The 144,179-nt window shown below is 40.0% G+C and overlaps 2 protein-coding genes across 2 annotated transcripts in view; one reads left to right on the forward strand and one right to left on the reverse strand.

The window, feature by feature from the left end:
• Nucleotides 1–419: 419 nt before the first annotated feature.
• eif3ea (eukaryotic translation initiation factor 3, subunit E, a) lies at nucleotides 420–72,681 on the reverse strand. Its single transcript, XM_062991325.1, has 13 exons — nucleotides 72,580–72,681; nucleotides 72,091–72,208; nucleotides 70,471–70,588; nucleotides 63,345–63,387; nucleotides 60,048–60,152; nucleotides 47,386–47,511; nucleotides 46,786–46,910; nucleotides 35,732–35,858; nucleotides 31,406–31,507; nucleotides 25,161–25,270; nucleotides 5,823–5,925; nucleotides 4,946–5,080; nucleotides 420–599 (listed from the first exon to the last, which is right to left on the reverse strand). Exons 1-13 carry the CDS (start codon nucleotides 72,667–72,669, stop codon nucleotides 561–563), a joined length of 1,341 nt encoding a protein of 446 aa, XP_062847395.1. The 5' UTR covers nucleotides 72,670–72,681; the 3' UTR covers nucleotides 420–560.
• Nucleotides 72,682–94,419: 21,738 nt separating this feature from the next.
• Nucleotides 94,420–144,179, forward strand: part of emc2 (ER membrane protein complex subunit 2) — a 54,360-nt gene continuing 4,600 nt past the window's right edge. Inside the window, exons 1-10 of the mRNA XM_062992117.1 lie at nucleotides 94,420–94,488; nucleotides 102,802–102,915; nucleotides 106,375–106,439; nucleotides 107,142–107,227; nucleotides 111,102–111,159; nucleotides 123,452–123,537; nucleotides 123,691–123,750; nucleotides 130,631–130,712; nucleotides 133,184–133,294; nucleotides 138,929–139,033. Of these exons, the coding sequence (XP_062848187.1) occupies nucleotides 94,449–94,488; nucleotides 102,802–102,915; nucleotides 106,375–106,439; nucleotides 107,142–107,227; nucleotides 111,102–111,159; nucleotides 123,452–123,537; nucleotides 123,691–123,750; nucleotides 130,631–130,712; nucleotides 133,184–133,294; nucleotides 138,929–139,033 (807 nt within the window). The 5' untranslated portion in view covers nucleotides 94,420–94,448. The remainder of the gene's footprint in view (nucleotides 94,489–102,801; nucleotides 102,916–106,374; nucleotides 106,440–107,141; nucleotides 107,228–111,101; nucleotides 111,160–123,451; nucleotides 123,538–123,690; nucleotides 123,751–130,630; nucleotides 130,713–133,183; nucleotides 133,295–138,928; nucleotides 139,034–144,179) is intronic.

The raw sequence follows: 144,179 nt of genomic DNA on the forward strand, positions 1-144,179 counted from the left end.
AAAAAGAGAAGGGGCTATAAGTGGACAGGGCATTAAGCTGATTGCGCTGTTGGCTAATGCAGACGTATGGGTCCGCAGCGGCGCTGTACGCACACGGATGGCATGACTGGCATCGAATATTGTTTTGAACCAGTTGACATCACCGTTACAGGCTTTCTTCCCTGATGTTCCCTGAGCGGGCGAGTGGTGACCCAGGATGGTACAGGGATGTAAAAGTCAGCAGACTAAACACTCGTTCATCATTACAGTGCACGGATGAGGTGTTTCATGAAAACGCAGACTCGAACCGCGACCCACTTGATGACTCAATGTGCACATTAAAAATTCATCTATCACACACAAAGGAGGATGACCACTTCAGCCCTAACCACTTACTGTCCAGAAACAATAATAATAAAAAAAGAATACAGGGTCATAAGTTTTTGTAGGATTTTTTATTGAACACCAGATGTACTGAACTAAGATTTGCATGGCATAATAAGGGAAACAAATTCAGGAGATTGACGGGAATGGTGGACAGTACGAAGAGGAACAGGGCAGCGAGTCCTCCGCAGTGGTGCTTAACAGAATCCGGTATCTTGGCCAGCCCAGTTTGGAGTCTGCAGAATAAAAAAAACAAAGCATACGATTTGTTAATTAAACAGTTTACATAAACAAAAACAAAGCTGGAATGCTATAATTGGTTAAATCTCCAGCAAAGTGATCATTTTTTGAATGCAAAGGGACAGTGGTAGCCTAGTGGGTAGAGCTTTGGAGTATCAGTCAGAAGATTGTCGGTTCACATTTAAACTGTTGAGCCCTTAAACATGACTGCTCCAGGGGTGCCGTACAATGGCTGACCCTGCGCTCTGACCCCAGCTTCCAAATTAACTGGGATATGCAGAAAAAGAATTTGTACTGTACACACATAGATTTATATACAGGGTGAGTCAAAATTATATTAACACTAATGGATCTATTCCCCTCGAAATGTGTGTCCGGGCTTTAAATGGTACTGTTGCTCGCTGGTTTTGTGTGTTGAACATGATGGCAAACAGGTTGAGACGGTCCTGTAAATCATCTTACACAGATGAAGTATGTTTTGTGCATAAATGGTTTCCACCATTCAAGTGTTAACACACATACATGTATATTCAGCATTTATTCCTGATCCAGCCCCCATGACTTGGAAACTTGCACCAAACACTCCCCGCTGCGCCACTGTGCCACCCACTGATCATGTTATTTTTCTTATATATATATATACTGTATATCTCATTGCTAGGGATGTAACGACACACTCTACCCACGATACGATATGATTCACGATACTGAGTTCACAATTTCCCCCGATTTTTTAAACAAAATGAAATTAAAAACAAATGACAAAGTTTCCTTTTATCATTTCTCTTTAAAAAATAAAATAGAATACTGTATAAGTGCTTATCTTTTATTTATCTAAATAAAAAACAAAACATTTCCCCTCACATTTTGTGTAAAAAAACAAATGAAATTTTAAAACAAACCACACATTATATAAATAAATAAATAATACAAACAAAGAAAGTAACCTCAAATATATAAACTAAGGTTTTGCCTGTGATCCTTCCAAGCTTGGTAAAGTGCTGGCATTACAGTATGGCTAAAGAGCAGGCATGATGGAATGCAGTATTTAGGCTCCAGTGTGTTAACCAACAACCGAAATCCCTCATTTTCAGCTACTGAAAATGGCCTCATATCTTTTGCCATGAAAATACCAATGCACCTCATGTAAACGCGCTTGTCAGCGTGGTTTGCCCTTTTATGAATGATTTTCTCTTACGCGGGCTGACCGGAGCTTATCACTGTGGTGCAGGTTTATATGTTTATCATGTTCGTTGTGCTATTTGTGTAGTTCAGTATCCTGTTGTTTTTGTTTTGTCCATTATCTTTTTTTCATTTTCGGTCTTGAGGAAGCCAAAATGCTGCCACACTTCTGATTTGAAAGAGGGGGCATCCTCAAGTTCCACATCTTCACCTGCGGTCACCTTTTTTCTAGAACTGTGTAGTGATTGCCAAGTCAGGCATAAATCACCACCGCAACCTTTGAGTTTTCGCCCATTTTGAATAAAGCTCGATTTGGCAACCAGGCGAGGTGGCTAGCGCAAGTGCCCTTTGCTGTTTAAAGTGAATATCGATTCATTTTTCTTGAATTACTGATTTAAATCGTGGCAAAAATGCATCGATTTTTAACTGTGTATTGGTGCATCGTTACATCCCTACTCATTGCTTTTCTCCAAGTCATGCAGCATATGAGCAATTACCACAGACACCTTTTTGTACAGACACCGGTTCACTTGAAACATGCAGCAGACTGAACAGTGGAAAACTTCTGCAAAACTAATACATTTAGTGGAAGCAGGACTCTATTTTTAGGGTGTGTCAGCTTTGGTTTGATTAAACAAACCCTGCGGCGATTGCTCTGTTAGTACCGTAATGGTTTGTTACAGTAAGCGTGAACGCTTGCTTTTGAACTCTGGTGCTCATCAAATAAGCAGACTAGAACCGCCTGAGCAGGGGGTCTTGTTCGGTTTCTAAACAAATTCTGAAGTGATTTGTTTGAGGTATGAACACAATATGAATCAAAGACATCTAAACAAACCAAACACAGGATGTGACACTAAACATGCCTAGAGAGAACTGAGTACTGTTTTGGCACCTTTATCCATTTTACCACTTATTAATGTGCTTCCAGTAGGTATACACAACACTGATAAGTGCATTAAGCCCTGTGTGGTGAATTGTTCTGATGACTGGCTTGCAAAATATGTGCGTCATATGTCACTTTTTATTACTTATTTTGAGTGAACACTAAGCATACCAGGACTAAAATGTAATAATGTATAATTTTCTTGTTTGGTCCAGAACAAGAGAACTGAACTACAAGTTTAAACACAAATCTTACAGAAGTTATAAGTTAGTGGGTATGTGCATATGAGCTATGCGTGGACGGGGCGATTTATAAATACAATTCGAATTAATAGATAGAAATGTAATTCTTTGACTTTAAAAATTAAAAGTTTAGTACTTTGCATTATATCCCTTTTGCATTCAGACATTACTGCTCCAGTAAGTAACTTAGTTTGTAAAAAATGGAATTAAAATAAGAATGAATAAATAAATAAATATCAGGACTGTGGAAAGACTGTATTAATTAACTATTTTCAAATACTAATAATCAATATACAGTAAAATACAGTAAAAAAGTAAAAATACGCTAGCCCAATCTGGGGGAATCTGGGGGTTAAATCTCAGCGGTACTATCGGCCAGTCAGGCATCTACACAGACATGATTGGTTAAGTCTGAGTGGGGAAATGATTGGATAGTCAAGCCACTGGAAGGTGGGCTTATCAGTGCCAATCCCAAACCTGAATAAAAAAAAAATCTAGGGCATCTGGGGTAAAGACTGTCTGGTCTTTGGACCAGATCCTCGGTGGCAACCTCTAAACATGTGAGTAGCCAAAAAATAATGAAATAAAAATCAATTAATTTTTAAAGATAAGTAAAGAAGGTGATTTGGAGGTGAGGAAATGGTTTATAAAGCACATGTAAAATGTAAACATTACAAAGAAGAACTTTGTAGTTATACAATTACTGACAGTAGTCCATCTGTTTCACTGCATGCTTTGTTAGCCCACTTTCATGTTGTTCTTCAATGGTCAGGACCTCCACAGGACCACTACACAGTAGGTATTATTTAGGTGGTGGATCATTCTCAGCACTGCAGTGACTCTGACATGGTGGTGGTGTGTTAGTGTGTGTTGTGCTGGTATGAGTGGATAAGACACAGCAGCACTGATAGAGTTTTTAAACACCTCACTGTCCCTTCTGGACTGAGAATAGTCCACCAACCAAAAATATCCAGCCAACAGCGCCCCATGGGCAGCGTCCTGTGACCACTGATGAAGGTCTAGAAGATGACCAACTCAAACAGCAGCAATAGATGAGCGATCGTCTCTGTCTTTACATCTACAAGGTGGACCAACTAGGTAGAAGTGTCTAATAGAGTGGACAGTGAGTGGACACAGTATTTAAAAACTCTGATCCACTCATACCAGCACAACACACACTAACACACCACCACCATGTTATTGTTGCTGCAGTGCTGAGAGTGATCCACCACCTAAATAATACCTACTCTGTGGGGGTCCTGACCATTGAAGAACAGAGTGAAAGCAGGCTAAAAAAGTATGTAGAGAAACAGATGGACTACAGTCAGTAATTGTAGAACTACAAAGTGCTCCTACATGGTAAGTGGAGCTGATAAAATGGACAGTGAGTGTAGAAACAAGGAGGTGGTTTTAACGTTATGGCTGATCAGTGTATATTATTCAACCCTTCATGAAGGCTCAAATGTTTAAACTCAATTTAAAAGAAGTCACAATTTGGACTAAATTCATTTTATTCAGATCATTATGAGACTGTCTTTATTTCGGGTCTCAGCAGGCTGTTTAACCTGTACAACATGCACTTGTACACATGCATTCTCACACAAAGATCAAACAGTAAGTGCCTGGACCCCAAGCCAAACATCTGTGGTGACTCCTAAGTGTAGAGAACTCCAGCTCCGAGTTCATAGAGTACTGGTGTGTGTGTGTGTGTGTGTGTTTACTCTTCGGAGCTGAGTCACTGGACTCGGGCCCTATTCTTTATGGCTGTTCTGCCATCTACCTTGTCATTAGTGCTTTGAAGAAGAATGGCATGATGAAAGCACTCACTGCGTTAAACTTGCTCTTACTGGTTTATACCATGTACAGATAGCACAGAGTTGATGGCTGTTCTGCATTCCTCAGACTCTCGACAAGATCGTTTGAGTGTTTAAAGTACAGGGTTGGAGTCAAACGGCGAGAATAGACGAGAACAGATAAAAAAAAAAAAAGGTGGATGGAGGGTAGGTGTGCGTGGGAACAGTAGAGACGACCTGACCTCATTCCTGTTGCTGTGGTTCAGCTTCTTCTCGATGTTCATGGCCAGCATCTGGCTGCGGAAAGACAAGCTCTTGGTCTTCTCGATCACTTGCTGGTATGGCGACACTGCGTTGTTACCCATTACCACGTGACCCTGTCGAAAGTAGATCAGATATTTATTTATTAGGATTTTAATGTCATGTTTTACACTTTGGTTACATTAATGACAGGACAGGTAGCTACTGATTACACAAGATTCATCAGTTCTAGTTTTAATGTCAGTCAGTCATGGACAATTTCGTATCTCCAATTCACCTCACTTGCATGTCTTTAGACTGTGGAAAAAACGCACGCAGAGAAAAAGAAAGGACCCAGACTGCTCCACCTGGGAATCGAACCCAGGACCTTCTTGCTGTGAGGCAACAGTGCTACCCACCAAGCCACCGTGCCGCCCAGATCAGATATAAACAAAGCGAACACACCGACGTTTTGTATCTCCCACGTACCCACTTTTTATCACTGCCAAACATGGTGGGGTTAATTCTAGACCACGCCGTTATAATGTTGTGTGATTTGGGAGATTACAGAGGGCGTGCTACGTGGTGGGTTTGTTATGACATTGGGAAGGGCCGTAATAATACAGCTCTCCTGCCTTAGTGAAGGAGTAGGTCCAAGGTGGAACCTTTCATTAAGCCACGAGGACAAAATAATGATCGGTTAATTATGTGCAACTTTTATTCCAAACATTCCGTAAAACATGTGTAAGGTACGTCGATACATCAGCGGGGAGGAGAGAGATACAGAGACGAAAGAGAAAGCAGAACCGTTTAGTTAACCACTCCAGCAGTTAGGGGAATCTGATACAGATTGAAATAAATGAGTAGAGAGCCTCTTACCAGTTTGGAGTCGATTTTTGCATCCAGCCTAGCATTACGAATCAGGTTGACGATCCATCGTTCAGCCTCCTCGGGGCTCATGTTCAGCTTGTCTGCCAACATGCTGCAAAGGGAAAAAATTCAGACCATTATATTAAACACACTGCCACATAACTTCTAACTTACAGGTTTTTTTTTTAAAGGAATGTAATAATCCCTTCCAACCGACTAGTACCAATTATACACAAACAGTATTAAAAGTTAGAACACTAGGCAGTGATAAATTGTCTTGGCACAAAAGAGACATTTAATGTTACTCTTTAAGAAACTTTATTGATTTTTGTGAATTGTTTTTCTAAATGCATCTTAATCTCTGTGCATGTAAATCTGTGTGTAGCTTTTTTTAACTAAACAAGAATGATGTGGATATTTTGCATCATACTTCAGTATAAAAGCAGAACTCATTAGCTTATCATCTTATAATAACTATGATATTGCCGTCAAGAAAAGCTTTACCAGACCGGTTTTATCTTTATTCTTTAAAAAGCACGATTACTTAGTACTCGTAATGAATTGTTTTTATACACATACAATGTGTAAAAAATTCAGTACATATTTACAGAAAAGTGGGGGCACTTTCTAAAAATGAAATAAAAACTAAAAAGTGTGATTTGTTAAATGGGTTAAACTGTTATTTAACTGATAAAAGTACCAAGAAAACATTTTCAGTGTTTTCACTGACGAACCTAATTATAATTTTTAAATATAAAATAGAATAGAATGTAACACATTAAAAAAGTTGGGACAGAAAAATGAGGCTAATGTTAAGCAAGTAATACTGTTCTGGAAGGTTCCACTATTAGCAGTTTAACTGGTATCAGGTGAGCTCATTAAGATAGAATATAAAAGGAGCATGCACCAAAGGTTTAGCCTTTGCAAGCAAGGATGGATCGCCGTCCACTACTTTGTACCAAACTACAGGAGAAAATTGTCATTTAGTTCAAAGACAAAGCTTCTTAGCTTGATTCAATGCTGCTAAACGTGTGTGCCCATCAAGCCCTGATCAGGTACTGTTTAAGAAACCATCATGCTACCATGATGAATAAAGTCACATGGGCTCACAAGTACTTTGGAAAATCAGTTTCACTTAACACAGACCTCTGCTGCATCAAGAAATTCAACCTGAAGCTGTATTTTGAAAAGATGAATGTCTATTACAGCAGAACAATGCCAAGCCTCATTCAGCACAAGAAACAGTGTGTGTGTGCTTGACTGGTCTGCCTGCAGTCCAGATCTGTTTGCTATTGAAAATGTATGGTGCATTAACAAAAGCAGAAATTAGCAGCTTCAGCAAAAGTGGGTAAAAAATTAGTATCTTCAATTCCATCCCAATTCCTCAATTTGATGGGACGCTATGAGCTTATTGAATATCAGTTAATCATCAAACTAAATGACCGGTTCAAATAAACCGGTAAAACTGGCATCCTATATAATACAATTTTCTGCCATTTCTTTAATACAGTGTGAAGGAAAACCAATTAAAACGAGTGTGCAATTATTAAAAAGTATCACAAAATAATGTCTAAATCAGTGTTTTCCTGATTTTTTTAAAGCATTACATAGGACGTATCTGATGTACATGCTAAACGACAACAAAAATTCCATCCAGCCTCAGCATTTGGATCAGTACTCCAGAGTGACAAATTTTCTTCATTAAGTAAGCGAAGCAATCATGATGATTCACGCCAAGACTAAGAACCCCAAAAAAGGCACACAATGACATAACTGTGGGGGAGATGAGAGAGGGCGAGGTAATGGTGACAGACAAATGAAAATGCCCTTCCAAAAAAGCCGAGAGGAGATGAAGTGAGTCTCCAGAGTAAGTCCATTAGAGATGGGTTGGTACACTGGCCCTTGAATCATCGGGCTATTTTTAAGATCTTTTACAGGCTAGTAAATGTTTTGGAATGTTTAAAGCTAAACCCAAATAAAACATTTATATGTAGTGATGCCAGCAAATAGAGAGGTTTTTACTGTGCTGTATAATTATTTACACTGATTTTTATATAGGATTATGTTTATACGCTATATGTAGGGCCCTACTAAAATCATGGAAAATGCGCTCAGTTTATTGGACCTTCTATTTCAAATATCATTTTTATTTTTTTTTATTTTTTTTTACGGATAAAAAAAAAAAAAGTGGCACATTTCACGGACAGTCAATAAATTACACACATAAATTAAATGATAGAATAAATGGAAGCTACAATACACAGCACAGCCTACTTTAATAGTTGAATGTAAACCTAGAACATTCACGAGGCTCCGTCTCAAATATGAAAATACTCGCCAGTGTTTTGACACCCCCCTGTGTGTCCACAAACCTGGTTGGGAGCTTTCCAAACTCAATTACTCAAGTATTTTTTAGCTGCTTTACACTTTGACTTCTTGCTGTAGGATAGCTAGTGTAACAGACTTTTCTGTGGTGTAGTGTGTCAACAATGTTTGACTTATGCGTTTATGCATTGAGTGCATTTTGTCCCTTTGGGGATTCCATAATCAATGGAAAAGTGTGCTTCTTTACACACACAATCATCTCTGTAGTCTTTGCTGCGCCTCAAAAGTCAGTAAAGTATTATGCTCCTGATAGTTTGTTTGTGTACAGTTTATTACACTCAGTTACACTAGGGCCACCTCATAGCGCAAATTAACGTGAAGCACTTGAATGCTACGTGAATGAAAAACGTTAAAGTGCTAAACACAAACCTTACATTTTGAATTTCACAGCAAATTGCATAATATACAGAAAATATAGGTAAAGACCTGACCAGCAGACATTATGTTAATTCAAATTCAAAGTGGTCCCACTTTGCCTGCTCTAACAGCCTCTGCTTATCTAGAAGTGTCACTAGATTTTGGAACATGACCTTGCAGATTCACCTAGCCACACGAGCATTGGAGGTCAGACACTATGATAAGACACTGTGATAAGGTCTGCTGGAAGTCGTTGGTCAAGGCTTTGCAAAGGCCACCACAAACACACACCGCAAACAATTACTTTATGGACCTCATTTGCACGGGGCATTGTCATGCTGAAGCAGTCACACAGTTGGAAGTACACACTTCTTTAGAATTTCGTTGTATACCGTGGCATCAGGTTTTCCACTTAATAGCACTATAGAATATTCCATTACTGTACGACCATTTCCTTCTCTGAAGACTACAGCTAGCGTTAGGGTAACTGTTTCATTTATTACATTGATGCATTTGGCGGATACTTCAATCCAACACAACCTAACATTCACACAGACCACAATCCAAGCTAAAGAGGAGGAAACATCGCCAGAAGTGGGGTTTAACTCCATGAGTTTAAAACTCAGTACTGCTTATCAGTCGGCTGGATGCCCCTTAGCAGGCATAATTGGCAGTGCCTGCAGCAGAGAAAGTTGGCCATTTAGTCTGCCGGGTGGGAAAAGAACGGACCAAAAAGTGAGTGGGGTCTTTAATGCTGTGCAAGGACCCTGGTTAGTAGCCCGAGGCGCCTGTACAGGAAGTTTATTGAGCCCGAAGAGAAGGGTGTGGCTCTCCTCGCACAAATTCATAAGAAGGGATTGTTGACTAACAAGGGCAAAATTACCCTCCTCGAACATAAACAGAGTCTCCAGCAGCAGAAGACGAATTGACCTTACTAAATTGGGAGAAAAAATGCAGAACTAGAATAGCAAAAAAAAAAAAAAAAAAGGTGGGATTTAAACCCATGACCTTTTGAACAGTTGTCCAGTACTATAAGTGATATGCCACCTTGGCTCCAGATAGATGTTCTGTTTTTCTGAAAACCACAGAATATTGATTCTGAAGTCAGACACAAGGTATTAAAGCTTGAATCCTTCTCACTTCAAAATATATTTAGACTGCTGCACTAATGGTCCACTAGTAGAGTCCACTAGTAGTGCGCTAAGCATCACTCCTTCTGATGCCTGGCATTGGCATGGTAATACTGGGCTTGCAAAGTCATAGAAACCCAACCCATAAAGATCATACAGACAGTTTGTGTGTGTGTGTGGACTGAACTTGCAAGGCAGTACGAAACGCTGTGTTGCACCAAAGGACAGACAATTTAACCTTAGGAATGTTTTAGCACTTAACAGTAACATTCTGCCTGTTTCCACTACAAGTCTGAACTCTTGTTGCTCAGAGACATTCCTGCTCTACAATAACAGCATGGTGGAAACTAAACCAGGCATCTGATGACGATCATGTTGAGAATTGATGAACTTAAGTACAAGCTATTTTACTACATTTTTACCTGTGAAGACGACATGGCAAAACTCACTTGTACGATGGAGCAACTGTATACTTTGGGCAGTATACTATACTGTTTCTGCCTGACCAATTTATGGGGTGACACTGTATCTTCTTTAGCACTCGGGTCTCAGGCAGAGGTGCATGGATTTGAAGGTGCAGTGCTGGATTTAGATTTCAGCTCTTCTGTTAAGCCAGTGGTTCCCAAAGTGGGAGGAGGGGGGACGAGTGAAGTTTGTGCAGGGGGTGCACAGCAAGGCACAATGAATGAGGAACGTTCAAGCACTGCTAGCACAAGATGGACAAGTTTGTGAGAGTTACATTTTTACTGTGTAAGACACATAATGCAGGTAACATGTACATTTCCACTGTTAAAGTACATTATAAAATAAAATTTTGTTGAATTCTAAGTTTTTACAGTGGATTAGAGTGTTTTAATTAAATTCCAGTGAAATTTGGAAGCAAAAGGCGTGTAGGTGTGTGGTGGGGGAAGGGGGGCACTCCAGAAAACGTTTGGGAACCACTGTGTTAGGCCACTATATTTGTTTGCTTGTTTGGGTGTTTAAAAAAGGGCAGTTGTAGCCTAGTGGTTAACGTGCTATACTAGTAATCGAAAGATCGCTGGTACAAGGCCCACCACTGCCAGGTTGCCACTGTTGGGCCCTAGAGCAGGGCCCTTAACCCTCAATTGCTTAGACAATATACTGTCACAGTACTGTAAGTTGCTTTGGATAAAAGCGTCTGCTAAATGCCAAAAATGTAAAATGTAAATATAATGCCATGCACTGTTACACTAAAACTATATTTACATAGATAGATAGAGAGAGAGAGAGAGAGAGAGAGAGATAACTATCAATCCCATAGGGTCAGTTATTACAGCAGCCCAAGATACATTAAAGCAAAAAGTATTAACGTACACAAAGATTAAGTACAAAAGTATTAAAGTACACTAAAAATAGGCAAAAACTCTTTGAATTTATACTTTTTTTTGAAAAGCCCAGGAAAAGACTACCAAACCCAGCCCCACCAACATGCACAGGAAACTAATTAGAACGCAGGGTCATTAAATGTGCCGCATTTGTAGTAGAAGTGAGGCCGAACTATACCCTGGTCCTTCTCAGAAACAAAATGGTTAGCATCAAAGGTTTTCCTGAAAATACCTCAAATTCATTTCCGAGACTGTTGATTGTGGCAGAAGGAAACAGATCCTTCTCAAGCCATTTGATCAGTGAAGTCACAGTGGAAGATCAGATCAAAACAAACACCGCTGCGTGTCTGAAGGCGACCGGCTGAGAGCGCGAGCACATGTTTCGCCAGGTCAGGTTCTGCCTCTGCATGCAGAGAGGGTCTGCACGCACTGATTTAATTTCAATCCGGGGAAATGCACCCAAAACAGTTATTAGACCTGATAGCGCTTAACCTAATTATAAACATATTTCAGTGTGAATCACAAAAACATATGGGATACAAAGTTGTTCAAAAAAAGGGGGGGTGGGGGGTTGGTGCGAGCAGAAAAACGGAAGCAAAGGACCCTCAGTACTTAATGCACAAGCTAACTGCTAAAGCCCAGCTGCCTTCCCCTGAAATGGTCTCGGTTTACGTCGATCCTCGGGGGAGGGAGTGTCTGGTAGGGATCGTTTACATTTTGACCCTTGCCACGCACTGGTTCCTGAGCACTGATTTATCCAATTCCAACTGAGAGATGGTGGGATCAATTCTACTCCAGGAGTCTCATACTTAGCAAAGAGGTCACACACGAAGGAACGAACAGACCTGAAAGAAAACAGGAGGAAGGTAGACTCCACATAAGCCCCCCCACATATATATATATATATATATATATACACACACACACACACACACAGTGGACCCTTGAGTTTCGAACGGTTTACCATATGAACATTTTGGGTTACAAACGATCTTTTTCAACTTAATGTATGAACAAATTTCAGATTACGAACCGAAATTCGCGAAACACGTGATGCCACGAACACGTTCACTCCGACCGTGTCTCTCTCTCTCTCCTCTATATATATATATAGACGGTGTTTTTTTGCTGTTTTCTTTATATTTTGTAAAATTCAGTATTAAATTGTCCCCAAAGAAGGTGCAGAGGAAGCGTAGTACTGAGAAAATGAAAAAATCTATTACTATTCATTGTTGTATAATTACTCCAGCCAGTAGCTGTCACTGTGTATCAGACAGAGGGGACAGTGAGTGAGAGAGAAGAAGGAAATCGCTGAGTAAAGTATTCTTTCTTTCGTGCAATTACACCTACAAAATACAACACTATTAAAATAAAGAAGAAAATAATAGAGAAATATGAGAGTTATTGTTGTTTCTGCTAGACACATTTTATAAAAAAAAAAAAAAGAAATGTATTATGGTGTATGGTACAGCACACGTACTGTACCGAAATGTGATGTGTGTTTTATGTACAGTAATACTGTGTATTGCTGTTTATTACTATAATTTATTCTATAATTTAAGATTTAAGGGAAAATATAGTTGTATTTATAACAAAAAAGACCATTTAAGACATTAGAGAGGTTAGGTAAGGGGGTGGTTTGGGAGGTCTGGAACAGATTAATTTTATTTACATGATTTCTTATGAGAAAAATAGGTTTAACTAACGAACATTTTGACTTAAGAACAGTTTTTCGGAACCAATTAAATTCATAAGTCAAGGGTCTACTGTATATATATATATATATATATTCATTCTTCTGAGCTTAACAAACGCATTGTTAAACACTTCCATATAAAGGCATGAAGATATTCCAGGCTATTTGGAGGGACCCCCAAGTGCATGCGGCACTATTGATTCTTCTGACATTCGATTAAAACCAAAATTGCTGTGCGGTTGTTTTAATGACTCGGCTGTAATGTGGAAAGATTCTTTTTTGCTGGGATTTTAAATTATTAGCACTCTGGAAACAGCAGCAAATTCTGACAAGCTTTTCCAGATAATGCAACATAATTCATGTATATAACACATTAATTAAATACTTCTGCTTTATTTCTAATCCAGCTTGCCATACATGAACATAGATAAATAATTCAAGAGAAAAGAAATCTGCCCAGAAATCCTGATGCATGAATAAAACTTGAATTAAATTCTTGAACTTGCAACATTTAGCACAAGCAAGCTATTCTTAGTTATATTTTTCTATTTTACTTTCAGCCAGCGCAAAGCACATCTATAAATAAATATAGAAACAGAAATTATTGCTCTGGTTCAAACTAAGGTAATACAAATCTAATAGTAGACAAACAAATTAAAAATATATAAATGCTAAATTAAAACCCCACTTTCTACTTCTGGTAAAGCTTTCCAATTAACCTTTGTGGTCTATAACAAGGAAACAGATCCTCCAAGAACAACCTTTCCAAAAAGAGCCAAGACTCCTAATCAATTCCAGACTATTGGCAACTAGAGATTTGGACAGCATCTGATCAAATTCCAGACTTCAACCTTGGCTAAAAACCTTGGAGTTTAAAGAACTCTAAACTAGAGTTATCAGGATGGCTCGGGAAACAATTATTATTGTATTGATAATATTTGTGAATTCAAGATGTTCTCTTCCTCTAAACAGATTATACAGTGTATCACAAAAGTGAGTACACCCCTCACATTTCTGCAAATATTTCATTATATCTTTTCATGGGACAACACTATAGACATGAAACTTGGATATAACTTAGAGTAGTCAGTGTACAACTTGTATAGCAGTGTAGATTTACTGTCTTCTGAAAATAACTCAACACACAGCCATTAATGTCTAAATGGCTGGCAACATAAGTGAGTACACCCCACAGTGAACATGTCCAAATTGTGCCCAAAGTGTCAATATTTTGTGTGACCACCATTATTATCCAGCACTGCCTTAACCCTCCTGGGCATGGAATTCACCAGAGCTGCACAGGTTGCTACTGGAATCCTCTTCCACTCCTCCATGATGACATCACGGAGCTGGTGGATGTTAGACACCTTGAACTCCTCCACCTTCCACTTGAGGATGCGCCACAGGTGCTCAATTGGGTTTAGTCCATCACCTTTACCTTCAGCTTCCTCAGCAAGGCAGTTGTCATCTTGGAGGTTGTGTTTGGGGTCGTTATCCTGTTGGAAAACTGCCATGAGGCCCAGTTTTCGAAGGGAGGGGATCATGCTCTGTTTCAGAATGTCACAGTACATGTTGGAATTCATGTTTCCCTCAATGAACTGCAGCTCCCCAGTGCCAGCAACACTCATGCAGCCCAAGACCATGATGCTACCACCACCATGCTTGACTGTAGGCAAGATACAGTTGTCTTGGTACTTCTCACCAGGGCGCCGCCACACATGCTGGACACCATCTGAGCCAAACAAGTTTATCTTGGTCTCGTCAGACCACAGGGCATTCCAGTAATCCATGTTCTTGGACTGCTTGTCTTCAGCAAACTGTTTGCGGGCTTTCTTGTGCGTCAGCTTCCTTCTGGAATGACGACCATGTAGACCGAGTTGATGCAGTGTGCGGCGTATGGTCTGAGCACTGACAGGCTGACCTCCCATGTCTTCAACCTCTGCAGCAATGCTGGCAGCACTCATGTGTCTATTTTTTAAAGCCAACCTCGGGATATGACGCCGAACACGTGGACTCAACTCCTTTGGTCGACCCTGGCGAAGCCTGTTCCGAGTGGAACCTGTCCTGGAAAACCGCTGTATGACCTTGGCCACCATGCTGTAGCTCAGTTTCAGGGTGTTAGCAATCTTCTTATAGCCCAGGCCATCTTTGTGGAGAGCAACAATTCTATTTCTCACATCCTCAGAGAGTTCTTTGCCATGAGGTGCCATGTTGAATATCCAGTGGCCAGTATGAGAGAATTGTACCCAAAACACCAAATTTAACAGCCCTGCTCCCCATTTACACCTGGGACCTTGACACATGACACCAGGGAGGGACAATGACACATTTGGGCACAATTTGGACATGTTCACTGTGGGGTGTACTCACTTATGTTGCCAGCTATTTAGACATTAATGGCTGTGTGTTGAGTTATTTTCAGAAGACAGTAAATCTACACTGCTATACAAGCTGTACACTGACTACTCTAAGTTATATCCAAGTTTCATGTCTATAGTGTTGTCCCATGAAAAGATATAATAAAATATTTGCAGAAATGTGAGGGGTGTACTCACTTTTGTGATACACTGTACATGTACAATAACTTGTTGCAACAAGTTGCAAGTGATGTGAGCATACAGGATCATGCAAAATACAGAGTCACACACACACACACACACATATATACATACTGTCCATTTATCAGCTCCACTTACCATATAAAAGCACTTTGAAGCTCTACAATTACTGACTGTAGTCCATCTGTTTCTCTCTGCTTGCTTTGTTAGCCCCCTTTCATGTTGTTCTTCAATGGTCAGGACTCTCCCAGGACCACTACACAGTAGGTATTATTTGGGTGGTGGATCATTCTCAGCACTGCAGTGACACTGACATGGTGGTGGTGTGTTAGTGTGTGTTGTGCTGGTATGAGTGGATAAGACACAGCAATGCTGATGGAGTTTTTAAACACCTCACTGTCACTGCTGGACTGAGAATAGTCCACCAACCAAAAATATCCAGCCAACAGCACCCTGTGGGCAGCGTCCTGTGACCACTGATGAAGGTCTAGAAGATGACCAACTCAAACAGCAGCAATAGATGAGCGATCGTCTCTGACTTTACATCTACAAGGTGGACCAACTAGGTAGGAGTGTCTAATAGAGTGGACAGTGAGTGGACACAGTACTTAAAAACTCCAGCAGCACTGCTGTGTCTGATCCACTCATACCAGCACAACACACACTAACACACCACCACCATGTCATTGTCACTGCAGTGCTGAGAATCATTCACCACCTAAATAATACCTGCTCTGTGGGGGTCCTGACCATTGAAGAACAGCATGAAAGGGGGCTAACAAAGCATGCAAAGAAACAGATCACAGTAATTGCAGAACATCAAAGTGCTTCTATATGGTAAGTGGAGCTGATAAAATAGACAGTAAGAGTAGAAACAAGGAGGTGTTAATGTTAAAAATGATCAGTGTATACTGTTACACAACATTCACCAGTTCAAGTCTTTAACATAAAAACAATTTTGTATCTCCAATTCACCTCACTTGCACTAGCACCTGCTGAAGGAAACCCACACAGACATGGGGAGAACATGCAAACTCCACACAGATACAGTGGGGTCAAAAAGTATTTAGTCAGCCTCTGATTGTGCAAGTTCTCCTACTTAGAAAGATGAGAGAGGTCTGTAATTTTCATCATAGGTACACTTCAACTATGAGAGACAAAATGAGAAAAAAATTTTTAGATTTTTAAATAATTTATTTGTAAATTATGGTGGAAAATAAGTATTTGGTCAATAACAAAAGTTCAACTCAATACTTTGTAACATAACCTTTGTTGGCAATGACAGAGGTCAAACGTTTCCTGTAAGTCTTCACCAGGTTTGCACACACTGTAGCTGGTATTTTGGCCCATTCCTCCATGCAGATCTTCTCTAGAGCAGTGATGTTTTGGGGCTGTCGCTGGGGAACACGGACTCCACAAATTTTCTATGGGGTTGAGGTCTGGAGACTGGCTAGGCCACTCCAGGACCTTGAAATGCTTTTTACGGAGCCACTCCTTCGTTGCCCGAGCGGTGTGTTTGGGATCATTGTCATGCTGGAAGACCCAGCCATGTTCCATCTTCAATGCTCTCACTGATGGAAGGAGGTTTTGGCTTAAAATCTCACGATACAAGACCTTGTTCATTCTTCCCTTAACACGGATCAGTCGTCCTGTCCCCTTTGCAGAAAAACAGCCCCAAAGCATGATGTTTCCACCCCCATGCTTCACAGTAGGTATGGTGTTCTTGGGATGCAACTCAGCATTCTTCTTCCTCCAAACACGACGAGTTGAGTTTTTACCAAAAAGTTCCATTTTGGTTTCATCTGACCACATGATATTCTCCCAATCCTCTTCTGGATCATCCATATGCTCCCTGGCAAACTTCAGACGGGCCTGGACATGTACTGGCTTAAGCAGGGGGACACGCCTGGCACTGCAGGATTTGAGTCCCTCTCGGCGTAGTGTGTTACTGATGGTAGCCTTTGTTACTTTGGTCCCAGCTCTCTGCAGGTCATTCATCAGGTCCCTCAGTGTAGTTCTGGGATTTTTGCTCACCACTCCCATGATCATTCTGACCCCACGGGATGAGATCTTGACCCCAAGGGAGATTATCAATGGTCTTGTATATATTCCATTTTCTTACAATTGTTCCCACAGTTGATTTATTCACACCAACCTGCTTGCCTATTGTAGATTCACTCTTCCCAGCCTGGTGCCAGTCTACAATTTTCTTCCTGGTGCCCTTCGACAGCTCTTTGGTCTTGGCCATGGTTGAGTTTGGAGTCTGACTGTTTGAGGCTGTGGACAGGTGTCTTTTATACAGATAACGAGGTCAAACAAGTGCCATTAATACAGGTAACGAGTGGAGGACAGAAGAGCTTCTTAAAGAAGAAGTTACATGTCTGTGAGAGCCAGAAATCTTGCTTGTTTGTGGGTGACCAAATACTTATTTTCCACCATAATTTACAAATAAATTCTTTAAAAATCCTACAATGTGACTTCCTGGATTTTTTTTTCCCATTTTGTCTCTCATAGTTGAAGTGTACCTATGATGAAAATTACAGACCTCTCTCATCTTTCTAAGTAGGAGAACCTGCACAATCAGAGGCTGACTAGATACTTTTTGACCCCACTGTATAACCTGGGACGCCCCACCTGGGATTTGAACCCAGGACCTTCTTGCTGTGAGGTGACAGTGCTTGTTTTATGGACTAAAGCATTGGGACACACATTGTAATCACTGAATTCAGGTGTTTCATTCAGTCCCATTGCCACAGGTGTGTAATATAAAATCAAGCAGCTAGCACTGCAGTCTGCCTTTACAAACATTCTAAAGAGCTCACTGGATTCCAGTGTGGTACTGTAATAGGATGTTACAGTTGCAACAATTTCCCTCCTAGACATTCCATCTGCTGCGAGTGGTATTATTAAAAAAGTGGAAGCGTTTAGGAACCGCAGAAACTCGGCCACGACGTGGCAACCCACATAAAGTTACAGAGTGGGGTCACCGAGTGCTGACGAGCATAGTGCATAACAGTCGGCAACGCTCTGCTGACTCAAGAACTGCAGAGTTCCAAACCTCCTTTGGCATTAACATCGATGGCATGAACTGTGCGCCGATAGCTTCATGGCCAAGCAGATGCATGCAAGCCTTAAATCACCAAGCATCAGATGGAGTGGTGAAAAGCACCCTGCCACTGGACCCTGGAGCACTGGAACATGCTTCTCAATACGGCAGTCTGACAAATGAGTCTGGGTTTGGCGAATGCCAGGACTACACGTTACCTGCCTGACTTAATTGTGCCATCTGTAAAGTGTGGTGGAGGAAGGATAATGCTATGGAGTTGTTTTTCAGGGGCTGGCCCAGGGCCAAGAAATCTTAAAGAAATTCTGCATACCAAGACATAATGGACAACTGAATGCGTGAAACAGTGTGAAAACAGTTTGGGGAGGGCCTGTGCATGAAGCAACGTCCATAAAGGCATGGTTTGTTGAGTTTGGTGTGGAAGAACTTGACAGGCCCACACAGGTCCTGACAGGGCCCTTGACAGGTCCTGACCTTAACCCCATTAAACACCACTGGGATGATGTAAAACAGAGATAGCAAGTCAGGACCTTTTGTCTCGTTTCTAAACTCTGTAATTATGTTAAGGTTAATTTGCTTTGTTTGGCAAATCCTATTATTTATTTATTAGAATTATAACGTCATGTTTTACACACCTTGGTTAAATTCGTGACAGGACAGGTAATTAGTGGTTACACAAGGTTAATTTAAATAAATTATTAATATAAATAAAAAATGTGTTTTAAGAAATTCTAGGAGTTCCACTAATTGTGCCATTTCTTTATGTAGGGTTTTCGTCTCAGAATGAATTTACTTCAAGTATTTAAGTATTATTTTCATTCCTCAATGTGATAAGATTAAGCTAATTCACAAAAATGTGAACAATTTTATTTATTTATTTATTTGTATTTTAATGCCATGTTTAACATGCGTGTGTCATTTTAAGGCAAGACAAGTATTATGTTTCTGTCTGCTTATTTTATCTTGTCTTTATAATTTGGGCCGTTTTATATTTTTATGGCTGCAAGGTAGGTTAGGACTGTTCTTGTGTTGTCTTCTTTCTTAAAAAAATACAGAAGTGCAAATTGTAGAGGGGACCGACACACACTTATTTTTAAGAAAACTGACAGATATAGAGTGAGAAGAGTGCAGGCGTAACGAGACTCGACACAAGACCTGGATGGCAATTTCTATAAAAAATTTTTTTTTAAATGTCCTAGTACATCATTCTTTATGTTTCTTTGATGTGTATTTTTTTTAATCAATTTTTTCCCCACTTCCCCCCACTTTTATCCCCATTCCAGTCGTGTCCAATTACCCTGATTGTGTCCTCTATACTGATTTGATCCTTTGCCGCTGACTGACGACGCCACTCAACTGACTTGCACCCCCTCTGGCACGCAATCAGTACAGCCTGCATTTTTCCCCTGCACGAGCCGAGTTCATACACCGAGAGACACGGCGCACGGAGGGTCACACCCCCCTCAATGTTATTCCTCAGCCCTGTGCAGGCGCCGTCAGTCAACCAGCAGGGGCCGAAGTTGTACCAGTCATGAGGACCTATGCTCCGACTTCTACCCCTAAGCCCCTGAACAACAGCCAAACGTTGTTCATACTGCCGCCCAACCCAGTCGGAAAGGTAGAGCTGAGTTTCGATACGATGCATCTAGAAACCCAACTCTGGTGAGCTAGCGTACTTTACCGCAGCGCTACCTGAGCGGCGGTTCTTTGATGTGTATTGACTCTGTACCATTTGCCGAGAAGCAGCCCCATATCATGATGTTCCCACCTGTATACTTAGCACTGATATGGTGTTTTTAAAATCATGTTCCCCAAAGTATGACAAGCTAAATTGTTTCAAAAGCAGGTGCAGGCGCCCAGGTGCTGCAGCGGAATATTCCACTAGCACACCAGCACCGAGATGCTGAACTCCTCGGTTCAAAACTCGGTGTTGCCACCGGTCGGCTGGGCGCCATCTGGCGGGCATAATTGGCAGTGCCTTCAGCAGATACTAATTGGCCACCGTATCTGCAGGGTGGGGGCCGGACTATGTGTGAGTGGGTGGGCATTCATACGCTGTGTAATAACCCTGATTGGCAGGAGACGCCTGTGCAGAATGCCAGAGCGAGAAGAGGAGTGCTGTGCACGTGTCGGAAGAGGTGTGTACAGCGACGTGCTCTCCTTGGATGCAATCGGGTATCCCTCAGCAGCGGAAGACAAATTGAGTGAGCGAAATCAGGAGGAAAATGGGGAGAAAACGCATAAATTTAAAAAAAAAGCAGGAGCAAATTTTAGATAGCAAGTCAGGCGCTCTCGTCCAAAACCTGTTCCTAAACTCTGTGATTTTGTTAATGTTCTCCACATTGCAGAAGTTTATGAGGCCCTAATTTCACCTGTTATGTAAAAGCTGTTAGACAAAGCCACTATCAACTCGTAACGTGCACACACACACAGAAAGAAAAACTGAATGACACCCATATGCTCAAAAACTACTTATGAAATGCTCGTTAAACAACCAGCACTGTACTGCTGCTTCTCTGTGCTGTATTCTGTCACTAGCGCAACTAATAAAAAACAGGCAAAAGGAAAAGCAGTGACAACCACCCAAACCTCCCCCTCGTTCTAACAGACTCTTTTCCACCAATGGAAAAACCTGGGCATCCAAACCATTGCGTGTCTCATCTGGAAACCTACACTGCTGTGTATATACCATAAAAAGTGCAATAAAGCAGAGTAAATAGAGTAAAGTGGCAATAAAACACCTGCCACACAGGCCAGTGTAGGATAGCTTTGTGAGCTGTCCACAAAACAAGACTCAGAGAGGAGCATGACTAAAAGCCATCACAGTTCAGCCTTTCAATCAGTGCCTGGCTTTATGTTGTAAAATTAGCGTAGCCCCCCTGTTGTGTTCCGGGAACATTCTGTCATGAAAAGAGCGCGACCAATACAGAGCTGGCAAGTTGTCTTGAATTCCCCAAGATTACGAAAGTCCATCTACTATATAGTTTGCAGTTCTAAAATCCTCCATTTATTTCAAGTCAAGGGTTTGACTACCATCATTATCAGTTATGATAGCTTCATGATTGAGGTTTTGTACTGGTAAATTGTCCAGATGTACTACTAAATAGCATTTAAATGCCCTGGTATATCAATCTCAATGTTTCTTTGAAGTGTATTGACTGATTGAAGGGCTAAAACCCCAAATTAACACTGAACGTCCCTGCCAACTGTACTGTGGGCACGTTTGGGGTGTTTGCTTGTTCTATTTGTTTGTTCGTTTTGTTTATTAGAATTTTAAATGTCATGTTTTACACTCTTTGGTTACATTCATGACAGGAACGGTAGTTACTCATTACACAAGATTCATCAGTTCACACAAGGTTATATCGAACACAGTCACAGGCAATTTTGTATCTCCAATTCACCTCACTTGCATGTCTTCGGACTGTGGGAGGAAACCGGAGCACGCGAAGGAAACCCACGCAGACACGGGGAGAACATGCAAACTTCACACAGAAAGGACCCGGACCTTCTTGCTGTGAGGCGACAGTGTTACCCACTGAGCCACCGTGCCACCCTCCTTTTCTATTTACATGTTTAATAATATCAAGTCTGTGACATTACACGTCATCCAAAAAAACATGACTGGCAACCTTTTTTTGGACTGGCTTACAACACTGACCTGCACTGTGATGAGACTTTGCCCCATGCTCTTCATAACAATGAATTTCGGATTACAGCAACTTACTTCTTATTGGTGTCCCAAACAAAACCATTCGCCCTCTACAGCATTAACAACACTCAGCTGCTAGAATACTCTGTTCCACTAAAAAAAATCAGCTTACATCACCAAAATTCCGCATCAGTTACACTGGTTACCTGATTCGCTTATGGTCTTATTGCCTTGCTGGAGTACCGATATAATCATCTGATATAGAACGTTTACCTGTCCCAAAATTTAGACCATCTTTTTAGAGCATTCACAGCCGTTATTCTTTAGTAAATAAACATTTTGAACCGTGCCCATGGGAATTAATGCCTATTCACTCAAAAGAACACTCTCCTCTTTAGCTCACCCCACACGTTTTTTATGGGGTTTAGATCAGGAAGCTGAGACATCCAGTGAAACATTTTTGTGTTGATCAGGACATATGTTTTGAATCAACTTCCTGCTGGAAGATCCAATGACGACTTGTGTTTGTGCTTAATTGGCAGGAAAGTCTTCTTCCTGTCACGCCTTCCAAAAGATCTTTTGACAAGAAGGTGGCATCTGATGGTAGTTTTGGAGACTTAGTGAAACCAAGATGCAGGTTTGTCACAGTTCAGGGTAACAAACTTTTTATTATTTGATTTTTATTATTTCTTTTAGTGTAGATACGGGCAGTTTTAGTGGGGTAGCTATTATTAATAGCCATTCCTTGGCTTTTCCTCTCATTTGCATTGTTCTCGTCTTTCTAATGTTAAAAAATGACTAAGAGAATTTCACCTGTGTGTCACCTTATCCTACTAACACAGGAAGTCATTTTTAAGGCTTAAAAGATTCCAGACACTGATCAACTTTAAAAGGGCAGTTGTAGCCTATGTTTAAGGTACTGAACTAGTAATCAGAAGGTTGCTGGTTGAAGCTACACCACTGCCAGGTTGCCACTGTTGGGTCCTTAAGCAAGGCCCATAGGCCTCAATTGCTCAGACTGTATACTGTGACAGTACTGTAAGTCGTTTTGGATAAAAGCATCTGCTAAATGGCAAAAATGTAAATGTAAAACAGTTAAATATAAGTAAAAAATTTGTTTTAAGAAATTCTAGGAGTTCCACTAATTGTGCCATTTCTTTATGTAGGGTTTTCGTCTCAGAATGAATTTACTTCAAGTATTTAAGTATTATTTTCATTCCTCAATGTGATAAGATTAAGCTAATTCACAAAAATGTGAACAATTTTATTTATTTATTTATTTGTATTTTAATGCCATGTTTAACGTGTGTCATTTTAAGGCAAGACAAGTATTATGTTTCTGTCTGCTTATTTTATCTTGTCTATAATTTGGGCTGTTTTATATTTTTATGGCTGCAAGGTAGGTTAGGACTGTTCTTGTGTTGTCTTCTTTCTTAAAAAAAATACAGAAGTGCAAATTGCAGAGGGGACCGACACACACACACACTTATTTTTAAGAAAACTGACAGATATAGAGTGAGAAGAGTGCAGGCGTAACGAGACTCGACACAAGACAAAGGAGGAGGAGGGAAAAATTAAAGGACTATCTACAAAATAAAGACAGCAGTGGGTGCAGCACATGGTCCTCTGAGAAGAAAACGTAAGCCCTTTGAAACGGCTTTAAAACAGATTAATAGATGTGTCTGTGATGTCTGGTTCAGTGTGTGTGTGTGTGTGTGTGTGTATACACACGCGTGTGAGCGTGAGGCTACACTTGTGAGGTTTAGGTGCTGGCAGCCGGTCTTTGGTCATACTTCCTCTAGCACACTAGGTAATAAAAAGAGGTTGTGAGTGGTGTGGGAGAACAGAGAGAAGGAAGCAGGAAGCAGTCCCACATTGTGGACACATTTATTTTGCTACCTTCTTTACTACTGACTCAAGTAAAATACATACATAAAAAAAAAATCTTATTATTTAAGCTGTGACCATACCAGATTCGTATGCAAAATGTGTTGCCGACAAGCTTCAACAGCCATCGTGGGGCAGTGGTGGGGCTTGAACCAGTGACCTTCAAATTACTAGTCCAGTGCATTAATCACTAAAGTCCAACTGCTGTATAAGGAATGTGTCCAGAGGTTAAAGTACCATCACCTTAAAATAAGAAATGCTTTTGGTGAATCGACAATCTGACACGGAGGAAATGAGAAAATCCAACCTTTAATTAAAGTAAATTTATTCTAGAAAAAAAATCCCTCATCAAGAAATAATTATTTTTAACAAAACCACATGTGCCACGCCTTCATTTATCACTTCCTTTCCACTACATCAGCACTTAGACCGCTCCTATAATACACTGATCAGCCATAACATTAAAACCACCTCCATGTTTCTACACACTGTACATTTTATCAGCTCCACTTACCATATAGAAGCACTTTGTAGTTCTACAATTACTGACTGTAGTCCATCTGTTTCTCTGCATGCTTTGTTAGCCCACTTTCATGCTGTTCTTCAATGGTCAGGACCCCCACAGAGTAGGTATTATTTAGGTGGTGGATGATTCTCAGCACTGCAGTGACAATGACATGGTGGTGGTGTGTTGGTGTGTGTTGTGCTGGTATGAGTGGATAAAACACAGCAGTGCTGCTGGAGTTTTTAAACACCTCACTGTCACTGCTGGACTGAGAATAGTCCACCAACCAAAAATATCCAGCCAACAGCGCCCTGTGGGCAGCGTCCTGTGACCACTGATGAAGGTCTAGAAGATGACCGACTCAAACAGCGGCAATAGATGAGCGATCGTCTCTGACTTTACATCTACAAGGTGGACCAACTAGGTAGGAGTGTCTAATAGAGAGGACAGGGAGTGGACACGGTATTTAAAATTCCAGCAGCACTGCTGTGTCTGATCCAGCACAACACACACTAACACATCATGGAAGTGTCACTGCTTGATTTCATCTCCAGTGCAAACAAACTCCAACAGCCTTCGAAAAGCCAAACTTACTCTCAAAATATAACACTAAACCAAGGACTATCTTACACTTACTTACACTGTCAACCCTGTATCCCGACTCTGACCACACCTGTTTCTCGAATCCAATGCAAACAACAAGTGTCTGGTGTGACTGGGTTTTAAGAGCATACGGGACTCTATAAGGGTGTGTGTCTTTAGCTTACTTTATGCTGATGCACTGGTGAATTCTGCAGAAGGTCTCGAAGATGAACAGCCGAGCATTTTCGATGAAATCCTCCAGACAGGCCACCAGGAAGAAATCATTGACCAACACCTACAAGAGACAGAAATTGGATTATATTATAGGTTATAGAAGTATAGATTATAGAACGCCAAGTCTTATGCAGGACAGAGGAAGCATTGCAGACAAAGCAAAGCAAAGTTTATAACTCAAAACAATTCCCTTTACCCTGGAAAACTAACATTTCAGCAGCAGGTTTAACAGTGGGGTAAATTAAAATTGCTGAAATGATTACCAGATTATTTATTTATTAGGATTTTAACGTCATGTTTTACAAACTTTTACATTCATGACAGGACAGGTAATTACTGGTTACACAAAATTCATTAGTTCAAGTTCAATATCAAACACAGTCATGGACAATTTTGTATCTCCAGTGAACCTGACTGCATGTCTTTGAACTGTGGGGGGAAGCTGGAACACATAGAGGAAACCCACACAGAAATGAGAAGAACATGCAAACTCCACACAGTTGCTGTGAGGCGACAGTGCTACCCACTGAGCAACCATGCCGCCCTGATCACCAGATTAAGATTAGATTACTATGTGTCTGTCTGAAAACCTAGAAAACTCTCTACATAGACAGCATTTTGCGTCATTGTACACGCTCTCCCAAGAAGAAGGCTGTCTAAATTCTTAGATATCTTAAAATGCTGCCTACTGAGGTGCCTTGATTTTGAGCAATATTCTGACAGAATAACGATGAAAGGCTGTGAAGGCAATCCTAGCATTCAGTGCAGAACTTTTCTAACAAAAAATTACAAATACGGCAGACGAATGAGAAGCAAAGTTCTTTTCAAATGTAAATAAATTCTCATTGTTTTTTAATCTGTATAATGCTGTACAAGTGTGATTTAATTGCAAATTCGAGCTTGTCAGTGACGATTTAACCGTTTTCGGTACACCAAGGGAGATGTTAGCTGGAACAGCAGCGGGTTGTGTTGCGTCAGCCCATTGGTTTGAATGGCCTGAGGCTAACTGTGTTAGCTTAGTAAGCGAAAACTGTGGTGACGCAATTGTCGCAATCGCTATCTAAGTAGTGCGACTTAATAATCTGCCTTATGAGTTCGATGTCTCCCTACTTAGGCAGCAGCCAAGGTAAGCAGTAGGCAGCAAGGCAGTTCACTGAGTTTTCAGACAGACCCAATATTTAAGGCCCTACCTAAATCACGGGCGTGAAAATTGCGCCACGGGCCGTGAAATGAGCCGTTTCCTGTGTAATATGCAATTTGCGGCGAGATTCGAAATTTAAGGTTTATGTTTAGTTGTTTAACATGATGCGGTCCTAGCAATCATACAGCAATTAAGTTAGTGTAATTAAGTCTTAATTAAGTCTGTGCTGTAGTGTGCTGACAATGTTTGATGTACGTGTTTACATATTGAGTGCATTTTGTCTCTTTAGGGATTTCATAATTAGTGGAAGTATGCTTCTCTACACACGTGATTATCTCTGTGCTGCGCCTCAAAGGAACAAGCCAGTACAGTATTATGCTCCCATTAATTTGGTTACACTAGCACTGTCGCTAAATGTTCTAGGTTCACATTCAACCAATAAGGTAGGCTGTACTGTGTATTGTAGCTTCCATTTATTCTATCATTCAATTTATGTGTGTTATTTAATGACTGCTGTGAAATGTGACACTTTTCTTTAAAAACGGGGTCCGTGAAATTAAGCACATTTTCCCATAAATTTGGTAGGGCCTAACAATATATACAGTATATAGTATAAAAATAAGTGTGTTATGATACATAAATTGGAGGGAGGAAGGGGGGTGGGTATTTCTTACACGTCTACACAAAACCTCCACAGTCAGAAATATTTTTCTTTGGCAGTTATAAAAGAGGAAAGTCCTGTTTGCAAGAAGGGAGGAAAAAAAGAAAACAATTTAGGGCCATTCCTGCCACGCCAAATCAACCACATATCTTGGAATTCCAGAGTCTCCACATGAAACAGAACAGGAACAAAGCCAGCCACCCAATCGGCCGCAATAGCTTTGACTTATCGCCGCTCATCTCGTCCACTGCCGCGGGGTCCGGCGAGCTGCACGGTGGAACCAATTTACCCAGCCACCGCGTTCACACGGCTCTTCTACCATGTAATCACGGTCCCAAAGAGGCACAGCAGCTGGGCTCTTATCAACGTTCAGACCCCACCCTGCCATTGTGGGTATTTACCCATACTGTCTTCCTTTCTGATGGAACGCCGCATGTTCACCTTCCGACAGTTCGGTGCGGTGAATTCCACAGTCGTGAAGGCATGCGAAAGCTCCCGCTGTCACTACATGGTTCATGTGCAGTCCTCGCCCTCCATCTTCAATAGCTCTGTTTGCTTAGGCTCTGTCTGCTGCTATCTCGGCTGTTCTGACTGAAGAAATCCCAACTGCACGGCACTATCAGCCCGTGCACGTTTATCTAAATCTAAAAGAGCCCTAGTTCATTTTACTGCCATAATTACTTTCATCTTTGTGGCACAACATGTCCTTTTAAGATTACTATACACGGCAGCATTTGAAAGAAAAAAAGTGGTAGGGCCCTGTTTACTGTTAGAATAGCCTTTATTACTCGTGTGCAACAATTCTATAAGATAACGTTCCACTGAGGATTTGGTTAATGTTGACAATTGTAATAATGCAGCATTGACAAAAGTAATTGTTTGTTCGTTTATTTTATTGTTTAACGCCATGTTAACACATTGGTTACATTCATGGCGGGTTTTTTATTTATTTTTCCAAGTCATAGTCTTTCTTGTTTCATTTTTGTTTTATTTATCTTCGTATGCGAGTCCTCAGTTTTATATTCGTGAAAGATTGGTTGACTGAGGGGTTTAAAACCATGTCCACATGAAATTAATAATCATGGCTGAGAGGTAATTTATTAGATTTTTCATGTCTGTTTTAGATGTTTGTGAGTTGGCTGGATATTTTTGGTTGGTGGACTATTCTCAGTCCAGCAGTGACAGTGAGGTGTTTAAAAACTCCAGCAGCACTGCTGTGTCTTATCCACTCATACCAGCACAACACATACTAACACACCACCACCATGTCAGTGTCACTGCAGTGCTGAGAATGACCCACCACCCAAATAATACCTGCTCTGTAGAACTACACTAGTTAAAGTGCTTCTATATGGTAAGTGGAGCTGATAAAATGGACAGTGTGTGTAGAAACAAGGAGGTGGTTTTAATGTTATGGCTGATCAGTGTAAGTTATATGTGTTAATCGATGTGTGAATATTCCTTCGAGTTAAACATTTAATAACAGCACAGCTGAGGTGCAAAGGAGTTCAGCCAATTTGCACTTCGATATGAAAGATTCCACACATGAGGCAATTAACAGAGCCAACAAAACTAGCTTAATATAGCCTAACGACCTCAAGGGAAACACCACAGTGTTCCAGCAATGCCTCTAAAAAAATGACTTTCTTAGTACAAACCAGTCCAGTCTGCTCACAGTTTAGTGAAGAACTGGCTGTTCGTTTCCACTGTATTACTGAGCCTAAACCCAGTTTAGATCTCCTCCAACATTAAACACCTCATCAGTTAACTTATAAGAAAGCTGCTGACGGTTCAATACCGCTGTAATACAGGGCTTAAAGTAAAATCTGAAAACGGCACCAGCGTCTAGCATCTCATATGTCAAAAATATCGAGAACGATCTCGACGCCTAACATGCACAGATATTTTTTTTTTTTTTTAAACACAGGCACACTTAATGAAGAAATGAGAACCTCGTTAAATCAGTGACGTGATTTATAAACTGTGACGATGCAATTAGGCCAGATGTTTTTCATTCCAGACGTTTATCGTCAAAAGTAGGGATGAAAATGGGACTCAAATCACACACAGTTAAGCCTTTTATGTCTGGGCTGAGCCAAATGATCAAGCCATTAGGGAAATCTCGATTATGCTCTGCATTCTAATAGGATAAGTCTTCTGAGAGTAGCCATGTTTAGCACACCTGCCTGACCTTGGAGTAACGAGGCCCTTTGGCTAGCCGACGTTCCCAAGCAGCTTACAACACAGTGTGAACAGCCCCCGATTATTCATGCCCCGATTGGCTAACCCTTAGGGCAAATAAAATTTGACAATAATAATATTTTAACAATATTCACATGGAACTGGACAAATTTAATTATTTATTTAGATTTTAACATCATGTTTAACACTTTGATTACATCCATGACAGGACAGGTAGTTACAGGTCACATTAACTACATTAACTTTATGTTTAATTTTCAATTTTTACCACAGCTCTATCTTGGTCAGGGTTGCAGTGGGTCTGGCATTTTCCTGAACCATTTCAGACAATGCATTAACACAACCCAAACAGGACACCGATCCATCCCGGGGCCTCGGCCATTCCTTCTGTATGTAGACATCCTACCAGCCAATAGCACCAATGGGAATTCAAACCCTGGATACCAGAGCCAGATGTAGTTGTTTATTATTTTATTAAAATTTTAACATCATGTTTTACACTCTTTGGTTACATTCATGACAAAAACGGTAGAAACTCGTCACACAAGATTCATCAGTTCACAAGTTTTTTTTGTTTTTTTTACAAGTTTGTATCTCCAATTCACCTCACTTGCATGTCTTTGGACTGTGGGAGGAAACCGGAGCTCACGGAGGAAACCCAACCACACACGGGGAGAAAATGCACACAGAAAGGACCCGGACCGCCCCACCTGGGGATCGAACCCAGGACCTTCTTGCTGTGAGGCGACAGTGCTACCCACTGAGCCACCGTCCCGCCCGAGGTAGTAAGCTAGCACAATTTACTGGTTACACAAGATTCATCAGTTCACAAGTTTAATGTCAAACGCAGTCATGGACAGTTTTATATCTCCAATTTACCTCACTTGCATGTCTTTGGACTGTGGGAGGAAATTGGAGCTCCGGGAGGAAACCACCCACAACGTGATGACAAACAAAAACACACCGTTACCAAGCTCCTCTAAAAATAGTGACAGTGCCCTGGTCCAACAGTGGCAACTTGGCAATTTTGGGGCTTGAACCAGCAACCTTCTGATTGCCTTAACCGCTGAGCTACCACTTCCCAGCATATTTACTTTTCAATTAAATTTTCCAGGGGGCCACGTAAGAAACTGTTGTGGAGTAAAAGATTAACTCGTCATGGACAATTTTGTATCTCCAATTCACCTCACTTGAATGTCTTTGGACTGTGGGAGGAAACCGGAGCTTCCAGAGGTAACCCACGCAGACACGGAAAGAACATGCAAACATCACACACCCGGACCACTCCACCTGGGAATCGAACCCAGGACCTTCTTGTTGTGAGGCCACCACACCGCCCACAATGTGATTACAAACAAACACACACTGTTACTAAGCTCCTCTAAAAATGGTGACAGTGCCCTGTAATCCACTATATTGTTTACTACACCAGCTGTACCCTTTACTAAAACTGTCCGGCTGGCACTTTGAGCTAATGCCTGGACAGTAAAACACAAGTGTATGACGCAGCACATCATGAGGTGAAATCTAATTCAGAGACCATCACACAGACCCATTACAACTGGAGCAAAAATATAGATGTCTGAACCACAGCTTGCTCTTTTCAGCATATGAGCAAGCCTCAACATACCAAAAGTGCTTCTTGTTAACCGCGCCACTGATGGACGATTACCGGGCATCATAAAAAATAAAAAAGTTGTGAGACGGTGAGTCAGAGGCTTTTTCCTCTGACAGCAGCCCGGGACAAAGACACCCACAGAGAGAGCATTTAGAGCCCTTTCAGGACCCCAAACCAATGCAAAGGCCATCTGTGGGCAAAGTGAGGCTCGTGATACAGCATCAGTAATGAGTCTCACCGCCGGCTGGGAAAGTTCATCCGACTCTGCTGACCAGCCGCAGCTCAGGGCCACGCGCGGTTTCATTACAAGCTCGTCGTTAGGGAAAAGTCGAAGCGTCATGGAAGCAAATTGAATAGATTTTGTGGTTAGAAGAGTCAGGCTGCATGCGCTCGTCTGGTTTAAAGACGTTAGGGCTTTTTGGAAAGACGCTCCATTTTAAGCTTCAATGAGGCAGTAAAAGATCCTAAACCAGCCCAACACTGCAGAATCACTTGGCCCGTGTGTAAGCACAATGGTTTTGGGAATGACCCCATAAACAAGCTAATAAATATAAGGAAGTCAGCTGGAACTTACCGACTCGCACTCTCTGAGCTTCTTCTGAGCGCTATCGAAATCGAAGTTCACATACAAGCACTCCACGAACTCGGTAATGGGGTCTTTGTAGGTGTAGGACTCCTGAAAAAGACAAAATATGGATCACATTTCTCTTCTAACAGCTCATTATTACTGAAAAGTAAATATGCTGGGCATGGGTGGCTCAGCGGTTAAGGCACTGGACTACTAATCAGAAGGTTGCTGGTTGAAGCCCAAGGCCCTTAACCCTCAACTGCTTGAATTGTATTCTATTTATTTATTAGGATTTTAACATCATGTTTTACTCTTTGGTTACATTCACGACAGGAACGGTAGTTACTCATCACACAAGATTCATCAGTTCACAAGGTTATATCGAACACAGTCATGGACAATTTTAGGGTCTCCAATTCACCTCACTTGCATGTCTTTGGACAGTCGGAGGAAACCGGAGCACCCACAGGAAAACCACGCGGACACAGGGAGAACATGCAAACTGCACACAGAAAGGACCCGGACCGCCCCACCTAGGGATAGAACCCAGGACCTTCTTGCTGTGAGGCAACACTGCTACCCACTTAGCCACCGTGGAAGGCCTATGTAGTCATATTTGTAAGTCACTTTCGATAAAAGCACCTGCTAAATGATGAAATTGTAAATGTAATGCAAATGTACATATGATCCATCCAATTCTTCAGGCTGGGTAGCTTTTGTGTAATCCCAAAACATACAGTAATGTAAAAAAAGTAATAACCCTCTTTTTAACCACCTGTCTTATTAAACATTAAATATTCAACACATTGAATCATTTCAATTGAATTTCCTCAAAGAAATAAGGTATTCAGGATACACCAACCACGGGGTCTGTCTGAAAACCTAGCGAGCTCTCTACATAGACAACATTTTATGTCATCCTATGCATGATACTGAGAAGGCGACTGTCTAAATTCTTAGATACCTTAAAAAATGCTGCCTACTGAGGTGCCTTAATCCTGAGCGATAATCTGACTGAATAACGAGGGAGCATCCAAAGCTTCCTCAGGGTGAAGGCATTCCCAGCATTCAATGTGGCACCACTTTTCTCACTGAAAAATTTTAATATGGCAGACGAACGGGGAGCATTGGACTCATTGGTTTCATTTGTATAAAGGTGTACATGTGTGATTTATTTGCCAATTCAGGTTTGACAATTGAACCATTTTTAGTACACAGAGGGAGATGTTAGCTGGAATGCTAGTGGGTTGTGTCGCGTCAGCCCATTGGTTTGAATGGCCCGAGGCTAACTGTGTAAAGCTGCAGTGACGTAATCAAAGTAGAAGTAGTGCGTCTAAATAACCGGCCTTATAAGTTCGATTTCTTATTACAATCCTCTCTACTTAGACAGACCCCATATAAAAAAGTAAACGCCTCTTAACTGATTTTGCTACTCTAAGCATCAATGACAGACTAATATTTTTATTTGCTGTGAAGAAATCAGACCAGTTATCTTAGCTTAAAATTAGACAAAATGTTAGGAACTTAAATATGAACTGCTCACTTGCAACAGAATATTTCTGCTTAAGTTGGGACTTTAAGAAGAAGAGGAAATAAGGTTTAGTCTAGTCAGTCACTCAGATCCTGACTATATTTTGATGTATTACCTCGGTCCATAACTCAATTACATCTCAGCTTTAACTCATGGACAAACAGTCTAATACTGTCCTTTCAAGTAAAATTTTCTCAAAAACAGCAAGTCCTGACACAGCAAAGCACCCCCATACCATCCATACTATCATACTATGCAGCATTTAAATGTTATAATTTACATTTACGTTTTACATTTTCAGCATTTAGCAGACGCTTTTATCCAAAGCGACTTACAGTACTGTGACAGTAAGCAATTGAGGGTTAAGGGTCTTGCTCAAGAGCCCAACAGTGGCAACCTGGAAGTGGTGGGGCTTGAACCAGCGACCTTTGGATTACTAGTCCAGTACCTTAAACACTAGGCTACAACTGCCTTACTAGGCTTATAATGCTCTTACTATGAAATGCTGTGTTTGCTATATGCAACAAATAAGATCTCTGTTGGCCCAGAAGCTCCAGTTTTGATTAATCTGTCCTAAAACATTATCCTGAAGGGTTTTAAGATTATCCAGATGAGAACTGATGTGTCTTTTGGTTGGCACTGGTATCCTCCTGGCTACCCTCCAATAAATCCCATATATGTAGAGTTATATTGTAAAGCCATGAGCACTGACCTGGCCAAGTAGTCAATGATCCCTTGAAGAAATTTTACTATTGGGCAGATATCTCTTTGAAATCTAGCAGTTGCAGCTTAGTGGTTAAGGTGCTGGACTAGTAATCGGAAGGTTGCCGGTTCAAATGCCACCACTGCCAGGTTTTACATTTACATTTTTCAGCATTTAGCAGACGCTTCTATCCAAAGCAACTTACAGTGCTGTGACGGTGTACAGTCTGAGCAATTGAAGGTTAGGAACCTTGCTCAAGGGCCCAACAGCAGCAACCTGGCAGTGGTTGGGCTTGAACCAGCGATCTTCTGATTACTAGTCCAGTACTTTAACCACTAGGCTACAACTGCCTTGCCACTTGCCCATGTAAATGTAAATGCTGTTAGACCGTTTGTGGTGTTAGATTATTCGTTTCTTGGGTAACTTGGTTTGTATAATTTAAAAATCATTCACTTTTACAATTATAAAAAACACATTTCCAAATTATGTTTTAGCCCTTTTAAACATGTATTATATTAACAAACTATTAGTTGTGTAAAAAGGTGAATGCACTGGGCCACATGTTGAAGAGATTACACAGCTGGAGACGCTTCATAGTCAGATTTTTATGACGCTGATCGCCACAGACGCTACTGTTGTGGGATGACGAGTCACTGCAAAGCTGAAATCCGACTGCCCAACACCATTCATCAAACATAATAAGTTGGAGACGCGGTGTACCGGAGCAGGAACCTGGACAGAACCCCTCAGAGTTCATGCAGAGTAAGTCCAACATACAAAGACTGTTTCTCCAAGTGTCAAGACTTCCCAGGACTGTGTAGATTGTATGAACTTAAACCTTGTAAACTTCGGATACTGCGGTGGCGCAGCGGTAAAACCCGCGAGCACACCACAGCTCGAGGGCACAAGCTTGAATCTCAGCTCTATTACCGACAGGCTGGGCGCCTACACAGACACTGATTGGCTTGTCTGTTAGGGTTGGATGTTGGAGGGGATTCCTCATAACTGATACGATAACGACCTCTGCTGGCTGATCAACGCCGCCTGAATCAGAGGTATGGAATACTAGAGATCAGTGCGTGATTGGCTGCTGCATGTGTTTTAGTCAAACACAATCGAGTAATTGGATATGACTAGACTGGGGGGGATGATGAGCTACTTATATTTATTGATGTCCTGTATTAAACCCCTTCAACTGATCCAAAATGCAGCTGCCTGCCTGATTTTCAACCAACCAAAGCACTGCCACATCACCCCACTGCTGCGTTCTCTTCACTGGCTTCCTGTAGCTGCACACATTCAGTTTAAAACACTGATGCTCGCCTACAAAGCCAAAAATGGACCAGCCTCAAGTTACCTTAGAGAACTCATAAAATCCCAGACTGTACCACACAACCTTCAAGTTACTAGTCTTGCTTGCCTCGATTCTCCACCTAGAAGTCGAGGAAGACACGCATCAAGGCTCTTTTCTGTACTGGCACCCAAGTGGTGGAACGAACTTTCCCTGTCCGTTCATAGATCTCAGTCTCTAACTGTCTTTAAAAGACGATTAAAGATCCACCTCTTCACTAAGCACCTAAGCTGAGCAATAAGATGCACTTACTAACCTTCTATAGCATCTTATTTATATATTTATAATAAAAAGCCTTTATTCTAACAGACTTTTAGCAGATTTATATTCTTGAACTGCTGTCTACTTAAACTAGAGTTACTGTGGAGGCACTTCTGTAAGTCGCTCTGGATAAGAGTGTCTGCTAAATGCTAAAAATGTAAATGTACTGAGTGAGCTAATCTTTTCCAAATGGTTCCAAAAATGCAAATCCATTGACTGTTGGTTGTTTTCACATGATATGAACCAGTCTATTGTTTAGCTGCCATGGCAAGGCCTAATTTAAATCACGTATTATAAAAGACAAACAGCATAGAAGATTACAGTGTATGTCAAAAGTGATTTTCCCACTATTCTTAATGCTGATTGGTAGGCTCAAATTCTAACAAAGGAACAGCCACATGACTCATTTTGCATTGTTTCTCATACAGGAGAAAGTTTCCATCTGAGTAAACATGAGCTAGAGGGTAAGAAACCTCAGACCATTACCTGCTGAATAACTTTGACCAGATCCTTCAGCACCTGCCTGCGCTTGCGTACATCCTTGTTGGTGATGACGGCTGTGGTCAGGTAGCGAAGAATGTGTGGGCACATGGTCTGAATGGCGTTGAGATACCTAAAAAACACACAACACAGAAGGTAAAACACTTAGGAATTGGCAGAGAAAGAAAACTCTGACAAAAAATGTCTCAATAAGAGCGAAGCACCCCCTTACCATCTATACTATCATACTACGCTGTTATAATTAGGGCCGTACTAAATTCATTGGAAAATGTGCTTATTTTTACAGACCTTGCTTTTTAAAAAAAAATGCAGATTTAATGGATTTTAAAAGAAAATTGCCACATTTTACAGCAGTTATTAAATAACACTCATAAATTAAATGATGTGCGTGTTGATGATCACATGTGTAGAGATGCACACTTTTCCATGGACAAAATGCACTCAATACGTAAACACATACATCAAAAATCGTCAGCACACTACACCACAGAAAAATCTGTCACTTTAATTGATGGCAACTGTTTCAAATAAGCTTGAATGTGATTGGTTCATTCTAAACAGAGCCATGTGCCCCATAATAAGAGGATGTGAACACATGCTTTTTGTTTTGTTTTGTTTTATTAGAATTTTAACGTCATGTTTTACACTTTGGTAACATTCATGACAGGAACGGTAGTTACTCATTACACAAGATTCATCACTTCTCAAGGTTATATCGAACACAGTCGTGGACAATTTAGTATCTCCAATTCACTTCACTTGCATGTCTTAGGACTGTGGGAGGAAACCGGAGCACCCGGAGGAAACCCACGCGGACACGGGGAGAACATGCAAACTCCACACAGAAAGGACCCGGACCGCCCCACCTGGGGATCGAACCCAGGACCTTCTTGCTGTGAGGCGACAGTGCTACCCACTTAGCCACCGTGAACACATGCAACCACATTATTTCATTTTTTTTCCCCTTCTAAACAATTTCAATTTGTTTTTAAATTGAATTGTACAGATTATAGGTCACATTAAAAATCTCAGCTCTTCTAGAATTTGCTTAGAGAGAGTGAGAGAAAGAGAGAGAGAGAGAGAGAGAGGCAACACTGAAAGCATCTCTGTTCACTAGTGGAAAGACATGGAACCCAGGCTAGATACGGATCACTGGCCAGTAGCTGAAATACTAGCCACCAGGGGCTTGTTTTTCAGCCACAGGTCAACTAGCTGTAGGCTGAGTGCGAAACAGAGCGTTGAGTAGCACTGCCATTACAACCCAACACAAAGTTCTCTCTGAGGACAGACCGGCTTTCTCTCATAAGCATACAACAGATGCCTTGTCATTAAGTCTGAGAACTCCTTTTTAGGTGCACTTAACATATCGAGCCGATTGAAAGGATAATATCCGTTCCTCGGTATCAAAACGAACATCTTTGACCCTGTCGCCCCCCCTCCTCTTCCTCCTTTGAGGATCAAAATGAATTTCAAAGAGGAAGTCAACATACTTTGCCTTGGGTCTGACGAAGAAACACATGTTTTAAGGAGGTGGAGGGCTAGTGGACGGTTTAATTAGTCAAAACAATTAAAGGAATAAGGGGTCTGTGGCACTTCAGAAGTAGGAGCTAAAAACAGCAGTGGCGTAGCCTTTTCCTTCTCTCTTATTGCTTTGTAGTGGTGTGAGTCTGTAGCGAACCACAACTCTTTGTGCTATGTTTCTGATTAACGTACACCTACTCCCTCTCCGGAGGGGTTGCTGATCACCAGGCTGAGTCATGATACTATTTTAGGCATTTACGTTGTGTAATGTATCTTAATATGCTATTAAATAAAGCAATTTCAAATCAATTGCTGGTCACACTCAAAAGCTCGGACTTAAAACTTAAAGGATTTAAAGGCTAGGCAGAGAGAAGTAAATGGCAATGCTGTTTCAATTTCACAAAGTATGTGGGGGGTTGGGATTAAGAGGCAGGTTAAGTGAAACAAAATCCACTCAGCAAGGGTCAGGGCGGTATAACATCCGTATAATCTTTCCTGTTTGCACCTACATCAGGGGTGGGGAACCTTCCGGCCCGTGGGCCGTATACAGCCCCTCGATTAACCATATATGGCCTGCCAGATATTTCCTCGATTTTATTGGCTGTATGTTTGGGCTTTACGCAATCACCGCTGGTATGAGCTGCCACTCATAATTAAGTGTTATTAGCCGGCTGTGAGGACTAGGGTTGGGCGATATTGCCGATTTTCATACCGTCATACCGTCTTCATAAAATACAGCGGTATACGGTATTACCACGTGGGGGGGACGTCTCTCTGTTAGTAATGGGTCGTTCGCGAGCGATCCGATTCTATTGAACGGCTCTTTCAAATGAACCGAGTTGCATCTCTGGGAACCGTTATATATATGTTTTATATGTTCTTTTCATTTTTGCGCCGTTCTTATTGGCTGTAATACACCAATTCTGCTTCACATCAGTACAGGGAATTAATCAGTCATAATAAAAGCTGTTTATTGTCGGAATTCAAATCCGAAATCCGAGTATCGCGAAGAGTGAGCTCACACACACACACAGGTAATATTATATTGTATAAACTTGCACAAGTGTGTTTTTTTGCAAGTTCGGGCTTGTCAGTGAATGTAACCGTATTCGGTACACAGATGTTATATTGACATGCCAGCGCGTTGTGCCACCCCATCCCATGGTTTTGAATGGCAAGATACTAACTGTTAGCTTAGCAAGCAAAACCCGATGGAATCGCTGTCTAAGTAGCGCGTTCGAATAACCTGCCTTGTAATAAGTCATGGACTTATTAGAATCCTCTCTACTGAGGCAGCTGCCTATGTAGGCAGTAAGACAACAAGGCAGCTCACTAGGTGTTTGAACACACCCTATGTAGAGAGCTCCCTAGCTTTTGCGTTATCGCCTCAAAAAGTGAGCACCCCCACAACCAATCAGTGAGCTCCAACCACCTACAACTCCCGCCCCTCCCTTATTTTGGATGCGCGCAGGTCTTCAAGTGTCTGTTTTCAAGGTGGACCTTAAGCAGAAATTTGGCGCTTCACATTTTTTAAATACCGTCACCATTTTTAAATACCGCGGTATACCGTAATACCGCCCAACCCTAGTGAGAACCATGACTGTGTTCATCCAATTAGCTGCATCTTCCTGGCATCAAGTGAGTCTGTTCAGGTTTGCAAAAATGTTAAAGAGCAGGAAAGTCGATAAGGGGACCACAGCCATTGCAAATCTCAAGATACGCGATAATTTTAATGCAATCTTTAACACATTTGTGTCAGTTTATAACACAATATTAAACGTATGATTAACGTTCTCAAAATAAAAGTTCTAAGAGTAAATTGATTGGAGGGCAGGTTTCCATCAAGCGACCCAAAAAAGAAGCTGGACAGCATGACTGAGGTGAGTCATGCAGTGAGTGAACTGATCGGGAAGTGACTGAACCTTATACTGAAGACCGTTTTCTTAATGAGTCCATAGTTGCTGCTGCACAAGAACTAGCTCAAGAAAATCTAAAACTGTATTAGAACGTTAGTCTTTGCCGCCTATGTTTCTATGAACAAAACATAAGTGCACATGAATTTCCTAATAAAAAATACATTAAAAAAGCCTAGAAGACATCAGTCTGGAGAACCAGTTGCCGCCGGATATCCCACAGCTGGTCAAGACCAGACATTCTCCACTATCGCAGTGAAATTGTGAGAAGGTAAGTCTGAGATCAATTGAATGCTATCAGCACCATGTATTTATTATGCCCATATTAGCTGACTATACAGTAAGTCCTCGGGTTACGGCGGACTCGACATACGGCGTTTCGTGGTTACGTCGCCATCTCCCATACATGTATTAAGAAAGTTTTGTGCCGTCATTCCGACATACGGCGTTTGCGACATAAAAACAAAGTTCACGCGGGAACTAGTTGGCGAGTGGAGTGGACGAATACGTCGTCACGCGGCGCTATACGAGGAAGACGGCGTTGTATGTGCTCCATGTGAGTGACGTAGGTGCTTATGTAGGTGTGTTCTGACACGGCGAAAATCACGCTACGTCGCATCTGTAGGAACGGATCTCCGACATAAGTCGAGGACCTACTGTACGTGTAGTCTGTGATCAGATATGTAAAAATTAATCTGGTCTCCAATGGGGAAGGTCCTCCACCCCTGACCTACATCATAGATCAACTTTGGTGTATATGCATGCAGATAGAGTTTGTTTGTGTGTTTATTAGGATTTTAACATCATGTTTTACACTTTGGTTACATTCATGACAGTAACAGTAGTTACTCATTACACAAGGTTCATCAGTTCACACGGTTATATCGAACACAGTCATGGACAATTTAGTGTCTCCAATTCACCTCACTTGCATGTCTTTGGACTGTGGGAGGAAACCGAAGCACCAGGAGGAAACCCACGCAGACACAGGGAGAACATGCAAACTCCACACAGAAAGGACCCTGACCTCCCCACCTGGGGATCAAACCCAGGACCTTCTTTCTGTGAGGCGACAGTGCTACCCACTTAACCTCCATGCCACCCTGCAGATAAAGTAAATAGTTTCAATCAGACCTAATATTAAACGAAACTGCCTAACATTGTGTAGGTTTAGCTTGTGCCGCCAAAACAGCTGACTCATCTAGACATGGACTCCACAAGACCTCTGAAGGTGTCCTGTGGTATCTGGCTCTCAAGTTACATGCTGGAGGCCTCAGAGATCTAACCTGTTTGTCCAGCACATCCCACAGATGATCACTCAGATTGATATCTGTGGAATTTGGAGGCCAAGTCCATTTGAACTCTTTTTCTGTGGGATTAGATATGATGGGCTAACCTTTGCTCCTCACATGCATCAGAAAAGCCAGCCTTTGCAATAGATGATGAGGATTGGACCATAGATAACTGAAGAACTGGTCATCTCTGGTAAGTCCGATTTTCCTCTTAGCTCAAAACCTGGTTGTATATCAGAGACCTGACGGGGCCTACAAAGTGCTTCGCATCCCTGTAAAATTTGGTGGAGGATCGATGATGGGTTGTGGGTCCTTCATCAAACTGGAATTGGGCAGATTTGTCTTTGTGAAGGATGCATGAATCAAGTCACAAGACCGTTTTCCATCCACCAACTTTTTGCGAATTTTGAAAATGCACATTAAAAAACCTGGATGGAAAAGCTCAAAATTCGAAAAAAGACCCAAATATTGCAAAAAAAGTTTTCACGCTTGAACGAGGTGGAAAAGTTAGAATATCGCATCACCGAAATGCGGAAAAAGGGGATGGAAACGGGTTTTGCGAATAAACGATGAAGTTTTAAGCTCTAAGTCACACACGCATATATATATACAGGGGTTGGACAAAATAACTGAAACACCTGTCATTTTAGTGTGGGAGGTTTCATGGCTAAATTGGACCAGTCTGGTGGCCAATCTTCATTAATTGCACATTGCACCAGTAAGAGCAGAGTGTGAAGGTTCAATTAGCAGGGTAAGAGCACAGTTTTGCTCAAAATATTGCAATGCACACAACATTATGGGTGACATACCAGAGTTCAAAAGAGGACAAATTGTTGGTGCACGTCTTGCTGGCGCATCTGTGACCAAGACAGCAAGTCTTTGTGATGTATCAAGAGCCACGGTATCCAGGGTAATGTCAGCATACCACCAAGAAGGACAAACCACATCCAACAGGATTAACTGTGGACGCAAGAGGAAGCTGTCTGAAAGGGATGTTCGGGTGCTAACCCGGATTGTATCCAAAAAACATAAAACCACGGCTGCCCAAATCACGGCAGAATTAAATGTGCACCTCAACTCTCCTGTTTCCACCAGAACTGTCCGTCGGGAGCTCCACAGGGTCAATATACACGGCCGGGCTGCTATAGCCAAACCTTTGGTCACTCGTGCCAATGCCAAACTTTTCAATGGTGCAAGGAGCGCAAATCTTGGGCTGTGGACAATGTGAAACATGTATTGTTCTCTGATGAGTCCACCTTTACTGTTTTCCCCACATCCGGGAGAGTTACGGTGTGGAGAAGCCCCAAAGAAGCGTACCACCCAGACTGTTGCATGCCCAGAGTGAAGCATGGGGGTGGATCAGTGATGGTTTGGGCTGCCATATCATGGCATTCCCTTGGCCCAATACTTGTGCTAGATGGGCGCGTCACTGCCAAGGACTACCGAACCATTCTGGAGGACCATGTGCATCCAATGGCGGTGCCGTGTATCAGGATGACAATGCACCAATACACACAGCAAGACTGGTGAAAGATTGGTTTGATGAACATGAAAGTGAAGTTGAACATCTCCCATGGCCTGCACAGTCACCAGATCTAAATATTATTGAGCCACTTTGGGGTGTTTTGGAGAAGCGAGTCAGGAAACGTTTTCCTCCACCAGCATCACGTAGTGACCTGGCCACTATCCTGCAAGAAGAATGGCTTAAAATCCCTCTGACCACTGTGTAGGACTATATGTCATTTCCAAGACGAATTGATGCTGTATTGGCCGCAAAAGGAGGCCCTACACCATACTAATAAATTATTGTGGTCTAAAACCAGGTGTTTCAGTTATTTTGTCCAACCCCTGTATATACAGTATATATATATATATAAAAAACGGAATGACTGTCAACGTGTGTAGTGTACCTGAAAAGGTGTGATTTTTTAATAACTGCTCCTTATGTGTGCTGCCGAGAGAGCCAACACATACATCACGAATCAACAACTGGTCATCCACACAAGTGCCTGCAAAACAATCGATGGCCATCCCTTTCTATGTACATATTCCCTGTACCCGACTGCTGAGGATTGGAATGTGTGTACCATCCAGTGCACCGTACACCTGTGGTATGTGGTGCGCTGCATAATTACACTGTGCTATTTCTTCTGCCTCCTGAGCATTCGGTAATACGACGTAATATTTAATTAGTTTTGATGTCATTGCTTGGCATACGGCGTATACACTACGGTGAACTGTTGTTACGCCGAACGTCTCGCCCACTACCCTGTACTCCGCACAAGTGGCCAGCTTGTACAAGGCAATAGCAATCCTCTTTTCAGTTGGCACGGGTGGCCGGTGACTGTAAACTTTTGGCTCTACAGATGACCCGATCATGGTGCATAGCTCATCAAAGGCTGATTTTGACATTCTGGAATTCTAGATCCAAAGCTCGTTTGAAAAATGGTTCTGCACAATGTGCTCCCAAAATTGTTTAGTGCGTTTACGTTCCCAGATGCGGGGTGAACGTCGCCGTGGCACGGAGATTTGAGCCCACATTAGACGGGCCATTGCTCGTTCTGCCCGACGTCTCTCACGTGATGTAAAGGTTTTTTCGCATAACTGTAGTTGATGGAAACGCAACATTTTCCGCTCTCTTTTCTGCCGATATTTCATAAATGCGCTTTACACTTGCGAAACGTTTGGATGGAAACCCGGTTACATACAAGGTTGTCCGTGAAGAAAACTTGCTTCCGAATCTCTGAGAATTAACGACACCACACAATCCAGTCAAGGTGTGGATTGAGAACCACCAGATTATTGGCAAGCCCAAAACCCCAGACTTTAACCTTATTGAAAACATCTGGAATGTGATCAACAGCAAGATGGATGCTCACAGACCAACAAACAAAGCCGAGCTGCTTGATTTTTTGGTGCCTGGAGTGGCATATTTTCATTTTCATTTTTATTCAGTAATCTATTGTTACGACTTCGAGATGAGTCACACAGTCTTGACATTTATACATCATCATACATAATGGAGGTCTTCTTCAAATGAAACCACAAATCGATATGAACATAACTCCACTGAGATAAATGATAATGCAGCGTATCCAAACTCAGCATCCAAACAATCATTTCCATATACAGACTGACTTGTGGGCTAAGTTATATCTAATCTTTCCTTGAGGCTGCTGCAGTGAAAATAAGTGTCAGGCACGGAAGGCGAGAGAACTTTCTAGAGTTAAAAAAGACCTATAAAAGTAGCCGGCCAGTACTAAAAAAATGTGTGACAAAGAGTTTAACCACAAATGAAAAGTACTCATTTGAAGGAGTTTACTGTAGTATAATAGGCCCACTAGAATAATAAGCATCTGAATCCAAAAGCGGTGTCATCTACCCAGCTGTCTTAGAGTAGAGCAGCAGTCTGTGGATACGGTCTGACATATGCTGAGCTGCGGCCTCGGCCAGTGGGTCAAACAACCACAGGTCACTGACCCACTGGATCCGGCCCAAAGGAAGCGAGCGGTCACCGATGCAGAAAAAGAGCCAAACCTCGTCGAGGTTTTCCAGCATACAGCTGCACAACAAGCAACCTCAGGCTGTCCTTACTACAGCCACTATGGTGAAGTACTTATTACTAATTACTGGTCTGGTCTTCCGTAGGTAGGAATCACAGGGGGGGGGGGGCTGCTGAAAGACAGATAAGCCTAATCTTGTGTGGTGCCATGTCATGCTTTGTATTAAGCACACACATTTGGTTAGGCACAAAAACTACATTAGAGAAGAATATACAGTCCTGTGGTAGGTAGACTTTATTGCAGTGCGCTTGGGTTGACTGTCTGCAGGTCTGTACTAAGCTTTAACTGAATACAAAGAGATGATTAACATTTTCTACTCAAAAATGCATTTGAAAAGCCTTTCAAATCAGTTAGGAAGTAATGTCAACATAAATGTTATAAAGCAAAAGTGAAATATGAAAATATATTTGTAGTAATATTTTATGAAATTGTTTTACCATTATATTTGAATAGTACAGTAGACCCTTGAGTTACGAACGGTTTACCATACGAACATTTCGGGTTACGAGCGATCTGTTTGAACTATCCGAACTAATTTTGGATTACGAACCAAAATTCGCGAAACACCTAACGTCACGAACAAGTTGACTCTATATATACATACAGTGAGCCAACATTCGGACAGTGGACAGTGTTTTTGCTGTGTTTTCTTTCTATTTTGTAAAATTCAATATTAAAATGTCCCCAAAGAAGCTGCAGAGAAAGCCTAGTGTTGAAAAATTAAAAAATCTATTACATTTGTTGTTGTATAATTACTCCTGCCAGTAGCTGTCACTGTGTATCAGACAGCGGGGACAGTGAGTGAGAGAGAAGAAGGAACTCACCTACAAAATACAACACTATTGAAATAAAGGAAATAATAGAGAAATATGAGAGTTATTGTTGTTTCTAGTAGATACATTTTATATAAAAAAAAAAGGAAATGTATTATGGTGTTTGGTACAGCACACGTACTGTACTGAAATGTGATGTGGGTTTATGTACAGTACAGTACTACTGTGAATTGTTGTTTATTACTGTTTATTACAGGAATGTCTATTCTATAATTTAAGATTAAAGGGAAAATATATTTGTATTTATAACAAAAAAGACAATTTTAGACATTAGAAAGGTTAGGTAAGGGGGTGGGTTTAAGAGTACTGGCACGGATTAATTGTATTTACATTATTTCTTATGGGAAAAATAGGTTTAACTAAGGAACATTTTGACTTAAGAACAGCCCTTTGGAACCAATTAAATTCGTAAGTCAAGGGTCTACTGTAATAGAATGATCAGATGGATAAAATATAACTGTAGGGATTCTACGGTCTAAAATCGTACCTCGGATGGCTACACAGTTCATCCGCCACTGCAAATTTATTAGCAACAAGAACAATTTAAATAGCTGAATACAACTAATATAACAAGAAGTTTCTCCAAATGCAACACAAATCGCCACTTTTAATGACTACTGCAGTCTCAGAATTATCTAACCGCTTCTGAATAGAATCCCTAATAAGAGCACACATTGGCAAATTACGTGTCACCTCAAGTACACCTTATGGATTTTGGACCCAACCTTAGTGTGCATGTGCCAGCTGTTTTTATACATTAGCTCATTTTCTACAGGGAACAAACCTTTATACAAACAATTCCAATTTTTGCCAAATTCCAATTTTTTTCCAACATGTTATGCTTAATAAATAAACAGCACTTGTGTTGTTGCTCATTCTAGAGTATACTTGACCAGTTTTTTTTGTTTCTAGAAGAACACCACAGTGTAACAGTGGTCAAGGTATTAGACTTGTTTGTTGACTTGTAGACTTGGAGGATTTTAACGCCATGTTACACATTTTGGTAACATTCATGACAGGAACGATAGTTACTCATTACACAAGATTCATCAGTTGAAGTTTAAATCGAACACAGTCTTGAACAATTTTGTATCTTCAATTCACCTCACCTGCATGTCTTTGGACTGTGGGAGGAAACCGGAGCTCCCGGAGGTAACCCACGCAGACACGAGGAGAACATGCATATTCCACACAGAAAGGACCCGGACCGCCCCACCTGGGGATTGAACCCAGGACCTTCTTGCTGTGAGGCGACAGTGCTACCCACTTAGCCACCGTGCTGCCCTATTAGACTTGTAATCAGAAGGTTACTGGTTCAAAGCCAGGTTGTAAATGTTGGGCTCATGAGCAATTCCCTGTAGTCTTAATTGCTTGGTTTGTATTCAGTCCCAACTGTAATTTGCTTATGAAACTGCCATAAATGCAAATGTCCACTTGTTTTCACTCAGAAAATCAACCAGACAAATCATTTGCATAAGACCCTGATTGATTGATTATTTTGGACCCACCAGCAGGTTGTACTGTTACAATGATAAGAACATTTTAAAGTCTTTATTTTACCCGCTGTAGAAAACTATTGAATTTTCATGCGCAGCACTCAGCTGAGTCAGAGCTCATGTTCCTGGCTCAGGCCGTCTTGTCTGCAAAGCCATCTATTCTTCTCAGGACTCAACGGGGAAACGTGATAGCTTGTTTTCACTTTGGCCCCTTGGGTCTTGTATGTTTGTTTAAATGTGTGTGTGTGCGCGCCTGAAGCAGTGGTCTGAGACACTGGACTGGTCGGCACAACATCAGCAGTTTCGATTGTGGCCTGTGGTGGGTTTCTCAACCTGGGCCCAAAGACACGTCTTTACTAAAACCAAACCTAAACCAAATAAAATCCCCAGACACTAAAATGCAGCTGTTAACAGTGCTTACTGTGGCTGGTAGAGGAAAAGCTCAATGATGTTGTCTCGGCCTTTCGGGTGGTTGAAGAAGACGAAGAGAGACCAGTGGATCAGCCAGGTCCTCTGCTGAAGAGACTGGAGAGGAGAGCTCACCGTCTATAAGACAAAGAAGAGGTTGCTTAAGGTGATGAGAACGTTTTGTATGCTTGTTTTTCGGCTTTGCACAATTCACGTCCTGAACTAGTGACTCCTAGAAGTCAACGGCTCAGCTTAGGTTGGCCTTGTTCTTTCAGGCTAATTTAAAATCAAAACATGCTTGGGAGGTCAAAAAATGTGGTCCTTGTGCAAGCCAAACCCATTACAGGATTTCCTTCTCTGTTGTTTTAGTGAAAAAAAAAATCAACCTCATTTAAAAACAAATGCTAGTACAAAAAATGAAAATAAAATAATCCAGAATGAACCAAAAAGAAAGACAGAATAGAGATAGAGAAATAAACAGGATAAAAAGAGCCGCAGCAGCAGCAGCAGCAGTAGTGGTGGTGGTGTTTTTCTGAAATGCGAGGTAGTCGATATCAGGGCCTATGTAAGGGAATCTGAGTGCAGTATTGAATTTTGAGTGGTGGGGCATTACGTTGTTATCGATAGTCTCTCTCAGGCGGGTGAGGTCCTCCATGGCAGCCTCCCAGTTCTGCATCAGGATCTCAGAGGCCAGCTTTCCCCAAAGGGAGTTCAGAGCGTTTCTATCCGTCGCAGGAACCTGCACATACAGCACAAAACACACTGTCAATTTATCATGATATTACAAAGCTTTTTTGATTTTCTAATCAGAAAAACACTTCACAGACATTTTCTATACATTTAAGTGCTTCAAATTAATTGCAAAAAGCCGATTACAAAGCAGTGAACAAAAAGAGCATGTTTTTTCGGAATTAAAAACAAGGTGTGTGTATTGGGGAAAGGGGAGGTTAATGGGGGTAATCCAGACACTATAAAGCACAAACTTAGTCAAGACAAAACTGCCTCTATCAAAATAAGAAAAGATCCTGACTAGATGGATAGACAAATTCATAAGAAAAGTGCTTAATTTCAATTTCAAAAATCACAGATTTTACAGACTGAATAGTGCCATATTTCAGTCATTAAATCACACTCATAAATTGAATGATAAAAAAATAGAAGCCACAACACACAGCACAGTCTTCCTTAATGGTTAAATGTAAACCTAGAACATTCAGCGACGGTGCGAGGCTTCATGTTCTGTCTCAAAGACAAAAATTCTCGTCCATGTCTCACCCGTGTCCACAAAATTGGTTGGGAGTTTTCTAAACTCAGTTACCTAAGCAGTGTTTTAGCTGCTTTACACTTTGACATCTAACTTTTTGCTAACTGAATTGCAGTAGGATTGCTAGGACGCATTACAGGGCAGATTGACCAGTAAACATGAGGCACTTTAATGCTACACAAATGAAAAACGTTTAAGGGCTAAACACAAACTAAAGAACTAAGGTAGGTAGACAGACAGACAGACAGACAGACAGACAGACAGACAGACAGACAGACAGACAGACAGATATAGAGGTAGGTAGATAGATAGGTATGTAGGTAGATAGATAGATAGATAAGATAGAGCGGCATGTTTACATTTAAGGCATTTAGCACACTCTTTTTCTTATCTAAAGCATCAAACAATTATGACTGAATACAATTTGCACAGTTACGGGTTAAGAGCCTTGCTCATGAGCCCAACAAGACAGGGTCTTGAACAGGCACCCTTCTGATTACCAGTCCAGGACCTTAACCTCTGAGCTAACACGGCATGTTATGCATCTAATGTAAAACTTAGGGACGCGATGCGGTTGATGGTGAACCGCCGACTAGTAGAGGATGGTTATTGTTTTAAAAGACGTTGGCGGCATTTCCATCCCTTATACTCAAGCTAATGCAGGAACGCTCTCTAAACAGACAGTCAGTGTTAGTAAAGTATTTATAAGTACAAGACGAGCTTATAAGCAATATGGAAGTTCGTCATTGCCTTGTAATGTGAAACAACTGCCATACTCGAACTGATATGTCAATATTTTATATATAATACAGTTCCACTACACAGACTAAACTTGATATTGAACTGCAGAATGTGTACTTGTATACTACTTCAATTTAAATATTATTTAAAAAGGTAATTGTGTGTATATGTATATTTTTATAATACAACCCCCATTCGAATTAATGCATTTCCTCTGCAAATAAATGAATTATTTATGGTTAAAAAAAATACATGCCAATAAGAGTCAGATTCACTACTCGTCATCTTTAGGGAATGAAGCATGACAGAGGAAGAAATAGATCATGACCCTTTAGCTTTTTCGTAAAATCTCATTTGCTGCACTTTGTGATAAAGCAATCAGTCACAGACAATCGTTCCACTGTCGGTCCCGATTACCGCAGTAACTGAAAGCACATTTGTTGCATATGTAAGCACTGGCTGGCTTTCCTCTTGTTTACTTCATCTTGTACTTCTCAACCAAGATACACAAAATTCAAAGGCTTCTAAATTTGGAACACTTCAGCTGATTTATCGTAAAGCACGTGAATTTCTACAGTCAGAATCCCATGAAGGGCTGTTTTACTCTCACCACTCGCCTGCACCTGGTTAAGCTGAACAGGTCTCTGAGGGTGGAAGGTGCATGAGTTTCATCAGAGTTTACATATTTAATGTGTCGTCAGGCCCCAGAGTAGCCAGAGTTCATGCTACAATTTGGGGGAAATGTTCACTTAGTCAGAGCCAGAGCGGTAGAGAGAACAGAGTGGCGACACTCCCATAGGGAACCGTTGGAAAGGGGGCGGGACATATTTTCTGTGCAGCTTCCGGGTTGTGGAGCTCTGTATAGTTCCAAACATCCCATAGAGCCCCATTCATTTCCACTACTTATCAAGCATTTTTAGCTGTTTGTTGCTTTGTTTTAAAAAAAATAATGAATTTGATGTCATTAATATACGTAATACTGTTATTATTTAGCATTTGCTCAGCACTAAATGTTACATGTTTATCTTAATTAATAGGTATAACTGAATTTAGCTTAGTCAGCTAAGCTAAATTATTGACACGAGTCTTTTCACCTAAAATTGATTAATTAAAAGTTGATTAATCAAGAGTCTTGTTACAGAAATGATAATAAAACATCAGAGCCATAATAAATCATTATACTTTTACTTTCATTCTTAAGTACATTTGAAGGTAAATTTAGTTTAGTACTTTAGTGGAGGTAAAGAGTATTTTTACTTTTACTACTACTTTTACTGGAGTAATATGTTACCTTGGATATCTCTACTTCAACTCAACTACATGGTTTGTGTACCTTGTCCACCACTTACATTAGACAAAATGAACTAGTGCATATTAATTATGAATTAATTCATGTATTACATGTAGGAATAAATTATTACTTACTCATGAAATAAGACATGAATTAATGCTATTTCATGTACCTGCACTATAATGTTAAAGGTATTGGTACGGTAGTGTGTTTATGAATCTGTTCATTCAGTGCAGGTAAACCTTATGAATCCAGCCACATGGCTTAGTGTTTAACCAAAATGATTATTATTATGAATCCTCAGGAAAGTGAAGGGAGATTAGTTTATGTAAAAAACAAAACATAAAAAACTGTCTAATCTCTGTACTGTATATTGTCTCTACTACTTAATGATATCGCATTATGTAATGTATGCTAATATAATGTACTGTGTGTTAACAAGAACGACCTATTAAGTCATTATAAACATCAATCTTCCACTTCATATACCAAATTGATATTAAAGCAGATGCAGTAAATGTAAACGCAGTTGAAAATACCCAGAAATTGTACAAATGTTTATTATTTACTGTTTAATATTTCACTCACTGCTGCCTGTCCCATATGAGAACATGACAGCGCCGGGTTTGTTTGGAACTATTGGAGGGTGACATGAACCACGTGACCGCGTAGCGGCGAGATCAAGGAGTGTCGCAACTCTCTCTATCTACGGCTCTGGTCAGAGCCAAAGATCAGAAGGGTCAGCAAAAGGCTAAGTAACACTAAACAAACTTAGTAGCGCCACTTAGCACACAAAACAGAAACATGCTGAAAATCTTTGAACTAGTTTTGGTGGTAGCCAGAACTAAATCGGATTTTCCACAGTCTGGATTTGTAAGCCTCCATCAAAACGGTCACGTTAGTGCGCCGGCACATTCCATTGGAAGCACGTTTGAGAGAAGCTATCCATGTAAAATCAGCTTTAGTGGTAAATAACAGTGAGCTAATGAAATAAACTGATAGCTAAAGTATCAAATAGCTAAGAGAAGCAATCATTTCTATTTACAGATCTGTCATGGTCAGGGTCGTGGCGGGTCTCGTTTTACCGGAAAACAGTAGGCAAAACACAGGAATACAGTGACAGATTTCAGCCATTCTTCCACCTCAGACATAGCCAATCATGTCTGTGTAGATGGCTGACTGGCAAATAGCTCTGATCTAAACTCGCTGAGCACAGAAAAAATATATAGAGCCATATACCATTTACCAAGTCCCACCAAGTCCTGCAGCATTTAACCCCAAATTTGGAATAGCGCACCACTTTCAGTTAGGTTCATGTTAATCAACAAACTTAAACTATATCAGCTTCTAAACTACACACATGATGCAATGACAGTAACCGGTCAACCTGGGATCACCACTGATGAACAGAAACGCAGGTCGACCCATAAGTAAAACAAACTACAGTTACCAGGTGTTGCTGAGCTCATTACAGCTAATGAGTTAAGCTTTATAAGAAGGTGTGGGTAGCTCAGAGTGGCACTGAGTCTTTCTCTAACGATGACTTACCAGCAAGCTAACAAAAAAAAAGAAAAGAAAAAAAAAAAAAGAAAAGAAAAAAAAAAAGATTCTCAACCATTTAAGGTGGGATTCCATATTAGACTGCAGGGCTAGCAAAAACGCTAGCGTTATTTACAGCTAACTAAGTTGGTACCACAATTCACAACCTAATCTATCTATCTATCTATCTATCTATCTATCTATCTATCTATCTATCTATCTATCTATCTATCTATCTATCTATCTATCTATCTATCTATCTATCTATCTATCTAATCTTATCTTATCTTATCTAATCTAATCTAATCTAATCTAATCTATATATATATATATATATATATATATATATTACTATATATATAGATATTAAGATATTATATATCTACATCTACTGGTGCTAATTGACAATCAACAATTGGAATCTGCCTGACATACAAGCAACAGTATTTATGAAGGGCCACTTATACATTGCTATATAAAGCTACCCAGAATGCACAGCGTACTTTAGTGTAGCTAAAACTCTCTGAAGTGCTGAGGTCAGCGCAGGGTCACACCGGTCCCTTCACTCCATTTTTTTAATGAAGTGTGCTGCTACTGCTGGCCTAAACACATGTGCCAGGTCTTTGATCAGTTCTGTAACAGGGACGAGGCCCGAGTGCCGAGACACTAATCAAAGTGGCTGTTCCTGGAGGAGTGTAGGAAGTGCGAGCCCCAGACGTCACACGGGGGGAGCCGTCGTCTGGCCAGGCCCATTTCCATTCACCGAGCTACTCGAATTCACCCGGTGTGAATACATTGCCACTACAAGACCTGACTGGTAAAATCCCATCTTAAAGCATCGAGATGGTACTTTGTTTATCGGCATCTGTTCGTGTAATGATGCCATGATTCCGTGAGAAACATCCATTTGGACTCGAGCTTTTCTGCTTCGATTTCCATTTCAAACGATTGAATCCAAATAGAGACGATGGCTGATAGCCCTGCTAATCTGTTAACCATTCGCCACAAAGAGAAAGCTTCCTGTTGAATCCCATTTTAAACCCCTTTACAGACACCTAAGCTACTGAAACATAAACTCTCCTTAACGAGACCCATCCCTGCAGAGACCAGCGACTTCAAAGCCTCGCAAGCGCCTGTCCTTAATTATGACAAAAAGACAAAAATAAACAAAAGGCAGCAGATAATCAGCTGCAGACATGCCACACTGCTGAAAGACTAAGTGCTGGACCGAGGGACACAGGAAGCGATGATAATGCGACACTGATGCGAGACGGTGAGTATAGCAGGAAGCCAGGGCAGGTGTCTGTACAGGTCCGTAAAAACACATAAAAGACATAGACTAACTTTAGATATCGAATCAGCCATCACAGCCATTAAACATAAGGCACATTATTTATTTATTAGGATTTTAATGTCATGTTTTACACTTTGGTTACATTCATGACAGTAACGGTAGTTACTCATCACACAAGGTTCATCCGTTCACAAGTTTTTAATGTCAAACACAGTCATGGACAATTTAGTATCTCCAATTCACCTCACTTCCATGTCTTTGGACTGTGGGAGGAAACCGGAGCTTCTGGATGAAACCCACACAGGCATGGGGAGAACATGCAAACGCCACACAGAAAGGACCCGGACAGCTCCACCTGGCGATCGAACCCAGGACCTTCTTGCTATGAGGAGACAGTGATACCCACCAAGCCACCAAGCCACCATGCCGCCCTAACGAACATCTAAATACAAAAAAAAGTTTTTTACATGCCGATGCTCGCCTCATGTTAGCCAGACGTTTTGAGATTTAGCACATCTCCCGCTGGTTTAAGAGCTATAACGTTGCTTAAGATAGGGAGTTTTGTTATTTACATCATAAATGAAGATTTTACAAGACTTTGTTGGTGCTGGAACTGAGAACTGGCTATTTTTAGTGGTGGAAAAGCACTGAATCGTTTTCATTTAGACACCAGCAGTTTGTCAGTGAAAAAGAGGGAACAGGTGCTGGAGCACTAAATGAACAAGTCAAGAAAATAAATACCTGAATTAAATTAAAACCAGATGAGAGGAGGTAGAAAAAAAACATGCAACTGAGAAGACAGAGAAAAATATTCCACCGCTTGCAACATGGATAAACATCTTTAATATAAACCTAGTGAGTAACAGGAAAAAAATATCCAAAAATATATACATAAATATGCACTGATCAGCCATAACATGATGACCACCTCCTTGTTTCTATACTCACTGTCCATTTAATCAGCACCACTTACCATATAGAAGCACTTTGTAGTTCTACAAATTATTGATGTGTTTGTTTGGGTTTATTGCCATATCAGCAACGTTTTGGCTATTTTATGGCAAAGACAGGTATTTGAACTGTGTTAATTTTTTGGAAGTCTAAATTTAAAACAATTGATATGAACATGTAATATTTCAATTTTAACTAGAGGAATCCTCTCAAACAGTACTTTTATATTCTCGATGCAGTAAAAAATGTCTCTGAGCTACAATTATTGTTTGTATCCGTTTCTTTGCGTGCTTTGTTAGCCCCCTTTCATGCTGTTCTTCAATGGTCAGGACTCTCCTGGGACCACTACAGAGCAGGTATTATTTAGGTGGTGGATCATCCTCAGCACTGCAGTGACACTGACATGGTGGTGGTGTGTTAGTGTGTGTTGTGCTGGTATGACTGGATCAGACACAGCAGCGCTGATGGAGTTTTTAAACACCTCACTGTCACTGCTGGACTGAGAATAGTCCACCAACCAAAAACATCCAGCCAACAGCGCCCTGTAGGCAGTGTCCTGTGACCACTGATGAAGGTCTAGAAGATGACCAACTCAAACAGCAGCAATAGATGAGTGATCGTCTCTGACTTTACATCTACAAGGTGAACCAACTAGGTAGGAGTGTCTAATAGAGTGGACATGGTGTTTAAAAACTCCATCAGCACAGCTGTGTCTGATCCACTCATACCAGCACAACACACACTAACACACCACCACCATGTCAGTGTCACTGCAGTGCTGAGAATGATCCACCACCTAAATAATACCTGCTCTGTAGTGGTACTGGGAGAGTCCTGACTATTGAAGAACAGCATAAAAGGGGGCTAACAAAGCATGCAGAGAAACAGATGGACTACAGTCAGTAATTGTAGAACTACAAAGTGCTTCCATATGGTAAGTGAAGCCGATAAAATAGACAGTGTGTGTAGAAACAAGGAGGTGGTTTTAATGTTATGGCTGATTGGTGTGTGTATAATTTATATTCTAGGAAGAAATATAAAAGGGGGTAACAGGTACACAGCTGCATTTCTAATGTAAAGAGTCAGAGTTTTATTACAAAAAGTTTTCTTTTCTTTTGGAAGTCAGCTCTTTCTAAGTTTAGGAAGACTCCGTGTCATTATGGCAGCTTTACACAGCCTGGCATTCAGCTCAGCCCTGAAAGAAACACGTTCAATACCTGGGTTTTTCCAGCAGTTACCTTAAATTTCCACGGTTTACCCAAACGGGCACATTTTCACTGAGTGACCAGCAACAATAAATTTACTGTGCTACTGAGGCGACGGGACACTTAATCTTTATTCTCAACATCCAATCCCTGCATTAGCAGATGATATGAATAAGTTGCTTTTTTCGCGCTGGACCGGCACTGTAACAGGACCTTGGGTTTGGATTTTGCAAGCCTGGCTTCCTCCGCTGAACGACTGCGTTTCCCACATTAAAGGAGTTCTCAGAGTTTAACCTCTCACGTGGTACCGTCCATCTAGGATGCGGGAGGTCCGGCACAAATAGGCATAAAGGGGTGGGAGAAAGAAGATGAGGAGGGAAACCTGAGCGAAAAGGTTTGTTGGATTGAATCCAGTTCTGCGACTCCGTGCTCCGCCTGCTCCGTACTGTTCCACAGTCGTGAAATCGGGTTAGCCGGGGCTCGAAATCATGCCGGAAGTGTGCTTTGGATCTGTTTGGGTCTATTTACACTGACTTGCAATGCCGTAAACAAGCCTGGTTGCTCTCGACTGGGGTCTCGTCTAATCAAAAGCCTTTGATGCTCTTGGATCAAATGGAAAACGAGGTCGTTTCTTTAGCCGTGAGGGATCCGTCTCGTCACGTCCGTAGCTCCTTTAGTCTATGTGGATTGAATGAAAATGCTTTTGCTAGACCATTTCCCAGAACCCCAAAACAATGTAGATTGCATGTTTACTGAGAATGTTTGCAGTTACTGATCGTACCAATACATTTACTAGACGAGAAGACAAGCCAATACTCACAGGCTAAAGAGATGCTTGGAATTTTTCAATTTAACACACTTTAAATGTAATAACTACATATGAAAGTTAATTGAGCATTAAATGCAGTTTTGTAGACCTCACTAGCCTCAAAAAAACAGACTGGATTGACAAGCCTACACTATAAAGCCACAAAAACGTGGACACCTGGCCAGGGGCTTGTTAGACGGGTCCAAAAATCCATTCCAAAACCTGGGGCATTAATATGAAGTTGGTCCAACTTTTAAAACTATTACAGCCTCCACTATTCTCAGACAGTTTTCCACAATATATTGAAGTGGTTGTGTGGAAATTTGTGTCCATTAAGTCAAAAAAAAAAAAGGCATTCAAGATGCCAGGCGGTGATGTTGATAGAATGCCTGGCTTGAAACTAACTGGTGTGAAGATTTCAGCTGAACGTCTGAGATTAATTGACCTACTTTCTCTCAGAGTGGAGAAAAATGCTAAAACAAAAAAGGTCATTGTCCAAATTGTCCAAAGTTAAACAAATATGATTATTTTTTTATTGTTTAGTTTACACTGATCAGCCATAACATTAAAACCACCTCCTACACACATTGTCCGTTTTATCAGCTCCACTTACCATATAGGAGCACTTTGTAGTTCTACAATTACTGACTGTAGTGCATCTGTTTTTCTACATGCTTTGTTTCACCCTGTTCTTTAATGGTCAGGACTCTTCCAGCACCACTACAGTGTAGGTATTATTTGGGTGGTGGATCATTCTCAGTACTACCCATGAGCCACAGTGCTGTGGCTACCCATGAGCCACCATAAAAGTACTACAAAAGTCTTTTTTACATCTCCAATTCACCTCACTTGCATGTCTTTGGACTGTGGGAGAAAACCGGAGCTCTCGGAGGAAATCCACACAGACACTGGGAGAACAATGTAACTCCACACAGAAATGACCCAGACCACACCACCTGGGAATCAAACCCAGGACCTTCTTGCTGTGAGGTGCCAGTGCTACCCACCAATCCACCATCCGCGCTACAGCAATTTTTTTACAGCCCTGTACAACAGTATGAGAGTAATGAATGCATCCATGTGAGAAGGCAAGCTAAATTGATGTGGGAGAAAAGGCTGGCACTAGAAGAGTGTGATAACTTAGTGAGGCATGAAAGCTCTCTCACACTCCCAGCTTAGAGCAGGACTGACAATAATCGCCTCTCTTCAACCGAAACGCCAGAGATTGGAGCTGGAAGAGGGAAAGCCCGAGCGGGTCAGAGGCGGCCCATTCCCAGGCTTTCTCTTATTCTTACAGGCAGACATGTCTGCTTAACAGACAGAACGGCATGCGAGCGTACGCTCCGGCCGCTCTTGTGCACGAGTTCATCTTTCACTAGTTTCTGCAGGCAGTGGGAGAGAAGCCACAAACGCCAGAGCACGAGCAATGAGTTCTTTGTTTATAGAGGAAATAAGAAGTACGCATGTGTAACGCGGATACTGCCAGTACTCTTGGTGAACTGCAATTATCTTCCCCCACAAACCTACTTTGGTATTATCTGATTTCCAAAGTATTCTGTTGGTGAAAATTATTTAATCCAAAGTCCTCAGTGCACCTCTGTCTAAACCAGACAAAAATAAAAGAAGATAGCCCAAGCAGAGCTGGGAATTTTTAACTAATAGCAGAGGGTCCAAAAGGGGATGTGTTTGTGCTGTACTGGTGCTTCCTAATATGATAAAAAAACTGGTTTAACTGTGTAAAAAAATCACACACACAAGGCAGAAAGATAGAGCAACAGGTAGACTGTGTGCAGTCTGAGGACCTTGGTTTATTCCTAGTCACTTCCAGTTTGCAGACTGGCTTCTCTAAATTGGACCTAGGTGTAAATGAGTAAGTAAATGAGCGGGTGTGTTGGCCTGCAATGGATACTGGGTGGTGCAAGATACCCAGTGAATTGGTTAATGTGGACAGTGGTAGCCTAGTGGGTAGGGCTTTGGGCTATCAACTGAAAGGTTGGGAATTCGAATCCAAGCTCTGCCATGCAGCCACTGTTGGGCCCTTGAGCAAGGTCCTTAAACCTCTCTGCTCCAGGGCCGCCGTACAAAGGCTGACCCTGCGCTCTGACCCCAGCTTCCAAACAAGCTGGGATATGCGAAGAAAGAATTCCGTTGTACTGTACACCTGTATATGTATATATGACAAATAAAGGTGTTCTATTCTATTCTATTCTATTCTATTAATGCAATTGAATGAATGATGGACCACACAGAAATAAAGCACTGCAAAGTTAGGAAATGGTTGTGATCTGGGCTGAGAACGCTAATGAGTAACTTATGCCAAGTTCACACTACACGACTTTCACAGTGGTCAGATCGCTGTACAGTTCACACTACACGACTGGATCTCTTGTAATCGGGAGTCTTTTAAGTCATGGTGTTCACACTACAGAATTGATATGTGATGGGGGATTACACACTACACGATCTATCACCAGGAGGAATCTCAGATGAGTCTGTCTGGTGTCCCAAATATATGTTGTGTAATGAACACAAGGGGTATAATGATACCATGTACAAAAATGCACATCACCAAGAAGTGAGTGATCAAAGTTGTTTGCGCACCGATATGTAGCGTAAAAGGAAGGAGGAGATGTAATGAATGTTGCTGAAAGAGTGGGTTTGGCTGCGCGCTCAGCAGGGATTGTCTGTTCTGCAGAGAGGGTTGAAAGTCAATTAAATATTCTTTGCAATGCAACGTTGGTATTATGGTTTGGCGTGGACGATAAGGTCACAAATACTGTAAAGCTTGTGGTGTATGCCTGTGTATTCTAATAGAAAATATATTATGCCCCACACATTTACAACTCCTCACCCTTGTGGTTTCCCTTTTTTATGTTGCGTCACAACCTGATCGCAACAGCTTTCACACTTCATGATGAGACGCTGACAGGTCTAGATAGTTAGCATGCTAGAAATTTCATTTACAGTAAGTCATTTACTCATTTTATCCAAAGCGACTTACAGTACTGTGACAGTATATTATCTAAGCAATTGAGGGCTAAGGGCCTTGCTCTAGTATGATTACTAGTATAGTACCCTAACTGCTAGGCTACAACTGCTAGGGTGTGATCAAAGTCGTTGAACAGTTCACACATAGCTATCAAGAGCCGATTTCCGAGCCCTGAGCGAACGCCGATTTGCCTCCAAGCATACCAGGATGTCTTGTTTGGTCCAGAGGAGAACAAAACTACACGTATAACACACACCCATAATAGCACGGTATGTTAAGAAGCCCGAGATAATCGCAACCTTGAAATTTAATACTAATTCAATACAGAAATCCTCACAGAACCGTAACCAACTCTTAAATAATGTGTGTACATTTTAAACGTGTGGTTGTGTGTTCTCAGATGATCTAAAATCTAGGTAACACATTTATGTAGATGACTGGTGTCAAATCAAAATTTCTAGCCTTACAGGAAACATTGTGGGATGGATCTGATACAGCACTTAAGACATTTAAAGCCTTATTATAAATACTCTATCAGATCAGGACACATCCTGAAGTACAAGAACAGGATCTTCCAGCTCTTAAGACATCTAAGAAGTTAACAGGCCATGACATTCACTTTTTACAACCGATTACTCATTACAAAGTGTTCCCTAGCGGAGGGAAAAAAACTAAAAAAGTTGTATGCCAGTAAAACAAATGATACAAGGATGAGTCCATTTCTATTTTTCATAATAAAACATCGCATTTTCAGGACAGCGACCTTCAGGAAAAAAACGACCTAATTTCTCATTGACTCCATTCATGAAAACACACCTCTAAGTGCACGATTAATAATCATAACTAAGAGCGCTTGGCACTGTCCAGTGCTGAAACGGCACAGCATAAAGACAATTTATTTTTATAAGGCGAGAAATATTTCCTTAATTATTACCCACAAAGGACATTTCTATCAAAATAAAACTATTTGGCCATTAGACAAGGACTTGCTGCACTCTAGCATGTCTAATGTCATCATCTTACAAAAGAAGAAACGGGGCCAGCTCATTTATGGTCATAATTCACTCAGCGTAAATCACACTGCTGGGATCGACACGCTCGGTCAACATCGAGGCAAATAAAATTCCCGACCGGTATTTCAAAATGTGATGCAGCTATGTTTAAGAGAGCTGGATGTATGGTGAAAGACTTACCAGGACCCTGAAGAAGTAGAGATACTCTGCGGCCCCAGAGTAATTTCCACATTCATACTGGAACTTGGCGTATCTGTACAGCGTGTCCAAATACTCCTGGCGGAACTGTAAAAAAAAAGAAGAGCGAGGAAGAGATAAAAGGTTAAATCAACTGCAACAATATGAAGTTCAACAGAGACGCCCATGTATGATTGCAAAGCACCCTGGCCCACCCAATATATATCGCACTGTGTGTTAGAGAGGAGCACAACATCAAAATTCCTAAAAAAGTAGAGTGCACATGCCACTCTGTTTCCCATTACAGACAGCTGTGATAGGGACATTCCACCGAACGGGTGCCAATTTGCATGTAGTAACTGGATGGAATTAAACTTCCCTTTTTATCTCTGTTCAACACTGAATCTAGTAACACACATACTTAACTATTTAGAATGTGTTTTGGTCAATCTCAGTCAAAATTGTTTAATTTTTACAAGGTTTCTAAGGGAAGGTGGTTGTCTGTGAGTAACAGGACTGACAGTAATAGGACTGAGTCTTTATTTATTTATTTATCAGGATTTTAACATCTTGTTTTACACACTTTGGTTACATTCATGACAGAAACGGTAATTACTGGTTACACAAGATGAACAAGTTTAATGTCAAACACAGTCATGGACAATTTTGTATCTCCAATTCACCTCACTTACATGTCTTTGGAATGTGGGAGGAAACCAGAGCACCCAGAGTAAACCCATGCAGACATGGGGAGAACATGCAAACTCCATACAGAAAGGGATCAAACCCAGGACCTTCTTGCTGTGAGGCAACAGTGCTACCCACTGAGCCACTGTGCCGCCCCGTACTTTAACACAGAATTAGTTTTTAACACAGAATTAGTAAATACATAAAATATATGCAGCATGGAGTTAATGCTAAGGGTACATACTACTGATTTAACAAAAAAAAATTTTAAATAAACAAATAAAAACTAAAACAAAAATTAGGTAACAGGAATGTAAATTAATGAGATTAATCTTCTCAGTCAGAGTTACAATATTATCAATTATACAACAGGTAGTTCCGACATTACAGTCTGATTGGTTGAGAAGCGTTCTAATCGTGCTGATATTCGTGATAACAGCACGGTCTTTTCACACCACAACTGTATTACTCCGCTGACGCGTTGCCAGTAACGACAAGCTTCATGCACACAAACGCGCAAACAGGCGACAGCCTTTTTTCCCCGATCGCGTTTTAAATCCGTTATCTGATATACAATCTAGCGCACTGTGTAGGGAACATAAATCAATTGTCTAATTCCCTATCTAGTGCACTATGTAGGGAACATAAATCCGTGATCTGATACACAATCTAGTGCACTATGTAGGGAACTTTAATGTGTTTGTAACGTGAACAGTTAGCTTAATAGCCCAGTTAGCAGCTCCTAGTAGTTCTGTTTTCATCCATAGCCTTTGGTGTGTGCGAGAGGTTTTTTTATTTCTTTTTTTCCCTTCGGAGGTTCTTGCTTTCTTCTTCTTGTTGTTCTTACCTCCCTGAAATGAGTTTTTGCAACTTGGGATGTCTGCTTTGTAGTGTTAAACTTTATATTCGTTGTGGAACTACTTTTTGGCAGAAGGTATTGTCAATATTAAAGCATATTTATTATGAAATTAAGGGCTTCTTTGATTTATTTTCTTTCTTTATTTTGTAAAAACTGTTGTATAAAAGCAATAGAACACTCGAGGTCGTGTGTTATCGCGAATAACACACTCCCTCTCGTGTTCTATTGCTTAAACATACAGGGGTAGAATGGAAAACTTAGTTTTGGTCTTTCCGTGGCCTTCAGTAAATACAGATAATGTACATTTTTGTTGAAAATGTGACTTGTAGAACATTTCCTAATTTTTTAGAAGGGTGAATATGTTAGGGCAACAGGACAGTGGAAACCTGGGGACATGACTAATGTGTATTTTAACCACATTCATATAGATTTCTTAAGGAAAATAAATAGATGGGACATAGTCACCGATCAATGCAGGGAAAAAGGATTTCGAAAGATTTTACATATTATACAGTGGCACCTTAAAACTCAACATCAACTGGTTCTGGGGGTGGTGTTCAGTTTTAAAGATGTTGAGTTTTAAGGTATTTTTTCCCCATAAGGATGTTTGAGAAACCTATAAATGCATTACATGGAACTGCATATATTTTAGGCTTATGTGAACTAATGGGGTTGGTTTCGACACTTAAATATAATATAAAAACACTGAAATAAAAAGCTGATTCTTATAATTTCTCAGCACCCGAGCTATAACACAAATCTAAAAGTGAAACCGTGACCAAAATCCTGATAAACACAAATACATGTGGAGCTTTCAGAGTGTATGTGACGGTTATTCCACACAAATGCAGATTCGTCTCATATTCGCACTTTGAGGACATGCCGCATTGCTCAGGCCAAGCTCTGAACAAAGTGACTGTTCATTGGTAATTTGAAATTAAATAAATACATTTTTAAAACAACAAACTGAACATGTTTAGTTTAAGGGAAACGCTGAGTTTAAGAGTACAAATTTCTCAACAAAGATTTTGAGTTTAGGGGATGTTGAGTTACAAGGTACCACTGTATTTCATTGTGAAGTGTAGTTTTAGAGAGTGGGGACATCAAAAAATAAAATGTTTTCAGTGTTATAGGGAGTTTTTATTAACGTTTTAAATTATCCTAAATTTAGATCAATGTGCAGGACACTTTGCTCAATTAAAAGTTAATTTTCATATACAGTCATACATATAATGTCCTGAGGACGGAAATGGCACTGATTCGGCGGAATGACCCGCTACAGAAACCATAGGCTAGCGTGAAGGCTGGGAGAGCTTCAGGCCACGTGTGTACTGGGCATTAGCTGTGCTGTTTAGAGGCTGTTAATGTGAATGACCACTGCTTTAGTGCACTAAAAAACATTGGGGCCTGTGAACCGAGTTGCACTGAGGAGAGGCCCCAGGTCAGTAGGATGCCAGGTTGGGAGGGGAGTTCCATCACGTCAAATATAGAAAGCCCCAAGCATTTTTGCGGCCAGCCCCACGGGTCTCGAGCTGTTCGGGTTATTCTTAACAATTCGCCGCAGAATGTAAATGTCCGCAGAAAATTTCTGCAAGCCATAAAAAGCCCTGAAAATGAGTTAAGGTTTTGGGAAGTCATTTAACGTCTCCGTGCTCCGCGCCGCCCCTCCCGCCAGCCCCCTGAAACATGGCCGAGTTCACCGAGGAGTCATGAGAACTGCCTGGAGCAGTGGAGGAGACAGAGGAGTCGCTTACCCCGTGCTTCTCAGCCAGATAGTCGAACAGCATACGCCCGTCCCTGAAAGAGAAAAACGAAATGCGGCGAGTTGGTTTTTTTAAGGTTGACAAGTTCTTACAGTTGTGATCTCTTTAAAAATGTGCAATAATAATAATAATAGTGGTTTAAAAGCAGTGCCACAAGAATACACCAGAGAGGAAAAGGACTTTATTCCACAGAGTTTGGATCTAGAAGAGGGATGGGCTGTATACCAATATTATTTTTTCTTTCGGCTGCTTCCGTATTTTATGGGTCGCCACAGCGGCTCATTCTGCTCCACATACCTGATTTGGTACAGTTTTTGCGCCGGATATCCTTTCTGACAAAACTCTATTTTTATTCAAGCTTGGGACCGGAAGTGAGAGCGCATGACAAGTACATCTCCCAATGGCTGGGCTGTTCAGCCTCCACGACCGCCCCACCACCACCTCCGACATAACACATCGTGTTTATATAAATCAAACTCCGGATCTCGGCGGTAGTGAGCCAGCATATTTTACCACTGCTCCACCTGAGCACCCACCATACTCAACATACCAGGAAAAGCCCAAAAACAGTTAAGAACAACCAGCCTCAAGACCAGTTCAACAAAAAACAGAAGCACTTAGACACTTCATAATAGCTTTAAAAAGTACACATTTATGTTGTGTAGAATAGCGTATAGTTGTTATGCAGTGTCTAAAATCTATTTCCAAAGGTCTGAGGTAACCCCTCAAATCCTTTCCACAAAAAAAGAACTCTTTTGTGCAAATGAAGGGAGTGTGCAGCAGTGTAAATAGTGTTTTTAAACACCCCAGTGTTACTGCTAAGTTAAAAGAAAAAGATCCAGCCAACAGTGGTGGTCCTGTCGAGATCTTTGGGAAAACTAGAAGTCAGCACCTCTTTATTTTACGCTAATGAATAGTATTAGTAATGAACTCCTAACTGACTCCGATTAGGCAAAACATTATGACCACCTTTCTAATATTGTGTTGGCCCCCCTTTTTGCTGCCAGTACAGCCCTGATCCGTCGAGGCATGGACTCCACTAGACCCCTGAAGGTGTGCTCCTCAAACCATTCCTGAATAATTTTTGCTTTGTGGCAGGGCGCATTATCCTGCTGAAAGAGGCCTCAGCCATCAGGGAATACCGCTCCCATGAAAGGGTGTACATGGTCGGCAACAATGCTTAGGCAGGTGGTACGTGTCAAAGTAACATCCACATGGCAGGACCCAAGGTTTCCCAGCAGAACACTGCCCAGAACATCACACTGCCTCTGCCGGCTTGCCTTCTTCCCATAGTGCATCCTGGTGCCATGTGTTCCCCATATAAGCAACGCACACTCACCCGGCCATCCACGTGATGTAAAAGAAATCGTGATTCATCAGACCAGGCCACCTTCTTCCATTTTGAGGATAACATGTTCACTTGCTGCCTAATATATCCCACCCACTAACAGGTGTCGTGATGAAGAGATTGGTACCCCTTTTCCACCGACGCGGCACGGAGCCCGTTCCGGTTCCCGAACTTGATTTTGAACCGGTTCCGCGTGTTTCCACCGGAAAAAAGAGGTTCCAGACAGTGAACTAGCGGGCCAATCTGGCACCACAGAATACTTGGTTTTTCAGCCCGAACCGTGACGTCCGTCAGTGGGCGTGTCACGTTGTACAGCATAGCGCGTTAGCAACCATGCCGTCTGCTGGTGTCTTGTATGGAGCTTATCGCTGCATTTTAATCACCTGATTAAATGTTTAGCCAGTTTGCAGCTGACATTTTCAAAATGCATTTAAAAAGGTGAATTGTGTGATAACGTGATAAGTGACCCGGACAGAACGAAACACGCTTAACGTGAATAATAAAGCGTGAAGCTTTTTCAACTCCCTGAGCTGCAGCAACACCACACGTGTAAATCCAGTTAAACACAGATACATGTGGTATTTTAGAGTGGATTTGATGGTTATTTCACACAGATGTTTGTTCGTGTTGTGGAACTTTAATGATGTTTTATCGCTCAAGTCGAGCGATGAGTAAACCGGCTGTCTGCGCCGAGAGTCGCGGTGAAAACGAAGCGTAAAACGCTTCTCACGTCAATAAAGTAAAGAAAACAACAACTGATACAAACACGTCACGTCTTCTTATCACCGATTGTTAGATCGCTGCTTTTTACATAAAAATAAACATCTGTAACAGCAGCACAAATGCTCGCACATAATCCACACACTCCACCATGATATTAATGCTCTAAACTCTTAGTAAGTAACACCCACCGATGATGACGCTGCTTGGTTCTCAAAAACGCGCGTCGGTTCTCTACAGAACACCAAGGTTCAGAGAAAGCTGAACAGAACCGGTTCTAGAAACATGTTTTTTTGGTGGAAAAGAGGTAAATCAGTGTTATTCACTTCACCTGTCAGTGGTTATAATGTAATGCCTGGTCGGTGTATACATAGTTGTACAGAACTTGTTTGCTAGCCAACCACTGCTGAGATCCAGATTTGAATTTTAGCTGTTTTATCAGCTGACCAAACATCTAGACTGAGAAGTTGAGAGAAAATTCACAGGTGCCAAAATTGTAAAACTGTATAATGATAAAAACGTGATGCTGAAACAGACTTGTCTCCCAACCAGACCGCATGGACCTGGTGTTGCTCTTGTGACTGGTGGAAGATGAATAGGTTGAGGGGACTGGTAACCACGTTTTCTGTGCCACCGCCCCCACCTAATGTGGCTAGTCTCTACAGAACCTGCAACCGAAACTGCGTCTCTAAACAACCCAGACACAACGAGGAGGTTGCTGTTTTTTTTTATTTGAGGAGAGCTTCAAAGGTTGTTTATAAAGGCGTGCTCCTGTCGCACCACTTCTGTACCATTACGCTGTCATCCAGCAGATGCTGCCATGCTGAGCAGAGAGCAAGCAACCTTAACAAGCCTTAATCCAGGAGCACCTTTCATTCTCCTCAATCTTAAATCATCCCCTCACTATGTGCTTTTGTTCACAACCTGACGTGTCTGGCAGTGTTCGATAGCAGCTCCTCCAGGTCAGTGACACCAAAGTGACCGCAGCAGCCTCCCTGCAAGGGTGGAGTAGCTGCCGACGATCCGACGATTAGAAACTATCAGAATTCGGCGAATTAACATTCAAACATCACAGACACGACAATCTTCACAGCGGAACCACATCACCTGCTAAACAGCATCGGTTCAAAACGAATGTCTCAGACACAAGTACATTTACAGTCACACTTCAAGGAAAGAAAAAAAAATACACTATTATCCACAGGAACAAATAAATAAGTCCTGCGCCACATTTCCCGGTTGCGTTTCCAACTCGTGAAACACCAGACACCAAAAAATGCCATTTGAAAACCTACATATTCAGGTCGAACAAGTAAACTTCAAAGCTGCTCGTTAATTAGGAGCAGACTAGCTTAATTAAAACTGCGACAGCTTAATCCTCGACTGTGATAAACCTGTTTTGGAGTGTGAAACAAACCGAGTCCTAAAGATGCTTACTGTGCCTACCACCATCCAAGGGCCCGCACACAATGTTTTACCGAATTCCATTGTGTAGAATTTCCTAAGAAAATAACAAACCCAAGGAAACAAAGTGTCTCATTGTACCAGACTCAACTTTAGAGTGGAACAACTGCTGCTTGTGTTGCACACAAGTAAAAAAAAAAAAAAAAAAAAGTGCTGAACAGTGACCGCATCACATTACAGACGGGCAATGACAAATCCAGACTGCCACTAACTGTTTTTCCAAAACCAACATCAAAAATCATCTATTAACAAAGCAAGCTGCTTGTTTTACTGTATAAATGCAGACGAAAAGAAACCTACAGTATTTAATTAAGCAGAGATTAGACAGAAAGCAGTGAGACAGCTTTAAGCTATTATGAGTTTGCAGTCTCAGGGTTCGAGTCTCAGCCGTGCTAATGGCCGGCATCTTGGGGGGGGTGGCCTTAGCAATGGCTTGGTGCCCTGTCCAGGGTAATCTATGCTAGGGATCAGCACTAAGAGCACAGTGTACCTCACACTAGCTAAGCTTTTCAGCCACCCCCTGCCCTAACACCGCCAATCATGCCTGTGTAAACACTCTACCGCTGATCGCTGTAATGATCATTCACCATCTCTAGAAACTTGTGGTCATAAGGCTCATTCACATAGACCATGCTGGCGTCTCAAACCCTGAAGGACAACTCGCCAGTGCGCCTTCCAAGTTCTTTTCTTGCAGCCAATCAGGCTGGAGTTTCATTTGTTGAAAGAACTAAGGCTTAAAACATCAAGCTCTTGTATAATTTTGGTCATTTGGTGTTAAATGTGAAGAATAAAGACATTAGCCTAACAAATTATTTTCTATCCTTCATTCACTTACTCTTTGCTTGCCAATCCCTGCTGAAGAAAAAATTGGAAATGTCTAAAATTAACCCAGATCCATGTTTAACTAGAAACCAGAGCTTTGTCCTAAAACCAAATCACCATAATCTGACGTGCTAACAGAACTATTAGAGCTTTTTATTATCAATACTTCAGTCATTTGTGTCAAACTGTGTTATACTACCAAAATAACAAGTAGCAGAATCTGAGCCAGTCACTGTGAGCCGTTTGGCTACACCAAAAGCTTACCCGAACAAATAAAAAACATGTGGAAAAGGACCAGACTGAAAATAATTATGTTCAATTATGAACGCATAAACATCAGCATTCTGCCATTTTACACGTCAATCCCAATAATCGTGCTGACTTACATGCCTCCGAGATGATGTAAACTGGACCAAACCACAGTCTGTATTTTTGTTTCCTCTGGCAACCGGTGAAACAGATTGCTGCTGTTCTTTGCTGGCAAATCTTGGGAAAGCTCAGGTGCTAAGCCTGGCTTAAAGGTCTATACTGCACATCAATTTTAAATCCCTTAGGGCACATTCACATGAGAAGCTGCAACACCGCTTTTGCGCTGGCTGTGCTGTTGTTTTCTGTGGAGTGTGGTGTACTGTGCACTTTTACCACGTTAGGCGCTGGCCGTGGCACTCAAAGTTCACCTGATTGAACTTTGACCCAGTTTGCCACTGACCATTTTAAATCAACTCCAGTGAGACAAACTTTGATATAATGCAGTAAAAGTGTAATGCAGTACAAACCACGCTTAACTTGAAAAACAACCGTGACTTATTGTATTAAAACAATGACTGAATTTCATTAGTGGAGAGAACTTATGTCCAGTGATAATTAAGAGAGGTTTAGTGTTCCTATGTTGTTCCTGTAACACATTAAACCACATTAAGCTTTTTTTGTTTAACAATAAGCTTTTTAGACTCTCGGAAAAGCTGATTCTCACAATTTCTCAGCACCCGGCTCTATAACGCAAGTTTAAAAGTGAAACAGTGAGAAAAATCCAGCTTAACACAGATACATGTGGAGCTTTCAGAGTGAATTTGACAGTTATTCCACACAAATGCAGATTCGTCTCATGTTCGCACTTTGATGGCCTTTCACTGCACCGCTCAAGCCAAACGCTGAGAAAAGCAGCACTTTGCGCCAAGGCTCGCAGTGAGCGAAGCACAAAATGCTTCTCGTGTGAAAGTGCCCTTACATTTGCCAAACAATTACATCTGAATGACATGTCCTGCTCAGACTTGGTACTGGGGCCCATAATATCTGAAGTATAATCAATAACACATCCAGAACGATTATGGTTGCAATAGTAAAGTACAAGTAAGGTGCACTCGTTACACCTAGTGGATTCTTGTAGCTTTCACAGCGAAGGCAAAAACCGCTACTTTACCTAGTGTCCTCTTTTTGCCACACTAATGACACAACGAAAAAATTTTCCAAAGTCAATGAGTTATTTATTTAGATTCAAACATTTATGTCTATGGTTCGTTTGGCAACATAAAGAACTACCCAATCTACCCAAGCCATTACCAATCTATTATACATCTATCTGTATTAGTGTCAACAATGTTAGGACTACTTTGTCCGGACCTTAAAATCAATCATTTAAAGCAGACGAGTGGTTGGCAGTACAAGGTCAAATAGGTTGAAAACCTCTGTTTTACCAGTCAGGTCATAAAAAGGTTATATACAGTGGTACCCTGTAACTCAACGTTTCCTAAACTCCATTATTTTAAATCAGCCTAAAATATATGCAGTTCCACGGGACAGGTTTCCCAAACATCTTTATGGGAAAAATTACCTTGAAACTCAACGTCTTTTAAACTCAACGCCAGTCCCAGAACCAAATAACATCAAGGTACCACTGTATTATATATTTATAACAACCTAAACAGGCACTTTTTAGATAAATATTAGAAATAAAGATTATTAATGGGTCTTTTTTTTTTGTTGTATTTTTAACTTGGCCCTCTGACCCCTAAGCTTACCGGACTCAGCCACACTATAACAGGCCCTGTGGTTGGCTTAATTTTCTTAACTGATTTCAGGCAGGCACAGTGCATGTGCGTGCGTTTGTGCATGCGAGAGATAGAGAACCCCTACATATATGAAAACAAAAACTGAATATTTTGCTTGTGTACTTGAAGTCTGGTAATTTGTAGATATGAGACTATCTGTATTGGCTGCCCACTTGTGACTAAATCACCCAAAAAAATGTTAACAAGGGGGGTTCTTTATATGGTTCTGCTATGATTTTTATGTTCGGATTGTTTACAAAGGCTGGATAGAAGATCTGAGGTTACTTGACTTAATACTCTTGTTATTGTGAGCAAGTAGCAGTGTGGATTAATCAAGGGCTGTTTCCCTAATAAAAGTTGTAATTACTTCAGTAGGGTAGAATCTGATCGAGAACACAGCACACCTTCTAACCAGAGCTGCCAGTTGTAAAAAAACAACTGCTATATGTTTTTTAATTATTACATAAGTGTTACATGAATAATGAAAAGTGTTACATACATTTTAATGTGTTTAATGTTATGTAAATTGCTAATGTTGACCTATTACCTGTATGACCTGTTACCTGCAGCTCATTTTAAAGTAATTTATTCAACGCTGCTTAATTGAATAAACCTTCACTAAGGATCCAAATTCTTAGGGCACAGGAGCCAATAGTGAACCAAAAGTTCTGCATTTATACATACATACACACATCTTAGTAAGCCACTAACTCACCTTGTTGACTGCATTTGTCTGGTGGTCTCAGGATCCTCAAACATCTTAACAATTGGCTCAGTCTCTGACTGCAGCTGCTTTAGCTGTGCAACCACAGCAGTCCTCTTCTCTTTCAGTGCTAAAACAAATCAAACAAACCCTTAAACATACTGCAGTACTGCAGTTCTCATGATCATTCTGTTTAAATATTACAATAACTGCAAACCTTCACATAGTTAACCAACCAGGTTTGGGAATTTATGTCACACCTTCTATGCGTTCTGGAATGAGTCTTTATAGGTAGTCATTTCGTTTGCATTCGATTTTAAAGTCACCAAGAGATTAGACATTGCTTTGACCATTTTTAAGGTCCTCACTCGAATTCCTCAAACATCACCAATCATTATACATTAGCAAACTTATTTTAACAGGTGTAATATCTAAAAACAAAACTAAAAGCTAAGCTAGACTTGCTGCTTCGTCTAGCTTCCTGCATATGTTAAAGCTCTGCATGTTGCATTCTGTTGCACCAATACGAATTATGTATCAGTACTCACACCAATGGCACTTAACAGCAGTATCTCCATCTTTCGAAAAATCACTTTTGATATGCACACTGTGCTTGCCATTTGACCATTGGAAATGTTTTATATTAAACAATTACCTAATACTTAATAACTAGGCTCATTAAAAGCAAAAATCCAGTGATGCTACTACCCCCCACAAGTAGGTACAATAAATATCTATATAAGCGAAGAACCAAAAGCACATCATTAAACCGCTCTTACCAGTTAATGAGTTTAAGTTTATATATGTCATTAGTACATCGGTAGTATTTAATGTGAATAGGGTTTTTCTGCTTGATTAGTTCAACCATGGCAACCAAATGCTTAAAGACGATGATGCCGCTTCCAGTTTGAACACAGGGCAATGAGTGATCAGTAACTCAGGTGATGAGGGGTGAACAATTGCTGCCTGCCCGAACACAAGGTCAGAAGGGCAAAATGCATCCCTGATAATCACTCGAGGATCATCATTACAGGAGGATGTGTGCAGGACTTGTAAATTCACAAACTGATTTATCATTAATCTGCATCATTACTGTTTTACTTTTTTATGGCTGCTCTCGTATTTAGGGGTTGCTACAGCAAATATGGTCTGCAAACTAGACTAGGCACAGTTCTTAGGCCAGAAGCATTTTTGATGCAACCCTCCGGAACTGAGAGTGCACTGACAAGTGTACCACCCAATGACTAGGCATTTGTTCAGTTGATCTGGGCATAACTGGTATTGAAGAACAATGATAAAGTCTAAGTGTAAGTAACATCATATACTTGTTAGTCACTGCACTGCTTGATCAATTAGTGATCAAATCAAATTAATTTCAAACCTATCATGCCCGCCTTAAGAAAATGAGATGGCAGGCCTAAAATTTAGTTTGCAGACAGGTCTGTATTTTATGTACATATTAAGGTAATACACATCTACCACTTAATCAGTGGTTAGGTTCTAAGCACAGGATGCCGTTGGCTGGGTAATTATTGGTCACTGATAGACACAGTAGTGGAACAGCTAGTAATTGTATATCTACGATTGTTCTACTGTAGTAATACTAATCAAGACTACATGAAGTGAACTCACAGCTTGGGATCTCTTTGTCAGGGTACAGACATCTGTACACATCCATGGCAAAGTCCACCATGTTGGTGTCGCTGAGCAGATTAAGCTTTCCGTGAAGGAGTTCGGTCTCATTGTAGATCTGAAAAGAAGAACATATTGTAGTGTGTGGATTATAACTGAAACACCACTAAAAAGACAACACAGTTTATCATATAGATGCGACACTGTGCTCATGCCAAATGCTTATTTGTTTGTTCTCCTTAATAAGTAGTAGCAAATGTTATTATTTGAGCCATGGCCTTTCTTTATTTTTTTAAATCCGTTAGCTTTAGCTACAATTGCTACAAGTAACCAGCCGGTGTTAGCAGGTTAGCATGCTAGCTCGTGTTAGCATTTTGGCTAGCTTTTTGACTGTTACCACACCACACGGGACATAAAACTCATTTTATATTAACATAATTACACCGGTATGACGTTATTATTATTTAGAACCACTTAATGTACACATACCTCTTTAACAGAGAGGAATTCCAACAAGGGAAAGACTAAATGTCTATCCAGAAAATGCGCGATTTTAGTAGTCAGGTCGTATTCCGCCATGTTGGCCACGAAAAAGGAGGCGGGTTCAAAACAGGAAAGCTTTATTACTGCTGAGTGACTGTAACAATACAGCACAGTACAGTGCAGCCACACAACCACTGCTGAACAGAATATAGAATTCAAATATAATTTATTGTAATAAAATAGTAACAAATTAAGTTAAAATATAAAACAATTGCAATATAATATATTTTGTGGAATAGAAATTAATCTGATATGATGCAATTAAAATAGAATAGAATAAAATAAAATATAATTAAAATAGAATAAATTATAATTGCAACAAAAATACTATTTTAAAATAATTACAATAGAACAAAATAAAATCAGAAGAACAAGTGCCAAAATTAAAAAGGTCTGTTATCAGCAAACAGTGCAAAAGTTAACTGTCATGGTATAGTGGTGCATCAGTGCCAATAGCATGGGTAACTTACTTTGTATAAAAATGTTATATTTAAGTTTTTAGCTGAAAAATGCTTTATTGCATCTTAGAAAATGTCCCAATTGTCTCAAACAATTTACATGCATATGTAATTTAAATATAAATAATATGATGTTAAATAATTTAGTATAATAATTTATATACTAATATAATTATACTTATATATATATATTATAATAATCTGATAATGTAATTATTAAAATACACTTCTAGAAATAAAATAGACTAAAATCTAAGCATTTTCCTAATTTTAGTTTAACTACTAAAAGTAATTTTTATAAATAAAATATAATTAAAATTTGTTTCTAGATTAAATAGTGTTGAATACAATTAAATGCTATCAGAAGTGAATAGAATAGAATGAAGTACTAAACAGTTACAGTACATAGTAACATTAAGAATCAAATCATGGTTGCTCCATTTGTTTTAATCAATAGTAATCCCACTTTTAAAAATTATTATAATATAATAAATGTTTCTATTTCACTATCATCTCATATTGCAGCAGTGCAGGGTGGTCATTTGGCATTTGAAGTATTTTGCCATGTGCATGTAATTTTAATATTATGCATTTTAAGCTCACAAAAAAATACCCATAGTATTAAAACAAAAATGTAAATTTTATCATGCTGTCCATGGCATTCTCAGAAAGTGAAATGATTCACCCCTGTTAAACTGTGCATTACCATCCTGGGCATCCTGCTGATGGATGGATGGATGGATGGATGGATGGATGGATGGATGGATGGATGGATGGATGGATATACTACTATAATTATACTTATATATATAATAATTGAAATACACTTCTAGAAATAAAATAGACTAAAAACAATTTTTAAAAGCTTTTCCGTTTAATTACTAAAAGTAATTTTTATAAATAAAATATAATTTAAATTTGTTTCTAGATTATATAGTGTACACTTAAATGCTATTAGAAGTGAATAGAATATAATGAAGTACTGAACAGTTACAGTACATAGTAGCATTAAGAATCAAATCATGGTTGCTACATTTGTTTTAATCAGTAGTAGTAGTAGAAAGTGAAATGATTCACCCCTGTTAAACTGTGCATTACCGTCCTGGGCATCCTGCTGTGTTCTAGAGTTTAAACTTAAATTGATTTAGTAATTATAGTAAGTACTGTACAGTACTTGTAGGAAATAAATATAATAAAGATATGCAATATGTGATATAATAGACAATTATAAAAGTGTCCTGTGCAGTAAATATTCACAGATGTGCAATGTAGGTTCCATAAACAGAGTGACAGATCGTGCTCCATGAGTCTGTCCTGATACTCCTGGTAGTGACTCAGTGTGCTATGATGCCCCGGCACAGTAGAGAGGAGTCATACAGTGAGATCGCTGTTGGTACAAATGATTTCCTGTATCGTTCCTTGTTACAGAGGAGCTGAATGAATCTGTTACTGAAAGTGCTCCTCTGTCTGACTAGGAGGTCATGGAGGAGGTGTGATGAGTTGTTCATTATACATAGAAATGAGTTTGTTAAGGGTACTTCTTTCGACCAACAACTCGAAACCTTCCTGGAAAATGTTCACACTTTTGCAGTAGATCTGGCTTGATAACCAAAAGCATATGCAGCATTTATTCTTCTTTGCTGGCAGTATAGCATAAGTGCAATCAGAGCTGGACTTCGTGTACTAGCTGTACAGTGGCGAGAAGAATTATTACACTTCTAAAAGAAGCATTAAAACACAATTGCTCTTAATATATCATTAATGTTTAACATCCACTTTTACTGTAGTGTCAGCCAAAAAGAAAGTAAAACAGAAAGAAAAAAAAGCCACACTTTATTTTAGGTTTGGGCAGCTGAGGATGCCCATGTGCTGACCATACCCTACAGTGAATAGCCAACATCAGCTCCTGAATGGTCCATCTCTAATAGGTTCCACCACTACCCTGTTGGCCTGGAAAACCACATGGTGCTGTCAGACGTAAACATGAACACACAGTAACCACCCTGCCCAATTAGAACTTACTGGTTTATTCTTTCTCTTAGAAATAACAGCATAAACAGTCACTAAGGTGAAACCTCAATGGTTCTTTTGAATGCACACTATAAAGTATAGCCACTGTGTGTACACCCTTCCTAATTATCAAGTTTAGGTCTTTCAGCTACATCGATTGCTTTATCATTTTATATAAATAATTTGCTTTTAACTCTGTGGCAACAATTTGGGAACAATTTAAGTTCTAAGACCATATCCCCGTGCACAAAGAAACTCCAGTGGTCTGACCTAAACTCGGCCCCACTGAACATCTTTGGGATGACTGTTGACCAATTAAGCACAAACTCCCACAGACGTACTCCAAAATGATGTGAAAGCCTCTAGAAAAGAGTGGACCAGGTCCATTTTTAAAACCCATAATGTCTCTTTTAAATATATTCAGATGATAGTAAGCAGGGTTTTGGCAGGGTGCTTTACCCCCTTAGACCACTATTGTACATCTCCACCAGCAACTGCACCCTCTATCTCATCTATGTACAGAACAAGTAGATGATCTGTTGCATTAATTAAAGATAATCCAGGTGTTAGAAATGTTTTTGTAGTCTTGTTCAGCTCCATGAATCCCAATCAATTTTTGAAAGCTCCTCTGAAATGTGGTTTGATCTGGAAGTGGTTAACAAGTAGTGTAGATTTGGAATTTTTTGACCACATTTCTTAGTGTTGTTTTCTTATAGCAGACACTCAAACAGAGTTTTTTGTAAGTTATAGAAATTTTTTGCTGTTATTCTTGTTTTTTGTTTTTTTTTGTTTTTTTTTATTTCTGGGGTAGTTGTAGCCTAGTGGTTAAGGAATTGGACTAGTAATCAGAAGGTTGCCAGTTCAAGACCCACCACTGCCAGGTTGCCTATGTTGGGCCCTCGAGCAAGGTCCTTAACCCTCAACTGCTTAGACTGTATACTGTCACAACTGTAAGTCGCTTTGGATGAAAGTGTCTGCTAAATGATGAAAATGTAAATGACCTTTTTTTTTCATACTGCAAGGATTACATCAGGTGTTCCTGGTATATGCTTTGCAGAATATTTGCTCTAATTGCTCTAATTTACATATTGATAATATTTAAATTACTCAATTAATGATATCATTATTGTTATTATTAGTAGTAGGAGTAGCAGTAACATTAGTAACAATAAATAATGAAGTAGTTGTAGTAGTAGTAGTAATAGTAATTAATTAATGAAAGGTAATCAAGGTGTTTATAAATACTTTTCGGGTCTTGTTCATCTTCATGAATCCCTACCATTTTTTCCTGAAAGCTCCTCTGAAATTTGCTTTGATCAGGATATGGTTAGCATGAACGATCTTTTTTAAAGAACAGGTTCAGACTTTGTGTGATTTTTAATTAGATGGGGTATTTCTAAAACCAACATTCCTACTCTGATGCTAATTCACTGAAACATATGACTTTTGTAAAAGTTAGCCAAACTCAACTTAGACGGTACATAGAGGCAATAATTAAACCAAGGTTCCTTTAACCTTGTAGTGACCGCCTGCTGCCACATGATGTCTAAACACACCTAACAGCTATTGCAATAAATTATACTCACTTTTTAAACATGCTGAACTTACAACGTCTGCATTATACAGTGACTTTGAACGCCAGTCATATTGTATTACCGCTTAAGGTTGTAGACAAATGGTGCAGGGCAATAATTCAATGTTGGAGTCTTGTAATTTAGAAAAACATTAAATTGAACATTAAATTTAATCCTTGCAACATTTGCGATATAGAAACACCACTTGTTGAGTTTTAATAATACTAGCAACTCATTTCTCCTGAAACCAAGGTATGCGGGCGGCTTGGTTGCTCTAAAGGAAACTCTGAACGCTAACATAATTAGCACACTGACAGTCATTAAGGGAAACAGTTTTACTCCCATAGCGAATGAGAAACCTGTCTGTGTTAGCAATTCAAGACACGTTATTGAACCTGAGTCCCTCTAGCCCTCCATGAGCCAAATTCCTAAAACGAGAACTAATTCCTGCCTACAGTTGAAATCCTCATTTAACTCAGGAAGTGTTGAATGAGCTCATAGTTCATGGTGTAAGGCTTTGAATAAAATGCATTAAATCTATTTGATGTAAAAAGCGGACACAGTATTTTGTGAAAACATCCTTCTTGATGTTTTTGGACATGGCGTGTTTTTGCATATGGAAATAGATGGCTGTGGTAGACAGTAAAACGCTTGCCAGAGAAGTTCTGATTGCCCCAGATGTCGTTGCTGCTTTTTTACTACTGTTCTGTCTGGAAACTAGACTGTGGGGATGCTCCAGAATGGACTGAGTGAACACACACATACACACACGCCACTGCTTTTCCAGCACCCATCCTGCTAGAGGACAATTATGGGTATGACTACAAAAACAATAACTTTCACAACTTAGTGTTCCACTTTTTAACATGCAACAAAGAGATGGTGGTAGAACAGTTTAAGATCTTATGAGCTTCATGGGGAGCCTGATGGGGAACCTTACACACACAAACAAAACTACAGTTGAAGTCAAATGTTACATACAGTTCCCCACGAAGGAACTCCAGTGGTCTGACCTGACCTCAGCCACACTAAAAACCTTTTTGGATGAATGTTGACCAAGTGGGTACAAAATTGTCATCTTAAGTCTTGACCTGAACTTCCTTCTTTAGCTTCTTTTTTGCATAGCAGCCTTTAAACCCATGATGTAAAGCTTGGATGTTGATAGCGTGCTTAATCATTCATTCACTGTCTGTTTTACCACCGCTTTATCCAATTTAGAGTCACAATGGGTCCAATTCACAGGGCAAAAGGCAGGATACACCCTGGACAGATTGCCAGTCAATCAAAAGGCAAACACACATACACACATTCTCACTCATAATCATACATAGTGGGACATAGTGGGAGGTAACCGAAGCACCCAGCGGAAACCCACGCAGACACAAGGAGAACATACACATTCCACACAGAAAGGAAACAGACCGCTTCACCTGGGAATCGAACCAAGAACCTTTTTGCTGTCAGGCAACAATGCTACCCTGCCGCCCTGTCCTTAATCAGTTATCATTTAGTTACAAAGACAGTTGAATAAATCATTGAAATCCAAGGACTACCATGACTACCGATACATATTCCTCAAAAGTGTATGTAATAACCTATGTGAATTAATTAAGTTATACATTGCTAATGCTGTTGCTTTTATCCCTGTTTTATCATCCTATAGTGATAGCTATAATTACATAAATTGTAGCTTGCACACAAGCCTTGTTTACTCTAGAAATGCTCACAAGGGACATGTCTAATGAAAAACTGCTTGCATACATATTCGTTTAGTAAACAGCAGGTATAATCCTGACCTTGGTGCATAATAAGTTGGAGATGGTGACAAATAAAGATTACCAACCTGTGTTAAGTGATCTCCTCTAGTACATCACAAATTAGAGTTTAGCTACAACTAAACTATTAAAATCCATTTTGATAAGATCTCACTTTTGTGTCTTGATGATATGAGTTCTTTTATGACTGTGCCCATATCTGCTGTTAAGAACTGTACACAGAGCAAGCATCTGAAGTTCAAATGGTAAATTAACTATCCTCTTTGTAGTAACTGCAAGAGTCTATTAAACATTAGTTTAAAACTGAATAAACTGAACAAAGGCAAAACCTATTTAATAGCATATGGCTGGAATGTGCTCCAACAATGGTGAATCATTAAGGTTAAGCCCAGACTTTTAGATTAAGCCCTACATACACTAGTCTTGGCCGATTCTCATTGTGTACACACACCAAGGAAATGTTGGGTTGTACCATGCTATCTATCTTAGATTTGACTCCATAGCTTGTCTTCAACTGACAGCACTGTTTTATTTTCTAGACAAACTATATGTTCATTTCAAATCTCATTTTAGAGGAGGCCAAATCCATGGTGTGTAACAACATGAATCCAACATTTTTATTGCTATATACTAGTTGCTATAAACCAATTCAATATAAATATACTTATTTGTACAGCACAGTTATTTGGAATAGACTTTTAGAAACATCTGCCAACAACAACTAAATGCTTCAGAACAAGACAGGAAACATATGTGATAGCCAATGAGTGTCTACATATAAGTATTGAATGAAAATGCCTGGCATCGTGCCTTCTCTGTGGGAATTAAGAAGCCCTGTTGGCGCCTCGTCTGCTATAAGGAGTTGTAAAGCAGAACCTAGAAAAGAACCCCCTTGTTGCTGCTTATCTACAGTATGTGTGTTGGGTGGTGGGAGGGTGGTCCACAGAGCAGCCACATCTGGACTATTTCTCTCCACCTTTGTGTGGCCTGCTGATACCAGGCGCTCCCCATTCTGTTCAACCTGGGAATAAAACAGCCTTAATGAGAAGCCCCAGCCCAGACTATGAATAAGACGGAAAAAAGCCAAAGACATGGCACAGTAAAGCAAACAAGACTGGTGCAAAAGGATGCTTGTAAAACACTGCCTTGAAAACTCCATTGTAAATATTGCATTTCCTTTAATTGTTCTGCTCTGATGATGACCAAAGAGATCTTCTCTGCTTTATGGTCTTTGCTCAAAGAGAAATTGGATATCCTTGCAAATGATGGGGCAAAAGCTGCTGGGCAAAGTGATTTTGACTACAAGCGGGTGCAACTCTAGTGCATTTTTAAAAAGTTGATTTAAAGATGCTGAGGTAATTTACTGTTTGTGGTTACAGACTAAACATCAACATATGGCAGACTACTTGTAGGCAATAAGACATTGATGATGTACAGTGAATTCAGTGGATATTCAGACCCCTTGACTCTTTGCACACTTTATTGAATAAAACTGAATCAATATATAATTGTTGTTTCATTTACAATGACACTTTTAGCATGTAGAAGACGCTTTTATTCAAAGCAACTTACAGTACTGTGACAGTATATTGTCTAAGCAATTGAGGGTTAAGGGCCTTGCTCAAGGGCCCAACAGTGGAAACCGGCAGTGGTGGGGCTTGAATCAGAAACCTTTCAATTACTAGTCCAGCACCTTAACCACTAGGCTACAACTGCCCATTACACCCATTTCACCCATTAAGCTAGACTTAATCAACTATAATAACAACATGAAAATATAATTTTTAATTAATGAAAATCAAACACTGAAATCTTTTGTTTACAAAGTATTTAGATCCTTTACTATGACACAATCCAAGTTATGGTCTGGTGTTTATTATTTGCCTTAATTATCCCTAAGATTTTTACATTTTAATTTATTCCACATAAGTAAGAAAGTCACACACCTGGGTCTATAAGGGCCCACAGTTTACACTACCTTGTTAAGACAAAAAACAAGCCATAAACTGCCTGTAGATACCTGGGATCAAATGGTAAGGAATTATTATTTTATCTTGGTCAATCCTGGTAATTTTAGATAGAACATGCTTATATGTTCCTGGGACTTAGGTTTGTTTTATCACTTTTGATTACTTATTGTTTGGACTTTAGAGACAGTGGTAGCCTAGTGGGTAGAGCTTTGGGCTATCAAACAAAAGATTGTGGGTTCAAATCCTGGTTTTACCATGCAGCCACTGCTAGGCACCTGAGCAGGGCCCTTAACTCTCTTGGCTCCAGGGGCGCCATACAAAGTCTGACCCTGTGCTCTGACCCCAGCACTCCAAATAAGCTAGGATATGCAAAAAAGAATATCATTGTACTATACACTTGTACAGTATATGTATATATGACAAATAAAGGCATCCTTGTTCAACATGCAAAGTCCAGACACTAAGCAACCAAAAGTGAAAAAAACAAACCTAGGTTCTTATATCTGTAAGGCATTAACAATACCTGCTGAACCAGGGCCGGCGCTAGGGGGGGGGGCACGTCTTCCGCCATGCCCCCCTCCCCTTGGTGAACTTGTGCTCGGTCCCATATTCCTACGACACGCCCCCCTCCCCTTAGTGAACCTGGGCTCGGTCCCGTGTTCCTCCGGTACGCGCCGATTTGGGGCCCTGGTGACTCTATCCCACTTTGCCCACCGCTACAACGCACCTGGGTTTTACTGCCCCCCAAGCAAAGCGGTCCAGAACCGGGGCTGTGCTGAACCCTCATTTTGTTTACGAAATATTGTTATTTAAGTATATACACCAATCAGCCATTACATTAAAACCACCTCCTTGTTTCTACACTCACTGTTCATTTTATTAGCTCCACTTACCATATAGGAGCACTTTGTAGTTCTACAATTACTGACCGTAGTAATCTGTTTCTCTGCATGCTTTGTTAGCCCCCTTTCATGCTGTTCTTCAATGGTCAGGACCCCCACAGGACCACCACAGAGCAGGTATTATTTGGGTGGTGGATCATTCTTAGCACTGCAGTGACACTGACATGGTGGTGGTGTGTTAGTGTGTGTTGTGATGGTATGAGTGGATCAGACACAGCAGCGCTGCTGGAGTTTTTAAACACCTCACTGTCACTGCTGGACTGAGAATAGTCCACCAACCAAAAATATCCATCCAACAGCGCCCCGTGGGCAGTGTTCTGTGACCACTGATGAAGGTCTAGAAGATGACCAACTCAAACTGCAGCAATAGATGAGCGATCGTCTCTGACTTCACATCTACAAGGTGAACCAACTAGGTAGGAGTGTCTAATAGAGTGGACAGTGTGTCTGATCCACTCATGCCAGCACAACACACACTAACACACCACCACCACGTCATTGTCACTGCAGTGATGAGAATCATCCACCACCTAAACAATACCTGCTCTGTAGTGGTCCTGTGGGGGTCCTGACCATTGAAGAACAGGGTGAAAGCAGGCTAAAAGTATGTAGAGAAACTGATGGACTATAGTCTAGAACTACAAAGTGTTTCTATATGGAAAGTGGAGCTGATAAAATGGACAGTGAGTGTAGAAACAATGAGGTGGTTTTAATGTTATGGCTGATCAGTCTATGTACAGTATATACTGTTTTCACTTACAACAATGAATGCAAACTGTGCGCCAGACCACCAGCACATGGGGATTTTCTGGCAAGAAATATTATAAGTACAATATTTGTCTTGTTTGGATTGTTAGGACTGCAAATTTCACAAACCACATCTGCAGAAATTCTTTTTTTCCAACTGTCCGAGAATCATGCTTACAATTCACTGCTACATCTGCATTTCACCAGTGTGATTATGCATTAGATACTGACAACTTATGAAGTCTTGACTGCTGTTTAATGTTGCCAAAAACAAGTCCAGGATGTAATTTCACTGGCATGGGTCAGTGAAGGATCGTGCTTTTATGCTTCCCTGTATTGACTGGAAGTGATGCATGTCCCATTCGGTCTCAGGAAGTTTCACAAAACCAAATGAGTTCCAACTAAAGATGAGGACGAATGTGAAGTATCCTGAGTCTGAAGTGTTTTGCAACAGGAAAATGTCTTCAGCCTGTCAGCATCAAGGAGCTGCTTTTCAGTTGCGGTCTTCCATCTTTCAAGCACATGGCAGAATTGTGAAAGACAATATTTTTTACTTTTCAGCCTTAGTCCCTTGCTTAATTTAGACCATTCCATTTACTGTAGTAAATGTTATATGCTAATCAGGGCAGTTGTGGGTTTGAAGTCTAACTGAATTAGACTGGGAGCAGGGCAGGACTACATCCTGGTCAGAGCTACAGGGCATCATGTGCTTGCTTATGTATACAGACTCACTAACACTAAATTGCAACCCATTAATAATGGCATCTTTTGGTGGGGTGGGTGTGTGTGAAAAAAATCAACTTATTGAATTGTGCCATAGTGTAGTAGAGTTTCTTATTAGGTGACTAGGCTAGTATTGGCATTTTATTCAAATATATTAACAAAAAGTACCTACTAATAAACCAATAAACATGGAAAAAGGGTCATGCCATTCTAAAACATTTGCTATACAACAATTGCTATATCAACAACTGATTGGTACACTTACGGATCCTAACATTACATAAAGCTAGTGAGTGGAATATGAATGTTTATCATTTTACATCAGTATATTGGGGGACATATCTGAATATACAGTATATTATGATTAGGGCGCTACTAAATTTACGGGAAAATGTGCTATATTTTATGGACCTCTTTTTTCAAAAATCACAGATTTCATGAATTTTTAAAGAAAAGTGCCACATTTCAGGGCAGTCATTAAATAACACTCATAAATTGAATGATAGAATACATGGAAGCTACAATATACAGCACAGCCTACCTTAATAGGTGTTTTGACACCTCAACCCTTTGTCCACAGAATTGGTGGGAAGTTTTTCAAACTCAGTTACCTGAATTCAGAGAGTCTTTAGAGTTTGCTGAGTTTATGAAGTAACAAATAAACTGTACATAGACCAACTATCGGAAGCATAGCACTATTCTTTTGATGCGCAGCACAGAGATGATCAAGTGTGTAGAGAAGCACACTTTTCCATTGATTATGGAATCCCCAAAGTGACAAAATGCACTCAATACGTAAACACATACATCAATCATTGTCAGCATACTACACCACAGAAAAGTCTGTTACACTAACTTAATAGTTGTATTGCTAGGACCGCCCATATTGCATATTGCGCCTCATATTTTATACGCTATGCTAATCGCTAAAAACAAAGCTTACATTTAGAATTTCACAGCAAATTGCATATTACACGGGAAATGGCTCATTTTACGGTCCGTGACGCGATTTCATGGCCGTGAATTAGGTAGGGCCTTAATTATGATTATGGCCTTGTAGCCAGCTCTTTGCTACCAGCTGTGCCACCAGCAACCTAAAAATATACACAGAGCAAATGTAGCTAATAACAGATTACAAAAATATGCGACACACTTAACCATAGTACACTTGCTGAAACGGGTTGCTTTGTTAACACATAGGCAGCTTCATTTAGGCAGTAGATTGCTTGTAAGTATGAACACATCTGCACACATGTGAGGCAAGGGCAGGCCTGACTTTAAAAGTCATCTCAAGCATGGTGTTGTTAAAGCTTCTGTTTAAACTGAATTTAATGAGTAGGAACGGTAACCATTAAACCTAATCCAGCAGCGTGTAATGTAACGTATGTGGCACAACCACACTCTATCCTGAGCAATTACCCTGCTGCTCCAGGTGTCTGAGGAACTACATATCTAACGTGCCCAAACATTCAAAGACCAACAGTGATGAACTGCTGCTGATAATAATAATAATAAGCTTTATTCATATAGAAATGAGCAATTAAAAGACATCAAAATACAGACATTTAAAATGCAGTGAATGAAAAGCATCATTTTTAAAGTGCAGGTATTTATGTTAAAAGGAGATAAAGCAAAACAGTTAAAAGCAAATGTCAACAGGTGGGTCTTTTCTTAAATATGCAAAGGTCATCCAGAGCCCCCGGGTCATCAGGAAGGGCATTCCATAGATGCAGATTTTAAAGTGATCTGTATGCTCAACATGTTCCTGTGGCCTGATCTGAGGGTGCTTAACGAAACATACCTAATAACCATGTCACTGAGGTACTGTGGAGCGAGACCATGAAGGCATTTAAAAATCAGTAGAAGTCAGTGCCCAGGTGGCACAGCGGATAATCCACTAGCACACCAGCGCCGAGATTCTGAACTTCTTGGTTCGAAACTTGGCGTTGCCACCGGTCGGCTGGGTGCCATCTAGCAGACATAATTGGCAGTGCCTGCAGCAGACACCAACAGGCCACCCTGTCTGCTTGGGGGTGGGATGACCAGACTATGTGTGGGTGGGGTCTTCAAACGCTGTGCAAGGACCCTGATTAGCAGATAGAGGCGTCTGTACAGAGTGCACGTCCTCTAGGGCGTGTCGGAGGAGACGTGAGCAGCAACATAGCCACCTCGAAAGCAATCAGGGATCCCCAGCAGTGGAAGAAAAACTGACTACGCTAAATCGGGAGAAAATGGGAGAAAATGCATAAATAAATAAATCAATAAATCAGTAATAGTATCTTGAATTTAATTTTAAATGAGACTGGTAACCAGTGTTACTGTTTGAGAACAGGTTTAATGTGCACATTTTTGTGCATGTTAGGATTCCGCAGTGATAGATCAAGATTCTATTGGAATATTATCCTTGGAACACTGGATCAGGTGTGAAATAGGGTAAAGGATAATTAATTATGATATGGTGTATTTTCCTAAGCCTGGTCTTATACTTTTGGTGGCCATACTTTTGAAGAATTTCACCAATTGACCCTTGGCTTAGCAATGCCAGTACTAAGCTCTGAACCAGGCCACACTAACAATCTCAAAAGAATTGACTAATACAGTTCACACTACACAGCTGGATCTCTTGTAATCAGGGAGTCTTTCAAGTCGGTGTGACTTTCACACTACTCGACTGATCAGTGATAGGGGGTTTCACACTACACGATCTGTCACCAACTGGAATCACAGACGAGCTTCTCTGGTCTCCCAAACTACGTTTTGTCACGAAAACAAACACGAGAAGTGATGAGGGGTTTATACCACGTCCAAAAATGCACATCAACAAGTAGCGAGCGATCAAAGTTTGTGCGCTGATGTGGAGTGTAAAAACAAGTAGGAAAAATAGGAACAGCGTGGATTGTTCTATAGTGAGTTGGAGGTTAATAAATATTTTTTTTGCAATGCAACGTTGGTGTCATGGGCGGTTTGTTCCTTAGGGTGATCGGGCGACCTAAAATAAAATGCTATCTGATGAAGACTTTACTTGTCTTGTGTGAAGGCTTTACTTAATTTTATGATTAATGGTAAAGCTGGTCTCTCTCCATGTTCAAAGTTATTTGTGAGGGCAAACTGACAGATGACTTAAGATGTTAAATATTTAAGCTTAAATTTACCCATTGAACGGGTCACCTTGGCCATCATCGCAACAATTGCCCCCCCTGAGAGATTTGGCAGGAGCCGCCTCTGGTTGGTGTTATGTTTTGTAGAGAACGATAAGGTCAGAAATACTGTTAAACATGTGTGTGTACCGATGTATTCTGATATATACTATATTATGCCCATGTCCCACCTTTTTAAAACTCCTCCCCTGCGTTTCCCCTTACCCTGTTTTTTGCGTTCTCATTGGCTGTTCGACATAGCACTCATTGCCAGTCGGGCAACTCAGATCCAGATATTCGACAAGCTAGATATCTCTCTGTGGTCGCCGAGAGCTCGGATAGAGTTGTTGAGTAGTTATAGCAATTGAGAGCCGAGTTTCAATGGCCGAGCAAATGCCGAGTTGCTCCCGAGCTGGCAAATCTAGCGCCGACCAGAAAATCAGGGCAAAATCGTGTAGTGTGATCTCGACTCTTGAGGCAGTTTGCTTGTTTGTAAGCACTGTTTTAGAGCCTCATGGTAATATACTGAACTGGTGGAGCTAAGGAAATGGAGCTCCAATAAAAATTGCACTGTCTATATGATTGATGTCTTAAGATGCCTAATGGGGTCAGACGTTCATAATACCAATGTTACTACCAGAGGCCACTTTACAGTATGAATGAGTGATCAACAGCAGCTTTCTTTGGCTCTAACCATCCATTAGGCTCTTTAACACTCATGTATCTCACTCAATGTCTCTTTTAAATAAAATAGAATAAAGGTCTTTATTTGTCATATACAGTATATACAGATACACATGTACAACAATCAAATTCTTTTTCTGCATACCCCAGATTGTTTGGAAGCTGTGGTCAGAACAAAAGGTCAGCCATTGTTCAGCACCCCTGGATCAGACAGGGTTAAGGACTTTGCTCAAAGGCACAACAGTGGCTGCATGGCAGAGCCGGTATTTGAACCCACAATCATTCATTGGATAGCCCAAAGCTCTACCCACTAAGCTACCACTACCCAATAGAAAAATCCCTGATGACAGACCTGGAAACTTAAAAAAAACACATTAATATAGCTTCTACTAATCACTGCACAATGTCAAGTAATGTTTTTATTAAAGCCTTTAGTGTTTATGGCTGCTGATTAAACTAGTCAAAGAATACATTTTAAACCATATCAGGTACGTTTTTACACAGTTAATTCTTCTGGACAGGTTGTATCAGGGCCTTTACCCCAGTGCCCTGTCAGCTCAAGAGAAACCCTTCACATCCAAAAGACCAGTGTTTGCTTGTTTTAATGTGGTCTCAGCACTGTTTGGGTTTCCAGCAAAAGCCTAACCACATATCAACTCACTGCCATCTGCAGACTGGGAAAATTACATGTCCATGAATCGCCAGAGCTTCATGTAATATAAACCGCACATTGTGTATTTTTTGTATCACTGTAGAGATGATGATATTTTATGGTACTCTTACGCTCTAACACTAATGCTGGCCTTTTAGGGAAAGCCAGACTTGTGAAACCCACAGGCAGTCCAGTTAGTTCCATAAGTGGTATGACATCAGGTTTGGGCCAGTTTGTGCTGAGTCCACTCCAGTGATTGTGGTAGAAACAGTGCCAGATCCGCAGGTCCTGAGAGACAAGTTAAACCCACAGGGAAGAAAAAAAGACCCAGCACATGAAACCGCGGTAACCTTTGTAAATGATTCAATGATTCTGTACACTGGAGTGTCTATGTATTCATTAATTTTAATAATTAAAAAATGTCTGACCTTAGTCTTTAGATTTCCTTAAACCTGAGGTACCAATTATTTAGGGCTGGAGTAGGCACACTGATACTCCACTTACCATATAGAAGCATTTTGTAGTTCTACAGTTACTGACTGTAGTCCATCTGTTTCTCTGCATGCTTTGTTAGCCCCCTTTTATGCTGTTCTTCAATGGTCAGGACCCCTACAGGACCACCACAGAGCAGGTATTATTTAGGTGGTGGATCATTCTCAGCACTGCAGTGACACTGACATGGTGGTGGTGTGTTAGTGTGTGTTGTGCTGGTATGAGTGGATCAGACACAGCAGCACTGCTGGAGTTTTTAAACACCTCACTGTCACTGCTGGACTGAGAATAGTCCACCAACCAAAAATATCCAGCCAACAGCGCCCCGTGAGCAGCATCCTGTGACCACTGATGAAGTTTTAGAAGATGACCAACTCAAACAGCAGCAATAGATGCACGATCGTCTCTGACTTCACATCTACAAGGTGGACCAACTAGGTAGGCGTGTCTAATAGAGTGGACAGTGAGTGGACACGGTATTTAAAAACTCCAGCAGCGCTGCTGTGTCTGATCCACTCATACCAGCACTACACACTAACACACCACCACCATGTCATTGTCACTGCAGTGCTGAGAATGATCCTCCACCTAAATAATACCTGCTCTGTGGTGGTCCTTTGGGGATCCTGACCATTAAAGAACAGGGTGAAAACAGGCTAAAAAGTATGTAGAGAAACATATGGACTACAGTTAGTAACTGTAGAACTACAAAGTGCTTTTATATGGTAAGTGGAGCTGATAAAATTGACAGTGAGTGTAGAAACAAGAAGGTGATTTTAATATTGCAGCTGATCAGTGTATATTCTAGTACATTTTCTAGTATATTCTTGGAACACTGTGTATTAGGTAGAAATATACATTGGACAGGTTGCTGGCCTATTACAATGATTTACACATTACTTTTTTATTTACACAAATTTACACCTAGGGAAAAACTCACTGTCAGCCATCAGCAGAGTGTAAAATTTCATGTCCATGAATCGTTAGGGCTTCATGTGGTATAAACCACACATTGTGTATTTTTTTGGTATCTCTGTAGAGATGATAAAACTTGGACTGTTATATAGTGGTTGAAATTAGTGGTTAGACTGACTTTCTATAAGTGGTTTAATATAACTGATTCATTTAAAGATTATAATGTTTAATAAATAAACTTTGTATAAGAATGATTGCTTTCATAGTTTTTAGAAGTCGGATATTTCAACAACGAATTACATTTGGGACGTACAATTTGTAATGGAATCCATAACTAGATGCAAGAGCATGTCCAAGTAAAGCATGTCCAAGTTTTCAGTTTGGAATTCTAACTTTTCATGTTAAATCAGAATAGAAATCGGACTGTTTGAGAGTGTGAGTTCAGATTTTAAATTTAAATATATAAATTTACAATTGTGTATTCTAACTCATTATATCTGAGTTTCTAAATTGGAATTCTAACTTGTCATGTCCAAATTAGGGATTCTAATTTATTATGTCTGAGTTTCCAGTTTAAAATCCCAGTTTCTCATGTTGGAGTATCTAATTTCAAATTCTGAACCTGATACTGAATTAGCATGTCTAAGTTTCATTGCTGGATGATGCTGCCATTTAATTGCGCTTACCCTAAGTTTATATTTTTAATTGCACTTACCCTAAGTTTATATTTTTAATTGCACTTACCCTAAGTTTATATTTTTAATTGCACTTACCCGAAGTTTATATTTTTAATTGCACTTACCCTAAGTTTATATTTTTAATTGCACTTACCCGAAGTTTATATTTTTAATTGCACTTACCCTAAGTTTATATTTTTAATTGCACTTACCCTAAGTTTATATTTTTAATTGCACTTAACTGAAGTTTATATTTTTAATTGCACTTACCCTAAGTTTATATTTTTAATTGCACTTACCCTAAGTTTATATTTTTAATTGCACTTACCCTAAGTTTATATTTTTAATTGCACTTACCCTAAGTTTATATTTTTAATTGCACTTACCTGAAGTTTATATTTTTAATTGCACTTACCCTAAGTTTATATTTTTAATTGCACTTACCCTAAGTTTATATTTTTAATTGCACTTACCCTAAGTTTATATTTTTAATTGCACTTACCCTAAGTTTATATTTTTAATTGCACTTACCCTAAGTTTATATTTTTAATTGCACTTACCCTAAGTTTATATTTTTAATTGCACTTACCCTAAGTTTATATTTTTAATTGCACTTACCTGAAGTTTATATTTTTTTAATTGCACTTACCCTAAGTTTATATTTTTAATTGCACTTACCCTAAGTTTATATTTTTAATTGCACTTACCCTAAGTTTATATTTGTAATTGCACTTACCCTAAGTTTATATTTTTAATTGCACTTACCCTAAGTTTATATTTTTAATTGCAATTATATTTTTAATTGCACTTACCCTAAGTTTATATTTTACTTAAATTAAATGGAACAAAATTGAATAATGTAATTATTTATTTATAATTTATTATATTAATTATTTATTATAATTTATTATAATAATTATTTATTTATAATGTATTATAATGATTAGTTATTTATAATTACCTAATTATATAGCTGTGGAGATGGTCCCCTCTGTCAGGAACCTCTGGGTACACCTGACCGACATTCTCACCTGGTGCACCAACACCACGGCTGTCATAAAGAAAGCCCACCAACGCTTATATTTCCTGAGGAAGCTGAAGAGGTCAGGTCTAGATACGGACATCCTCAGATCCTTCTACAGCTGTGTGGTGGAGAGCATCCTGACCACCTGCCTCACTGTGTGGTATGCTGGCTGCACAGTGGCAGAGAAGGAGGCGCTGCAGAGAGTGCTAAAGTCTGCACATGGTCTGAGGACCATCGGATGCAGTTTACCACCCATCAGTGACATTTACTCAACCAGATGTAGGGAAAGAGCCACCTGCATCCTCTGTGACCCCACCCACACTGCACACGGACTTTCCACCCCCCTTCCTATGGAAGGAGGCTGCGCTGCATCCAGGTAAAAACATCTAGACTGAAAAACAGCTTCTATCTGGATGCAGTCAGACTGCTGAACTGTTCCACCCCCATATACTGACTATGCACCTTATATAAACATTATACATCCTAACAACCTTATATAAATAATAAACAACCATATATAAACATTATACACACTGCCATATACTGAATACAACTGTCACACTGTCACTTTAACCATCGTGTGATTTGTTGCTGCTTAGTCTTGCTGCTATACTTTTTGCAATTCTGCACTTTAGATCAACATAAGCTGCTGCAGTTCTTGTGCAATATTTAAAAATGTAAATACTTTTTACTTGAACTTTTTTTTAGTTAATTTTATTTTTATACTTATCTTATAAAGTTTATTCTCATTTCATTCATGTCACACACACCGAGGCCTGGGTAACTTTATTTCGTTCTATCGTGTACGTGGTTGAATGACAATAAAGCTGAGTCTGACATATATATATATATATATTATTTTGATGTTTATATTTATTCAATCTATTTAATTTAATTTAAATAGGAAGCAAATGATATCTACTGTAGATTGAAGCATATAATTTTGTTTACTATATAAATTATTTAATGAAGCACAGACAGGAGAACATACCAAAATTTCACAATTTCAATACCAAAAGTGACAATTGAAAGAATGAACATCTGACCCTTTAACTATGAGGCATTACCAGACTGCCCCAAATAGAACCAACTATTATAATTTGGCTTTGACACTGCATATTTTAGGTACTACATGCCCCTGCCCATCTTTTAAAAATGCAAAGTAGTAGTTCCTATTGGCACTAAGTCAGTTTTACTGTTCTTTTTTTCTGTCCCTGGTTTGTAATGAAAAGCACACACAAAGCTAAATAATGTATACTGTAAAGATTACAGTAGTTGTATATGGTCTGGAATCTGAGTGGATTGGCCTTGATGAACTGTGGTGTAGTGGAGAAACTGATACATGTTGGGAATGTCAGACGTAATTTCGTTTCATGATTAGCGCGCATCTTAATTGTTGGTCTAAACAATTTTAAGGCATAAAAGGCTCTGGAACAAGATTATGGGTACTGAGCAGTGCCCAAAATCAACGTGATTGGTTGCGGTCAGGGTTACGTAGTGTAATTTTTCAAAAATGTATTTATGGTTAAATACTGAATACACTGTCCTAAAAGTATTTAGTAAGGTCTTCTGTTAAAATACAATGAATAAATTATATTTTTTATACATTTACAATTTACCAAGAAACACCTAAATTACATCATTTCTGAGTGGCCAGAAAATTTCAAGGGGGAATGACCACAAACTCATAAGCACATACACTAGGATAAGAAAAATAGTTACATATTAAGATTAAACACTACCCAGATACATTTTGCACATTGCATGAATATACCCTGGACAGGGTGTCAGTTAATTATTAACATTAACCTATTTACCCACTCACCCACACCTAGAGTGTTTAAACCACCTTCTGTGTGTTTTGGGAGGTGGTAAGAAAGCTGACTACCTGGTTGAAACACACATGGACAGTGGGAAAACATGTCCAACTTCTGACAGATGTTTGAACCCAGCTCTCCTTGGTGCTGTATCCACAGCCACTTATCTTGTCATTTCCAGTGTTGTACAAATGTACTTAAAAAATGTAAAGAAAATACTCAGTGGTTGTAGAAACAAAGTTGTCTAGAGTCATGTGATACCAACTGTTTTACAAGCAAACAGCAGATTTTTAACTATAATGTGACAAAGCTATGTACATTACATTAGATTATTTGTAAAAACTAATACAAATAAAGTAAGTAAGTAAATAAGGTGCATTTATACAGCATATGGTATGCAACAGAAAAACAGTATGTGCAAATTGTGCATCTGGTACATGTAATAGTAGTGTAAGAGTAGTGTATCTACTCTTATAAACAACATATACAGATATATGAGAATAAATATAGAAGTAAGGATATTGTTATAGTTATACATATATATACATATATATATACAGTATATAACAGAATATGACTATAGATTGATAGATACAGATAGATACATAGATACAGATAGATACATAGATTATAGATACAGAATATATCAGACATACTGTAGGTATGGATGAGTATAGTAGTGGTAATAACCGGATAATAATAATAGCAGTATATGTAGATAAAATAATGTAGATTATAACCGATATATACGTACAATTATGAATACAAGAATTTAAATATCAAGAAGGAATATGTAGTCTTGGAAATAGCGGTACAAATGTGTGTTTGAGTTTGTTGATTCATACAATAATTTCCTTTAAGATAAATGAAGTATCTATCTATCTATCTATCTATCTATCTATCTATCTATCTATCTATCTATCTATCTATCTATCTATCCATCCATCCATCCATCCATCCATCCATCCATCCATCCATCCATCCATCCATCCATCCATCCATCCATCCATCTATCTATATATCCATCTATCTACAGTATGTTATTACAAACATTCATTCATACATTCCAATGTTCAAAATTTACGTTTCTCATCTGCTTAATAAAAATGAGAATCTCCAGTAAGGTGGACACAAAATCAAAAGGCCGCCAAGCAGTAGATAAGATTGTCAGGATGTGGACACCTAACTGCAGACCATTTGATGTTGAGAATACACTGAATGGCTAAAACATTAGGACCCCCCAAAATGTCCATGGCAATGCATATTTCAAAACAATTGTGCATGTCACAGTTAGGAATAAATATGCAACAAATATGGGCAGAATAAAGAACTGAGTGACAAGGGCCATCTTCACAGGTAGCCGGGGTGAGTACCCACTGACAGTGGTCCGAGGAGGGACAAGGTGTATTACATTCAATGTATCTTGGACTGAATAAAAAAATATTTAAGGTATTCTGAAAATGCGTATTTAAATACAGCAAATCCCTAGTTGTGGTGTCCATGCATTGCTGGGTAATCATTGTACGTTTAGGCTTTTTTTTTGATGGTCTGTTAGTGGTGGAGTCCTACAGTAAACGCATTTACAAACCATTTAGTACCATACTATGTGGTTTAAACGGAGCCACCCAGTGACAACAGCATCAAACTGTGAGCCAGCCTTTGTGTTCAAAAATCTTATCATATCCATGTTATAGTGCCCTGTTAAGTTATTCATTCTCTATTTTAAAAGTAACATAAAACTGCTTAAAATATAATATCATAAGCTCTCGTAAAATTTTACAATTTCTGTTGGGCAGCACAGTGGCTAAGTGAGTAGCACTGTCACCTCACAGCAAGAGAGTCCTGGGTTCGATCCCCAGGTGGGGCGGTCTGGGTCCTTTCTGTGTGGAGTTTGCATGTTCTCCTCGTGTCTGCGTGGGTTTACTCCGGGTGCTCCGGTTTCCTCCCACAGTCCAAAGACATGCAAGTGAGGTGAATAGGAGACACTAAATTGTCCATGACTGTGTTCAATATAATCTTGTGAACTGATGAACCTTGTATAATAAGTAATTATCGTTCCTGTCATGAATGTAACCGAAGTGTAAAACATGACGTTAAAATCCTAACAAACAAACAAACAAAAAAAAACAATTTCTGTAAATAGGTTCATGTCCGACTGGTTCAACAGTTTCTACACTTCACATGCCCTATGTAGGGACTAGGGTGCAGGGAGCTATATCGGACACGTCCGGATTGTCAAGACGGTGGTCCCAGAAAAAATGGCGTCTATTTCTGAACTGTACGATGTCAGCTGGGAAGGTAAATGACAGAATGGTTTTATCGTAGTAATTTGACTAATGTTTCATTTATTATGTGTGAATTTAACTAAAAAGTAATTCAATGTAATTTATAGGGCTATGTCTAGGCTCCTAATTACATACTGAGTTGAACAGTTAGCTCTTTAAGCTAACGCTAGCTACTTTGCTATGTTATGGGTTGCTCAACAACGGCGTTATTGATACTATTATAACTGGTGATATTATTGTATTGTACGTGTTGTATGTAACTGCCGTTTTACTTGTAAAAGACAAACCTGTGTCGATGTTGTAAGCATCTGTAAGCGTGTAAGTAAGTTATACTGTTAGTTATACTGTTACCATATGAAGCATAAAGCTAGCTGCTTAGCTCCCTTTGTGAGTCTTACGTCACGTTAAGATCAATATGTTGCATACACTCGACCTATATACTTTATTGATAAAAGGAAACATATTTCTCCCAGCAGAGATGAGGCACAGTTGTTACTGTTATTACTTGTATTAACCTGCTTATGAACCATAAAGATAAACTGTATATGTAAACTGTATCGAAAACTGTGACCTTGTTACCTAGTACATACACTTGCTTGTATTATGTACTATTTTGTAATGTACACTTAACCCACATGGCTTGTAAATGTAACTTTATAATGTTTTTGACCACCAAGTGCCCACAATCACGGTCAAGCTAGAAATAAGGCAAAATAAATGCATTATTTTTTCCATAATGAAATTAACGTTTGGAAATGTGCTTGATGTTGTTTGCTTAACTGCTAAAGCTTAACATATACGTTATGTTGTGGTAACAAAAACACAAGCAGAACAGAATACATGAAGCAGACAGTGGACATGAGGATTTTATTATAGTCTATTACAGACTTTCACTGACTGACATTAGTTTAACTAGAGTATACAGTTTATATGGGTCATTCTATAATTTGGGGTACATTCCATGTCCAATGATAATAATTATATTTAATCTAACTATTTTCTTTAAAAATGTCATATTTTACCTATTAATGGAAAACATGTTGTAATATCACAAAAACATGATGTGCATCCTATGCTTCATTTAACTTGAAATTTGTCATGATGTTCCTAAATGAACAGTTTTTGCTGTGTCTGTTTTTTAAGTTGAGGGTGCCTTGGTTTTAAAATAATGAATAAAATCATTAAGGGCAACAACATCTATTTTTTTATTTATTTTAAAAGTTTAAATACCAAAGAAAAATAATTTCTCTTTTAAATAATTTAAATATCTTTATTTATTAATGTCAGCAAAAGTTCTGTCAACTATGTTACTAACAGAACTCCACTCAGCAACTAAAAAATGGTTTGTTCTAAAACTATGTGACCAGCATTACATGATATATTTTTTCTCTGTGGAGGGTATATTGAACAAACTGTGGTGAATGTCCTCTTATTTTTTAAAATATTTTATCTATAATAGAACATTGTCAATGAGTATATTAATTGACCGTCAACTATGGTTAAAATTTTTTTTAATAATTTTAATTCAAGCGTATGTTCAAATGAGACATTATTCTGTTCAAGAAATGACATGTGGTCAGCCAGGCAAGGTCTACCACTGAAGTTATGGGTCAAAATAGGGAAATTGTCAACTATGTTACCTGTCAACTAAGTTACCTAGTAGTCTACATCTACTGTCCCTTTAAAATAAAAATAAAAAAAATTAATGTTTAAGCTTTGCAAATAGTGGATATGTTATACTAAAGAATATATTAACTTGAACCACTGATTGTTTTATTGAGAGAGAACATTGTTTTTGTACTTTTTTGGTGATGTGAAATGTACCCCAAATTATAGAATGACCCATATGTAATCATCAGAAAAAAATTCAATTTTCAGCCACATCACATTAATCAAATATACTTACAACCAAAACTAGAGCCACATTTTCATCCAGTTGCATTGCATTTCAGTTAATGTGTAATTACAGTAAAAATGTACTACTTCATGTTAAAAGGCACTTTAAAGCATACACTGATGAGCCAAAACATTAGGACCACCCTTGAAAAGTGTATGACAGTGCATTTGTCGTATCAGTCATGCATGTCAAAGTCAGGAATGTATTAAATGTGGTGCTGTTGGTAGGGCTGTCGCGCTAACCGCAATTTTGAAATATCGCGGTATAGACCAGCCAACCGCAGGGCATGCCAAGCAACCGCCACACCGCGATATTCACGTTTTTTTTGTTGTTGTTGTTGTTGCAGGGTCCATCTTGTTTTTCGCTTACAATCGGGCATAATAAATGTTAAATAAATTCATAATGAAAAAGAGCTAAGTGCGTCATTTTCCTGCAAACTGTTCACATGCGTTGCTGCTGAGTGTCAGGCTTTGTGTTTTAAGATGGAAACACTAGACGGTTTTCCATCCACCAACTTTTTGCGAATTTTGAAAACTGCGCATTAAAACACCTGGATGGAAAAGCTAAAAATTCAAAATACAAAAAAAAGTTTTCACGCTTGAACGAGGTGGAAAAGTTAGAATATCGCATCACCGAAATGCGAAAAAAGGGGATGGAAACGGGTTTTGCGAATAAACGATGACGTTTCAAGCTCTAAGTCACACACACACACGCATATACAGTGTATCACAAAAGTGAGTACACCCCTCACATTTCTGCAAATATTTCATTATATCTTTTCATGGGACAACACTATAGACATGAAACTTGGATATAACTTAGAGTAGTCAGTGTACAGCTTGTATAGCAGTGTAGATTTACTGTCTTCTGAAAATAACTCAACACACAGCCATTAATGTCTAAATGGCTGGCAACATAAGTGAGTACACCCCACAGTGAACATGTCCAAATTGTGCCCAAATGTGTCGTTGTCCCTCCCTGGTGTCATGTGTCAAGGTCCCAGGTGTAAATGGGGAGCAGGGCTGTTAAATTTGGTGTTGTGGGTACAATTCTCTCATACTGGCCACTGGATATTCAACATGGCACCTCATGGCAAAGAACTCTCTGAGGATGTGAGAAATAGAATTGTTGCTCTCCACAAAGATGGCCTGGGCTATAAGAAGATTGCTAACACCCTGAAACTGAGCTACAGCATGGTGGCCAAGGTCATACAGCGGTTTTCCAGGACAGGTTCCACTCGGAACAGGCTTCGCCAGGGTCGACCAAAGAAGTTGAGTCCACGTGTTCGGCGTCATATCCAGAGGTTGGCTTTAAAAAATAGACACATGAGTGCTGCCAGCATTGCTGCAGAGGTTGAAGACGTGGGAGGTCAGCCTGTCAGTGCTCAGACCATACGCCGCACACTGCATCAACTCGGTCTGCATGGTCGTCATCCCAGAAGGAAGCTGACGCACAAGAAAGCCAGCAAACAGTTTGCTGAAGACAAGCAGTCCAAGAACATGGATTACTGGAATGCCCTGTGGTCTGACGAGACCAAGATAAACTTGTTTGGCTCAGATGGTGTCCAGCATGTGTGGTGGCGCCCTGGTGAGAAGTACCAAGACAACTGTATCTTGCCTACAGTCAAGCATGGTGGTGGTAGCATCATGGTCTTGGGCTGCATGAGTGTTGCTGGCACTGGGGAGCTGCAGTTCATTGAGGGAAACATGAATTCCAACATGTACTGTGACATTCTGAAACAGAGCATGATCCCCTCCCTTCGAAAACTGGGCCTCATGGCAGTTTTCCAACAGGATAACGACCCCAAACACAACCTCCAAGATGACAACTGCCTTGCTGAGGAAGCTGAAGGTAAAGGTGATGGACTAAACCCAATTGAGCACCTGTGGCGCATCCTCAAGTGGAAGGTGGAGGAGTTCAAGGTGTCTAACATCCACCAGCTCCGTGATGTCATCATGGAGGAGTGGAAGAGGATTCCAGTAGCAACCTGTGCAGCTCTGGTGAATTCCATGCCCAGGAGGGTTAAGGCAGTGCTGGATAATAATGGTGGTCACACAAAATATTGACACTTTGGGCACAATTTGGACATGTTCACTGTGGGGTGTACTCACTTATGTTGCCAGCCATTTAGACATTAATGGCTGTGTGTTGAGTTATTTTCAGAAGACAGTAAATCTACACTGCTATACAAGTTGTACACTGACTACTCTAAGTTATATCCAAGTTTCATGTCTATAGTGTTGTCCCATGAAAATATATAATGAAATATTTGCAGAAATGTGAGGGGTGTACTCACTTTTGTGATACACTGTATATATACAGGTCCTTCTCAAAAAATTAGCATATTGTGATAAAGTTCATTATTTTCCATAATGTAATGATAAAAATTTAACTTTTATATATTTTAGATTCATTGCACACCAACTGAAATATTTCAGGTCTTTTATTGTTTTAATACTGATGATTTTGGCATACAGCTCATGAAAACCCAAAATTCCTATCTCAAAAAATTAGCATATCATGAAAAGGTTCTCTAAACGAGCTATTAACCTAATCATCTGAATCAACGAATTAACTCTAAACACCTGCAAAAGATTCCTGAGGCTTTTAAAAACTCCCAGCCTGGTTCATTACTCAAAACTGCAATCATGGGTAAGACTGCCGACCTGACTGCTGTCCAGAAGGCCATCATTGACACCCTCAAGCAAGAGGGTAAGACACAGAAAGAAATTTCTGAACGAATAGGCTGTTCCCAGAGTGCTGTATCAAGGCACCTCAGTGGGAAGTCTGTGGGAAGGAAAAAGTGTGGCAGAAAACGCTGCACAACGAGAAGAGGTGACCGGACCCTGAGGAAGATTGTGGAGAAGGGCCGATTCCAGACCTTGGGGGACCTGCGGAAGCAGTGGACTGAGTCTGGAGTAGAAACATCCAGAGCCACCGTGCACAGGCGTGTGCAGGAAATGGGCTACAGGTGCCACATTCCCCAGGTCAAGCCACTTTTGAACCAGAAACAGCGGCAGAAGCGCCTGACCTGGGCTACAGAGAAGCAGCACTGGACTGTTGCTCAGTGGTCCAAAGTACTGTTTTCGGAAATCAAGGTGCCAGAGTCTGGAGGAAGACTGGGGAGAAGTAAATGCCAAAATGCCTGAAATCCAGTGTCAAGTACCCACAGTCAGTGATGGTCTGGGGTGCCATGTCAGCTGCTGGTGTTGGTCCACTGTGTTTTATCAAGGGCAGGGTCAATGCAGCTAGCTATCAGGAGATTTTGGAGCACTTCATGCTTCCATCTGCTGAAAAGCTTTATGGAGATGAAGATTTCATTTTTCAGCACGACCTGGCACCTGCTCACAGTGCCAAAACCACTGGTGAATGGTTTACTGACCATGGTATTACTGTGCTCAATTGGCCTGCCAACTCTCCTGACCTGAACCCCATAGAGAATCTGTGGGATATTGTGAAGAGAAAGTTGAGAGACACAAGACCCAACACTCTGGATGAGCTTAAGGCCGCTATCGAAGCATCCTGGGCCTCCATAACACCTCAGCAGTGCCACAGGCTGATTGCCTCCATGCCACGCCGCATTGAAGCAGTCATTTCTGCAAAAGGATTCCCGACCAAGTATTGAGTGCATAACTGAACATAATTATTTGAAGGTTGACTTTTTTTGTATTAAAAACACTTTTCTTTTATTGGTCGGATGAAATATGCTAATTTTTTGAGATAGGAATTTTGGGTTTTCATGAGCTGTATGCCAAAATCATCAGTATTTAAACAATAAAAGACCTGAAATATTTCAGTTGGTGTGCAATGAATCTAAAATATATGAAAGTTAAATTTTTATCATTACATTATGGAAAATAATGAACTTTATCACAATATGCTAATTTTTTGAGAAGGACCTGTATATATATATTTTAAAACTGAATCACTGTCAACGTGTGTAGTGTACCTGAAAAGTTGTGATGTTTTAATAACTGCTGCGTTATGTGTGCTGCTGAGAAAGCCAACACATACATCACGAATCAACAACTGGTCATCCACAAGTGCCTGCAAAACAATCAATGGCCATCCCTTTCTATGTACATAGCCCCTGTACCCGACTGCTGGAGGGAGGATTGGAATGTGTGTACCATCCAGTGCAGCGTACACCTGTGGTATATGATGCGCTGCGTAATTACGCGGTGCTATTTCTTCTGCCTCCTGCGCATTTGGTAATACGACGTAATGTTTAATTGGTTTTGATGTTATTGCTTGGCATACAGCGTATACACTATGGTGAACTGTTGTTACGCTCACGCCGAACGTCTCGCCCACTACTACTTGTATAAGGCAATAGCAATCCTCTTTTCAGTTGGCACGGGTGGCCGGTGACTGTAAACTTTTGGCTCTACAGATGACCCGATCATAGCTCATCAAAGGCTGATTTTGACATTCTGAAATTCTTGATCCAAAGCTCGTTTGAAAAATGGTTCTGCACAATGTGCTCCCAAAATTGTTTAGTGCGTTTTACGTTCCCAGATGCGGGGTGAACGTCGCCGTGGCACGGAGATTTGAGCCCACATTAGACGGGCCATTGCTCGTTCTGCCCGACGTCTCTCACGTCATGTAAAGGTTTTTTCACATAACTGTAGTTGATGGAAACGCAACATTTTCCGCTTTTTTTTCTGCCGATATTTCATAAATGCGCTTTACACTTGCGAAATGTTTGGATGGAAACGGTTAATGGCAACAGGAATTACAGGCAAGTTTATTAATGATCAAATTGAGTTCACACTTAATAAAATACTTGTAATTTAGACTATATTCAAACCTTAAAAAAGCCTTGGCGAACTAAAACACTTAATGACGGTTAATATGGCATTGCAGCCTGCAAATATTCTCTTGCTGGCTTGCTGAAATGATTTAAATGTATTTTTTCGTTGAATAAAAATGTATTGAAACGAATAATAACTTAAAATGTAGTATTATTTTATATATTATATTGTTATGTTAATTATACCTACTAAATAGATGGTTAATAGTGGCGCAATAACCAGGCTAGATTTGCTTTGATCTGTAAAGTCGCATGCAGGATCAGTACACGTGTGAATTAGTGTAACATCGGTAACGCCGGGAACATCACTACCCCACTCAGATCCTCTCTAAACCACATCAGATGAACATGTTGGTTCTTCTAGCGCGCATGATAACGCAGGTTTAAACTCTTACAGACTTTATTCTTTATTCTATTTTTTTTACCATATTTTGATTAGATGTGCATTTAAAATATTTAGCCTAAACACTTTTTTTTCGTTTCACACTGTATATCTAGCCTAGGCTAGAAGCTAAATTTAAACCTTTTTTAATAGAGAAAAGACGCGCATCCCTACTCTGTTCTGTATTTAACAATAAACACACATTTGATTGGTCTTAAAGCTGTCTCATCTTTGTCATTATAAAGCAATAATATACCGAATCATAGCCTAACAATAAAGCTTGTTTATATAGCTCTAAAATCCAGATCAATTAAGTCATTTTCAAAAAAAAAAAAAAAAATGGCGATATTATCGCATACCGCGATATTAAGACAGGCTGAATATCGCAAGGGGAAATTCTTTCACCGCGACAGCCCTAGCTGTTGGTAGTTACTTGTAATACACATATGGAATTTAGCTGATATGTAAGGTATTTAGGATTAATACTTAAGTGAATTTGATAAGGCTACTCATTTGAAGTATTTATGAAACAACACAGAACGCTTACAGACAGTCTTGGTAAGTACCCAACGACAATGGTACAAGGAGGAACAAGCTGCAACATGCTGACAGGTTGTTGGTTGGACAAGACTAATTGATTTGAGAGAAATGTCACCAGGATGCACTGTAGGCTGACCCATCCCGCAGCGTACACAAGTTAAAAGGCCTGCTAGTAATAGCCTGGTACTAGAAATAACAGGACTCATTCAGAAGTCTTGTGAAGTCCATGTCTCAGCAGGTCAGAGCTGTATTGACTGCATATTATTTGGGTGGTCCTAAAAAAACTGGATCAATAATGTAGATAAGATCAAAAAAGATACCTTACAAAATATTAGGAAACGTAGACTTATGAACTATTGTATACATAATATAACAGTTTACGCAAAGATTTCATGCTCAGCATACATGATTTTAGATTTGTGCAATCAAGCTATGGTTTGTACATGTATGGCATGTAGCAGACACATTTATCCAAAGAAGCTTACATTTCTGATCAAATTACATTTTTGATCAGTGCACTGCCCACCACAGCTGCTATAGTAACTTTTAGTTTTGTGTCACCTACCTATATTTAGATCTCAGCAGTTATTATTAAAATTCAGTTTAACTTCACTTAAATGTTGCTTTTTTAAACCTGGAAAACCTTTTAGATTTTCCAAAATAAAATACACAATGTTTCTGCTTTATCTTGCAGAGATGCGTGACAAACTTCGAAAGTGGAGAGAAGAGAATTACAGGAATAGTGAGCAGATTGTGGACGTGGGCGAGGAACTGATCAATGAGCATGCATCAAAGCTTGGAGATGACGGTAAGTGCAAACCAAAATCTGCGATAGTTTCGCTTCGTATTCTTTTTCCTTTAAATCCTTTATGATAAGCATTTGTACTGAGCAGTCTGTTGTTTTTTTAATAGAATGTCAAGTTTTTGATTGATTAATTAAGATTATTATAAGAGAACGCTAGACAAATATATACTGAAATGAATTATGATTTGTACTTGGTGGGAATTCTGGGTAGAAGAGCTTAAATTTGCCTGCTGGGTAATTATGGAGTGTCTTGGAGCTTATGTTTTTTAGGTATGCAGTGATCTTTCTCTCTGATACTAATTTATCATTTAGATTCCTACAAGGTTATTATAAGTTATTGTATAAATATATTTATTTAATTATTAAAGGTCAGGTTGGTGGTGCATTAGGTCACTGGACCATAATCACAGTAACAAACTGTGGTCAGCTTGACAAATCATCACGGGCCCTCGGCCATCACCCCTCAGACATAGTCAATCGTCTTTATGTAGATGCAGACCGGCAGATAGCACTGCTGTTGATTCGAAACCTGACCTTAACATAATTTACAGAGCACCTTGCATAACAAATTCATTATGATAAAGCAGCAGTTTCAAACTGGCTATCAGACTTTTAAAACTTTTAAAACTTAGAACACCAGTCTATTAATCAAGAGGGTTGGTTGCTAAATAGACAGCAGTAAGAGTTGAAAGCCCAACCAAATACGTAAGTTATGAATTAATTAAAAGAAACATGGTTTACTGTAACAATACCAGATTTATCCTCAAGTTCAGTAATCAATCATGACTGCTGTCAGTGCTCTTTTGTTGTATAAGGCCATATTAAGCTACTTTCTTGATAAATAAATGAATGATTCTTTTTTGTTACTCCTGTCAGGAGTCGCCACACCGAATTGTTTGTCCTCGCATTTGTTTTGGCACAGGTTTTGCACCTGGTGCACTTCCTGATGCCCATCCTATCTATCTGTGCTTGGGATGCACTGATATACAGTATGCCCCCCTGAATGGCTAGGTTCATGTACAGCCCAGGATTCAAACCGCCCGAACTTAGGCAATGTTACCAGCAGCATGGCTTTTGCCACTACGCCACAGAAGCTCACACGCTGGCTTATTTATAATGGGTTATAGTTAGAGCTCGAGCTAAAGTGGTGTTATTCCTTTCATAGTAACTGTAGTTGTTATAAACAGCTTATGATATTATGTTATACTGTGAGACAACAGTAAATTACGTAGCAAATAAAACCTGCGTTGCTACTTGGGAAATAATGAAAAACAAATCCCCCTACCCATATAGACTCTTCTTATTTTATATTTCAAAGTAGTTTTTCAATGCAATACTAATATTGCTGTATTGCTATTACTGTTAAGTGCAGAAGTGTTTGGTTTGAGATTGCTGTATTGGTTCATTTGGGCCCATGTACAGGCTACTCTCATCTCGATAGCCACATTTTACTAACCAACAATGTTTCTGAATTTATGTTCCTACTAAAGTTTATAGATGCATCTAATTCCATTTATTTGGTGGTAAAGGATTTGTCTCTGTTTCTTAATTCCTTGTTAGTCATTGGGATTAACTCTAGCTGATGACTAATTTGCCAGTATATATAGAGCTAGTTCAATCACCTTATTTATAAAAAGTGTAAAGTGTGGTCTTTTGCCAAGATAATTAAAAACTTCAAACTGGCAGTTTGTGCTAAAAGGAAGTTTGTCCAGATGGTCAGATGTACCAAAAAATCAGGTCTAATGTTCAGCAGATCTGTTGATAGTGTGCAGATTACAGCTGACTGTTTAAACACAGATGACCGTTTGGGTTTCTTCCTTGCCTTGTCAAGAAACCATTATTACATGTACTTTTTAATAGGCCAAACCAGTCTATCCCTATTTATATGAGAACAGAAATAAATTATCCAGTCGTAAATTAATTTGAGGCCCAAATGCGTTTTAATTCATTCACATTTTGATTGAACACATTATGTAACTTAATCAAATCAGTCAGATGCTATTAATTCATTTCACTTTACACAGTATATGCCAACGAAGTACACGCAGACATTGATGAGCTGCACATTTTGGGTGCTTTTTAGCTTTTTTTGGCCACTTGTGTCATTATGAGTCATACAGCATTTAAACCGTGGGGTAAACACATAACACCGCCTGGTTTCATTGAAACTGTAGAATATGAATATGATCAAAGCTTGACTTAAAATCATAAGAACAAGAGGGAGCTGTGTACATTTGTTTTGGCAAAAAATAATTTTTTTGTTCAGAAACATTTTCTCGCTCTTTCTCAATTGACAAGTTTCAGCTGATGAAATACACATTGCCTGTAAAACTGTTTTCTGTTATGTCTCATTAATTCTATTCAATGGTTCCATTAGCCAAGCTCATTATTCATTGTATGTTTATTGTTTGAGCAGAATGTCCAAGCATGTGTTTTGCTGAGCGTTTGATTTTTATTAGCATGTTGTAGAAACAGTAGAACATGTTTTTTGTTAATTGTATTGTAAAAAAAAAATTAAAATCACTGTGTGCAAAACATAAATAAGAACTATTTTGTGACCTGAAAAGACTACGCTTATGTACAGTCAACTGTCAGTGGTATTATAACAAAGTGGAAGTGATTGGGAACGACAGCAGGCCACGTAAAATGACAGAGCGTGGGAACAGTTTGGGGATGGCCCCTTCTTGTTCCAACATGACCTCGCACCAGGGCAATTAATTTGCCATAAAGACATGGATGAGCAAGTTTGGTGTGGAAGTCTTGACTGGCCTACACAGAGTCCTGACCTCAACCCGATAAAACACCTTTGGGATGAATTAGAGTGAAGACTGCGAGCCAGGCCTTCTCGTCCAACATCGGTGTCTGACCTCACAAATGCGCTTCTGGAAGAATGGTCAAAAATTCCCATAAACACACTCCTAAACATTGTGGAAAGCCTTCTCAGAAGAGTGGAAGCTGTTATAGGTGCAAAGGATGGGCCGACATCATATTAAACCCTATGGATTAAGAATGGGACGTCACTCAAGTTCATGTGCGTGTAAAGGCAGACGAGCGAATACTTTTGGCAAATAGTGTATCTGCCAGCTGGTTGAGCAATGTCTCTCACATATCTCTCACAAGTCACATAGATCCTTTGCTTTTGCTTTTTTGATTAAACACGTATGCTTAGCATATGCATTTATACATACCACAGAGCATATGGATTATTATTTATAGGATGCTGTATAACTGTGTTGAAGCATCAGCACTGGCAAGGTTTCATCCCTTGTCTTGTCTGTCTGTAGTTTTCACATGTACTTCACAAAATGCATTTATTTTTTATGGGTGTCTCTTCAATGTGTTTTTACAATCTGTTATAGTGAGACTCAATGTTAAATATACACCGTGACAATATCAGCCTTTTTTCCCACCCATCTGAAAACGAGGTTGTAAACATGGTGTTCTTTTGTGTTTTATCCCCAGTCTGGATAATATATGAGCAAGTGTTGATTGCAGCGCTGGACTGTAGTCGGGACGATTTGGCCTGGGTGAGTTAGTATCCCTTCCTTTTCAATGATTCACTCAGCCCAAGGCTTTAACTGAAACACTAATTCTTACAAATGGCTCTTTCCAGTGGCGAGAAAAAGTGGGAAAATGACCACAGCTGTAATGGGTCAATGGTCAAACATTCCTTTTTGACCAGAAAAACATACGTTTTGATGATCACTCACCAAGGTTAAAAGAAAGTGCTATTTTTGTTCTGCTTCCACACTTAACTGGACAAAGTAGCATCCTGTCTCTCCCTTTAATAGTAACTGGTGCAAAATTGTGGGAACCCACAGCAATGGGCTTTAGGTTCCCACCCGTGTCAGTTGCAATTTTTCAAATTGTCTCTCACAGCTGTATCACTGACCTGTTTATCATGGAACCCACAAACTGGAAAGTTCTTTCACTCCACTTCATGGTCAGCAAAAACCTCCAGTTTAGGATTGCACTGTCAAACCAGACAGTTTATGCGTTTTACAGTAAGTCTTTGAGTAAGAACACACTTGCGTTTAAAGGCTAAAAGCCCAGCAATATTTTATTGCCTAAAACAGTATGATGCAATTTCAGCTCTGCTTTGTTACCCACCACATGGTGATAAGTACGGGGCATCCAATGCTGACCTCAAGGTCAACCATATTTACTTTTGAATATGTGCTTTTTACATGTGTGTGCACTTACACTACAGGTTTTTGTGTTTTGTTCAGAGTTGTCTACAGGAGCTGAAGAGGCAGTTTCCCGACAGTCACAGAGTGACGCGATTAGCCGGCATGCGGCTAGAGGCACTGGAGAGGTAAGATTCATTGGGCCCAAACTTAGCAAGCCGGTCTTGGGTGTGTCCTAGGGTGGGCATACCGATTTGTAAGCAGATTGAGTGCTGGGATGGGGGTGTTTATTTATTGGGCCAAGTGAGCAATTCCCAGGGAGGAAGTGGTAGATCACGCTATTATTCTGTATGTTCCTATTCTTTCCGCAATTACCTTTCCTTTTGCTCCTGTCCGAGCAGACCCAACACGGACTGTCACACTTTTTTCAGCCTGTGAATCATCCCCGTGCTCCTTTCAAATAAACGGAAAGAAACGAGAGGAATTGTTAATGTTTCAGTCTGTTCACCATATTGACTTGTTTTTCTCTCATGCCATAATTGAGAGTGATCGCTTCTGCACTGTTAGAGTAAATAAACTGCAAATTTGTGTCTAATTGTCATCAGACTTGCTGCCTGAACGCAGCCTTATCCGTGCACACACAACCTGCCTGAATTCAACATAAATAAAGCCATGCGCTGGTGGGAGTGTGCCTGCCTACCATGTTAGATATAATAGAGAGCAGTTGGGTAATAAAGTAGATGTGAGTGGTAGGAGTGGCAGTGGAAGTGGAGCTATTTACTGATAATCGAAACCAGAGTAGCTTCTGTTGGTGTCTGCGCACAAGCAGGTTTTAATCAAAAAGCTGCAGGTTGCCTGCAGAAGTTATTTTTTATTGTTTTATTTTTTATTTATTTGATTAATAAATAGGGTACATGAGGTGGGAATTTGGGGTGATGTGTACATAGCAACAAATAAGTTACAGTCAGTGATTTGTTTTCTCTCAAAGGTCATCTGTGTAGCAGGTGTAGCTTATATACTAACCAATGAATGTGCAGTTATACCCAATAATAATGGGGAGCGAAGGTTGACCTGTGTGGTCAGATCCAACAGACGAGCTACTGTAGCTCAAATTGCTGAAGAAGTTAATGCTGGTTCTGATAGAAAGGTGTCAGAATACACAGTGCATCACAGTTTGTTGCGTATGGGGCTGCATAGCCACAGACCAGTCAGGGTGCCCATGCTGACCCCTGTCCACCGCCCAAAGCGCCAACAATGGGCACATGAGCATCGGAACTGGACCACGGAGCAATGGAAGAAGGTGGCCTGGTCTGATGAATCACGTTTTCTTTGTCACCAGGATGAACTATGGGAAGAAGGCAGTGTGATGCTTTAGGCAATGTTCTGCTGGGAAACCTTGGGTCCTGCCATTGATGTGGATGCTACTTTGACACGTACCACCTACTTTGTACTACGATGTACGCCCTTTCATTGAAACGATATTCTGATACAAGCAATTTTCATAAACTTAATTGATGTAATTTTAAGTTTAAATGGAAAACATCTAATTTTCCTGACAAATGTCCACATGCTCTATTATTAAACCCTCAGCAAGAGAAAACATCCTTTTGTCTTGATAACCTCTAATAAGCAATTTCGTTAAGTGATAAGCCTCTGACGCCTCCCTTGTGGAATCTTTGCCTTTGTTCTCTTGCAAAAGCTTCCATCTCATTGAGGTTTCATGGCTTTTGTGCTTCAACTGCTGTCTTTAAATTCTACCAAAGATTTTCTATGGGATGGGATTTCAATCTGGAGATTGAGAAGGCACTCCAGGATATTTTAGGGCGGATTTCTAATCAAGCTTTGGTTGTCTTGAAGGTGTGCTTGCTGGAAAGTTCAGTTATCGCCAGTGTTTAATTTCACAGCGTCAGCCCTTAGTATTTCTGTAAATCCATTTCCACATCACTGATCCACATCCATGCTTAGTCGTGGGAATAGTATTCTTCTAGTCTTGAGCCTCTCCTTTCCTGCACCAGACAGACCCATGATCCTCATGACCAAACAGTTTTAGTTTTAGATTTGTCACTCTATAGCAGGGGTGGGGAACCTTTTATCCACCGAGGGCCAGATTAATAATTACATATCTGGTCACGGGCCACATACTACAATGATGCAACACACAGCCAAATAATACAGGCTTTATAAATTATGCTGATGGCATGTAGTGCTTATATTTGATCTCAGACTTACCTTATCATCATTTCAATGTGACGGTAGTGAACTCACCACATAACTCACCTCAGTCACACTGTCCAGTTCCTTTCTGGGTCGTGTGAAGGAAGTTTGCTGTGCAATCAAATTATGTTTGAGCACCTTTATTTTCTCCGCTCGTTCCGATCCCTGCAGAGTGCTATACTTTGCGTGTTTGGTGGTATGATGTCTTTCAATATTATTTTTCTTTAGAACAGCGAGAGATTCTCCACAAATTAAACATACTGGCTTTCCTTTCACTTCTACAAAAAAGAAATCCGTTGTCCTTTTTTCTTGAAAGACGCGACATTCATCATCAACTTTCCTGCGCTTCGACATTTTTACAAACTTAAACCAGAAAGACGCAGCTAACTGGACGAACCTACAGTCACGGTTGTCGCAGCTCATTGGTTAATTTGATATACGCGTCATCATTAATTGCGGAGACAGAGACGCCTGGGCGGCTTTGTTTACCTTGTTGCTACGCGACACTGAAACGGATTATGCGGAACCGATGATTATGATGATTAATAAATTAGTAAATTAAAAACAATAACATGTAGGAAATATATGGCGGGCCACATTTGAGCGGGGGGCCGTATACGGCCCGCGGGCCGGAGGTTCCCCACCCCTGCTCTATAGAATGTATATTGTGTATATTGCTTGGAGATACATCCCAAAGACTGATGCTTACCCAGAAATCAAAAACTACTGCAAAATAAAATGGCAAGAAGACTGGTCCACCAATACTCAAAACAAACTGTATGAAATAACTCCAAACCTTAATATTAAACACAATCGAGATTTCCTAAATAGGCACGACCAGACAGTTATTACCAGGTGCCGAATCAGCCATACTGCCCTTACCCACCGACACCTGCTGGTTGGCGAGCAGGCACCAACCTGTCAATTCTGTGGTACACCCCAAACAATCAAACATATTTTATTAGAATGTCCTACAGTTTCAGCCATCAGAGACCATTTTTACAGGGTTGTGAACATAAAAGAACTGTTCGAAAAGATTTCTCCATCTAAAATTCGTAACTTTTTAGAAAGTCTAAATTTTAAACAAATGATCTGAGCATATTTTTTACTATTATTTTTTACTATTTATTTTCACGTTTTACTAAATTCTAATAGTAAGATCTAATAAACGTCTATGCCATATAATAGCCAGTGTGTTGCTAATATGGCAATAAACCCAAACAAACAAACAATAGAACTGTGTACCAGAATTCTGCAGGCCTATCCAAATTTCTTCTGGTGTGTGACCCTTCCTGTGCTTCTTGTTTACAAGGGGTGTGCATCATGGAATCTGCTAGTCCTGTGTTGTTGGGTGGCACGGTGACTCAGTGGGTAGCACTTTCGCCTCACAGCAAGAAGGTCCTGGGTTCGATCCCCAGGTGGGGCGGCCTGGGTCCTTTCTGTGTGGAGTTTGCATGTTCTCCTTGTATGTGTGTGGGTTTCCTCCGGGAGCTCCAGTTTCCCCTTACAGTCAGGTTATTCAGAGATACAAAATTATCCATGACTGTGTTTGACTTTAAACTTGTGAACTGATGAATCTTGTGTAACCAGTAACTACCGTTTCTGTCATTAATGTAACCAAAATGTGTAAAACATATTGTTAAAATCCTAATAAATAAGTAATCCTCTTATGGTGGACAGTGACACATTTGTCCCAGCCTTCATCAGTTCTACTTCTTTGTTCGGGTGAGATTGCTTAGGCCACTGGATTAATTGTTGGACTTTCTCCCATGGCCGGGCATGTTTGCTGCTGTGTGTGATGTGTACTGCTGCCAAATCTATGACACCGTTCTGTTCTTGCTTTTAAAGGTATGATGATGCCAACAAGTTGTATGATTCAGTACTACAAGAAGATCCCACCAATACGGTATGTAAAAATTTATATAATGCAGTGGTCAAATTGTTTTGTGACAGATTTTTATTTAGCTTCCACCCAAATTTACCTTCCACCCAAACCCCCTCTGAAATACACCCACTGCATGCACGTTTTTGGAACAAAAAACAGAGTTTCTTACATTTACTTTTATTTCATTGCAGACAGGTATTTCATGTTTTATTTGGTCAACTTAAGGCTTATTTTTTGCACAGTAAAGTGGCATTTGTACATGTAACTCCGTATTGTAGTGCTTGACAAAAAATTGCCAAAGTAATCCCTCACCCATGTGGTTATATCAGCTATTGTTGAGTGGCGGTTCTTGATGCAGTGCCATCCGAGGAATCGAAGATCACGCGCGTTCAGCTTAAGCTTGCGCTCTTGGCCTTTATGCACTGAAATTCCTCCCGATTCCTTGAATCATGTAATGATATTATGCACTGTAGAGGGAGAAATATGCAAATCTCTTCCAATCTTTCTTTGAGGTACATTGTTTTTAAACATTTCAGTCATTTTTTCACACATTTGTTGACAAATTGGAGATCCTCTGATAATCTTTGCTCATCAAGGACTCAGCCTTTCTTGAATGCTGCTTTTGTACCAAACCATGATTACAGTCACCTGTTGACATCACCTGTTTGGTATCACATCATTATTTAGTTTTTTCACCTCATTACTAGCCCTAAATTGCCCCCCTTTTTCTGATTTGTGGTTGTACAGACATAATAGGGGCACATCAGCAAAAAACTTTTCCTTTATTCAAGCTCATGTTACATTTACATAACTTTAGGCATTAAGGTCAGTCCTTATACTATTCCTTATAATCAACACACGTCAGTTAACAGTGTAAAGCTTATTGCTGGATGGATGCCTGGTGTCAAACAATCTTTTATGTTTTTGATTTACAGTGAGTTTTAGTTGAATCATTTATAGCAACCCAATCTGCAAAGTGTTTTGCCAGTCTGTCACCGCTTCCCTAAGCTGCCATTACCCAAAAACACGTACCTGATTTTAATTGATTCCATAAGGACACTGAGCCATATAAGAAAATAAATATTTGAAAGAGTTTTCAAAAGAAACTATGACCATATTTGTTTTGGCTTTCTACTGTTGACGCGTAACACAATTCTGGCACACGGACTTGCTTAGACATATTAAACATTTTCTGTGGGCCGGCTAAGTGTGCAAAATGAAGCATTTTGTTCTTTTGGACTTTGGATTCCACACCCAGTATTCAGACCGTTTTAAACCCGTAGAGGCTTTGCTGACAAAGTCAATAAACCCTCATGTGCATCGATGCAGTCACGTCTCTCTTATTCTCCTTCTCTTTCTGCCCGCTCTACTTTTGCACCCCTGAACTATCGTCATCCCCATCCTGCTAGAAAAGATTCACTGCCTGTCCTCGAGCTCCTCTCGCATACATTATATCATTACCGTTGGTATTTATTTTACTATCTGTTTCTTTTGGCCCAACGAGACCCCATCACTCTTTCTCCAGCCTCTCTGTTTGTTTTTCAGGCCTTTCAACCGAGACACCATCCCCATTCCCATGATTAAACGGCTAGCACATTGAAAGAACGGGAGGTTGACATTACTTGTGCAAAATGGAAAGCGTCATAACAGTGTACTTAAATTATTATTTAAAATCTGGCACATGTGTATCTCTTTGTCCCTACGCTAACATTTTTGAAGGGATAAACACAATACCTTATTTGAGGAAATCTGTTTCCCTATTCACAGACATCCAAGTTAAACATAAGTGGAAAGAGCATACAGTACAACGTTCCATAATAATATTTAGAAAACACGTCTCCAAAGATGTTGCATTTTTTCGTGAGCCCATCATATTTTTTCATTCATTAATCAGTCATTTTAAACAGCATTGAGCACAAGGCAGGAATCCACCTTGAAAATGGCAGCAGTTAATTGTAGGTCATCATACATTTGCAAGCTTACTTTCAGACATGGGCGGCACGGTGGCTAAGTGGGTAGCACTGTCGCCTCATAGCAAGAAGGTCCTGGGTTCGATCCCCAGGTGGGGCAGTTTGAGTCCGTTCTGTGTGGAGTTTGCATGTTCCTCTTGTGTCTGTGTAGGCACACAGGGTGCTCCGGTTTCCTCCCATAGTCCAAAGACATGCAAGTGAGGTGAATTGGAGACACTAAATTGTCCAAGACTGTGTTCGATATAACCTTGTGAACTGATGAGCCTTGTGTAATGGGTAACTACCGTTTCTGTCATGAATGTAACCAAGGTGTGAAACATGATGTTGAAATCCTAATAAACAAACAAACAAACTTTCAGACATGGGAATTTTTTGGTAGCCAGCTCACCTTCTGCAATGCTTTTGGGGGGTAAGAAAAAACCCCATAAAGGCACTGGGAGAAAATGCTAAACTTATTATAGACAGTGACTATAAGTGAGAATCAAAACCAGGCTTTTGAACCCATGCTACTGTATATCCATTTTACCTATGCAGCCACGGTTGGGTCCTTGAGCAAGACTTTTAACCCTGTCTAGCCATACAATGGCTGACCCTGTGCTCTGACCCCAGCTTTCAAACAAGCTGGGATATGCGGAAAACGAACTTCATTGTACTGTACACCTGTATATGTACATATGATAAATTAATTTATTTATTTGGATTTTAACGTCATGTTTTACACACTTTGGTTACATTCATGACAGAACAGGTAGTTACTCATTACACAAGATTTACTAGTTCACAAGTTTAATATCAAACAGTCATGGACAATTTTGTATCTCCAATTCACCTCACTTGCATGTCTTTGGACTGTGGGAGGAAACCAGAGCACCCGAAGGAAACCCACACAGACACGGAGAACATGCAAACTCCACACAGAAAGGACCATGACCGCTCCACCTGGGGATCGAACCCAGGGCCTTCTTGCTGTGAGGCGACAGTGATACCCATTGAGCCACTGTTCCACCCTATATGGTATAATATGGACAGATTTTATGTAACTGAAGCTGTTTAAAATGTGAAGCACTTGGATTTTATATTATTACTGTTGTATCTGGAACATGCAAATGCAGAGTAGTATAAGATTCCTTGTACATTAGACCAATTTTCCTTTAAAGGTAAAACTTGCATTGCCTGAAAGTCTTGTTGGTACTTTATCCAAACCCATTTCTTTTAATTGCACCCAATAATGTAAAGTGCTTTAACTCCTTAGTGGATTGAAAATCAGTCTAATGTTAATGCAAAGACTGAGATGAATCCCCCTCTTTACATAGTAATGAGGGCAGCCCAGTGGCTCAATGGGTAGCACTTTTTAGATTTTAAGATTAACAAATTATTGTGTAGTTTTAATCCTTCCATCCAAGGTTTCCCCCCAGTTTGTTTTCCCCCAATATGATTATCAGTGTCAATTTTTTTTTTCTCTTGACATATATCGTTGGCATGGTAAGAATCACCCACCTACATTGTGTTATTAGGCAGGTACGTGTGAACTTTCCTGACATTCAGAGGTCCAGCCCAGATTTCTCTGTAGGATCAGTCTGTTTCCTGATGGCCAAACACTCTTGACCTCACATTAGATTACATTACTTGCTCCCTCTAACCTGTTGGTGGGAGTGGAACAAAATGAACCTGTGAAGTTTTTCCCTCCACAATCCAAAACCCTGACTGACTAACAGATGTGACATCAGAGTTTATGGTATGGGAATGGATGACATCATGTGATCTATCTTGCTTTGTTTGCTGGGTCAGGCTTATCTAGACAACATTATCTCATCATGAAATGGGAGGAGGGAGGATACGAGCCAAGAAAATGGTGGAAAATTGGCAATGACCATATGGACTTGTGAGGCAACACTCGGAGCTGAGATTGGAAACTGAACTGTTGTAATTATAGGTTGCAGAATAGATGTGGTACCCATTAACCAAAATTGTTGAATCAACAAAAAGTCTTCAAGGCTTCTGTGCCATGGCAGTGTCCAAAAATGTTAGAACTCTTACCCTGTTACCAGTTTATTGTTCCAACACCTACATCAGTTATATCAAGACGTTCTTCTTTTACTGTTTCCATTTGGTTCCTTTTTCCACTTGCTTCTAGTCTTTGAAGTAAGTTCCTATTCAGCTTACTCAGTCTGTATTATAAAGTGTTCCTTTACGGTCAAGTGTAATAAAATTAACTGTTTATTTGAAGACCGTATAACAGATGTTTATTGAATTCCAGGTCTCATTCCAGTTCTCTTCCTCTCGCTATAATTGAACCAAAGAGTCATAGCATGTATTTTTTCTACAACCAAAAGTCCTTTTTTCCTTTACTCAGACTAGATGCTTGTCCAATCATGTGTGGATGCTTCTCACCCACATAGCTATTAAAAAGCACTAAACTTGATGTATGTCACAAAGACTGGTTCTGAAGATTTTGTTTTCAAATTAATCTTTCATCTTTGCACTTTTTAACAGCTTGGCTTTTTCATTTTTGGCTTTGACTAATAGAGCATTAATAACTGTTTTGATAAATTAGCAGTCTAAATATTTGATCGAATTACAAAACCGCAATCTGGATTTATGTGATCTAAATGCCAAATTCAGCACAGAGTCCTTTTTACTCATTAATACTGTTATACTCACTGAAAGACAGTGTATGGTTCTGTTCAGAAGATTCATTCTAGACAGCCTGAATGACATGAAATGAAAAAAGAAGTTATAAAATGACCAGGTTCATGTTTAATCCATATTAAATAGATTTTGGACTAGTTTTATTTATTTATTAGTTATTAATTATTATTATTATTATTTATTAGGATTTTAACGTCATGTTTTACACACTTTGGTTACATTCATGACAGAACAGATAATCAGTGGTTCTGAAGATTACTGAAGATTCCTGAAGATTCATGAGTTCAAGTTTAATGTCAAACACAGTCATGGACAATTTTGTATCTCCACTTTACCTCACTTGCATGTCTTTCGACTGTGGGAGGAAACCGGAGCTTTCGGAGGAAACCCACACAGACACGGTGAGAACATGCAAACTCCACACAGAAAGGATCTGGATCTCTCTAGCTAGGAATCAAACCCAGGACATTCTAGCTGTGAGGCGACAGTGCTACCCACCAAACCACTGTGCTGTCCGTTTAAAGTACATAAGACTTGGGCACAGGTGCTTAAACCATTTTTGAATAAGCCCTTGGCTATGTTTATCCGGTTGCATTTAATTCTGCGACTGGGTCCTAAATGTGCTCTTGGTGGTTTATAATGTGCTACTATTTTTCCATTTTTTTACAATCTCTTCATTGTGGTCAGGGTCATGGCAGGTCTGGTTTCTTTGGATTCACTGAACTCAGTGCTGTAACATACCCTGCCCCATCATGTGTAATAAACTGACAGTTATGTCTGATTTAACATGAATTCGTCGTCGCTAAATAAATGACATAAACCACTGCCAGCCAATGGGCACTAATATTCCGTTTATTGGTTTTAATATTTTTATTACTTGCTCCCTTGGATGGCACGGTGGCTCGGTGGGTAGCACTGTCACCTCACAGCAAGATGGTCCAGGGTTCGATTCCCAGGTTTAGCGGTCTGCCTCTTTTCTCTGTGGAGTTTGCATGTTCTCTTTGTGTCTGTGTGGGTTTCCTCCAGGAGCTCCGACTTCCTTCCACAGTCCAAAGACGTGCAAGTGAGGTTAATTGGAGATACAAAATTGTCCATGACTGTGTTTAACATTAAAGACTTGAATTGATGAATCTTGTGTAACCAGTAACTACCGTTTCTGTCATGAATGTGTAAAATCCTCCACTTTGTGATACCTGCCATATACCATATCAAACATATACTAACTGAATGTCCTAAATACTTACAGCAACAACAATCCAAAGCAATATCTAAGACTATGAGAAAAATCTTTAATCAAGCCAAAATGAAATGGTCTAAAAGAGCACATCTAAAGAACAACATATAAGAACAACACTTGACAAGGACTGTAAACTGAAATATGAGAATGACCTACCCTGACTGCCGTGAATATACCCTACTTTGTAAGCATGGTATAAAACATCAAAATAAATAAATAAACTTGTTCCCTTTCTTACTTTATAGTTTAAATAGGTAGCGAGTGGTAGCCTAGTTGGAAGAGCTCTGGGTGACCGATCAAAAGGTTGAGAGGTCGAATTTCAGCTCTGCCATGCTGCCACTGTTGGGCCCTTGACCAAAGTCCTTAATCCTGTCTGCTCCAGAGGCGCCGTACAATGGCTGACCCTGCGCTCCGACCCCAGTTGGGATACGTGGAACAATTATTTCATTGTACTGCACACAAAAGTTGCTGGTTCAACCCCATCACTGCCAGGTTGCCACTGTTGGGCCCTTGAGCAAGGCCCTTAACCTTTTAATTGCTTAGACAGCATACTGTCACAGTACTGTAAGTCGTTTTGGATAAAGGCGTCTGCTAAATGCTGAAAATGTAATGTAATGTAAATCCCTGTGGAAACATGAGGGTGGCTGTGAATGCTTTACTCCTGATATTGAATGCCTCCAAGGGCTAAGTGAGTAAATAAATAGTTCAGACAATGACAGGGTCAGAATACTCTGGATTGTTACTTCTGGGAGAGTGATTTATGGGTTAACATGTTTTTTTGTGTTCTAATGAGCCCCTCTGATTCTCTTGAAGGAGGGTTAATTGCACAGTGGCTCACGTTGCGCTTTGTAAAATTGTTTACAGTTTATTAAGATGCTCAATGCATTGCCAAGCTCACCAGGAACTCCCCGATTCAGTTGTACTAACATGTCAGTATTTCACATAATTAATCTCACGCTGCCTGACTAAGTGCCTAATTAGGTTTCAGATTTCATGCTCCTTTTCAAAGCTCTTTTGAAGTATGTATCTGTGTGTACGTCAGCACACAGCAGAGCTGGTGCCTGTTCCTACCTCTGTGATGGCTAAGTGGATTTGGAGTGGCAGTGGAACAGTTTCAGATTTATGACTCCTCAGATGTGACTCACGGCTGGTTCGGTCTGCAGCGTGGGAGTAAGGAAGAGCCACTCTATCAAATGCCAGTCCATAAATAATCCCTGTGGATGGACTGCACACTTCTATGGTTAAAGCTGCACTTGTAAGTTTTTAAAAACTTAAAAAAAATAGAAACGAAACCTGGCTCCTGGAAAAGACATCGGAGCAGGCTTAATACTTTATAATTCAGATTGATGAGAGTCTAATCTGCCAGAAGGTTGCTTCTGCATAAAACATAAAAACAGTAAGTGAACGTTATTTTGGGCTGAGCTCATGGATGCAATCGGCCTGGGATTTGGATTAATAGACTTAATTTGTCCACTTAAACTGGATGAGTCACTACTTATCTGGTCTGGCTAAATGTACCGAACCCCCAGTCTGCTCTTTAGTAGCAAGCTATTAAAGTAGAAATCAAATTTTACAAGCATTTGTGGATTTATCAGGCACATCTTAATAAAGTTGGACTTGGTATATTTAGATACATACAGATATGCTATTATTATTATTATTATTTAATAATATAAATGCTGAATTTACACTGATCAGCCATAACATTAAAACCACCTCCTTGTTTCTACATACACTGTCCATTTGATCAGATCCACTTACCATATAGAAGCACTTGTAGTTCTAGAATTACTGACTGTAGTCCATCTGTTTCTCTGCATGCTTTGTTAGCCCCCCTCCATGCTGTTCTTCAATGGTCAGGACTCTCCAATCAGACACAGCAATGCTGATGGAGTTTTTAAACACCTCACTGTCACTGCTGGACTGAGAATAGTCCACCAACCAAAAACATCCAGCCAACAGCGCCCCGTGGGCAGCATCCTGTGACCACTGATGAAGGTCTAGAAGATGACCAACTTAAACAGCAGCTGACTTTACATCTACAAGGTGGACCAACTAGGTAGGAGTGCCTAGTGAGTGGACAGTGAGTGGACACGGTATTTAAAAACTCCAGCAGCGCTGCTGTGTCTGATCCACTCGTACCAGCACAACACACACTAACACACCACCACCATGTCAGTGTCACCGCAGTGCTGAGAATGATCATCCACCAAAATAATACCTGCTCTGTGGTGGTCCTGGGGGGGTCCTGACCATTGAAGAACAAAGTAAAAGCAGGCTAAAACTGTATGTAGAGAAACAGACTACAGTCAGTAATTGTAGAACTACAAAGTCTTTCTATATGGTAAGTGGTATGGTAACAAGGGGGTGGTTTTAAGGTTATGGCTGATCAGTATATATTTGCATTGCATTCATTTGCATTTCAGTTATGTGTGCGAGTATAATAAAATACTGTGTAATGTGTAACTGTTGTGGACAGTTGTAGCCTAGTGGTTAAGTTACTGGACTAGTGAGCACAGGGCTCTAGACTAACTTTTTGCACTGGTTGCACTGGTGCGCCTAACTTTTTTTGTTAGGTGCACCAGCACAAAAGTTAGGTGCACCCAAATGTTCGACTGCATCGCATTTAACACCGCAGTTTTACAGGTTCACTTTTATTTTTTTATTTTTTACTCACTGTCCATACAGGCAATATTGACTTGTAAATAACTAACAATCTGGTCAACATGGCCTCATCTGATGATCTGTTTGCTACTGCCTGACAATGAAGGGCAGTGGGGAGAGGGGACACTTGGGCAGTGCATTTATCGCGGCATGTAATGTGTTTTATAGATGCATTGTGCTTTTTCAGCCTTTCAATTCAAAATGTATTAGAACCAGTCACAAATACACTATTGCCGGCCATGGTCTTCCCATGCTCTTTCCATGCTCTTTACAGTTAATTATAGTATTATAGTCTAATTATAGCAATTCTTTTTTATAAAAATTATAAAAATAATAAGAGTAAATGTGTATGTATGTGTGTATATCTATTTATATGTGTGTGTATATTTAAAATTATATGTATATATATATATATATATATATGTGTGTGTGTGTGTGTGTGTGTGTGTGGGGCTCTAGAGTGTTAGTGTAATCTTAAATGCAGTGCATTATATTATCTGCTTTACTGAATCTTTTACACAGATTCCCAAAATCGCTTGCGGTGCACTCACTGTGTATTTTGACTACATGTATTGTAATATATTTTGGTCTTTTAGTTATTTTTATATTTTATTAACGAAAATATTGTCGTGTTTTTACTTTCGCTATCATCGCACTTTACCGCTAGCATTAGCCCCTTGCTACTAGAGGGTCGTCTCACCTAGCCGCTGTCCGGTGGGGATGTAACGGGTCTTTTGCTGTGCGGTGGTGGAGGTGTGGGAATTAAGGCTTCGGTGAGCATTACAACACTTTAGACTGCCTAGCTCCAGAACCCGAACTTCTATTCTGGGGACATCCAGCGAGTCTCATATACAAAACTAAACTAACTGCAGAACATCCGAACGCACATGTATAAACTGGGTGCTGCATTCTGATTGGCTGAGCTGAATGTCGCTCACATATCACCGCTACAATATTGTCCCGCCCTTCACTATCTCTGATTGGTTTAGACCATGATATTGGCCTAATGTGTGTCTGTTGTTTTTTTTTTTCCCTCGGAAGCCTGGTCGCACCGGTGCGACCTGAGATTTTTTTTAGTCGCACCATTGAGAAATTAGGTCGCATGTGCGACCAAATTGGTCGCACTCTAGAGCCCTGGAGCAGAAGGCCGCTGGTTTAAACCCCTCCGCTGCCAGGTTTTCACTGTTGGGCCTTTGAGCAAGACCCTTAACCCTCAATTGCTTTGGATAAAGGTGTCTGCTAAATGCCGAAAATGTAAATGTAAAGCAGCAGTAGTGCACCCGTTGTGTGTGAAATGCAGTGTATGTCGGAGGAAAAGCGTAAAAACCATGTATGCCATGTGTCTTGGGTGGGGAAAGATTCATCTGATGTTAACTGGCGTTTAGTCTTGCAGCATAATCACTGTGATTTGTGTGTATTTGCCTTGAGGAACAGCGGTCTAATGTGCCAGCTCACCACTGCCAAGATCTCCAGCTATCCATGTACTGGCCAACACTACTCTTGTCATTGGGTCCCCTCAGTTTCTTTAGATTAGAAATGCCTCTTGTATTTATTGTACTTTTTTATTTGCACTGTGCTTGTGTTGTTTGCACTTGCGTTCTGTGTTGCACCCTGGTCCTACTTGTATATAGGTGAAATGACAATAAGGCCTCTCTTAGACTCTTGAACTCCAGCTAGTGAGTTCAAACCACAGGGGATGCTATCACCCTGGCCAAGCACTCAAAATAGCGTGATTGGATTTGTCTGTATGACCTGATTCATTGCCGCTCAATATTTGCACTCTGTGCTATCTGGTAGAGGCGTTATATAAGTGGGGCTATAAGTGGGTTTGTCCAAACACAATGCTGCTCTCTGGGATTCCACTGCAGTGGGAAGATACAGCGGACGACCTCGCATGATGTTCTCAGCCCTCCTTGGCCAGCCCCCTACCAGTCTACTACATTTTACGTGTAGTAGTGTATGTTGAATTAGTGTGATGCCGATGTCACTGGCATTTTGACATCATGTTTAGTAAGTGCTATGCTATTTAGTTTTCTTATTCTGGGGTAGATATGAATGGATGCCTTTATTTGTAATTTATATGACATTTTTTTCCACGTATCTTAGCTGGTTTGAAAGCTGGGGTCAAAGCGCAGGGTCAGCCATTGTACGGCACCCTTGGAGCTGAGTGTGTTAACAGCCTTGCTTAAGGGCCTGACAGCGGCTGCATGGCAGAGCTGAGATTCGAACTCTCAACCTTTGGATTGACAGCCCAAAGCTCTACCCACTAGGCTTCCAATGTCCCTCAGTGAAACATATATACTGTAGAAACATTGTTTCCCTGTGAAACCTTTTAAAAAAGTGCAAGGTGGGAATACATCCTGGACAGGGTGCCATCCACCACAGAGCATTACACACTTGCTCACATATTAATAAGAAAATGCCAGACCCCACACAGACAGTAACCAGTGCTGAGGATTGAACATATGTCCATAACAGTCTTACTCCAAAGTCATATATGTGTACAATTTGCTCACATCTTACTATGCTACAGTCGTTTTCGGTGTATTTCAGAATACAAAGACATCACATTCATATGTACAGACATGCACATGTAATGCACTTGCAAACAAACACACAATACACATTGCCGCCATTTAGCATATGTTTATGTGCCATTTCCATCCCCAGGACATTATATGTATAAATGTCTGTGTGTATATATGTATATGGAAATGAACTTGCATGAGCGAAGTATGTTTGATAAAATTGTAACTCTGACTACATTTAGGTAACAGGAATTTAGGTACATTCCGGTTACCTTAATTTTTTCTTAGTTTTATTTGTTTATTTTAAATAAATAAATAAATATATACATACATACATATGATAAATTGACAGTTATGCCCAGTGTTCTAATGCTTTTAGCATGAACTCCATGCTGCCATATTTCATGTATTTAGTAATGTTAAAACTCAGTCCTGTTACATTTTAGTCTTGTTACTCACATACAACCATCTCCCACTTAGAAACCTTGTAAAAATTAAACAAAATGTATTCGTGGCAAAGTGGGTAGCACTGTCGCCTCACAGCAAGAAGATCCTGGGTTCGATCCCCAGGTGGGGCGGTCCAGGTCCTTTCTGTGTGGGGTTTGTATGTTCTCTCCGTGTCCATGTGGGTTTCCTCCATTAGCTCCGGTTTCCTCCCACAGTCCAAAGACATGCAAATTAGGTGAATTGGAGACACTAAATTGTCCATGACTGTTTCATATAACCTTGTGAACTGATGAATCTTGTGTAATGAGTAACTACCGTTCCTGTCATGAATGTAACCAAAGTGTAAAACATGACGTTTAAATCCTAACAAACAATCAAACAAACTAGATTCAGTGTTGAACAGAGATAATTTGAGTTACTACACGCAAATTGAGTTACTTCCACCCATTCGTTGGAATAGTCCTTTTTTAACAAGAAGTATCATTTAAGTTTGGATTTTGGGGTTGTTCTACCTGGATCAGTGAAACTGTCGCAGAGCTACACTTAAGAAAATGAAATGATTGGTTTTTCCCATTTTTTAAGACTTTGCTGTGTCCCTCTGTGGTCCAGTCCACATAAAACATGTAAATAAATCCCCTTTGGACACATGATTAATCAATAAGCAGCATGCCATTTATAACTGTGGGGTAAGGAATAGGGCAAGTGTTGAATCTAGTAGGTCACTCAGTATCCTGATCTTTTTCCTTTTTCCCGTGTCTTTTCTCTGCTGAACACTTACAGCTTTAGAGTTCTAATCCCTCATTGTTGTCAATCCACAGGCTGCAAGGAAGCGCAAGATCTCCATTCTGCGAGCGCAGGGAAAGAGCAACGATGCCATCCGAGTGCTCAATGAGTATCTAGAGCAGTGAGTGTTTTACAAGGGGATTTGTGTCCCCTCCCCTACCTTCTCTTTTTAATTAAAAGGGGCTTTGCATGTGATTGAGCTGTGACCCCCTTGAGTCTTTTCTTAACCCGGGCTTTGTTTCGCCAAGGACCTAACTGTCATTCTGTCTCACAGGTTTGTGGGAGACCAGGAAGCATGGCATGAGCTATCAGAACTCTACATCAACGAACATGAGTAATGGCATTTTTATCATTTTTGTTTTTTTAATAACAAATAGTAATTTGTCTTTCTGACATTGTTAACAACAGGGCTCTGTTCACACGAGTGTGTCTGCTTTTTAAGAGAACAGATTTAATAGATACTTAATAGCAGTATTAGTGGTTAATGCTTCAGGTTTATTTTGTTTGTTAGCCTTTACACAGGTGTGTTACAACAAATTTTATTATGCCATATGCATCATTGTTTGTGCACCGAGATTTTGTAAATCCTTACATTATTATTAACTTAAGTTATAATAACACATTGTGCATCTTCTAAACCAAAAGTAAGAACCTTTTTCCTGTGTGTGACATTTTTAGATATTTAAATATCTACCTAGATTAATATTTGTTTATGAGCAATTAGAGAAAAATCGACTATAAAAAAATAGAAAAATGTAATGGTACACAACAGACCTCTTAGGTGGCACAGCAGTAAAATGTTCTAGCCTACCACCACTGAGATCTTGTCTGCTGGTCGATCGCCTACACAGACACGATTGGGGCGGCACGGTGGCTAAGTGGGTAGCACTGTTGCCTCATAGCAAGAAGGTTCTGGGTTTGATCCCCAGGTGGGGCGGACCAGATCCTATCTGTATGGAGTTTGCATGTTCTCCCCGTGTCCGTGTGGGTATACTCTGTGACCTTCGGTTTCCTCCCACAGTCCAAAGACATGCAAGTGAGGTGGATTGGAGATACTAAATTGTCCATGACTGTTTTTGATATAACCTTGTGAACTGATGAATCTTGTGTAACGAGTAACTACCGTTTGTAACCAAAGCGTGTAACATGATGTTAAAATCCTAATAAACAAACAAACAAACAAACAAACAAACACCGACATAATTAGCTGTCTGAGGGTGGGCGGCCGAAGGGATTTCATATTGCCACTGCATTTATGGCCTCTGCTGTCTGGTCGAAGTTGCCTGTACGTAGACTGGGGAAATGGAGTGCAGTGTATGACTGCATATGTGATACTGATTGCTGTGTGAACATGTCTTGGGCAGGTCTGAAGAAGTGGTTGGCTACTACACACGTGTAAGAGAGCATGTGTTAGGATGGCTCTTCTCGGGCAGGGCGGAGGAAAGATTTAAAATATCATATAGCAGCTTACTATGTCTATGTCTTAAATCATGTTTTTTCAAGATTCTCTATATGTCAGGAATCATAGGACCGAATTAGCTGTAACTAGTTTACAGATTTTACTGTATAAGCCATCATTACTAAGAGCATATTAATCAAAGAATGATGGGCGCTCAAGTGGTGCAGCGGTAATTCACGAATCTCAGCGGTGCTACGAGCAGTCTAGTCAGTGTTCTTTAAGTCCTGGTCCTAAGCCCTTATGAAAATAGGGGGACATCCTGAGTAAAAACTGTGCTTTATCAGGTCTGCAGCCCCGCATCACTGTGGTGACCCATAAAAAAAATACAGTACACATTTAGTAATGTTTACGGGCTTAGGATTTTTTTCAGGCTGTAGTCTGAGGAAATCCTTTATTGGTAAACATGGACTTCTGTGGCCTAGTAGGACAGCCCAAGGGAAAATCCAGTCTTGATCCGGTTGTCACAATAGGATTTGCTCCTTAAGCCCACTCATATACTTTTAGAATCAAACTACCCCCTTTGCTGACATCCCTGTTGCCAGGAGTTAGTGTCATTCAGACATAAACATTGTAAGAAATGTTGTTTGTGTCACTTTTTTTCCATCCTCCTATAATACGTTTTTGGCCGTGTGTGTGTGCTTGCGCCGGCGTGGGAGAGATGGTCACCGTGGTTGGCGGGTACTGGCTGCAGGAATGCAGGAGCCCCATCATGGGGCTGTATATTGGCTAGCTTGTGTTTTTGTGTGGGGGCTTTATTGCTGTATTGGCAAGAGGAAATCCAGGGGTGAGAGGATTATCATTCCACTTAGTCCAACTTTTTTAATATTGCACCATTCAGTCTGACTACCCCCTGTCAACATGCATTTCAATTCCTTTTTCTTTTTTTGACCACCTTGTTCTTTCTTTGGCTCATATTAGGTCACTGACTCCCTTTTTTCCCTTCTCCACCTCTTCCTTCAAGCTGTGCATTATCAGCTTTACTTTCCACACTGTGTGAAAGAGAGTAGAGAGATTCCCAAGAGAAGGTGGTAACACTTGTTCTCTCAGCCGTTAAAACCAGACCTGATGGGAAGGGTTGACATGAAACAAACTCCCTCCATATCTTTTTATTGCCGCACCACTAAGTGATAGAAGCATTGGCACACTTGATAAAAATTGGACATTAAGCTTAATATCCTGCAGTTTGTATATTAGAGCAACACAACCTTTACAATTATTGAAGTGGCACGGTGGCTAAGTGGGTAGCACTGTCGCCTCACAGCAAGAAGGTCCTGGGTTCGATCCGAAGTGGGGTGGTCCGGGTCCTTTCTGTGTGGAGTTTGCATGTTCTCCCCGTGTCCGTGTGGGTTTCCACCGGGTGCTCTGGTTTTCTCCCACAGTCCAAAGACATGAAAGTGAGGTCAATTGGAGATACTAAATTGTCCAATCTTGTGTAATGAGTGACTACTGTTTCTGTCATGAATGTAACCAAAGTGTAAAACATGATGTTAAAATACCAATAAACAAACAAACATTTATTGCAAAAATGAACATTATTAACATAAACTTAGAAACTGTTGGCACCGCTAGATTTAGTACTTGTGCAATTTTCTGATGACGTAACACAACTGCATCGTCTTCTATATTTAGGGTCCCACTAAATTCATAGGAATATGTTAATTTCACTGTCCTTGTTTTTCAAGTGCTACATTTCACAGCAGTTATAAAATAACACTCATAAATTGAATGATAGAATAAATGGAAGCTACAATACACAGCACAGCCTACCTTAACTGTTGAATGTAAACCTAAAAGCGGTCTCAAAGACCAAAATACTTCTGTGTTTTGACACACACACACACACACCCTCCCCCCCTCCGCATCCACAGAATCGCTTGAGAGTTTTCTACCCTCAGTTACTTGAATAGTGTTTTTAGCTGCTTTAGACTTCGACATCTTGGACATTTTGGCTAACCGATTGCTAACTGAATTGTCGTAGGATTGCTAGGACCGCCTCATAATGCAAATTAACCAGTAAACGTGAGGCACTTGAACGCTACGCGAATGAAAAATGTTAAATCACTAGACACAAACATTAAATTTTGAATTTTACAGCAAATTGCATGTTACATGGGAAAAGGCTCGTTTCAGGGTCCGTGCCATGATTTTCACGGCTGTGAATTAGGTAGAGCCATATCTATAATGCATCCTCATTGATATGGCACTTCTCATTACAGAATCCTATCAGATCAGTGCGGAGTTTGCAAGTTTTGCATGTGTCCGCTTGGGTTTCTGCTGGGAGCTCCGGTTTCCTCCCACAGTCCAAAGACATGCAGTCAGATTCATTAGAAACACTAAATTGCCCCTAGGTATGAGTGTGTGTGTGTGAGTGTATTTGACCTGTGATGGGCTGGCGACCCGTCCAGGGTGTTTGTACCCTCAGGGTGTTTTGCCCAGTGAATTGTACCCACTGTGACCCTAAGTTGAATAAAGCAGTGGTAAACAGACAATGAATGAATGAATATTAATATATTCCTCAGTGCTCATTCAGTTGTAGCCTGAACCTAAATAATTATTGGCCGGTTGTGTTGGTGGACTGTTAAATGCTAGATTATCTGTAACTCATCCCTGTCAGTTTTTAACCTTTCTAATGAGTTAAAATTCAACCTTGTTTTCTGGCCTCTTGTCTTAAAATCGTGCTTAAAACAGCTCACACCACTACAGAGTTCAGGTAAGATTTACCTAGCGCTGTAGTAGTGTGTATCTTTCTATTCCTCTCTCACTCTCCATGCTTCTGCAGACTAAGCCATGGCAGAAACACATCTGAAAGTCTTTAAGGAAAGGAAGTGGTAATTGCAAGCAGCCTGCAACCTTCTGAATGGCCCGTTCCCCTACTTTTTTCGGTTACTCTCTCTCTCTATCTCCCCCCTCTCTACTACACTGTCTGCCCACTCTGCAATCTTTGAAGTTGCTTAAACATACTAAATGTTTACACCGCTACCGCCAAAGTGACTTTTTTCACTGTCAGAATTTAAGTCTCCTTCCTCCAGTATGTTAAATCAACAGTGAGGTTGTTGTAGATCAGGAATCAGGATTTTTTAAAAACAAGCTAAAGTTAATTGTTTAATAAGTTGCATTAAAATGTGTGTTATTATATTTGATTATTATGTTTTAGGTTATAATTGCACACATCGATGGACTTCTTAATTGTAATTAGTAATAGGGACTAGATAAAAGATAGATGAAATAGCTACAGTTGACTTATTTTTTTAAATGATGAATAATTCACTGTATACAAACAAATTACTGCTGGACACTAAAGATTTCATGAAAATGTTCTTTTAGCTCATTTGACTTTTGATTACAAAATTGATTATAATTCATTGATTAGCTTATTTTCCTCTTCTCTAAAACTTTCTTTGAGGCATGTCTGTTGTAATATGCAGTTGTTTTGGTATAAATATTTGGTAGATTTTTAAGTCCTGTTTTCTGATTGATTGATTGGGTCCTTCCATGATTACAAATTGTTCATAATTGCGATTAATCACTGTCATCTGTTGTCTTACATTTACGTTTATGCCATTCAGCAGATTCATTTGTCCAGAGCGACTTACAATTATGATGCAAGCAACTGAGGTTTAGTGGCCTTGCTTAGGAGCCCAACATTGAGAAAACTTGGCGGTGGTGGGGCTTGGACCAACAACCTGTCCAATTGTTGTCCTGTACCTTAAACATTAGGCAACTACAGCTCTGCCAGCAATTTGTAATTTTCTTACATCTACAGCATTTAGCAGAAGTTTTTTTTATCTAAAGCGACTTAGAAATTTGGATGAATACAATGCAAGCAATAGAGGGTTAAGGGCCTTGTTCAAGGGCAAAACTTGGCAGTGGTGGGGCTTGAACTGGCAGCCTTCTGATTAGTAGTTTAGTAAATAGTATTATAATGCAAATAGTATTCTAATTCCTTCATCCAAATAATAATAATTACAAATAGTTTACAAATTAAAAGCCTTAACCAACAATTATAATTCATATGATATTGTAGCAGTGTATAAATATAAAAAAACACTGAGATTGTAAAAAGCCATAATCATCCTTAAATGCCTTTATTTGTTATAAAGTAGTCAGAGACATCTATAGTGACTCTGATCATTCTCATTCAAAGTTCAGCTCTTTAGTAAGATTTTTCCTGAAGTGAATAAAATTCGGCACAACAGTGACTTTACCAAGAAAGACAAGATCTGGGGGAATGGGGGGCAAGGGGGGGTGGTCTGACATTTGGAGCACCATTGCAAGAAATAATCAGCAATTCAAAATGTATTAGTTTAAAGGTGTGCATATTTATGCAACCATATTATTATAATTGTCACCCCTAAAGGACACAATCCTCAACTTCTTGAAAACATTGGTCTAAAAGAATGCAATTTAAAAAAAATACTAAAACAACACTTGACATGGGGCTACAGACTGATATAAAAATGACCTACTCTCTCTGCTGTTAATTTAAGCATTGTGCAAGCATGGCGTAAAACATCTGAATGAATAAATACAAATAAAATGAATAAAGTAAATCACCCCTAAAGGATTTCAGTTGTACCCATCAAGCATTTTTAACCAGTATTATCTCTAAAACCAGATTATTTGTATTTCATTTGCCCCACCAGAGTTTGGAATTTGGAACATTCCTCTGGCTGTTTTAAATTGCTCATGTTTGAAATTGATTTGTGCATGAGCACGTAGTGTGTATTGAGATGAGCCGAGAGATCTGAAACGGAGAACTCTCCAAACGGTAGCTGGAAACACTGTGGTTTAGGGACTGTGAGGCCCCAGAGGTTTTTATCCAGCCTCTTAAACTCATCTGCAGGTTTTGGACACAGCTCGGCCCTATTTGTGTGTTGCGGCCTCATCAAATAGTCCTTGCGGAGCATTACTCTGTAAAATTGTTTGATTATTTGTGGGCGAAAGCAGCTGGAAAGTCTGTACGCGAGAATTCCATCTTCCCCTCTGACTGAGCCCGTGAAGGGAAAAGTGTCCGTAAGACACGGAGCGGTTGCAGATTAGATTTGGAGTCTGAAACTCAGCAGCTTGCAGTGAGAAGTGATCTCATCTGAAAGTGACACAGTACGGCACTGTTTGGCAGTGACCTCACGAAAGCCTTAAGCTCGCAGGGAAAAGGCAGACAGATTGATGCTATGTGTCTAGAAATGTGGTAGATCTTACACTCGCTCTGCTTTCTCATCTTCAGTTTCCAAGAACAGAAGAGATCAGGAAAACAGGCCAAGATTTGCCAGAGCTGATGCAAAGCTACATGTATCATTTCACCATATGGATGTTCACACATATTTCCATCAGTCCCCATAAAGGCTGATGAAAGCAAAACCATAGGCAGACTGATTTCTGGCTGTCAGCGCTGACAAGATACACTTCAGACCATCAGCCGGGCAGCACTGTCGCCTCACAGCAAGAAGGTCCTGGGTTTGATTCCCAGGTGGAGCATTCCGGGTCCTTTCTGTGTGTAGTTTGTATGTTCTCCCCATGTCTCCGTGGGTGTCCTCTGGGTGCTCCGGTTTCCTCCCACAGTCTAAAGACATTCAGTTGAGGTGAATTGGAGATACAAAATTGTCCATGACTGTGTTTGATATTAAACGTGTGAACTGATGAATATTGTGTAATGAGTAACTACCGTTCCTGTTATGAATGTAACCAAAGTGTGTAAAACATGACGTTAAAATCCTAATTAATAAGTAAATATTTTTCTGTGTTTTGCTCTTATTAGTTATGCAAAAGCAGCTTTCTGCCTGGAGGAGCTGATGATGACCAACCCACACAACCACCTTTACTGTGAGCAGTATGCAGAGGTACCTTAACAGATTGCTGTTTTAACTTTCTTTATGTTTGTCTGATGTTTTGTTTGGACTACATTTACATTTGCAGCTTTTAGCAGACACTTTTATCCAAGGCGACTTGTGCCAATTGACACTACATGATTTTTGCCCTGATTTTTGCTCGCCAACAGTTTGCCGACATGTGCGAACTTGGGGCTCAAAAATCGGTTCTCAGTCACTTTGTGTGAACGGTGAACTGTATAAAAGTCAACAAGCATAGCTTCAGCCAATGAGAACGCAAGAGACTGTGTTTGAAAACGTGGGGAGGAGGTGTATAAACGTCAACAAGCATGGCTACAGCCAATGAGAAAGCAAGATACGGGGTGAAGAAAAACCCGGGGTAGGAGGTGTATAAACGTCAACAAGCATGGCTACAGCCAATGAGAAAGCAAGATACGGGGTGAAGAAAAACCCGGGGTAGGAGGTGTATAAACGTCAACAAGCATGGCTACAGCCAATGAGAAAGCAAGATACGGGGTGAAGAAAAACCCGGGGTAGGAGGTGTATAAACGTCAACAAGCATGGCTACAGCCAATGAGAAAGCAAGATACGGGGTGAAGAAAAACCCGGGGTAGGAGGTGTATAAACGTCAACAAGCATGGCTACAGCCAATGAAATGCAAGAGATGAAGTGAGGGGAAACCCGTGGTACGAGGTCAAAGTGAACTTTATTGTCATTCAGACTATACAGCTAGGAGTGCACAGCTGAACGAGATTGCGTTATAAACGTCAACAAGCATGGCTACAGCCAATAAGAACGCAAGATACGGGCTAAGGGGAAACCCAGGGTAGGAGCTGTATAAATGTCAACAAGCGTGGCTACAGCCAATAAGAACGCAAGATACGGGGTAAGAACAAACCTGAGAAGGAGATGTATAAACATCAACAAGCGTGGCTGTAGCCAATGAGACGCAGAGTCTGGGGTAAGAAGAAAACTTTGGGAGGAGATGTAATTGTGTGGGGCAGAGGCATCATATAGTTTCTGTTAGAAAACATCAGCACACACATGAGCTTTACAGTGTTTGGACCTTATCGTCCACGCCAAACCATAATACCAATGTTGCATTCAAAAGTATTTATTTACCCCCAACTCTCTCTACAGAACAGAACAGACAATCCCTTCTGGTCTCTTAGCCAAATCCACTCCTTCAGCCAGACTTTTTCCTTTGTGTTTTTATGCTGCATATCAGCACACAAACAACTTTGATCGCTCGCTCCTTGTTGACGTGCATTTTTGGACATGGTATCATTAAACCCCTTGTCACCTCCAAACATAGTTTGGAAGACCAGACAGACACGTCTGCGATTCCTTCTGGTGATAGATCGTGTAATGTGACCCCATATCACCGTTGAATTGTGTAGTGTAAAAACCACAACGACTTAAAAGACTCCTGATTACAAGAGATGAAGTTGTGTAGTGTGAACTGTACAGAGATCTGAACTATTTGAAAGTCGTGTAGTGTGAACTTAGCATCAAATTGTGACATAATACAGTTGAAGCAATTAAGGCTTAAGGGACCCAGCAGTGGCAGCTTGGTGGCTGTAGGGTTTGAACTGGCAGCTTTTTCATTACTAGAAGAAGAAGGCCTTTATTTGTCAAGTCAAGTCAAATGTATTTATATAGCGCTTTTTACAATTGACATGGTCTCAAAGCAACTTTACAGAATCCAGGACCAACAGACAAAAAATTCCTATTGAGCAAGCCGAGGGCGATAGCGGCAAGCTAAAACTCCCTTAAAATTACAGGAAGAAACCTTGAGAGGAACCAGACTCAGCAGGGACCCCCATCCTCTTTGGGTGGCCTTGAAGATACTTTAAATACATAGGATTTAAACAAATCATACAAACACAAAATTTAATTGGACTGAAAGTTGTAACTAGCAAAAAATAATTGGAGTTCTTCATTGTTCAGTCCAGTCTGTGATAAAGTCTGTTGTAAGTTCTGGACATTTTGGTGCAAACACGCCAGGTTCCATCTCATCTAGTAGGAGCAGCATTTTTGGCACTGCAGTCTCGACTTGCAGTCTTTAACCTATTTGTCATATATACATATACAGGTGTACAGTACAACAAAATTATTTTTCCGCAGATCCCAGCTTGTGTGAATGATGGGGTCAGAGCGCAGGGTCAGTCATTGTACGGTGCCCCTGGAGCAGAGAGGGTTAGGGCCTTGCTCAAGAGCCCAGCAGGTGGCTGCATGGCAGAGCTGGGATTCGAACTCTCAACCTTTCAGTTGATAGCCCAAAGCCCTGCCCACTAGGCTACCACTGTCCCATACTAGTCCAGTCAAGCTGCCTCTGGACTAACCAAGCTGTATTATGTTCTGGATAGACACATTTAATATTGGTTTAGATGGAATTATGCACATTATGCACACCAGCTCTTCTTCTAATATCATTTAGCTTTGTGAGTCACTCTCCCAATTCTGTTTTTTGTCTCTTCTAGGTTAAATACACCATGGGGGGGCTGGAGAACCTGGAGCTGGCCCGAAAGTATTTTGCGCAGGCGCTAAAGCTGAACAACAGAAACACGAGGGCCCTGTTCGGCCTGTACATGGTGAGTCACAACAAACACCTTTCTTTTTCCCGTCTCTCTCATTTTGTTTTCCTTTTTGCTGACTGCTTTAAGATTTCACAACAAATCTGGAAAATCTTAGAAAGCCTGTTTACTCCAGGATCTAATGTGTCAGGTGATCCATCACAAGTTGCATTTATTACATTAATTACAGTGTAGGTGAAAAGTTTACACACACTTGTTATTGTAACATTACTCCTTCCAGACAGAGCTCACGGTTTACCGAAATATCACAAACCAATCAGTGTTATGCAGGTTATGGTTGCAGACTGGGTGCCCCTGACTCATTTTTTACTCTTACCTTTCATCTGGGGAAAAACCACAAAGTGTTTTATTCCTGATACTTTTTTGCACAGCATTTCTGTGTTTATAACATTGATAAACACACCGCAGGCAGTGAAACAATAAAAGAGGCTCCGCCGGTGCCCTGTCCCACGTGGGACAGCTGCTCAGCTCTCGGTCCTATTTGAGCTGAATAAGCCTTTCATCTGCGTATTTATTTAAACAGGAAGTTGTTCATTAACACCAATGCATCATTTGTAAGTGACTCCTGACATAGGAACACAAATAGGCAGCTGGGAGTAGAGGAAAGACAGAGGGTGTACGGGGAACTACACAGACGCACACTGTTCTGTTAACACGCACACACGCATGTTTCAGTAGTTGAAACAAGAGTCAGGGGGTCTCACGCTTTTGATGTGCGGTTTGCGTGTATTACAAACCTAAAAGGAGGAGGAACAGGCTTCGGTCAAAAGGCTGCCCAAAGGCTACCATAATTAGCGTTCATAGATTTTTTTGTAGGTTAGAGCTTAAGGTGTATGAGGTGTTTGTTTCATAGAGGTAAGTGCAAATGTGAAATACATTTTAATTCATAGCATGGAATTAAAATGTGGTGCTGGGTTAGCTATAGCTATCACAAGTTTGTTTGTTTATTAGGATTTTAACGTCATGTTTTTACACTCTTTGGTTACATTCATGACAGGAATGATAGTTACTCGTTACACAAGATTCATCAGTACACAAGGTTATATCGAACTCAGTCATGGACAATTTTGTATCTCCAGTTCACCTCACTTGCATGTCTTTGGACTGTGGGAGGAAACCGGAGCTCCCGGAGGAAACCCACGCAGACACGGGGAGAACATGCAAACTCCACACAGAAAGGACCCGGACTGCCCCACCTGGGGATCCAACCCAGGACCTTCTTGCTGTGAGGCGACAGTGCTACCCACTTAGCCACCGTGCCGCCCACTATCAAAAGTATTAGATTATAGAAGAATGCCTTTATTTGTTATATATACATATACAGGTGTACAGTACAATGAAATTCTTTTTCTGCATATCGCAGGTTGTTTGGGAGCTGGGGTTAGAGCGCAGGGTCAGCCATTGTACGGCGCCCCTGAAGCAGACAGAGTTAAGGGCCCTGCTCAAGGGCCCAACAGTGGCTGCATAGGAGAGGCTGGATTTGAACTGACAATTTTCTGATCGATAGCCCAAAGCTCTACCCACTAAGCTACCACTGTCCATTATGTGATAAGGTATTGATAGTGGTGAAAGATGACATTTTTGACTACTAAAAATAAAATTATTTTAGATTGATATTCTATGCCAACCCTTTGCATAAATGCATCTTTGCAGTGACCATATCTATTGAAAATATGCCAGATTTATTGGTCAGTGATTGAGATGAATATGCATTTGAGTGGAATAACTGTCAAATCCAGCCTGAAAGTATTTACATACTCCTGTGTTTAGCTGGATTTTCCTTACTGTTTCACTTTTAAATGCATTTACAGGTTTCACATACATCTTTATGTGAAAAAATACCTTGAAACTCAATGCCTTTTAAACTCAATGCCACTCTCAGAACCAATTGACATTGAATTTCAAGGTACCACTGTATATTTTAGCTTATTTATTTACTGCTAGATTTGCTTACGGTTAGTGCAGTTGTAAACAACACTAGCCCACTATAACTGGAATCCAGGATTAGAACACCCAGCTGTGCTATTGGTTGGTCGAGCAACTACATACAGACATGATTGACTATGTCGGGGTAAAAATGACCAAGGCCCAATAATGGATTGGTGTCTTGTCCGGGATGAGTTACTGCATTGTGGCCAGTAATTCTGGGAAAACCCAATCCCCACCGTCACCGACCCTGACCAGAATGAAGAGGTGGTAAAACGTGATAATGAATTAACTACTGCTAGATTTTTTACACTACCTCTTTCAAATGACACCTGAAGCCCAAAATATTGGTGATGCTTATTTATCTTAAGATCCAACATGCCCACATGCTGTGGAGATGGAGGTGGATGGTGTTTCTATTTATCATGCTGCCCTCCTCACAAATTTGCCGGCTGCTTTCTTTTGAAACTGTAATGCTGGGCTTGATCTGGTCTGACATTCTGCTTACTCAGATGCCTTCACTCTATATATTTTTCTGGTGACCCAGACAGCATTGCAGCTCATGACAGAGCCACCCTGAATATGGCTTGACGACTCTTCTGGAGTGGGCCCCACGTTTAGACCCACACTGAGTGCGACCACTTGGGGGTTAAATGTCACATGGATCTCTCTGGCTTGTTCTGGATTTCCTTATTACTTTTTCTGGGAACTTGATTGTCCAGGTGCTCCGAGTAGCTTCCTATATTGTGACAACCAGTTTTCATTCCTTCTCTTTCTCTTTTTATCGAGTTTTTACATTTACATTTATCCAGAGCGACTTACAGAAGTGCTTCCATAGTAAACATTTCCCTACTCTAGTTTAAGTAAACAACAGTCCAAGAACACACATCTGCTAAAACTCTGTTAGAACCAGTTTTTTTTTTTTTTTTTTCCAAAAATGAATAAGAGCGTTAGTAAGTGAGTGAGTAAGTAAGTACAAGTCAGCTTAAATGCTTGGTAAAGAGGTGGGTTTTTTAATCGTCTTTTGAAGACAGCGAGAGACTTAGATGTTTGGACAGACAAGGAAGCTCGTTGTATTTTATCAGTGTTTTAAACTGAATGTGTGCAGCTACAGGAAGCCAGTGAAGAGAACGCAGCAGTGGGGTGATGTGGCAGTGTTTAGGTCGGTTAAAAACCAGATGGGCAGCTGCATTTTGAATGAGCTGCATGGGTTTAATAGTGGACATAGGAGCACCTGCCAGGAGGGAGTTGCAGGAGTCCAACCGTGAGACTGCACAAGAATCTGAGTGGCTTTCATGGAGAGAAATGGACGAATGTTCCTGATGTTGTAGAGGAGGAACCAGCACGATCTTGTCATGTTGGCTACATGAGAAGAGAAGGTCAGCTGGTTATCCAGGACAACACCAGTTGTGAGCTGCTTTGTTTCTGGTTTTTTTGGCCATAGCTTAGATTTTTCTGTAACCCCTTTTGTTTGTGTCTTTTTAGTCACAGTACTGTTCTACATTCTTAAGCTTCTTGCAAATTGGGTTTAATCAGCTGTATACTTTAGTATAAGCCAGTATGATATAAATCAGTTTTCCGTAATAATTCTTATATTTTCCAGTGTTAATTACAAGTGTTATTGTACATTTACCTAAGTTCCCGGAATATAAACCATGACTCAGAAATGACTAATGTTATTGTAATAATTATTTGTGGAGGGACTGCTGATCTTGTTACTGCACCAGAAATGCCACTTGTCTCTTTTCTTAAAAGCATATTAAAATAAAAAATAATTTTTCATGCATTATGTAATGACTTCAAAGCTTTTTTAAATGATAGGAATATTTTACAAATACCTTTTAATCTGTCCTGTTTTGCAGTGTCGTCATTTTTTTCAGCGACAAAGTCAAACAGTTTTGTATTTTGTCAAAATTGCACCATCTGACACTGATTTAAAATCAGTGGATGTTGGATACAAAAATACATCGAATTGAGTCAGTACGCTATCTTACTCCAGCTCACTTGAAACTAATACGAGTAACATGCTGCTAAGTCTAATAACATTTAAGCTCATATCCCAAGTAGAAATGACTCGTTTGATTGTTTTGAAGTCAGGATTTCAGCACTTCAACAGAGGTTTTTTTAAATACAGTCCAATAGGCTGCTCTGGGTTTTGGTCTGTGGAACTCACTAAGGCAGCATGGGAGCGATACTGCCTTTGTGCTTGTGGAGGGAAGACTTTTGGGTGGCACGGAGACTATGATTTTCATTGCACTGTACTAGCCACATGCCACATACAGAACACTTGCATTCCTGTCATCACTGTTAGTTTCTGGCCTTGTAGAAATGTGGCTGCATTAAATGACCAGAATTTTCTTCTGGTCCAGTCATTGAAGCTTCGTCCTGCTTTTGGGGACATTGCTCTGTTGAACCTGTTCTTCATCTTTCAGTTTAAGTTTTATTTAGGGCCATACTAAATTAATGGGGAAATTTGCTTAATTTTACAGACTTTGTTTAAAATTAACAGATTTATTCATTAAATAACACATAAATTGAATGATAGAATAAATGGAAGCTACGATACACAGCACAGCTACCTTGAAATGAAAACTGGTTGTCACAATATAGCAAGCTACTCAGAGCACCTGGACAACCAAGTTCCCAGAATAAAGGTAAAAAAAAAAAACAGAAATCCAGAAGTCAGAGAAATCAATGTACGAGTGACACTTCACCCCACCAAGTGGTACCCAGCATGGGTCCAAATATGAGGCCCACTCCAGAAACAGCAGTCAAGCCCATCCCAGACAAGACACCAATCCATTATTGGGCCTTGACCATTCCCTACTCAGACTTGTAGTTGCTCGACCAATCAATATCACAATTGGGGGTTCTAACCCTGGATTCCAGTTATAGTGGGATTTATAGTATTTATTTATAGTATTTAGTGGGATATAGTATTTATAGTATTCCAGTTATAGTTACCAACCATAAGCGATTTTTAACAGTGTTAACTGCAAAGATCCAAAAGCTGCTTGGAGATTACATTCATGCAAAGGGTTTGCATTCATGCACCAGAGTTGGGGTTTCGAATACATTGTATCGAATCTCAGCTCTGCCTTTCCGACTGGCTGTTGTTCAGGGTTAGGAGTAAAAAGTCATCGGATCATATGTCCTCATAACTGGTGCAACTGCGGCTCCTGCTGGCTGACTGCTGGCGCCTGCACAGGGCTGAGGAATAATGCTGATGGGGGTGTGGCCCTCCGTACACAGTGCCCGTCAGTGTATGAACTCGACTCGTGCAGGTAAAAAATGTAGTCTGTACAATCTTTTACATTTAGATCCATGTTTTGACATGCCTCCCTCTGTGTCCACATAATCGGTTGGGAGTTTTCCAAACTCACTTACCCAAGTAGTGTTTTTAGCTGCTTTAGACTTGGACATCTTGGACATTTTGACTTACCGATTGCTAACTGAGCTGCCGTAGGATTGCTAGGTCTGCCTCATAGTGCAGATTAACCAATATGTGAGACACTTAAACGCTACTCGAATTAAAAATGTTAAATCGCTAAACACAAATCTTAAAGTTTGAATTTCACAGCAAATTGCATGTTACACTGGAAACGGCTCGTTTCGCGGTCCGTGACGATTTCCATGGCCGTGAATTTATATGCACTTTTAATTTGTATTTATATTTACGTGCATTTCATCTCCTTTTTATTTCAGTCAGCAAGTCACATAGCCGGAAGTCCTAAAGTCAGTGCCAAGACGAAGAAGGACAATGTAAAGTATGCTGCCTGGGCTGCTTCTCAGATCAACAGAGCCTATCAGGTGGGTACAGTATTGTCTCTGTCTCCTCGTTCTCCTCGCTCTGGATCCCTCCTCAGCACGCTTGCCCATGCCCAGCTAAGCTAACGTGTTGATTTAAGCCCACAGGGCCCGGCGTTTTGTTACACAGCTGTTCTATGTTTGTTAAAGCACTGGTATCGATTCCCTTCTGCATGAATCATACCAGCATGTGCCAAATATGGGTGTTAGGGCCTGGTAAGGGAAAATATGCACCGCTAACATCAGTAAATAACAGAGGGGAGTAGGGAAACTGGGAAAGGAAAAACTGAAGCGGTACTCAGATGGTATCACTAGAATGTTTTTTTTTTTTTTTTTTGCTGTTGCCATGGTGTATGGAGTGTAAATGTACATTAAATAGAAATGTAACTCCCATCAGGGTAGCATACGTTGCTTTATTTAAGCATTAACAATTTACGGTGTCATAAAGGAGGCCTTATGTAGCCCACACACATGTGCAGTTAGGTTCCTGTGTGGTTAGAGGATTCTTGGGGGCATTTCAGCTTACTGTTGGACTCTGATAACCTTCTACCTTCTTCTTCTACTTTTAGATTCAGACTAAAGGTTTTTACTTGTGCACCTTTACACAATAATTTACTAGACAAGTGTTAAAAGTGGGAGTTTAGAAAGCCAGGTACACTGTTGAGGCACTTTACCAGGTCGAGTCTACTATAATTACCTGGTTCACTGATCCGTTTGTGAAACAAAGTTGAAATAAATGTAATATCTTATGTCTGTTGATGCATGCTCAATAATCCAGGTACACAAATCCACAAAGTTGAATCAGTTTATCTGGACACAAGTTAAACTTGTGTCCAGATGAACTGATTCAACTTTGTGAAATATCTTATATGCTTTCAACATAGCAACTTCCTTAAACATCTGGATAATTGTTACTTTTTAACTTTGTCTCTATGTGCATTTTGTTTTCATGTTTTACCACTGGAATTTCTAGGCTCAATGCACAAACACACACCGGACAGGATGTCAATCCATCGTGGGGCCCCAGCCACCCCCCTCCCTCACATATATCCAATCATGTCTATATTTAGATGCTTGACCTTGTGTAAGACACTCAGTAGCACAGGGATACATTCACTTTGTAGGATAAAATACTAAACAGAGTGACTTCTGGAGTTCCTTCATACTTTAGAAAATTAAACAAACGCATTTCCCATAGGGCATCAGGGAATTTTGACTAACATGTCAGTTTGTGTAGGGTAGATAATATGTATTAATTATTTATTATATGGATTATTTTTACAGCTAATTGTACAGTTGGCAGGGATTAAAAAATCTATCAATCCCAAGCAGTCGAACTGTCTGCAAGTTGAACAGATTTTAAAAATTCTTTTAAGTTACAAAGCTGGGCCTCCATAAATCAGACCTGTTTGTTCAGCACATCCCACAGCTGTCAAGTCTGTCGCGTTCCACAAACTATTTCTTAACAGTTTTTGCAGTTCCGCAGGACATTATTTGGCCACTGGCACCAGGTAGTGCTGTTGTCATTGTAGGTAATACATGTCAGAACCCAAGATTTTGTAGCAGAACACTGCCCAGAGCATCACACTGCTTTCGCTCACAGTGCATTCTGGTACCATACAACATATTGTAAAAGACAACATGATTCATCAAACCAAACCACTGCTTGCATTGCTTCATAGTCAAGTTCTCCATAGTCATTTATAGCAAGCTGTGATGCTTTGGCTGTTCGGATACCTTTTAGTCATAGCCACCATTAACTTTTTTTTTTTTAGCAGTTTATGCTATTGTAGCACTTTTGTGGGATCGAACCACATGGACTAGCCTTCGCTCCCCACATGCATCAAAGAGCCTTGTGTGCCCATGAGCTCAGTTCACTGGCTGTCCTTCTTTGGATTATGTTTCGTAGTACAAATCCACTGCATGAAGTTATACATCATGTGTCTGAGGTCTTTCATGCATAAAAGAGTCCAGCATGGTTAAATACACTGTTACGGTTGAATATATTAATGATGCAAATTAAAACATGCACGTTTAGGTAAACAACAGATGCCATGGGGTTGTGTAAGGGCATCATATTAGAGACATTTATTTATACAATGATGATGCTCTTACTAGCAGAATTAGTGTTGTACAGCTCTTTAACTTCTACCAGTTAGTGTGGATGATTTTTGTTTTCTAAAAGTAGTATTACCTTAATGATGGAGTCTTCTTACAAAATCACTGAACATATAGTACCAAATATTTATCTAATACACAATCACCATCTGTAAAAATATGTGAAACTGTGTCATCTTATACCAATGCTCTTTTCTTTTGACTGCACAATTTGTGCACAATGCCTCATCAGAGTTGGGTAAATACAGTCTCATATTCATTTCTCTCCTGCCGTAAAATGCATTTAAATATCTTGTCCAATCTTACTAATTCCTTATTTTCTTTTCCTTTTTGTTACTACTATTCATGTAAAGTAAAACCAGTTGTACTTGCGTAACCCTTTACTACTATCATAGTAATTATATACACTACTACTCTAATAAAACGGGCCAAGTGTGAAGTATGCAATGCAATTGTTCAACTGTGCAAAAGAAACAGCTTTGCAGTGAAAAGTTGCTTCCACTTTGCGTTTAAGTAGTTTTGCATTTATTATGCACAAAGACAAATGATTTTTCTCCTGTGTTTAATCCTTTGAAAGCTCTAAACCAGTGTGGTGTCCGTCAGGCTTTGATGTTTTTATGAAATAGATCTTCAATCACCTTATCCATCACCTCATACACCTCATACACGTACATGCTGTATGTGTGCCTGATGGATGTGTTGAAGGTGTGGCATTGTCCCAGATTGTTCTAGGATTACCTTTAAAAATTGATGATGGCCAGTGAGTCACTTGTCTTGACAGAAATCACATACTGACTAGTCACAGTCACTACCGTTATTAAGATGTCAGTGAAACTCCTTTCGCAAATACTGTACCTATTACAACCACAGAATTGTTACTGTGCCTTTTCTATTGGTGTTTTTCAACAGATTTTTACTAGCTCCTATCTTTCTGTACATACAGTATATTACTTCCTTTGTGTTTTTTTTCTTTAATTTTTAACAATTGGTTTAATTAAGACATTATAAGACTAATGTGTCTTAAGCATTGGTTAAATTGAAGTGATCTGCTCCTTAAAAAATGGTTCTATAATTGCCTCAGAAATGCATTTTGTCTGCATTTGCCTTAAAATAACCATATAACAATGCTGTCACCTGTTATGTTATGACCATTCTGTTCGATAATGATAGAACTAGAACTCCATGTTCTATTGATTGCTGCTGTTGTCGGTTTTATTGGATGCAGTAGATAAATGATCTACAATAACTAAATATCCTTGAGGTCACCCAACAAAGATGGGTCCCTGTTGAGTCTGTTTCCTTTCAGGATTTCTTCCATGCAATATTTTAGGTGTTTTTCCATGCCACTGTTGCCCACGCCTTGCTCATTACGGACTTTTTTGGTTGTGGAGTCAATGTTGATTTCACACAAAGTCTATTGTAAAAAGTGCTATACAAATATATTTGATCAATTGATTGATTTGGATGAATACTGTCTTAAATTTCTGTCTATATTCTAACAGCAATTTAAGGTACACCATGCTTGCTAATTGTCACATGAATACGGTTGAATGGAGGAAATGAGTAGGTTACTGAATTTACCTAGGTATTTTGTCTTAACGGCCGGTAAGTTAAATTATGCCTGTCATAAACAAATGTACTGCAATCTAATAGGGAAATAAAAAAAGCAGGGGTGATGTTGGTTACAGTTTTAGAACGTTTCACTGCTAGTTCACTGCTAGTACAGTTTTAATTTCTACAGTTACAGGAAGGCACCAGCATGGTTCATCACACAGATATGTTTTGCAGCTCTACACCTATTAAACACAAACCAAAAATAGTCCCTAAAATCCAAATAGTCTGTTGGAAAAAACGAGGTGATGACAACAAGTATCGCATATTTATTACACAGATAATCCTAGTCATCACAGAAAGTGAGGGGATGTTAACTGTTTGGATTAAACGTGGAAAAGAGGCTTTACTCTGCATGAACCTGGGGGTCAGTCAACATATGAGGTTAGGGAAGGACAGTTTATCATATTTTATAATATTTTTTATTTGATTTTTGAGAATATAGATAGCAAAAGGTTTATTAATAATTATTACTTTATCAGAGCTGGTAGTTTGCAATACACCACTAAACAAACTTCTGAACGTGCTGTCAGTGGCCACTGTTAACAATAATAAAAAGCTTAAATAAGTATAAATTAGGGCAGCTGTAGCCTAGTGGTTAAGGTACTGGACTAGTAATCAGAAGGTTGCCGGTTCAAGCCCCACCTCTGCCAGGTTGCAACTGTTGGGCCCTTGAACAAGGCCCTTAACCCTCAATTGCTTAGATTGTATAATGTCACAGTACTGTAAGTCGCTTTGGATAAAAGCATCTGCTAAGTGCTGAAAATGTAAATGTATAAATCATATAAATCATACAAAAACCTTTTTTGGGGGTTGAGGCATTTTGTAAAATGCAATACTAATAATCATCACTAATTTGTTGATTCTCTTAAACTTTCATTAAACTGTCAGAAGTACAAAGAAAAATTTTTCCAGTGTTTTTACTGACAACCTTCAAATTTTAATGCCTGCACCACACCTACAAAATTAGGGACAGAGGCAAATTTTACACTGTAAAATCCCCTTTCCCAATAACTGCACCATTTATTGTTTACTTTGCATAAAAGTAATGAATAGATTTCTCGTTGTGTAATAGACTTGTATGTTGCACTCCGTGAGGCACTGGCAAACTATGTTAAGTCATAATGGTTTTCTGAAGAGCCCTTGTGGCCCATGTCACCATGACAATAATACTGTCTGATTGCTTAAAATGCATGCAAACAGTGGAAACAGTAAACAAGCTCGTGTTCCTTTTAAGAAATCTGTAAATAACTTACATGCTTTTGCACTTTTCTTAATGTAAGGAGGTTCTGCTGCACATTATTTAAAGTGAGTTGTTTGTGAGTTATTCTTATAAAGGATATAGCTAATTAAGATTTCTATTTTGTTTGAATTATTGTTAATTATTGTTATACAGTTATTGTTATAAAGTTTGAGTTCC

This window comes from Trichomycterus rosablanca, chromosome 3, assembly GCF_030014385.1.
Source record: "Trichomycterus rosablanca isolate fTriRos1 chromosome 3, fTriRos1.hap1, whole genome shotgun sequence".
NCBI classification, from domain to species: Eukaryota; Metazoa; Chordata; class Actinopteri; order Siluriformes; family Trichomycteridae; genus Trichomycterus; species Trichomycterus rosablanca.

Coding starts and splice junctions, on each gene's coding strand:
- eif3ea (XM_062991325.1), bottom strand. CDS start 72,669: ATGGCGGAATACGACCTGACTACTAAAATCGCGCATTTTCTGGATAGA. Junction 5,926..25,160: donor CACCAGTGCATCAGCATAAA/GTAAGCTAAAGA, acceptor TTCCCTTTGCAG/CATGTTGGCAGACAAGCTGA. Junction 600..4,945: donor ACCACAGCAACAGGAATGAG/GTCAGGTCGTCT, acceptor TTTATTCTGCAG/ACTCCAAACTGGGCTGGCCA.